The 144,179-nt window shown below is 38.6% G+C and overlaps 2 protein-coding genes across 2 annotated transcripts; both read left to right on the top strand.

The window, feature by feature from the left end:
- Nucleotides 1–70,932: 70,932 nt before the first annotated feature.
- LOC138733930 (cilia- and flagella-associated protein 43-like) lies at nt 70,933–105,910 on the top strand. Its single transcript, XM_069881448.1, is given in 36 exon segments — nt 70,933–70,980; nt 73,136–73,286; nt 75,037–75,096; nt 75,992–76,071; nt 76,806–76,937; nt 77,804–77,920; nt 79,023–79,103; nt 79,921–79,986; nt 79,988–80,070; nt 81,084–81,187; nt 81,957–82,097; nt 83,144–83,313; nt 84,045–84,197; nt 84,635–84,765; nt 85,483–85,648; nt 86,232–86,345; nt 87,315–87,392; nt 88,123–88,248; nt 88,701–88,805; nt 89,561–89,677; nt 90,488–90,697; nt 92,384–92,590; nt 93,362–93,451; nt 94,218–94,295; nt 95,130–95,255; nt 95,743–95,862; nt 95,944–96,051; nt 97,136–97,222; nt 97,524–97,612; nt 97,984–98,191; nt 99,112–99,224; nt 99,941–100,097; nt 100,915–101,079; nt 102,888–102,968; nt 104,260–104,413; nt 104,990–105,910. Coding segments are annotated over 36 exon segments (4,374 nt in total). The 3' UTR covers nt 105,148–105,910.
- A 2,327-nt stretch (nt 105,911–108,237) lies between these two features.
- LOC138733929 (cilia- and flagella-associated protein 43-like) lies at nt 108,238–143,213 on the top strand. The gene is given in 35 exon segments (XM_069881447.1): nt 108,238–108,285; nt 110,441–110,591; nt 112,340–112,399; nt 113,295–113,374; nt 114,109–114,240; nt 115,107–115,223; nt 116,326–116,406; nt 117,224–117,372; nt 118,386–118,489; nt 119,259–119,399; nt 120,446–120,615; nt 121,348–121,500; nt 121,938–122,068; nt 122,786–122,951; nt 123,535–123,648; nt 124,618–124,695; nt 125,426–125,551; nt 126,004–126,108; nt 126,864–126,980; nt 127,791–128,000; nt 129,687–129,893; nt 130,665–130,754; nt 131,521–131,598; nt 132,433–132,558; nt 133,046–133,165; nt 133,247–133,354; nt 134,439–134,525; nt 134,827–134,915; nt 135,287–135,494; nt 136,415–136,527; nt 137,244–137,400; nt 138,218–138,382; nt 140,191–140,271; nt 141,563–141,716; nt 142,293–143,213. Coding segments are annotated over 35 exon segments (4,374 nt in total). The 3' UTR covers nt 142,451–143,213.
- Nucleotides 143,214–144,179: the final 966 nt, after the last annotated feature.

Raw genomic sequence — 144,179 nt, 5'->3', positions numbered from 1 at the left:
AACCTGGTTATTCTATGATTCTATTCTATGATTCTAAATGTATGCTTATTGCTTGAACTAGTCATGGTGTTACACCACCTGGTTCTAGAAGTGTGCTATCTATCTATTGATGATGTCACATAAACAAAGCTTGGCAGGAGGATGAGATAATTACAACTTTTCATGGCAGAGCTAGGATAGTGCCTGTCACAGGGCACATTTTGTATGAAAGAAACCCTGTTTCAGTCTCCTGTAAAAGCTGCTCTGACGTGTCTCAGAAATGCTTTAGGCTCTCTACCACATTTCTGTCAAACTGAAAAAGCACAGCACTGACATAGTTGAGATGACTCCATAACTTCCTTTCCAGCATCTCTTGTCTCTAATTGTCCACAAGAGCTGACAAAAAACCCATAAGAGACTGAATATTTGTCCTCTTAGAAATCCTGCCTTTAAAGATCCAACCCAGCCCCAATCCAAAACCAAACACAAAAATGGAAAGATTGCTCTCTATAGCTGAAGGTATTCAGGAGAATTGAGGAGGAAATTGATTTTCAGGCCAGCTACCCACTCATAATTAGGAGACTGACAGTAGCTTTTTAAGTCTGAAGCACAGGTCTGTGTAATTTATGCCACTGAATTTGTAAGAGCATGGTTTAAACATGCTATTTATTTATGCTTCATCAAAATAAAATCATTAAGCTGTCATGAAACTTTACACAAAGCAATACTTCACTTGCTGAACCACAACCCCTCTATCTTTGAATAGTCGAACAAAATGGATAGTGGATATATTACCGTGTTTTAATCCTCCTCACATGTTTGAAATCCATCTCCAAAAGCCAAAAAGTTTTTCTCATACATTTCTCTTGGAAACTAAAATTTGGACAACAGGTGGAAATGACTCAGAGCAGGATTCTGTATCAAATTTACATTATCTTCATCCTATCCGTGGTAGAAATACACTGAAATAAGCAATCTGAATGTTATTGTCTAATAATTATTTCATTTCCTGTGAGAAAGTATTCTTCATTCTGCACATTGCACTTAAGGAAAACTGGGATATAGCATCTGAATCTGCCAGGAGCGGAAAAAAAATCTTGCAAGAAAAAAAATGGTTTAAGTCCAGCAACAACAGAACAGTCAGTGACAGACAGCAGCAGACACAGTAAGTGCTGCAGCCAGGCATTAGGTTGAGGTGGGAAAACATACTCTGGGGAGCAAGGGAACCCCAAAACAGGGAGTGAGGGACAGGAAACTCCTAACTCTCAGCCCTAAGAGCTGCCACGTGGTGGCTGACATGGGGGTGGTCCCAGAAGCAGCTGCAGGAGATTTAAACGGCCCCCAAGGAGCACAGCGAACAGGAGGATGCAAACAGGGGTGCGCCTCATCAGAAGGGTGGGCTCGGCAGTTTGTGAGAGCAGTCCATGAAGGAGGGCACAGTCTCTGTGCTCAGGAGACAAGTTCAGTCCATGAGAGGGAGCCCAGCCATGGTGTCCATCTGGCAGGAGGCTGCATCCTCTGCACCTGCCAGCAGGGATGCGTCAGCCCAGACTGAGCTCCCAGGAAAACATGCAGCCATCCAGGTCTCAGGCTGCAGGGAGTGTTACCAGTTTGCTCTGGAAAGAGAGGGCAGCAGGGGCAACAGCTGTGTAAGGTGTGAGCAGGTGGACGATCTCCTCAGCCTGGTGGCAGAGCTGCAAGAGGAAGCAGAGAGGCTAAGGAGCCTCAGCAAGTCTGAGCGAGAGATAGACTGGGGAAACCCATCCTGAGCTCCAGGATACAGAAACAGAGACAGCCACCAGAAAAAGCAAAGTAGTGAGTGGAAGCAAGTCCACCAACGGGGACACCACACTAACTTTGGGGGTTTTGACAACAGAATGGCCTACACAGCACCAGCTTTATAGGTATCAAATGTGAGCCACCTTTCTCAGAGGGGAAGGAGGGTCTTTGCTCAGGAGCTTGCAAGACTCATTGACAGGATTTTAAACTAGATGTGATGGGGGAGGGGGATAATATCAGGCTTGCCTATGACAAGCTGCGGGAGAACACACAATGGTTGGAGGGATGGGGTGCTGGGATGGGCCCTCCACCTGCTGCCCCACAGCATGCTGGGGACACCGCAGCACAGTTTAAGTCCTGTGGAGATGAGTGAGAGGCTCCTGAGGTAGTAGGTGTCGGGGACGAAATTACCACAGAACAGTAAATAGGAAATAAAGGCTCTTCCACTAAGAAGGCGATGCGGCCAACAGCCCAGCTGAAGTGCCTCTATACAAACACAAGAAGCTTGGGCAATAACCAGGAGGAGCTGGAAGCTACCGGGCTACTAGAAAGCTATGATCTGGTTGCCATCATGGAAACTTGGTGGGACAAATCCCATGACTGGAGTGTGGCTATTGATGGCTACAGGATGTTCAGAAGGGACAGACTGGGAAGGAGAGGTGGAGGCATTGTTCTCAATGTCAGGAAATTGATAGACTGTGAAGAGCTGTCTTTGAAGAGTAGCCACAAACATGTTGAAAGCCTGTGGATCAGAGCAAAAGACCGAGAAACCAATGGTAACCTTGTGGTTGATGTATACTACAGGCCACTTGATCAAGGAGAGCCATTCAATGAATCTTCTTCTTCCAGCTATGGCAGGCTTCATGCTCACAAGCTCTCATCATACTCGGGAACTTCAACCACCCTGACATATGATGGAAAATTATCATAGCAAGCTGTAGGCAATCCAGGAGACTCCTGGAGTTCATTGAAGATAATTTCTTAATCCAGCTGATAGAGACCCCCACCTGAGGAGTTGCAATACTGGATCTGATGGGCACTAATACAAGCGACCTCATCAGTGATACTAGGATCGGAGGCAGCTTGGGCTACAGTGATCATGCACTGGTGGAGTTCAAGGTCCAGATGGATATGGTACAGGCAAGGAGTATAGTCAGGACCCTAAATTTCAGGAAAGCAGAATTCCAGCTCTTTAAGGAGTTAGTCAGTAGGACCCCCTGGGACATGGTCCTTGGCAACAAGGGAACAGAACTGAGCTGGCAGATATTTAAGGATGCTTTCCATAAAGCGCAAGAGCACTCAATCCCCATGTGTAGAAAACCAGGCAGGAACGGGAAGAGACTGATGCTGCTGAGTCGAGACCTGCTGGTTAAAGTAAAGATGAAGAGGGAACTACACAGGCAGTGCAAGCAGGGACAGGTAGCCTGGGACATGTATCAGGATACTGCCCAGTTGTGTAGGGATGAGGTCAGGAAGGCCAAAGCACAGCTGGAACTGAACTTGGCAAGGGAAGTAAAGACTAACAAGAAGGGCTTCTTACAAGTATGTCAATCAGAAAAGGAAGGTTAAAGAACGTGCATCCCCACTGATGGCTGGAAATGGTGACCTTGAATCAACAGACGAGGAGAAGGCTGATGTACTTAACAACGTTTTTGTCTCAGTCTTCTCTGACAAGCACTCTCCTCACCCCTCCTGGTCATGGGTCAACGAGATGGGGATCAGGGGGGTAAAGCCTCTCCCGTTGAAGGGGTGGATCAAGTTTGTGACTACCTGAGGATCCTGAACATACATAAGTCTATGAGACCTGATGAGACGCATCCCAGAGTCCTAAGGGAATTTCCTGATGTGGTTGCCAAGTGACTCTCCATGATATTTGAAAAATCATGGCAGTCAGGAGAAGTCCCAGCTGACTGGAAGTAGGGTAACGTTGTGCTCATTTTAAAAAAGGGAACTGCTGACCTGTCACCCTCACCTCTGTGCCTGGGAAGGTCATGGAACAGGTCTTCCTACTCTGAGAGACTGTGCTAAAGCACATGGAGGATGGGGAGGTGATTAATGGCAGCCAGCACGGCTTCACCAGGGACAAGTCTTGCCTCACCAACCTAGTGACTTTCTGTGATGTGGTAACAATATCAGTGGACATGGAAAAAGCAACTGATGTAATCTATCCGGACTTCTGTAAAGTCTTTGACACAGTCCTTCAAAATACCTTTCTTTCTAAATTGGAGAGATATGGATATAATGGGTGGACTGTTCAGTGGATAAGAAATTTGTTGGATGGTCTTATTCAGAGAGTGGTGGTCAGTGGCTTAAAGTCCAGGTGGAGATCTGTGACAAGTGGTGTCCCACAGAGACCCATACTGGGACCACTGCTGTTTAATATCTTCATCACTGATACAGACAGCAAGATCGAGGGCACCCTCAGCAAGTTTGCAGATGGCACTAAGCTGAGTGGTGCAGTTGCCACACCAGAAGGACAAGATGTCATCCAGAGGGATCTGGGCAAGCTGTAGAAGTGGGCCTGTGTGAAACACATGAGGTTCAACAAGGCCAAGTGCAAGGTCCTATACCTGGGTCAGGGCAATCTGCAGTTTCAGTACAGGATAGTGGATGATGTGACTGAGACCAGCCCTGCAGAGAAGGACTTGGAGTTCTGATTGATGAGAAGCTTGACAAGAGCCTGCAATGTGCACTTGCAGCCCAGAAGGCCAACTGTGTCCTGGGCTGCATCAAAAGAAGCGTGGCCAGCAGGTTGAGGGAAGTGAATCTGCCCCTCTATTCCTCTCTTGTGAGACCCCACCTGGAGTTCTGGAAGTTGGATGGGGCCTTGAGCAGTCTGGGCTAGTGGGAGGTGTCCCTGCCCATGGCAGAGGGTTCTGGAATTAGATGATCTTTAAGGTCTATTCCAACGCAAACCATTCTATGAACTGTATTCTTATGCATAGAAAGCTGGTTCTAATATCCCATCTTAGCCTTTTTACAATCATAGTTATTATCTCTCAATTTGAATGCCAGGCAGGCAGAAGAGGGATAATGAATTAGCTAAAGCATGGAGATCATCAGCCAGTGAGGATATTCACACTTGCACAATGGTCTTCCCCTGGGCTTGGTGCAGAAGTCGAATTGTATATGACCCACATTAATAACTACATTAATTTCACTGAACATGATTACATGAAGCAATGATGCAGTCACTCACACACAATGCAAGTAATTGTCTTTAAAAAGAAACACATTTCATTATGCTGCTCTATTGTCTGCCCTCTGTCCTTGTAATAACCATGGCACAGTGTTGTCAACTGTCTTATCTGATAACAGTCCAATACTGGTGCCTTTAAAACAGTCTTTAGAAACTACAGTAGAACTGATACAATAAAAGCATCCCAACACAGTATCTCTGTGAACAATATGGCTGCGATTCCTTACAGTCATATTTGCATGTGGATTTATGACTCTAGTAAGTTCCTTGGTTTACCAAGTTTGCATTCTAATACAGACATTACTTCTGTGAAATATTCTTCCTTTGCCTATGTATCCTACACTCCTCAAGGTTTCTCATTTTAACAGCAATGTGAAACCTTTATGAGAATTCAAGTTAACTGTTAAGCAGTCTTCACTAATGACTTAAGATACACATTTATAACTTCAGCCTATTTTAAGGACCAAATTTCACTACATCTCAATATTCAGGTCAAGAGGAACACATAGATATTACAAGTATATTTCCGGTCCCTTTCAAGGGGTAATGCATTTAGCAGAGATTTAAAGGACATGCTTAAATAGTTTGATGAAAAGGGATCATCTGGAGAATCAGAGTTAAGACAGGAGGAAACATTAAGGTAGCTTTAATAGGTATCTGAAATTACTTTTAATTATAATCAAAATCTGTAAACATCCACATATTATAGTTCAAAGGCTTATACATTCTTTTAATAGACAAGTCCATAAGGTCTGAAGTATTTTAGATTCAAGATGAAGCTGTTAAAGATTCATATGCATTTAATACTGCATCTCACTACAAGTAAAGCCCATAATTACAGTTGTTATTTTGTCTATTTGGGGCAAGTATTTCTTAGTCTAGCTGCCAGCTGTCTTTGCTATGGTTCTTTCTGAACAACAGAACTTCTCCAAAGGATAGAAGAGTTGAAATCTTACAGTTGCAGTACAATTGATGTATTGAAATAAACCCATACAAGCTATACTCAGTTTAAATCATTTAAGTACCCATGCCTTGGCTATTTCTCTGTGTTAAACCATGTACTTTCTACTTATTAAACCATTAAGTAAGATACAAGTCAGTTTGAGTTTGCAGTTGTCATTATGTAGGTTCAGTTATAATTCCTTGAAGTTTTCTGATCAGAATTCATTTATATTGGATCTTTAGGTAATGGCAAGTACTTGGAAAATTTGAAATTAATTCACATTATATGAGTCAGGATTTTGAAAAAGGGAGTATTTTTATATTTTGAAAAGTGTCCTACTTTTTGTTTTGAAGAACCATGTTTCAAAATCTTCCCTATTCTAGGAATTCCACGTTTATCTTATTTGCTCATTTATTTCTGAAATTATTCTTTCCAGATTAAATTTTATATCCCTTATTCTCATTTACAAATTAGTTTTGTTTGTTAAATTTCAGGAAAATCTACAAATGTAATGCATTGGGAACAAAGCTGTAAGACGATTTTTTTTTTCTGTAAAAATAAACTGAAACTAGATTATTTTTAAGGTTACTTCTCAAGTTACTTAAACAAAATCAACTGCTTCAACAATCTGCTAGGCAACAAAAAATTTTGGAAATTAACTGAACTAGTAATAGGCAGTGGAATTAATAACTTTGCAGCAATTAAAATACACCATGCTCACTAAGTTTTAGAGTTATGGCAATCTTTCATTAAAAACCTCTGTTCCTTTCCCCAGCTTTTCTGAGGCATAAAGAATGCTGTCAGAAGAGAACGGACAAACATCAGGCAGAATCCCAAAGAAGATAAGTAATTTCTGTGCTAATGGAAGGTTTCTTTCCCTAAGCGTGGTTCACATCCTTGAAGTTAACAGGATGAGTCCTTTTGCTTTCTAAGAGCTACTTTCTTCATTGGCAAATTTGTTCTTTTCTTTTTTTAGTGTTAGACTTAATTAGCTTCAGCCATTTTATTCCCAATTACAGGAGCTTCATGTTCAGGACATTATTCAACTGTTCACATTTTCATCAATGTCTCCCTCCTTTCACAATCTAAATGAGATTTATCCAAGTGTAGAGGAAAATATATAACCTCAGATTCTGAACTGGTACATAATTCCAAACTTTCATCCACTTCAATGAATATAAACTGACCTGTCACTGAATGCACCAGTACAAGAAGATCCTTAGCTTTGGAGCACTAACATTATCATATGACATTTCACATATGTTTTAACTTCAATGAAGTGAACATAAAACTCTCTCTCTATATATATAATTTATTTTAGCATAATTTTTATTATTGCTGTAATATATATATATATGTGAGATATAAGCAGAATTTGGTTTCCCAAACAGCAACCTTATGACATAAAAGACCTCTTAGGGTGAAGCAATGCATTTCCTTTATGCAGATTAAAATACGTTTCGCAATGACCCTATAAAAACAGTTATTGAACAGTTGCTGCTAGAGATAGTTTGTATAAGTCTGTTTGCTCTCTTCTTCCAGCTGCTGCTGTTAAGGGTACTCCCAGATTCCCAGAGAGGCAAAATATATTTGATCTTAGGACCTCTTGCTTCCCAAAGCTGTTGTCAAATTAATGACACTTGGCAAAAGAATTTACAGGGGTATTAACTGAAATATTGGCCAGCCTTTCACAAGATAAAATACGGCAGAGGAGACATTTTAATTAAACTTTTTCTGCAGGAAGATGTCCTCAGGCAGCAAAAGCTGGGCTCCCCCTTGAATCTCTGGTCCTCATGATAAACTGCAGAATCCTGTGTGTATGAAAGGCTACAGATTCCCATGTGTGCAACCTGTGAACAAATAACACTTACGCTGTTTTTCCAGTCACTGTCACTCCACTGCAGCTTTTTTTTTCCCCCAAATTTTCTTCTCAGTTTAAAGCAATACTCCTAAAATTTGCCCAGAAGACATAATGCCAATAAAGATTAGATCTTCTATTTGAATTTGCTGCTGGAGTAGGATGGGCGGGGATGAAGGGAAAACTATGCCTTTGCCACAGTCTAAAGAGCAAATTTTTCTCCTCAGGGACAGTATTGGCCTGAGAGAAAAGATGTATTTCCCATTATCTCTCCTCTCATCAAATCCTTCTGTTATACTGCTAGGTGATGCAGATTGACTTGTAGCCTTTAACAGAGCCAATGAATATCGGACCTCCTTTTGTAATCATGCACAGATTTCATCTCTGAACAAGCAAATGACATAGATTCTACTGCAACCCACACTATAACATAAAGAAAGAGTAAAAATGCACTTAAATATTAATAGTGCAATAACTGCTGTCATATGGCAATAACAGGAAGACCTGATAAGACAGAATATTATTATTATTTTAATGCATCTTATTTCTCATAAACTTTGATGGATAAACACAGGAAATTCTAGTGCAGTATACAGTCAGCTACATGTATGGCAATTGAAAATATGAAAGACCTTTTAAATTATCTACTAAATATGATCTGTTGACCAGATACTGTATCAGGCTTTCCTTCTGAGGCCTATGGAAAGCTAAAGTTTGTAAATCCTCATACACATATTGGTTGCATGGATAAAATATCAAAAGTCATTTCAGTGAGAATTGCCCTGCTCAAAATGTTTCAGGATCAAAACCCAGTTCTTTGAGCATTCCTTCTGTTTTCATTGAGATTATTTGAAAAGTAAGATACTACTCAGGCATTCACGCCATGTGGACAACTTAAAACTCAAGAGATACTGGGAACATACAAGCTGTAGTTTAACATCCATAAAACTAATAAACTTAATGTATTTGGCATTAAACTTGAAAAATATTTTAAATAATATCTTCGGATTCTAGGCACAGTAACCCCTTACCAAATCAAAATTAAATCTGGGTTTGGGACACTACTGAGAATGAGCAGGAAGCATTTGCAAAAAGTGACTGCACTGAAGTGTGAAAAATCAATTAAAACTTCCAGCCACCTCTGGATATAAATGTTTTCCATAAAATAAAATGTTGGTAAAAAACTCACGTTATAATTACATACCTAAAAAAGAATCACTTTTATTTTTAAGAAATGCTAGGAGATTAATTTAAATTGAATAGACACAAAAGATTTTAATTACAGTTTTAAATGGGATCAATGGGGAATTTAATATCATACCCACAATTATTATTTTTAGCATACATTTTCTGCTTTATATTTATACATAATCCTTCCTTACATAGCCAATCTATTTGGAACTGACCAGGCAACCTTAGATAAATGAACACTCCATCTGATCGGTGGAGCCAAAGGCCTGTGATTGCTGCTGTGTAACTGAAGCCCCTGTAAATCTGAACATCACCATAGCTTCTGTATTGCTCTGTAGCTTTGAACATAAAGCCTTCTGTCTTCACTAGTTCTACTCTTCAGCTCTTCCTGTGCTTTTTCGACGACATCCTCTTTACAGCAGTCTCTCAAGATTGTCCCATCATTGCTTAAGCTCATTCTCCTGTATTTGGAGCATCCTGTACTGAGGGTAAGGAGTTTGAGTGAATCCTTCAGTAGTTTCTCAGTTTAGTAAAACATCTTATGGAAAAAGACAGTGGTCTGAGGCATGTAGTAACAGGGGACAAGTGGCTGTTCAACTGTTCCAATAAGTGAACTGGGAGGACTCCACTAAGAATATCAGATGAAGAGACGTTTGTTGCAACTCCTACTGTTAACAGCTAAGTAGTTGCCAATTTGTAATTTCAAAAACTCTGGGAGACCTTTTACTTTATTTTAACCAGGGAAACCTTACTGAAACAAACAAAGAAGATAAACTTTCCTTTACTATAGTAATGTCTACATTTCTCAGAGTAATATTTTTGTACTGACAGACCTACCACTCAGTCCTCAAAGCAGATTAGGACAGAAAAATTAACATCTCACTGGATCAAACCAGCAGGTTCAGAAAGTTTAGTGTCTTCTCACTGACCATATGTATAGAACGCAGTCAGGGGAACATTTACTGCACTTATGGAAGTACTGAAACTAGATTTAATCCATCTAGTTTAAGAAATAAGTGTGGTGAGAACGTGCCAAGATGCATTCATACAAATCTGTCATAGGCTGGGAATACAAGTTTACAGTGAATACTATACTGCTGAACATTTTTTTCACCTGTTTTGGGGGGTTTGGTTTGGTTTGATCTGGTTTTAAGCCACATGGATTTTAAAAAGCACTAGTATGCTTATTGATGCTGTCATTACACTCCCAGTAATGGCAGGAATCTTAGGCAACAATGGTGTGCAGAAAATATTTAAAAGGGAAGTATAAGAAACTCATCAGCACAGGAATGCCTGAATCAGATTCACAGTAGAAATTTCTTTAAAACTTAGATGGTTAAAAATATCTTAAGACAGTTTAATACACTTTCAACTATTGTTTTTCCCATCTTTAGTATAACAAATATGGACAACACAATATAGTTAATTTGAACAGAGTTAACCCTAGAAAATTGGACACAATATCCGTTAAAAAAATTACCTGGTTTATACAAGGTATTTTTCAAAAAAAAACCTGCTACTAAAATGAAGAAAATAAACAACACATTTAGGAACATGCAGAAAGACGATGTGATTTTGAGGATTACTTCAAGAAAGCAACAGAAAGGAGAAAGCTAGCTGATGAGTAATAGCTGGTAGCTGAAACTATCCCGTCACTGTTAGAAAGCTCATACCAGTTTAGCTCTGGCATTTCTGTATAGGTGATTCTTATACTTCATATTGATTGACCTTTTCTTGAAATCCATGTCCCAAGGAATCAGCTACTACTGTATACAAGGAGTAAATGCCAGCCTATGCTGTAACCAACTGCCCCAGCTCATCTCTTGTCAGCCTGTGCCTGTTAACTTTGCTGCCACAGAAAGAAACATTTTCACCAAGGAAGAGAAACAAGGAGTGGAAGAGAAAGTCAAAGCTGCAGAACTTGTGCTGGGGCTTCATTCATCATTCCTGCCCAGGATATCTTCCTGCTTCTTCCTTCCATAACCCTAACAGGACCCAGCTAGAAAAATGTTCATCTAATTTGTACAACAGACCCCAAATACAAAAGCTGAGAGCCAGAATAAAAGCAGGTGAATATAAGTATGCATGAAATAGCATTGGGTGTTGATATTCTCCTATGCCAGAAGCAGCACAGGCAGGTGCAGCTATGACGAAGGATTTTCATAGGTCATTTTTTTTACCAACAGTCACTTTTCACGAGCAGGAGCAGTCAAAGCAGTGGGGTATATGGAACAAGTTTACATGAGACAAAGCCTGGCACTAACAGCATCTGACAAGTTTTGACACAGTCCTGCGGGGAAACAGTTTAGAAACCTCTTGCCTTTGAAGCTGAGGAAAACGGAAAAAAAAATCTAACAGCACTCTTACTATATGCGTAATACTTAGAAATGTTTATTGACTTTATACATCTTATGCTTTCACTTGCTGTAGGGTTTAATTTTCTTGTATAGGCAACAGCTGACCCAGTAAGTCTACTTGGTGAGGCTGCTATGCGAGTCTAGGAAATGTAATGCTTTCTGGTGCTGACATTGTGTCTTCCATATCTTAAACAAGTACATGCCAATGCTTCTTATTTTTGGATTAGTAATCACATCCTACACATTACAAACCATCAGATCTCAACTGCTAGCAAGCAGTTCCATGTTATCCAAGCAATCCTTGATACTAGATCATTTGATAGTTGCTTGGTTGTTGCTAAGGCAGAGTCTTGCTAGGTCTCATTCATACAGAATATGATTTATCCACTGCTTTCGTTTCCAAGCTGTCTTCCAAAATAAGGTTCACAATGGACTCGATGACAAGTAAAAAAACTACATCCTTGTTCAGAATTTTTCAAGAAATCCCCTTTATTTCAGTGTTCACAAAGAAGTGGGACTTGATTGTGAAAAGCTTCAGACAGAAATCTGCCACAGAAACCTGAATCTGAACTTTGCATACTGTTTGGTTTTCTGCTTTTCAATCTATTTAAGCAAACTATGCCCCTATTTCAAAAGGTGTCTCTAATCATATTATATGAAACCATATATTATTTAGCAGGATCCATATTTCCCTCTTATAGGTTGTAGTTCCTAAGAGACAGAGATTTAGCTAAAGAAAATCTAAACTGCTATTTAACTCACTGCAAAAAGAAACACAGCATTGCAGTCCTTATTTCATTCATGCGCTGCTGAGCATAAAAATCAAAGTGAGATCAGGAACACGGGAAAGCCACTTTGTGTGCCATAGCTCATCTGTTTCTAATACACCATTTAATCTCACGATCACTTTCACACTGTCTGTTCTATTTCAGCAAAACAGTAGCATGTTTCTGCTTTCATAACAACAAATTTACTATTAAAAACAAGTAAATAAAGTTAGATATGAAATTTGTCTTCTGCATTACTCAGTTGCAAAGGGAAGACAAACACACAGGTATAACCTTAACACACTGACAAACTTTTCAAGTATTCCTTTAAAGGTGACATATATATGTTAGAGAGAGCTTTGATACCCTCGAGCTCGATTATGGTGACTCGACGGGATCGAGTGCCTGTGGGTTAAAATCAGAGGAGCCCACAAGAAGGTAGATATTGTGATGGGAGTCTGTTATAGACCACCCAGCCAAGAAGAAGAAGCTGATGAACTCTTCTATAAACAACTGGGAGTAGTCTTATGATCTCTACCTCTTGTCTTTGTGGGAGACTTCAATCTTCCGGACGTCTGCTGGAAGTACAATGCAGCAGAAAAGAAGCAGTCTAGGAGGTTTCTGGAGTGTGTGGAAGACAACTTCCTCACACAACTGGTGAATGAACTGACACGGGAAGGTGCCTGCCTGGACCTGCTGTTTGTGAACAGAGAAGGCCTTGTGGGGGGATGTGACAGTTGGAGGACGCCTGGGACAAAGCGCACCTTATTTTAAAGTAAAATATGGGATTTTTCTCGCAATTTTTGAAGAGTCAGAAACTTTTCCACATAGTAAAACTATAACAAATAAGTTAACTTGAGGGTATTGGATCCAGGGAACTACAGGCCTGTCAGTCTGACCTCAGTGCCAGGGAAAGTCATGGAGCAGGTGATCTTGAGTGCTATCATGAAGCACATGCAAGAGAACCGGGTGATCAGGCCCAGTCAACACGGGTTCACAAAAGGCAGGTCTTGCCAAACTAACCTGATCGCCTTCTATGACAAAGTGACTCAGCTGCTGGATGAGGGAAAGGCTGTGGATGTATCTTCCTGGACTTCAGTAAAGCCTTTGACACAGTTTCTCACAGCATTCTGCTTGAGAAACTGTCAGCCTCTGGCCTGGACAGGCGCACACTCTCCTGGGTGGAAAACTGGTTGGATGGCCGGGCCCAGAGAGTGGCGGGAAATGGTGTTAACTCCAGCTGGAGGCCAGTGACAAGTGGGGTTCCCCAGGGCTCAGTGCTGGGTCCAGCCCTGTTCAATGTCTTTATCAATGACCTGGATGAAGGCATCGAGTGCACCCTGAGCAAGTTTGCAGATGGCACTACGCTGGGTGGAAGTGTCAATCCGCGGGAGGGTAGGGAGGCTCTGCAAAGGAGGAGAGGGACCTGGGGGTGTTGGTTGACAGCAGACTGAGCATGAGCCAGCAGTGTGCCCAGGTGGCCAAGAAGGCCAATGGCATCTTGGCTTCTATCAGAAACGGTGTGACCAGCAGGTCCAGGGAGGTTATTCTCCCTCTGTACTCGGCACTGGTGAGACCGCTCCTCAAATACTGTGTTCAGTTTTGGGTCCCTCACCACAAGAAGGATGTTGAGGCTCTGGAGCGAGTCCAGAGAAGAGCAACAAAGCTGTTGAAGGGGCTGGAGAACAGACCTTATGAGGAATGGCTGAGAGAGCTGGGATTGTTTAGCCTGGAGAAGAGGAGGCTGAGGGGAGACCTCATTGCTCTCTATAACTACCTGAAAGGAGGTTGTAGAGAGGAGGGAGCTGGCCTCTTCTCCCAAGTAACAGGGGACAGGACAAGAGGGAATAGCCTCAAGCTCCACCAGGGGAGATTTAGGCTGGACATTAGGAAAAAGTTTTTCACAGAAAGCGTCATTGGGCAGTGGAACAGGCTGCCCAGGGAGGTGGTTGATTCACCTTCCCTGGAGGTGTTTAAGGCACGGGTGGACGAGGTGCTAAGGGGCATGGTTTAGTGTTTGACAGGAATGGTTGGACTCAATGATCCTGTGGGTCTCTTCCAACCTGGTTATTCTGTGATTCTGTGAAATTAAGATACGTATTCGTGTTTTCTCTAAAACAAGTTTGCAAGTTGCTGTGATATTTCAGTGCACATTTTATGCTCTCGAATTTTATACAAGGCTGCTTGTTTCCCCCACATGACATTTTAATATCGAGTACTTGAACTTGCCAAATTATCAAAAAATGAAGGGTCAGACTGCTAAGGACAACATTTTATCTCTATTATGAAATTTGGTCAAGATACAAGGAAATTTGTCAGACAAGCGTATTTTAAGTACAGCTAGTTCAATTTGTATGTTTGAGGGTCTGTAAAGAAAAGCTGTTATTCTTTAGAAGCAGAAATTACACAACAAGGGATGCTCCAGGGTACAATTCTTTTGTATAAAATCTGCCTTGTAGTACAGTTCTCTACAATTTGCTTCATGTTTATGCATTATAGGTGAAGAAGGTGTTATGTGTACAAGCCAACACAAAAGCATTGTAGGCTGCAGCTGTTCCCTGCTTGACCTATCCAGGGTGGGGCTACCCAGAAAGGAAATAAAAAAAAAAAAAAGGAGAAATATGAGATCAGTCAGAAATAAAGGCCCATTGGCCCATTTATGATGTTACGATGCTTACAACTGCTGTGCCATCCCACTCATCCATTAATGCACTGATATGTTCTTGATCCCCCTTCACTAAGCCACCTTTCACAATACAACAGAACCAAAAGTCAGTAGCAGTTCATTACAATTAGAATGAAGTTACCTACTCATCGATACAGTACATTGAAAAGTCTGAACTTAAGTTTTGATGCGAGTCTGTCTTTTCTAGCAATATGTATCAGAATATGAAAGCATGTACCTGTATCAATAGGCACATGAAGCACTCTGATAAAATTTGTTGTACAGAGAGCACATAGGAAAAGCTAGCACTGCAACTGGAAAAAGGCTTCTTTTTCCCTTGGGGGTTTTGTTTGCTTGTTTATGATTGAATTGAAGCTAGAATGCAGCATGGTACAGCATAACAGAACAGAAAGTCTACAGACACAGTTAAGAAAAGGAAACAGGAGTTACTGTGAAAAGGAAGATATGAATAATAAAACAAACACCAAGTTATACCAGAGGAATGAATGCAAGCAGTGAAAGGTGTGGCACATCATAAAATCTTAAAAGTACAACAAGAGGTTTTATTTGAGTAAGAACAAGGAGATGCCAGGGAAGGAATTATTGTACAAATAGGCATAAGAAATATAACTGCTTTAAAAATTAGCATTTCCTTTCTTTTTCCCGTTTCTCTGAATGGTTTCCTCCTCTCTACATCTTTATTTATGATACACCAAGAGAAGGCTTTTTCAGGTCTGGTGGAAAGAGTACCTCAAAACCACATGGGTTTTGACTCAAACAATTAGGCTTATTGCATGTTAGCTGTGATCCAAAAGCCTTGCTTCCAGCAGAAGTCCATGACATCACCCCAACCATGAGTGTGTATGTGTCTTGACCTTTCAATTTCTTTAAGAGTAATTTAACAAGATAGCCATACCCACTGGGTATGACTATTAAAACAAAGGGAAGAAAAGCAATGCAGCATGCTGGCATTTTCAGAAAAAATCCCAGCTAAGGGAAAGTGCTTGACAATGCTTGTTTTTGTCTTTCCCCTTGCATGTTCTGCTGAACTTAATCTTTTGTTTGCAGTTAGACAAAAGCCAAGACAAATTACATGTTTGTCTATGCCTATTCAAAGAAAAGGAACAAAGGTTTCAGAATCAGCTACAGAAAATGGAGTTATTTTTCTCACTCTTTACAAATATTTAAATTGCAAGTATTTGAGCTGAAGAAACAGCAGGCTTAGGTGAAATTGCTATTTCACAAGAAACCTGAAAAGACCTTTCTAAAAAACAAAAAATAATTTTCTTTTCATTTGTCATACAAATACTTCCAAGTGTACTTAAAAAGAAGAAATTTTAGGTTTGCTTTTACAAGACACGATCAGTTCCAAGTACTAGAGTTTGGGTTTTGTTTGAATTTTTTTTCTGATGAGAAAACACAAAAAGTGGACAAATCCACAAAAAAAATTCTTTTGTTTGGAAAGCATTTGTTTAATAACACTTCTGAGGTACTTCTGGTTCTGAGAAATGTCATAGTCTCCAATTTTATATAATTCTATATTCATGCTATAATTTTACAAAAGAATTTTTACTGTTAGTTGAGCTGCATATTGATGTATTTGTCTCTGACTTTTTATTGTACAACCATATTGCTTCTTGCAGCATATCTTATGTGTTCTGTGGTGCACTAACTCCAAAAGACATACACTTTATTGTACAACATGGAGCAGTGGGAGGGAGTAAAGGTCTTCCAGGAAAAGTTAGTCATTCAAAAAACAGCTAAATGTTATATGTTTATACTGCATAATTGTCACTATATTGAAAAACTCAGGAGATTCTGGCAGTAGGGTGGGAGGTAGCGTACTGTATCATGATATGAACCCTGCTACCTGTACACGCTTAAGTTTTTGAAATGGAGTTGTGATGTAGCATTATCTTTGGCATCTACACCACATTCATAGTTGTTGTTCACCCTTGTGGTTAACTTCTTCTGGCTGCATGTCATGTTAAAGGATAATGAAAAATACTGCTGTTTGTGGAGTGAAATAAAGGTCCTCGTTTCTTTGCAATGCAAAATCAGGCAGCTGCAGGCCAGGATTATAATTTACCCATACAGCTTTGCATGGAATACCTAAGCAGGAATGCAGCTACAGTATTAAGACAGAAGGAATGGCAACTATCTTCCTCTGAGCACCGGAGACACCCAATTATGATACATAGATACGGATATTCAGAAGAAAACCTAAACTGCTACTATTATAGGATACATGTAATTAACAGGGCTTTGTTTTAATAATACAGTTACATAGAGCCTGGGAATGGGATGAAAAAAATCATTTTATTTTAAAAGATGGTTCCTATGCTATAATTATCTCATTTGGCAGCAACTAGACAAATCAAATGATCATTTTTCTGATTGCATAATTATTTAATAATTCATGCTTCTAAGTACCCCAATACAGTGCCACAGCACAAGAACAATGCCAGTTCTCTAAAGAGTGGGTGTTCAGTTTTGTGTAGACAAAGAGATAATGTCAATCTATTTAACACAACCTAGTGCAGGAAAATGAGAGTTGGATTTTCTTCTGGAAAAATATTTCAAGATAAGATAATGAGATTTTAGTCTCATAGAGAATGTCATGAATATCTGAAAGTACATACGTAATTGCGTATGTGTCTGAGATGAGTCGTCATCCCTGTGTTTCTGAAGATATTTCTACAGCATATGGATATGTGTGTATATAGACCAGACTGTTTAGGATTAGAATTTCTTAGATTTTTTCAGCCTCTGTTCAACTAGTTGATCCCCAAAGTTATACTACACAGCTTATGATATGTAATATGAAGGTGCACAATAGAATTCCTTGATTTAGTTTCTGATCTGGGAGTAGGGTTTCTTCACAAGTGTGCAATAGAAAAGTGTTCTTTGGTGACTGACCAGAACAGCAGAAGAGCAAGCAGGTCTTCAGCCTTTGTTCTAATGTGTTTGCATGTTCACTATTGAATAAAAATCAGCTTTGCACATAGTCTGAAATTACCAAGTCACATTTTAAAACCAATTTGGGACTGAAATGGATTCTTTAAATCTTAGTTTTGTAAAACAAGCTGAATTTCTCACAGGAATATTTTATGCTCTTGAGTATGTTTTATTAGCTGCTCATCCGCAGCATTTTTTAGGAGAAAACCTAAATTATTAGAAGAGACTTATTCATCCTAAAGAATACTTAGTTTTCTGTGATATATAAGCTCCAAAGTCCACGATTACTTGCTGTGCATTCTTCACAAAGGTTGATATGAGGTTAAGCTGCCATAAAAATCCCTGCTCTGTATTGTTAGGCAGAAAAGATGTTCAGGCTTAGAGGGACTGAGTTACCTTGTCCTAGGAGCTGCCTTTAGCCCTGACCTGTTCTTCTGCCCTCTGCTAGAATAAAGGACCTATACTTTCTATAATTCTCTTGGTCAGTCATAGCTGACTTACCTATACACAAAAGGCTGTACTATCATTTTCTTTTCTTTATATAACTTCACCCCAAAAGAAATTATAGAGTAGCTAAATATTTTTTCTTATGTAAAGGAGACAAGCAATAATGAGTTAAAGTAACAGACGACCCAAACAACAATCAGGGGTTATTTGGTCAGTCCTGCAAGTTATCTTCTAAAATGTACTGAGTTCTTCCATACACTGGAAGGTTAGTGCTTTTGCCTGATGGAGAAAAAAAGTGTTTTGCTGATGACAATCAGCTTGCTTAAGAAAAGAACAACACTGAGCTCAATTCACTAAGTAAGCAATGAGCTGGGCCTTCGCTCTGTACCTGCCTTTCCTCATGTATTGTCATGATAAACTATGCTGTTCTTTGCATGAAAACAACATAACTCATTCTCTATAAACGTTGTTTATGTGTTGAAAAGCAATCCTTTTAGTATGAAGGAGAGTAAAAATATAAGGTGTCTCCATACCTGTAATACTATTCTACTAGAGGAATTTCTGCAATGCCGATCATTTTCAACCACCATTAGCTTTAACTGGAGTTCTAGGAACACTTTGAAGGTTATTATATACTGGATTGTTTTTCCCAGACAGCATAATAAAAGAGGTTCTTGAAGGTATAGAGGAGGTAAGAATCAGCTTTGGGAATGCTAATAGTATCACAAATAAATTTACCTTCAAGCAATTGTTCCATTAATTATTTCTCTCATTTATTAGATTATAATGAGTGTATTTTAAATGCAATTTTGACAAAATCAATAACATTTTCTATTAAGTTTCATTTAGAATAGATGTATTAAAATATCTTTTTATAAATTTCTACATCCTAAGCTCATCGAATGTAACCTCTGATGGCTGAAAAAAAAAAAAAAAGATTTGCCAGTGGATTTCTTTTAGTTATAAAGCGTAGCATATTTAATTTCCCTCAGTACAGATGTCTGTAGGTACTGGATTACATTTCCTCAAGCATCTTCCAGAAACTGTAGCACAAATGTATTGTTTTATTATATGTTAAAGCTAGGGAAGTCAGCAGCTTCAGTACTTGTCAGGATACAGTCCCACCTGATGTTTGCTCACTATTATTTAATAAACCTCTCTAAGGGCAAGAGTGGACCTGCGTTTCTAAAATTTGTATTCTTCTCTGTTTTTTTAATGAGATCCTGATGCACAACTGGCTGGAGCTCCCCATGGAGAGTTAAGTACACAAATGAGAAGGGCAAAACGCAGCATGAATATTAACATCTTGGCTATGCATCTTTGAGCTGGCAGAGCTCTTTTACCTGGGCAGCTGCCAGATGTGATCATTTGGAATATGAAACTACTTTAGGAGAAAGGTATGAAATTAATCAAGAATCCACTGGAAAGCAAAAAGCTCTCGTTTGTTTTTTACAAAGCTATGCATTTATTTTTGACTATAGTCTACCAGGGTATCTTCTAGAAACTGAACAGAAAAGTAGTTACTGACCAAAAATGACGCAAGCCAATATTACAGAACTAATAATAGATGAAGTTGCGCAGAATCAGAAGTATTGCCTTTGTTTCCTCTCTCTGAGATACTGAACATGTATTAGCAATGTTTTTAATGGACGCTTGAGTATTACTATGTTGCTGTTTTTTTCCTTCTTTCCCTCTCTTTCTGGAATGTTTGTTGTGGGTGAATAGAAAACAAGGCTCTCTGCAGACTGGCAGTGGCTAATCCCAGCTGTTTCCTGTATATTTCCTAAACCGAGCACCTCACGTTATTAGTTGCTGTGACACATGTAATGTCATTAGACAGGGAATAAACAACTTCAAAACCATTTACAGAGCCCAACATCTAATTAGTCAAACAAGTGGGCTGGGAAATCAGAAATACCAGAGCCAACTCTATCTTTCAATGCACTGTGAGAAAATCTTGTGCCAATTGCATCTATGTTTCAGGGCTGTACTGAAACAACTTCAGGTACAAATAATCATGATCAGATAAGACAAAAAAAATATTACTTTTGTAATTCTTATGGAAAAAAAAAATGTAGTTTTAAATGCTATGGCTCACCACCAGCTTCAGTGGTGAGTGAAACGATATCACCTAGAAAGGGTAAGTGGAGGATGCCAGGGCATTTGGGGAGCAGAATCTAAGATTTTATTCTTAGCAAATTAATATGGGATGATTGCAAAATATCCAGCAGAAATCCAATTCTGACTGAGGTGGGATTGGGAAACACATATATTTTTCACAGTGGAAGGGACATCTTCAGCTAGATGATACTGTTCCTTATCCTGAAGGTCTATAAAACTTGTCTACATGCAAGCACTTCTGCAAGTTTGTGAGTTTATAAAGCACTGCCATCCACTACAGAAAGTGGGGTAGTAGAAAATACAGAACCAGGCTCTACGAGATGCACAAGGAAGCAAAAAGAGGCAACAGGCTGTATGAAGGCAAGTTCTGACCAGAGAAAGGGGTTAAAAATACCCAAAACAGTTGCAAGCGTTCAGACACCAGGTTGTATTATCCAGAAAGGCTCCTGGGGAGTTTCAAAATTGAACTATAAGTCTTAAATAATCTGATCTGCTTTGAAGTTATGTCTTTTTTGAGCAGGTGACTGGGCTAGATGAACACCAGAGGTCTCTGACAACTTGTATTACCTTGTGGTTCTGTGATATCCTACCACATTTCAGGGATGGAGTCCTTGAACTTTTAGCCAGGACTGTGTGTCAGGACTGGATTTTATATTCTGGGGGAGGTTGTTCTGACACAAGGAATGAGAGTTATTCCTTAAAGGTGAAGCAGTTCTCAATGTGTTTGTACATTTGATTTCATTTCCAAACCTATTATTTTCTGTTGTCTCTCATTGTAACTAGAAGTCTCAGCAACGTTTCGGGCTGCTTTCTTCACCTCAGCACATTTTCTTAGACTATTTTTTAATTTCCTGAGTCAGAAGTAATATATTCTGTTTCCCCTTGCTCCTTTAGGGAACTGTAGGAGTGTTTGAGCTTCTTATTTACATAGCCTCTTTGCTATATGCTTTCTCTTGACAGCTATGAATGTTATCTCTAACTCTTCTTTATATTTCAATAACCACTAAGTGAAGGGGAGAGGGGGGAGGAAGAGGAATAATGAGGGTGAGGGAAAAGTCCCTAAATAATAAACTACATGCAATACTAATTATTGACATATGGCTGAATTGCAAAAAATTAAAAGTTATTTTTTTGTAATCAACAAGGAATTGTTTTTATTACCAAATATGCTGCAATACTGCTAATGTGGAGAGTTTTCTTGTAAGACTCCAGGGCAAAAAGGATCTGGCAGAGGAGAATTTGTCCTTTGCTTTGATCTCAAACTTAAGCCAGCCCTTGAACACTTGAGCAAAGCTACTCCTAGCAGTCTAGGTCTTGCTACTGCAGATAAAATAAGATAAAACCCCCCTTCCTTTCTATTCAATTATGTTCATTCTAGAATGAATATATACATAAAGGGAAACAAGTTACTCACTCCTAGAATGTATACAGACTCTATCTCTGTTTCCTCCTCCACTGAGAAATCAGTCTGTAAGTGTATACAAATATTACTGCTCAGAAGAAAGGCAAGATGCTACTCAGGAATTTTGTGAGAAATGCTAAGTTAGTGACAAGCAAAAAATTGAAAAAGATAATAGAATTCTGACTTTTCACTAGAAGTTGTCACGTAGACTTGATTGACTGTTGATCTATTTTCAAAGGAAAAACGTGAATGAAATATAGGTTTTTTGCCAAATCGTTAGTGCATATTTCTCACAGCTCTAATGGGAAGACGTGTGGAAATAGAATATTCCTCTGGTAGCTATGGCTAGAATAGATTCAAGGTAACTGAGCTAAACTCTTGAAAAGTAGCCTGAAATATGTCTTGCCTGAAAATCAACAAGTTTCATTTACATTTTATTAACAGCAATATGAAATTATAACATAAAGACTTACTCTATCAAAAGTCAGATGTGTCCATGGACTGGCAAACTGCTACTTGAGCAATGAGTAATAAATACCCTGTTTAACCTGATAAATATCAAGTCTTAGGATTAAATTAACTCTTTTTCTAAAATGAATTCCACTAATACTGAACTTACAAATGTTTTGTACAGCATTTCCTTCAGCAATTTCTTTTATGGAATTTATTGTATACAGAAGTTTGCAGGGAAACCTTTTTTACTCCTTCTTCATGGCATCAATATTTGCTATCACATAGGTCTCTAAGTATTTGCATTAATTCCCACCTCAGTATATCACATTGCAGCGTTGCTCAATACTCATGATGTTCTTTGTTTCTTTGGAAAATATTATACTTTCTTCTCATGGCTAACACTTTTTTTCCAGTTTTGGTCATAACTTAACTGGTCCAAGGAAACCAAATTGTCTTTGCTGTCCAGAAGCTGTAACTATGCTAGTTGTAACTATAAAGCTACCTTACAATCCATGCATAAAATGTAACCCTGACAAAATTATCTTATTTCTGTTTTGCAGACAGAATTTCTGGTCTTGGTCATTGATGGTCTTTTTGTCATGCATGCTATATAAACCAAGTGTTTACTTCATTACAGTCTGAATGATCCCTTGTCATTCTTATGCCCAAAAATAAAACCAAAAAACTAGACAACAACACTGACTTACTGTTCAAAGAAGATATTTCTGGGTCAAAATGAAAGAATACACTGTCTTACAACTTCCATATTTACATCTGTCCCCTATATCTCTTTTTTTTGGCAGGGGGTTCCTCTCAGTACATAACCTGTTGAAGAAAACCCTTGTTAAATAATGCTTAACACTACATGAAAAAGAAAAACATTATCACGCTGATCACTAGTGATAGGAGTTGTTATGTAATATTGTTATAAAGCTATTTCCTGCTGCTAGATGGCTTGAAATAACATTTACTTGTATAATTGTAATTTCATTTGTTTTATTCATCCTGGCCTAAATAAAAAGCATAGATTAATCCATACAGAATATTTCAAGGAGATAAATGCTTTAGAAAAAAATGAATTAGATGTTATAACTAATATTTGACATGTTATTACAAAATAACTTGTGGCAGAAGTCATATCACAAACAACCAAATCTATAATGTTATAGCTTCAAATGCCAGTTTGCCCTCCTCATAAGACTAGACTTCTACTCAATTATATTTCATCAATCAGTAAATTATTTACTTATTATTTATGTGCATATGGATATCTGCTTTAGCCATCTGAAAACTTAGTATCTGCTTGAAACCAGTCATCCAAGTTATCTCTACAGTGAATGAAGAGATATCGTCTCTAGATGTCAAAAACCAAAACCTGTAAGAGAGGTCTCAAGACAGCTGTGCTCTTATAATTATTTTTCTCCTCGGATATGGCTACATTAAACTATCTGTGAAGCTTATCTATGTCTATTATTAAAGTATGACGAATCCTACCTGATGTTAAATTATCTGCTTAAACTCTAATCCTAAAAAAAACCCCAAAACCTGAGGAACAATGAAAGACAGAGGCACCCTCATAACCAAGGAATAACTGCAAAGAGAGCACGCAGAAATGGTTAATCTCCAAGATCACCCAATGAGACCAGTTAGTCCACTGTCCCTGGGCAAAAGGAGTCACAGAAGGGAACTTTCTGCACATAATGGCATCTATGAAGGGGCTTGTTGTCTCAGTAAACATGGTAGTTACTGGCAGCAGAGGTTTGGGTTACCGGGTAAAGCTTATCGAAAGATGTTTCCAGGGGATTGCAAGATGTGAGAAACTTACTAAGTGTTGTTAAAGAGAAGAGTCAAAGGTAGGGAAAGGGAGGGATCAAGGTGGATCCAGGAGAATAAGTGTGAGGGAAAATGTAACACTATAGGCTGGCCAAGAGCAACAAGAATGAGAGATCACAAGCTCAAGGTGCTGAGTGCCCATGTCCTGGCAATTCAAGGAAGCTGTGGTCTAGGGCCCTGCTACCAAATGGATAGAGCATGTAAATACAGCTATACAAGAGACTTCAGTGTGTATGTCTGTATACTCTATTAACAGACTTCAATTCTGATAATCTGGAGCAGAGAAACAGTCTGTGCTGCTCATACTCTGATGAGAGCTGTGTTGAGAAAGACTACTTTTCGTCTTTTTGGTCTGTGCAGAACCACAGAATGACACTGGAGCAGGCTTGCTCTCAAACTTGCTTATGAGGGCAGGACAGCACTACTTAACAGGTCATTCCTCCCTGCTCTGTTTATCTGGGCGACAGCTGGAAGGATAGACCTGCTGGATCATCATCTGTACTCATATTTCTCTTCATTATTATGTCTGTAATTTCCTTGTAAGATAACCTTTTACATTTTAAAGTGATGGATCTATATGTCCTTCCAAATGGTGGATCTATATGTCCTAAATGCTGTGTGACCTGTGGAATGATGTTCATTGTACACATTCAATTAATTTTTTAAAACAGTTAATAAACCACCAGCAACAAAATATAGCAACCCATCTTCAGGAAAAAAAAGTTAAAGAATCAATATTAAGTTATCAGAAACTTAACCTACATAAGCAAATTGAGAATGTGCTCGTTTCAGGTGGAGACTGCTTATCTACTCTCTCTACTCGTTTTCAGATAGTTGACACTGCAAAGAAAATTCATGAATGAGAGCTCTCTTTATTCTCCACTGGTTTTCACATCCCTCTTTTGCTTGCCATACAGCACTAGATTCACGTTCTTCATTTTGTTATCTTCACTATTATTAAATCAAAGGAATAAAAGGAAAAAAAAAGGTGAGAAAAATGCAAGAGAGACAAAACTGTGAAATAATAATGAATAAATAGGCTTGGAAAAGTTAAGGAGAAGTACAAACAGTGAAGAAATCAAGGGAAAAGAATTAATGGAGGAAAAAAGGATTTCTGAGTACTTTTTCTGTGTATCTGTAACTAAGGAAAATTAGGGTAGATGAAATAGGACAAGAAGAAAACTAAAAATAAGAAGATAAATCTGTAGGGATAGTATTAAGAAACAAAAGCAACTTGTAATGCCAAGGAGTAGAACGTGAAATCGCTTATGCTGCAAATCTCAGTATTTTAAGTATACCAATATTTTACAACATATTTTACTTTCTCTTCACTCCTATTCTCTATATTCTATACTCATTTTTAGAAATCTGATCTTCAGCCAATCTGCAGATTGTTAGATATGAAATTCTACTGCAATCTTAACTAAAATTCAAAAGAAGAACATTGGTGCTAAATATTTCCTATAATAAAGAAGATGTTTTATTTTAGTTTCAAATGAATGGGTGGCATTAGTTTATTATTACAATGATATATTATATTTTGTATTTCACATTGGTCTTTGTGGTAGATTTGAAATATGATGCAGAATAATACAGCATGAAAATCTTAAGTATTTTCAAGTTCTATCATTAAAATTACATTCCACTGTTGTTTAAAATAGCTGGAAATTATAAACCCTTGAAATAAATATAATTTACCATTCAGGTTTGAAGATTTTCGCTAGTACAAACAGCTGATCAGACTTGTTCTTCCTACTTTCCTCCCAGCAAATCACAATTTTAGGCCTGCACACGATTTCTGCAAAACTGTCAAAGTCCAAATTCTTTTGTTTAAATTTTTGTGAATAAACTCATTGTTAAAAGGATAAATAGAGTGCTCAATGAGATGCAATATACAGTTTGTTGAAAAGCATTTCAGATGTTTCATGCCAAGTGTTAAATGCTCACATTTATAATGATACAATGTCAGTGTGTATATAAACTCTTAAACATTGTAAAACAATCCCTGTAAAAGTTACTGCACAGTGTCTTTCCTGGGATGTCATGCTGGGAAGTACAGATACAGAACATATCCTGCTTTCTAATGACCCTTGCTCTCTGGATATTCCTACTCGATGCCCTAAAGCTCTCTTTTTACATTTTTACATCTGTTTTTGTTTTATAAAAAAAAATTCAGAACAACCATAGACATACCTCACATCTTTCCATCTATGTTTAAAACACTTAAATTTCTGGAGGCTAAGAATGCTTATAGTTAATGTGTTCTACTAACTAAAATGTTAACAGGAAAACCAACACCTATAAAATTAGGTTGTTTTCCTTTCAAAAGTATTTTAGAGATCTCAACATGAAAAAGTGACAACATCGCATTCAAGAGATGCAAAAGCAAAATCTTGTGGGTATAAAAGTTACTAAAATTCACATTCAGTGACATATAAAGGTCCATTAAAATGACATATATGTAATCTTGCATGTTGCATAGGCAGAAGCTGCACCCAGGTATTATTTTCTATGCCTGAATTCCTTAAAGCCTAAAGACATTAAACTCAAGGTTTGAAGGGACTGCATCAACCACCAGATCCAGTCTCCTGAAACTGTGGGAAACAATGCAATAGGGACTGTCCGCCAAAACATCTGCTTTATTATCTTCTATACAATAAAGGCATGAGACACCTCTAAAATATTGCACATTTAAGACTACTATACAAAAGACCACATACTTTGACATATCGAAAAAAGAGCAAGAGATAAGAAGGTTGCCAGTAATGCGTTGAATTGCTGAAGCACAGAGAATTCATCACCCAGAATTGAATGCGATCACTTTCCTAACAACCTCCACCCATCTGCCCTGAGGAAAATTGTTTCCAATATCCTGACATGAAATATCTGGTAATTACATTGGCTTGTAAATATGGGAACAAATAACACTAACCAGCAACTTGGAAGGCTGGAAAGCAGCTCCTTGTATGGAGAAGCTGAACAATAATAGTAATCTCTAATTCTGAGCACTAAGCATTTGTGGTTTGATGTAATCATTGCTAGAATACGTAGATTTCTTTTTGGGATTGGGATTTATTGCTTATGTTGTACATATTAAATAGATATTTAGATTCAAACAATTAATTATGATTTAAAGACCAATAAACTCAAGTCAAGGATCAGGGGAGAAAAGGGAATCACAAATGCCATTGAAATCCTTCAAGGCTGAATTGCTAACATGACACTCCAGTTACAACTGTTAGAACACACCCTTCAAAATTTCAAGCAGGGATATTTGCAGTCAGCTTCTCAGCTGACTCTTCATTTATCATTTGTTTGAATGGATTTCTGGAATATCGTTTAAGTGTTGGCTTGTGAAATCATCCTTTTAAATTCAAAGACATATATCTAGATTATTATACTTTAGCAACCATACTGTGATCAAAGGAAACATTAGAACAAAACAGTGATGGAATCTGATAACCCAATCAGAAAGAAGACTCCGTTCCCCAAGACATGGTTTTCTGTGATCAAAGAAAATTTCCACTCTAAGAATCTGTCTGCCTTAATTATGCAGCCAGGGAATAAATCATGAACTAAAGGGGCAGACGTACCCAATCTATTGCTGAATAAATATTCATTTGCAAGGAGAGAGTGAAAGACAACGAGAGAGGGAAATATTTCCACTACTTTCATTTAAGAAATCGCACAAACATATATAGCCCACTTGGATGGTTATAATTGGTACTTCACTGAATACATAAGAAATAAACAAGTCATCATGTTGTTATGGATGTGGCACAAATCACCTAAGGGACCATTCCACTCTAATGATCATGACCACCTTTGACGTTCACAAAGGAACAACATCCAGAGCCATCTACACATCTGCACAACTTCCTTTTTTCCACATTGACATTTTTTTTCTAAATACACATAACTTTCAGAATGAACTGTGACACCAGGATTTTTAAAGCAAAACCACAAGATTATGCTTCCTTTAGCCAGCATTTATGTCTTAAATGCATAGTTTGAGTTAAATAATAACTCTGCTGATTGGAAAAGACAGACTTTTTTCCTGCCTCATAATTATAAAACTGTTAAACAGCACACGTGAATAATTAGATCTATTTGTAGTAATTTTGCACCCACAATCAGTTTTATGGTGCAATCATTGATCTGTTAGCAGAAATTGCTTCAGTCAGGTGTCAAGCTGAAATGTGTTCTAAAAGCAAAAGCCTGCCAAACGCTATATTAGCCATTACAGATTAGGTCTAGTCAGAAATAATGTGAAATTGTGTTGGGAAAATTCAGTTTTAAACAATCCAAACAGTATTTCCAGCAAAATTCTATCATGCATTTTGGAGAACTGTCTAAACCTAGGGAATCAGTACTTCGGGCTTTCCTTCTTCCAGCGTGTTCATTCAATATGTCTGCTGGTAGTACTCAAATCCTGGAATTCCTCATCTGCTAATCTCCTTCGGATCCATCTGGAGCTATTGGTACTCGAGCAGGGTGAGCTTGTCCTCAAGCCACAAAAAACAGTCCTGGATCTGCAGTCCTCTAGATAGACCTCTAGACAGACCTCTAGACTAAACTAAATTTAAAATGTCCTGACATTTCTAAACTCCATTCTAGTCAGTGCTACTCCTGATTTATTGTTAGAACATATTAAAGTTATTTCTATCAAAATACAGTTTAATAAAATAATTAAAAATCATAGGCAGGACAAACTACAATAATAAGTTTTATCACAGACTACTTGCAACCAGGGAGATAAAGGTGAGGAATTTTGTCTTGAGTGATGAGAAGGGAAAATGTCTGGTTCATCTTTCAAGACAGATGAGCACATCAGCAACATGCTTCTAGATACCTCTTGAGAGATTTGGTACTTCGCATACATAGGCGAAGTAAAGCTACATCTGCAACTGCTTGCATCATAGTTTCATTTAGTTTGCTAGGAAACATCCAATACTTCCACTGACCAAGCTTGTAGATTGTATCAGGTAAACCAGAGAACTGTGTAGCACGACACTTCTTAATAAATGGTCATGGTGGTTCTCATTGTTAATGATTGTGGAGTGTTCATCTAATACAAGTATTTGCAAATGCTGGTTTCTAAGGACATATACATTACCTAATATAGAAAGTCACCACTAGTTAAAAACATAAAATCAGCAGAATTAATGTAGCAGCAAGAAAAACTAAAGCCTCATTTATTTCAGGATAAAGTTGGTGCATAACTGCATAAGAACAGGGGAGCAGAAGTGACTGGAATGTCGTTATTAAAATTCATGCTTCTTTGATAAAACTAATGCAAACAAAAATCACTCTGCTCATGGATTTTATTCCTCATTTCTTTATATATTTTGTGCAGGGATGACAGCACCAGCCTTCCCCTCACTTGTTTTAGGAACAGACAAAATTATTCTGTGCATGGTGACTGTTAGCTTGTTTTAAGTAAAATCACAATGTGACAAAATACAGTAAAAAAGCAACAGAAAATTGCCAGGCATTTTCTCTTTAAAATACTAGCTTTAAATGAGCTTTATAGAAGTTGGGTTTTGGGGTTTTTTTAAATGTCAGATAAGAATCAAACTGTCTAAAGTAGCAAGGGACCTCAACTACCCTGACTGTCCTTATTTAAATGATAAAAGGCTTATGCTGGCTTTATTGCCTATACTACAAGAAGAGAAATGGCAAAGCAAACATTTACCCATAACTGAAAGTTACCCAGGCAGCAGAGTCCTTTTGTAAAGGCATATGGCAACAATGTGGACCAGACTAGAACAGTTTCAGGTAACTCTTTAAAATTATTTGGCAAAAAATAAACAACTATAGGGTAAAAAATAATGCCTTGTAAATATGCAAATTTGTTCTAACAAACTGTTACAGATACTGTTATCTCTGATACTAAGAAATCACTTTTATAGACTAGCTATCAGTTACAACAATTAGAATAGCTGCATTACTTTCAGAGGTAAAAGATCAAAAGAGATCCTACCAGGGGCCACAGAGTAACAGTGTCACTGTAGTAGTGATATAAATCTTAAATAACCAGCATTGCCTGAAATCTCTTGTTACAACAGCAGCATTCATCTTTTGAGAACCAACTTTTAAGTTCAATCATTTTTGCAACATATTTGCTGGCTGACAAGGACAACCCTTAAATTCAAGATTTTCAAAGTTTTCAGTTCACCATATATAGAGAAAGAGGCATATTATTCTGATCTTTTTGGAGAGCACTAGTGGAATGAATAAGTGGAAAAGAAAAGGCAGAGCTCTATACTGAAGAAATGCTATTACTCAAAGTCTAAAATCACCAAAACCCACAAATAATAAATCTTAATTATATTTCATTTTAGTAGTGATACTTCTGTATTACTTTAATGACATAAAAGATTCTATTTTTATTTTTTCCCTTGATAGACAATTATGTGAAATTAGAAAAACTGAGAACTTTGTTTGATTTCCTATGTATCTGTAGTCATCTGGGACTGGGGAAGATTTTCCAAATATTGATGTTACTTAGTTTTACTTAAACCTCTTTAGTTTGCCTAGGGTTTTCCCGGCTTTGCTCAATAGGCTTATACAAGTTAAAACTTGTTTTTCTAGGTATGCCTGCTCTGTGGGTCCTCAGGTATCACCTGTATTTCTGGACCTTGGCATTAAATAAACTTTATTAAATGAAGCAGACTATACAGTTCATACCTAGAGTCCAGCTCTGCAATTTTAAATTAAAAACAGCTCTGATTGAATGAACTAAACTAAAATAAGTCAACATTGTGCACACAGATTTCCAGTATCAATATTTCAGTATCAACACTATGGAGATGTGGAACACACTAGAAAATTGGTAACAATTAATTTCCATTAATTCTTATCAGAAAAGTTACTAAAATAAAATTAAGTACATAAATATCTAAGTTATTTTCTTGATCTTGAACTAGTATATATTAATGTCTAGACTGTGCGAGTCTAGATATCTAGATATCTGCGATATCAAAAAATGATATTATTTGAAACATTAAGGTATTTTATTTTTCTAACTGAAACTTTAGCTGCTCTTGTGTAGATATGTCAACTAAGAGAAACATGTATTATTTGTCTAACCAAGGTTTGGAGTGAAGAAAATAATCCTAATAACATTTCATGCTTTGAAGAAAAATAACATAAAACATAACAGACCTTCCCCGAAAGTCAAATTGATCAAATGATATTTTATCCCAGTCCCTATTCACTTTCCCAATGCTTTCTGGACTGCCTTTCCACTGTGGGAAAGGAACCATCATTTATCATAGCCCACTCCTTGCTTGCAGGGCCCTCTTAACCTCACTGTCAGGCTCTGCTATCTCTACTTGGGTAAGCGTGAAGGACAGCTTTCCTGTCACCAAAAGATGAAAAAATAACATCTCGTTTATTAGTCTCCTTTTTACTAGTTTTTTCTTACCAAAAATAGTCAAAGATGCACAACTGTTTTATGCCCATAGTTAATTCAATCATGTTCTTTGAAAAGTTGTCAGGTATTTGGAAACTGCTAACACGGATTTGTTTCTTATCTCTACAGTAAGTTGTTCGTGTTGCTAAAAATCTGAGGTGAGTATTTGAAGGGGAAAAAAGAAAATCCAAAGCTTAGATTTACACTGTAGGGACTTAATCTGTCCAGAAAAACATAAATATTTCTGCCAGATCCAGAAAAACATAAAGATCCTGCCCAGCTCAATGTATATCCAGATACATCCTATTCACTTAAATCTTCTCACCGAAGGCACATCAACAAGCATCTTTATGGATTACAACATAACTGAAGGATCAGAATTTCCTCTGGGCTCTTTGCTTCCGGAGCTGTTTCTCAGTATTTTCCAACAGTATTTTTTGTATCCATTTGCAAATCTGGTCTGTGCTTCCTGAAAATTTGAAGCTACCAGTGCGGCAGTGCACATGGCTGGCTCCTCATAATCCCTCACATTATGAATTCTCCCCGTTTCCCATGAGCTGCAGCTGGCTGTGGGCTCCCAGGAAGATGGACAGCCTGCAGCCAAATATGCCACAGGGCCTATTTTCTAAGCATGATCCCAGCACAACTTTGATGCCCACAAATACCTTAAAAAGAAGAAAACCAGAGATTATAAACATTCATCACATGACCCTGTATTATGTGGTTCACTTAAATATGTGCTTACCTTCCTATTCAGTTTATGATACGTGCAGCCATGCAAGAGAAATATAAGCGGACCAGAAGTTAAGTGCATTGAGGGATTTTTGATTAAGTGAAACAAAATTTGATTATCAGCAGAACAGACAAAAGTCCTTCTCACTGAAAACTATTTTCTGGACCAGTTTCTACTTTCTACCCCCGGCTGCTCTATTGTTTCAGTTAGTAACAAAATAAATCTCAAATAGGTATGTATCACAATAACAGACGTATGCTTTTGCTCATAGTATCCAGGCAGTATTAATGAATCAGAAAGTGCCTGTGGAAACTTAGCTCAAATATTACCATTTTAAGTAAACATGAGTTAATGGGAATTGAACTAGAATATAAATACTGCTGAAATTTAACTGTAATAGTCATTTTCATGCTAATACAGTATAAGAAAAGGCATCTAACAGCTTCAAAGTTTGAGGAGCTGCAAAGGTGAGGGAATCACAGAGAAAGATAAGAAGACAGTTTACAACAGAATCCCCTGTTCCTTAAGCAGAAAATTTGTATAACACATGTGAGAAGGTTCTATGAATATCCTTGGACAAGACAGAAAGGACTGGAGCAGAGAAGTGCATGTCTTATTGTTGTTTCATACCTAACAAGCTGTTTGCTGCTTTCTCAAATATATATTCCTTGTCAAGCTGTGGAGGTGTTGATAAAAGTGTTCACTATGTCCTTTTCCTATCCTCTTTCATAAAACATTGATGAAAACAGAAAAGGAACTGCACGGGGAAAAAAGGTGCACACAAAACATCGACTTAAGCTGTGGCATTGTTACAGCAAAAGCCTCACTTTTCCATTAAAAAGTGTTGAAAGGGCCTTTTTTTTTTTAAAACATCACTTGACAGAACTACTAGAGCAACAGTCATTAAGCCATCACTGGCCACCAGACATTTTTTTAAAAATATATGTGTTTTTAAGACACAACACAAAAAAGGAAATTAAGAAAATCCATCTGGGACCACAAATGGCTCTCTCCTCAGTAGATAGATATTCTAGTAACTGAAATTTAGTAAAAGCTTGGTACAACAATGTGGCAATGATTTTAGTTAGAGATGATCTGGGCGTATACGTAAAAAAATCCAGACCATGAAGTTGAAGACTTATCTAAGAAGGACTCAAATCCACCCTTCCAACAGTAAAACTGAAAGCATGATACTATAGTGAATTGAATGTGTTCGATGTTGATTTATTGTCTCTTCCACAAATAGCCCTTGCAATGTCTGCAACAAAAAACACGTGGTGTTTGACAAAATCTTCATGTTTCTACTGGGTAGATACACAACACACAGTAAAAGTACAATCTACACAGCAGAAACAGGATCTCCTACACTTCTTTCTTTTTTTCTTCATGGTTAAATGTCTTAGGAGAGTCTATTCTTATAAAGCCTACCAACAGAACCATATGGAAGGTCTAGTTTATACTCAATGAAAGCCCATGGTTTAATAAAATAATTTTCCCGAGTAGATTTTCAGTAAATGCTGAAGTTTCTCGATGCCCCTAGTAAATACACATCAAATTCAGTATGAAGTATGAAAGCCACAGCACAAGGACACATGAAATGGAGCAATGAGAAGAGGAAGAAGCACTGGAATCTGCTTCAAATCTTTCTGCTGAGAAGCAAGCTGCAACTTAGCTTATATAGCAGGGAAGGGACAAGATAGAGGCATACTCGCAGGAATATACAGATGATACTGTTGACATTCTGTAACTCTTTGATGATTTTTCCAATTCCTTCACTCTTTGCTTTGCCTGAGTAAAGGTTATTTAACCCTTCTTTCAAAGCCTGCCTCATATGAAGAAAGATACCTCTTGAAGCCTTTTCACGCCTGCCATGCGATTACCTCTTATACACATTCTGGAATTCTTGAGAGTTAAGAAATATGCTTTCCAAGAGGTGATTTGAGGTAAGACAATACAGGATACCATGCAACAGCCAGAAGAAATCTCTTCTCTAGCCAGTTCTTCTCTGATAACAAAGAGCTTACAGCTTTGAGACTACTCTTTTAAAAAAAAGGAAAACTAGCACATATTCCTCTATGACTGAACTTCACAAATAGAAATATAAAAATAAATAGAAAATACAACTTATTTAACATTTTGCTGTGTATTCATGGGATGCAATATTCTCTCCTAAAGAAATCTGGTTTCTTGTGTTACCTCTTTTGTGATTTTCTGAGCTGCTTGACACTGAAAAAATAACTCAATGTATTCCTTACTCTGTATAACTGGGATCCCATTGAACTCTCATTTTATATTGTGACAAATTCAGGGAGAAACTGTCTTGATTTTTACATGAAGCTTTAAAAGTAATCAAAATTTCTTTTTTAATGCATAGTATAATTTCTAAGACTATAACAAGTTGCTGAAAGTAGGAGAGATTGCTCTGGAAAGGTCTTAGGAGAATATTCTTTTTGGGCCTTTGGCTACTGATCTGTGAATCAGTGTGACCATCAGGTATTGATAAATGTGTCACCAGTGACAGCACTGAGCAAAGGGAACGAACCCAAGCAGACATATCTTGAGCTATTTGGAAAGTAGGTTTTGAAACTGAATTAGATGTGACTTCACAGACTGTAGACTCATAGAGCTTGACTCCAGCAGTGGAGATATTTTCCCTGTGAATGTCTGTTTCTCTTGAGTGGTGCACATTTGGCACTACTGAAATGGCATTCTGTTTCGATAATAATCTAATAAATCACATTTCTCAGGAGGATAAAAATTGTTCTGCATTTCTACACTAGGCAACTGGCAGCACCAAGTGGCTCATAAAGAGACCATGGAATTAATGTTCTGTAACTGTGCAAGAAAATGATGCTGCATAGGGTTGTATTCACCAGTCACACATGTATGCCAAGGTAAAGCAATACATGTTGCAGTTTTGATACAGATTAAACATTTTAACAAGCTGAAAATTATCAGCTTAACCAAAGGTTAGTTCAGGGTACTGATAGAACTGATTTGATTCTAGTCCAGTCTAATTTCAATGCTGGCAAGGAAACCTGAGGCTCTAAATGACAAACTGGTCACTGCCAAGATATTTTGGACCTCCTTTTTACAATATGAAATTGTTTGTTTCTGTGTTTCTTCCTGCCCCCATACAATGTTTATACTATTACCCATGTAAGCAAGTGCAGTCTCTGTCCAAAACACAGACATTTGGAGGAAAGTCTATGTTTTCACAACATTTTATGAAAGCAGTCTTACTGTGAATTATGAATGAACAATAACTACACTGGTAGCCACCCAAAAGAATATCCCTGATTTCCATTCTCTTAGTGGTCAGTCAACTGTCTCTGTCTTTTACCATTCCTCTTGGACTGACTGTTCATAATAGCTAAGTTCATCACTCTGCCCTATATCACTCTGCCCTATATCACTCAAAGGACTTCTTGATAAGAAACTTAGCTTCTGTTATTTCACTATGCATCTTATGATGTGATAGGCTGACAAAGGGATTCATACCCAAGGTCAGTGATTCTGGCAAGCCGCAAAGCTGCCACTGTACAGGCAACCCAGCATTTAGTAGTAGAGAATGTAATGTTGCTATGGTCAAAATCCATTTATAATATGTGAAGCAGCCTTTCAAATTGATCAGAGGCACTGAGCTGTAAAGGAATTGCATCCCAAGGAATCTCCTTGCACTTCCATTTTAATGTGCGGCATCATTACAGATCTCACGTCACATAAAATCTGACTTCTGTGAGAATGAATGAGGGCATTGAATACTTTTAACTTTCACTTGCATGACTGCAATTATAAATCATATTCAGAATTGCCTGGAAGTCACAAAGGTAAAGCAGAAAACAAAACAAACCCATTTAAATTACTTTGGGTTTGTCCTGGCTCTATATTATGCTTAAAGGAAAACCTGTATGCAGGACTGATGCTCAAAGCCCGCAAACAGTTACCAACATTACAGCCTTTATGCTCATGAGCGGCCTGAATTCAACAAGCAAAGAAATCCAGTTGGACAACACCCATTCATACATGTTGGGAGGTTCATAGCATTAGATTACCTTCAGGTGCTTAGTGCAAGTACTGTATTTTCATTCCGATATCTATTTAGAAATTTTAAACTATGAAGACCATGTAGAATTTAAAATCTTCACCCATGAGATAATGCTGTATTTCATCCTCTAGAACATTTTTATACATCAATGAAGGTGAAACTTCCGAGACACTAGTGAAAAGTTTATCAGCTCTGCAAGGATCTGACAGGCTTCTCAATAGTCCATGAAAGCCTCTACCAATGTTCTTGAAAACAGTGGATGGAAAGACTTTAAAATTTCTGCAACAAACATATAAATAGCCGCTGGCAAAAGAAGAGCTAGTTAAAAACTCACTACAGCAAAAATACTGATTCTGTATTTCAAGTATCAACATCACATTCCCTGATGGCACAGCTAGATGACTTCTACTAATTCCCGTATCTCCTACTAAGTACAGCAAGACTGTTGTTCCATCTGTTGGCAGCGGAAGGGAGGGAGATAGGGGGGAAGTCACTTATGCCAGTTCACGAAGAAGAAATAATAGCCATCTTACAGCAGCAACAGCAGCATAGCAACAATATGCCAATATGCAAAAAGCAGAGCTAGACCCCACGTTTCAGAGGTTTCTCAGGTCTGCTAAAGACGTATGATGAACCTCGTATCTGCAAGAGTCAGTCCTGATCTTACAGTCATTGCTGGCATTATTGAAATTACAAATGCTAAATTCACAAATGTTGGCAAGGCCTAAGTCCCCGCTAAGTCCAAGTCTTTTGGACTGTGGGGAGAAAAAAGGTACGCAACCTCCAGAGGGGTCTTCGTGTCTAAAGAAAACATTTCATGGGGATAGCAAGAATGAAGTCCTTATTAAAAATGTGGTAAAACACTTGCTTCGGAGTATGGGCAACAAATCACTAGTATGGCAGAAAGTTCTGGCAAGCAGTGTTAGTTGACTAAATATCTGCTTGTTTTATTCAGGATCTGTGGTCTGTGCTAGACATTGTCCAGCAATGTGCAGGAGCTCTTGTGGCAAACACAGTTGTTCCTGCTATACTGTCTCCTACGTGGTGCAAGAACCTATCTAATGTCCTGGTCCTTGTGTGTATTATAGAGGGAGTCAGCAAACAAGCTTCACCCCAGTCATCATTTGTTTCCTTCTATGCACTGTGAAGGAAACCATCCTCTTCCATCCATCAGGGAAGATAGTATAGATACACAAAGATTTTGTATGAATGAGAAAATCTTCTTGTGTTCTGTTTTAGAGCACAAAACATGATCCAAGTGTTCTTGTTTCATGGAAACACTTCCATATGCTTTTACACAACTCTTTGCGACCCCCTCCCCACCCCTCCACCCCTGGACATTTGAATTAATTTGCATTTACATTTTTTAAATTAGAAATATTCTATATGAGATTTTAAGGAGTAAAAGCACATACCATGTCCTTAAATCCACCTGCTATCACACTGCATGCCACATTAACTTAATTAAACATCCTATATGGCATTCCATATTATTTCACTAGTTTTTGTTTGGGCTCATTCAGACAGTTCAGAGGAGGTAAACGAGGGAGACGGTGGTGAAACAAGTTGCAGATCATGATCCCTTATGCAGGATAAGTGATTAAATTACTTTAGTGAGTGCGATTCCTGGGCGGAAGGCACACAGAATGCATGTTAAAGTCACTGTATTGATTTGCAGAAGTGTGACATAAAGAAACCAATTAAACAAAGCAACTTCCCAAAGGAGAAAAATCTACTCAGCCACAGGAACAGGAATTCTTTCCCCAAACTTCAAAAATCACAGGACATTTCTTTAAAGGTGCAGCAAATTGGGAATAGCTAAACTGATTCTTGATCAAATAAAATATTACAATTTGAACAATTTTCCTTTGGAAAAAATAATTAAAATTATTTTAATTTGCATCAAAAATGTAACAGGATTTCATATTTCCATCATAAATCCCATCAACTATAAATGCTATAGAATTTGCTGGCTGAATTTCACAATGAAGTTAGGACTTGAACAAAGCAAAAAATATTTAGCTTTTTAGGAAAAAAGGACAGCGTCCCTTGAAGAGTAATTGAACTTGGAGAGCGTATGAATAGCTAGAGACATGCTCTGCTGTCAAATTAAAATATCATTCCTTTTTAATCACAAACCAAAATGCTCTCAAGATCACTTAGATTAGCATCAGAAAAAAAAGAGCATGACTGGTCAACTTTCTGCTGATTTTGAAGAAAGGTGAAAAGAAAACTGTGACTTGTTTTCACTGCAGCACATGCCAACGCCTGTCCCAGAACAGTGTGTTTGAGTAATATCTTGCTGATTGCTGTAGAATTTGAATATTCAAATACTTACCAAGTTTAAGGAAGCTCAGAAACTCAATTAATGGTTATCTACATACAAGCATGCATTACATGCACTGTAGCTCTTTTGAGTTTTTGGTGCACTTAAAGCCAGTCTCAGCCAAGCTGGTGCCAAAATAGCCCTCAATGTATCTCCACTAAGAAATCATGTCTTCTGCGGGGACTGCCTAATGCAATTAAACTGTAACAACTCTTTTTCTTTTATGCATTCTTTTATGTTTATGCTCAGTCCAGCTCACCAGATCTCTGAACTTTCAACTGTTTTTAAACAGAAAATGTGTCAGAAATGTGTGGTGATGCATTGTTGTTCTGGGCTCAGCACACCTTAGAGCAGCTACACCTGTAATATACCACAGCCTACATAGTGATGCTGGAGTGTTCATTTCTACTGACAGTAATAGAAATTTTCTTAGCACTGTCCATTAGGCCAAGATTTTACCTGTAATTTCTTAATTGAACACATTTGCCTTTGACTCAAGGTTCTCTAAGCTCATGTATCGATCTGCATGTGTTAATGCTTTCAGTTATCTTGACTGCCATGTGGTATCTTTGCATACCTATACTTGATTTATTATGTGGGAAAGTCCTTCCTAAATCGAACAACAGCTAGGAGGAAGAGGCTGGCTCTAGCTTACAAGTATTTAAATGTTATTTTTAAGGTGTCTTTAACTCTGGAAAAAAACCCAGATTTAAGTTTCCTGGAAAACAACAATAACAACAGTCTTCCTGAAACAATGTGAATAAAATCTAGTTGTGTTATTAGAGTAATACATAATAACACTCTGCTGGATTATCTGAAGAACAGACTCTCAAAATATGAGAACCTGTCTCTATGAAATAATTGCAGTATTTTCCCAAATTACCTCTTTTTCAGTACTACAGAATGGTTAGAATATTTCCAAAATATTTTATAATTTCCACTAAAAAAAGGAGAAATGTAACTTTGCCACAAAATGTAAAACAAAAGAAAGCTTCACAGGTTGAAATGTGCTTTTTTCTGGTTTTCAACAACATATTCACTTTGAAATTATGAAGTGAAGAAGAAACAATACATATCTCCTTTCCACTCTAGCATGCTTTGTTCAAAGAAGTTTTGAATGCAATGATGAAGAATGTATACTTGATCACTCATAAAAGATGTGTGATGCATAATACCTCAAAATTACCATTACTGTTTTTCCCACAACTGAGATTATAATATCCAAAGATTCTAATTGCCTGCATTCACTTGTTAAAAATCAGCAGGAAAAAAAAAGGAAAAAAAAGCCAATAATTCTACAGTAAATGCAAATTTTCTTATCCACATTTTAATTCAGGCAGAACTACTACAAAATACAAAAGTCAGGTTAAAAGCTACACTAATCAAGGTTACTGGTTACTTAGTCATTTTTATTGCGTGTTTCACTAAAATTCCTATTCTGTTCTGATTCCTTTTTATTGTTATTGTTTTGTAAAGTAACTTCCATTTTATTCTACCTAATGAAAAGGGTCAAAGTTGAAGGTAGATTCTTGGAGATATGATAAGGCAAATAATGCATTCCAGTTGTAAAAGACTTCACGTCGTGTATCATCATTATTTGCATATCAATTGTTGCATAAGTGAGTATAAACCTATTTCAGTGAATAACAGACTTGCATATGCTTATGGTTTCCATAAAAACAGGCATGAAAATGTTTTCTTTAGGTTTGCCTTTGGCTGTTGTACAGCTGTTACTTACAAATGTAATTCATTACTGTCCTGTTTCTCTTGGAAGATAACATTAAGTAAGACTGCTCTTTAAAAAACAACCCAAATCTATCTATTTTCAAAAATGTATTGATAAAATTTGCATATTTATGTTTGGTAGAAAAGGAATTCTACTTCACTAATTTTAAAGCTATTGTCTTTCTTCTTTTAAGAAGAAAGATTCAGGATTCTCAGATCCTTGGAAAAAAGTGAAAAAAACACACAATATTTTTATTCACTGGAACAATAACTATAAGTCCAGTAACATCACAGTGCTTATCTTTTTACTGTTGTAGTCATGAAAAGATTAAGCACTGACAAACTACTGTTTTATCTCAATATTTCTGTGCTTTCTCTTATTCTGAGAATCCATGATGTTAGGCCATCTTTGGTTTTGAGTTAAATCCCTGCTCTGGTAGCGTTTCCTGTTATCCATGGCTTAATATAATACAAATCAATATAGATAAGGGTTCAAAAGTAACTACTTTCAGCTATTAATGCAAAATTTGTTAGAAGATGTGAAGTATATAAATGCGGGCAAATTTGTAGCTTAGAACTTTTCTCTACAGTAGATCTAGAAAACATTTGCACATTTGATTCCCAGTGAGCAAAAGTCAACTCCATCAGCAGCATTGCTGCAATGCTACATAGAAATCTGCAGAATGAGAATTCAGTCTTTCTGGTGCTGAAATTATAGTGGTCTTCCCACTGTTGAGGTCAAAGGTATAACAAATTCCTGCAGACATCCTAAAAAAAGCAGTTCGGCTGCTACCGTCTAAACCACAACACTTTAACATGTAGTTTTCAAAAGCAAAAAGATGATCAACAATGTAAAATATGTGAAATTACCATAAATCCTTAAGAAATTAATACCAATCAAGAAAGGAGACAGAAAAATGTAGCAAAATTAAAAAATGTAGACAGGAATTTAAACTAGTGGTCTTTTAGTAGGAACCCAGTAGGTTTTGCAGCAGAGAAAGTTGCCTTTGAAATGCATGAGTCTTGTGCAGCTGTGCCCTTACTCAGGTAATACTTCACATGCTAAAAGGAGAGTTTCTTTCCATGTTTTTTTTGGAAGTGCTTAATACTAGCATTGTAAGTGCTTAACACTGGCACTGCAGAGAGTAGGATCCTCAGGGAAATGACTATTAATCAGCTTTTGTAACACCACTGTTTTCTCATGTTTTTCACATTTTTCCTTGAAGGCACCATTTGATTATAAGGATATTTCAGATTTATTTCACAAGACAGGAGACGTGATGGTTATTTTTCTAATTCAGCATGGAAACATACAGAAAAAGACATGTGACTGAACACAAAGAGCAGGTATTTAAGTCACAGGTGCTCAAATGTGACTTAAATTACTGATATATGCAGGGGTGATTTTTCTATGCATAAGAAAGCATCATAAATTCATACAAACAAAACTCTGAATTTTTAGTATAGATATCCTGGATTTGGCTGAAAAACAAATATTCAAAAAAGTGTGACTCACCAATTGAAAAACTAAAAACAAAGATTAGATTCAGAAATCTCAGTAACTGTGGGTGTGACATTGTAAAAATGTTTCCTGAAAATGATTCTCACATGAACAAAGATTTCATTCGAAATTTCCCAGGAGATTCAGCCACTGGAAAAATAATTTGTTTCCTTTTCACTGACTTGCAGTCTGAGGTCACTTTTCTTTTTATTTTTAAAGAAACTAATTCATCATATTCTTTTCCCATTTTGCCAAAAGGGAAAAGGATTTATGGCAAAGTCCTCGACTAAGCAGAAACAAGAGAGAATAATGCCTGGGTATTTCTAACAGCAGCCACAATAAAAGTTTTTCCGTTGGACTGGGTGAATAGTACCTGAATACTAAATTAGACTCTCACCTCGCATTCTTGCAGTGAAAATTAAACATGCATATACATTCATACACATACATGCATACCTTCATGATGAGATAAGCAAGCATACACTTCCTATTGCCTTTAATTTCTCATCCAAGGCACAGAAAGAGGGAAGTTTGATCAGCACGACAGAAAACATTCACAGACTTGTGAAAAACAACTGAGAAATCAGCTCTCATGGAGCTAGGAGAGTCAATCTAGCTAGTTTCCAGCTTCTACAGCTATTTGCTCCTTACAGTACAGATGCCAGCAGCCACCTCTAGGTGACAGATTTCCACCATGAGCACCACATTGTATCATATTCTAGATGATGGAGCATCTTAGCATTGAACAACAGGTAGTAAATCAACTTTATTAACAGTGCCCACAGAAGTCACCAGTTCCTTTTCAATCCTTCCTCCTCCTTTTCAAAAGGACATTTCATGAACAGGGCTTGAGTAATGGTGTGGCCGCTGGCACAATTTATTAAGTGAAGATCATATCTTAGAGGGTGAGCAGTTTGTATAATAACAGCTTCAGCTGAGCTATTTGGGAAGAAATGTTCACAGCCAAAAAGGCTTCCATACTACTTAGTTACCATTTATTGTACATTAATCATCCAAACATACTACAGATTTAAACTGTTGTAGTGAGGTGGGTTTATCATGGAAGTGCTGTTTCATCACAACACTGTAGCACGTACATCACCCTTAAGCATGTGGTTACCCTGATTGAATCAGAGACAGCTTAGGCACAGAGCTGAGAAAGGAATTACATTCCCAGCTCCAGAGAGTTTATGACTATAAAAAATGTTCTCCTCCTACAACTCTGAGTGCTTTCAACACATAAAAACATAACCCAAAGTGATATTAGTATTCCATTAAATACAGGATTATTACAGGAGAGTCAGCTTATTTATTATGTGGGGGAAGAGAAGGGAAAGCAAGGGAAAATAAAAGGCTAAAGGAAATGGAAAAGGAAAAGAGGAAAAGGGAAAAGAGGAAATGGGGGGGCAGGGGAAAGGGAGAAAAAGGGGGAAAGAAAAAAAAATTAAGAAGAAAAAAGATTCAGATTCATACCAGGGAAAAGAATGTGAAAAATGGAGAAGAAAGCCACAAAGCAGTCTCAGGAAAGCATGAATAGCAGAAAATTGTAGACATAAAAAGGCATTATGGAGAAGAAAAGGAAAAGCATAGTAATACCAAGAAACAGCATGAATCAAGAGAGGATGAAGATAAAATAGAATAAATGTAAGGGTTACACAGAGATGATGAGACTAGGCAAGGGGAATTTGTAAGATACCGGGAAGCCCAGAGAAAGTGGACACAGGAATGAGTTTCACTTACTTCTGATTATGAAAATGTCATGAAAGAGGGTAGTATAGGGAGCATCAATGATTATAAGAACTTCATTTGCCAGACTTGCTTTTTTGGAGTGATTTATGTAAGATATTGCTCTCTTTTTTTTTTTTTTTTGGACCAGTTAGTATATCCATAATATTGCTTTGGTCTTTGCTTTTTAGAAGGGTGTTGTGGCTGATGTAGAGACCACGTATCTCTATGAAATAAGTTCTCATTTGTTATAGTTCTGTCAGAAGTTCATTCTTTTCCTTTTAATACATTCTTTCTCCTACAACACTGAAGTGCTACCCTGGGACATATGCTCAGAGAACTCTTGCTCTTCTTAGACATGTAAGGTCATTACAAAGCGTCTTTAGCCTCAAGCATTATGAATGGCACCCCTGGAAGTATGGACCAACAGAGATGCACAGCCAATTGCTTAATTATGTCCAAATCCATGACCCTGGTTGTATAGGCACGTTCATATCTGATGGGATGCTACCTCCAATCCAAAAGCCATCTTGTTATATACTCTTAAATTTTCCCTGGAATTGAGGAATTGAAGATTCATAGTCCAGAGTGCCTGTGTAGCAAAATGATTTTCATGGTTGTGTTGAGAATTTAAACCCACTAGAGTAGTATTTTTTTAATGTTTACAGGATGACAATGACACTCTTGGGTGGCAAACCTCTTTAGCTCCACAGTGCACACCTTTATTTCTTCTACTGGTTCTTTTATGAGCGGCATTCCTAATCTATTGGCTAGGATACAGTATATAAAACTGAACTGTTGGACTGGATTACTCCTGCATGGGTTTCCTGACAGTGCAAATGACATACAGCTAATAATAATCAAACTAATTAGCACATGTGTAGCACTTTGTATCTTGGAATTGCCATACAAATGTCAACTAGTTGATTCTCACAACAGCCCTATGAGGAAAGGAAGTAATTATCCTGAGCCCCAGATGAGAGGTTAAAACAGAAAAAAGTAACCCACAGGTTGATTTTATGGTGCTTTATGTTTGGGATTTCTCTGTGATACTGCTTTTCAAGAGCCAAGCCTGCAAGATTGTTTTTCAGTCTGGCAGAGGAAAGGGGACAGCCTGACAAGGGTGGGCTCCACTGCCACCCTCAGGCTCTGCTGCCAGCTCTACCGGAGCACAGTCCACAGAGGTCACACAGCCAGGGATGCAGGCAGACAAGAGACCTTGTTACCTCCTCCCTAATTTTTTTTGCTTAATCCTCTTCTTCAATTCCATTATGTTCTATGCATTTTTTAGTTATAGGGAGGCATTTATGACTGCAGGGGCCTCGCTGCGTTTCAGTTATGTTCCAAGTGACACTTGAAAACTGCTTTGGATGGGTCCCCAGTGAAGGGTGGTCCCTAACACTCAGACTATGCCTCAGGGAGGAACAAGAGGCAAATCTTTCTTACTTAACCACAAGGACTGAGGGAGAGAAATAAGTAAAATTATTTCTGACATCAATTTATATAGATTTACCATTCATACACATAAGGAACAGACCTGTTATATGAGAAGAGCCCATGAAGTGAGTTATGTGAGAAAAGCCCTTTCAGTGCAAGCAGTTTACTGGATGACTGCAGAACTAAATTCTGCCTTCTTGCATGTGTGTAAAATAAGCACAGTTGTTCACATAACACACTATTCATGTCCCAGATTAATTTTGTGAACACATCATAGAGGAACAAAATGTGCAATGCAAATCGAGCAGCCCAGGTGTTCAGACTACAGGTTGTTGATTACAAAAATTAACCCCAAATGAAAATATATCTAGATTAAGGGTAGGTCAGGGTTGCTTATCATTTCAATAGACCTTTTGATTCATTAGCAATACTTTGTAATCCAACCTGTTATAGTTACTGCTCATGTAAAGGTTTCCACAACTGAAATTGGAGGACTGACCATTGTGCTGTTCACCGCCTTCAAGAACTTACAAGATCAAAAATGCAGAGCAAGAAGGAAAGGACTACAATGACAACAGAATGACGTGTCTAAAGTCACACAAAAAGTTAGAGGCAGGCTCCGTGTTATCTAAACCTGTGCTAACATGGCTTTGATACTTCAAACAGACCTTCAGTGACTGTATTTTTCCTTTCTGTAAAGCACAGAAGGTCTAAGACTTAGGTACTTCTTTTTTTGTCATTCTAATAAACTGGAAAATTGAGCGTGCTACAATTTTCTGCTCTTGGAAAACAATGAGAGTACATAAAGTAATCACAAGGGATAGAAGAGTAAGGCTTTTCTGTGCTTTGCTTTGCTTATGGATTTTTCTGAAGAAGCAGCCTCTCACGCAGTATTTTATCTCAGACTCCCAATAATACTTCTTATTCAGCTTAACTTTTAAATGCTGTCTCATAGAGAGAAGCAATCTATCTGACACGTAATATCCACACATAGACCTTTCTAAGAGGTCAAACAAGTTCAGGAACCAAGCCAGATTTTACTCTAGATGAGAATGAAACAATTAGGTAATTCACCCAATTAAGTATTAGATATTTGTGAAAGAAAATTGATTTTATAGTGTAGGTAAATCAAGAGAGGCACTTAATGGTAATTAATTATCTATCATCATTGCCAGGACTTCAATTGTCAACCACAATTATGTATAAATTCCTCTTATTAACACAGACTTAATCACCCAAATCCAACTTATAATGATGACAGGCCCACCAGATGGTACGATCCAGTAGAAGTGTCTCACAAGTAAACAAACAAACCAAAATAATCTCCCATAATATAAAAAAAACTGGGGTGGGAGTAGGATCAACCAACCCCTCAGATTTTCATTCTCGTGAAGTTTTTAGTCTCTACATTTATGAAGGATTTTGTGCTTTATATTCAGCTTCATTAATAATTAATAATTCTGATAACTGTTGAAAACTTTGGGCAAGGAACCATCTAATAGCCTGGAATGTACATTGTCCTGATCCTAAATCCCTCTTGCCATGAGGTGCTGCTTGTGGAAGCAATGCTGCCACAATAAATTTTCCAGGCATCTAGATGTTTCCAGAACCACCTACCAGATCTACTCCATAGCACTTCAGAGTGGCTCATTGTCTCTTTTTAATGAACTGGGATATAGTTCCAGAGTGAACAGACCAACTCCACCTCCTGACTCCGTATTTGCAGCTCCATAAATGCATCATTTTTGCACTGCCTGTAAAGTAAGACTGACTGTGCTTGGAAATGCACTACACTGGACTTTCTTGTTCCTATCTACTTTGACTTGGTTGGTAAAATACATGAAGTTGCATTTTGCACATAGATCAGTAATTTAACAGCCTTCTGCACAGAATTTCTCCACTAGCAAATCTACATATTAAAGAGGAAAAAAGTCTATAAGTGTGTTTATATCCTCATTAAAAAAAAAAAATCTATTTCAAAACACTGATTAAGATGAAGGAGATATTTCATAATGAAATGAGTCTATACAACTGTTAGGGGAAAGACATTTAAAATTCATACACAGTCTTTAATAAAAATGCCAAATTAACAGAAATAATCACATGCTGCCGTATCTAGCTTTCATAATGTTTAAATGGCATTTTTGCAATTGAGAAGGAGTGATGATATTTATTTGAATGCTTTAAATACAGAAAATACTTTAAAACTTCATAGCTGCTAGTGCTTAGTAACATGGGTTCCCTTTAGTAATTTACGTATTATCAATACATATCTCAATTTAGTATATGTCTCTAAATGGCGATTCTGCCATAGACTTCCATACATATAAGAATTGGGATAATTAGCTAATTATTACACGGTTTCAATAGTTATTTTCACAGTCAGTTTAGCTTTTAGGCCCAGTTCCCGCTGCATTTCTACACTTTAAACAATAGGTGGCAGCAGGAATGCCTAGAAGATAACTAAAAATTTAACACATTTTTTGATTGCAGACTATGTTCCAGGTGATCAGTAGCCCAACCTAACAGCCAGATGTAATTGATAATTACATAGCAGTAACTGGAGTATAACAGAGGTATACAAGAAAAAAAAAGTAAACCAAACAAAAAAATAACTAATGCTATGAAACTAAAAACCAAATGGAATAAGAAATGACAACTTGATCAGAGATTGTCACAATAGATTTAGAAGAACTGAATTCTAGCTGCAAAAGTACAATAACATACAAGTAGGAGCAAAGCAGAAATGCACAAATTAATGAGACACACATTTCTGCGACATAATTACTCTTCAGTTCAGAAAATAAGATCCCTGTAATGTGTGCTCAAGCTAGACACCAAAACTTAACGCACTTTAAATGAGCTTTCCAGAAAAAAATAGATTAATATATGAGCATTTGACACATATACAAATGTGCCAAATCTAAAGGCAAATGTGTATCTGAAAAAACGGCTTAGAAAATGTGGAATACACTCAAAAGCTGGCAAACTGTACTTGTGGCGCAGGGAAGGGCACACAGACATCAGTAATATGACAGCCTGACCGACAAAGGCCTGCAAGGGTTTGTGCAAAATATGTAAAACAAGAGACAAGATGCAGCCATGCCAAAACACATTGCAAAAGAAAAAAGATAACGGATATTTCTGACAAAAACTGAAGCAGTAGCCAAAGGAATTTACTGCTAGATCCTAATGGGGATGTTACCATCAAGAACTACACCACAGGTTAATAAACATCTATCCAGACACACACACACGTGCATGCACAACATATTTTTAACATATTCTTCCCTGTTCTCCTCGCTGTTGAGACAATTTTTTTATACGGAGACTCTCACCGAAGATACTTTCCTCAGGAAGGTAGTCAAAATTATTGTTTCCGATATTTAACTTAAAAGATTAAAAATAAATAAGAACTGTTGCAGTAACGTGAATGCAGTATGATATATGAATCTAAAGAAAGAATTCATTAAAAATGCTTTACAAAACAGCAGATGACATATCAAAGAAAGTTTACTAGAATGCAAAGCCTTCCAAACAAATGTAGAAATATTTTCCTAAAGACACACGGTTTTGTTTTGAAATAAGAAGGTGATGGAAGCTACAGACAAATATTTAGACACTTTTTTGAAACTCAAGTACTTGCACTAAAGCCACACATTTTTATTGATTTAAAGCTAAAATAAAAATGGTTTGCACCTAGATTTTGCTTAAATACTAAAATGCATGACTATGCACTTTGTGGAGGAAATATAGTGTCATCTATTAAGAGAATGGAAAGCTTGTTTTGTAAATGTTAGGAAGAAACATAAGGAACAGGATAATGTGAAAAACATCTCTTTTAATGTGCTTCTTAAGACTCAAAAATCATTCCAAAGTGAAGTAACAAAAACAAGTGAAAAATTTGCAAATATCCAAACCTTCATGGTTCTGATAAACCTAAGTATCTAACTGAAAGACTACCACTACTTATGTGGGTTCAGTAAACAAAACTGTGAATGGTGGGGAGGAAAAAAACCCAGCCTTTTAAAACCATCTTATTAAGAAGAAAATTACAGACAGGTATTACTAACATCTGTCACAGGCATCATATGAAGGTCTCCAGGATATCAAATCCGAAGAAATATTCATGCCAACATGTGAATATATTTTTTGCATTAAAGAAATCTAAAAAGAATTTCAGGAATAATAACTTTATCAGCTTTTCTACTTTTAATGTGGAAAATGCTTTGCTTAAATACTTTTTTGCTTAAAACATTGAAAAAATCAATGTCACCAATATTAATTCTGGAATTGAGGAAATGTACATCATAATTAAATAGGATTAAACAAGTTGCAGTAGCAAAACAATGTTGATATGTAGAAATTAGAATTTTCTTTTTTAAAATCAATGTGAAAAAGAGACGGCATATCTAATGATAACTTAAGAGAAGAAAACTGCGTAATGAAGTTTAAAACAACCCACCTTCAGCATTCAAAGACAGTAAACCACTAAACCCACTAAAAAGTTTGCAAACTCTGGCATGTTATGCCTGACTAGATTTGTTGAGAGAGTATATTAAATGAATGAAATTAAAAGTAAAAAATAAAAGAAAGGAAGATTCTCAATCTCCTTCTACAGACTTCAGAGGAAGAAGAACCCAGAGCTCTGCTGTTCACTCAACCCTACAGCTGTGTAAATAATTAATTTTTCAGTTCACTAGTCACTCACTACAGTAGCAGTAACAGAAAAAAAAAAAAAGAAGGAAGTGAAAAAAATATTTCAAGTCAGATGGAAAACATTCTTTATGGGTATTTCTTTAGAAAAGAAAAAAAATATTTGAGAATCTTTAATCTGAATTTTGGCATCTTGATAGATGGAAGTCTTGCTTGAAAGCGAAAAATATTTTGTACAAAAAGCCAGAACAAGATACTTCAGTGTTTCTCCTTTTCCTCCTACAGAGGAAAAGATTGGTCTTAAATTATCTAATGAAAAAACTCTCTTTAGCCTGTCACAGAATAAAGTTGTGTTGCTGAAGGATTTTATGTAAAATCACATCAGGAATACATGCACACAGCACAAATATCCATCCAGCAGCCTATAGACAGTCTTAAAAATGTGCTTATCTTAAATATATACATTCCTTTTTTCCTAGCAAGCTACTACAAACCACTTTCTGCTGGTGAGAGACTACCACTTCCATCTAACAAGGAAAACCCTTCTAGAAAAGACTGCTGAAATCCCGTTGTTATCTAACTGAAATACCATGGCTACACCACACAGGAGAAATTTGCGGTTTAAAAAATATTACAGCCCCATTTCATGATACACATCCAAGCATTTAAGCCTTGGTCCTCCAAAGACCTAATGAGTATTTAGTGCTAATTATTCACATATTTTGAGATTCTTTTCATACTGCTTATGATAAACTGTCCTCTAAGATGACTTGTTGTTCATCTAAAATTCTTTCTCGATGAATTGCATTGATGTCCACTGGTACCTGGCTATTTGTGCCGTATTTGAACTTTTTTGCTAATATGTTAAAACCTCTAAGAACTGGAGAAGTTTATTATACTGAGACTGTTTGCAATTTTGTTTTAACTATTCAGCAGTAGCAATGGGTCATAACTTGCTTTTGCAAGTATTTGGTTGTAATAAACTAGAGTGGAATCAAGATCTATAAACGGAAACTAAAAAAGACATATTCAAACAAAACAGAAGTGAAGTTCGGCGCACTGTATTTCTTCTGCACATACCTTCCAGATCAAGAGCCTTGTTTTGTTCGGCTTTAGAGAATATTGATTTACATAGTTATACAGCCTAAGGTAGACTGGAGGGTTCTAATACTGCTAGCAGATAGACATTGAGGAGGGAAATCCACATCAATATGAATATTACCATTTGAGCTCAAGTGGAGTTTCAGCTTTCTTCAGTTACACTATACAATAAAGGTCAGCACAGTTCCACTGCTCTCTTTGCTGGACATCAGCAGTAATTTTTCCTGTCCCAAAGAATCTGCAAACAGAATTGGTTATTTGAGACTGAACTGATCTGAACTAGAAAATCTTCAACTTTTCCTAGTTTACATTTCCTTTGACAAGAGATTGGCCTTTTTTTTTTTTTTCCTGCTGTTTATTTTTGTTTTCAGGTTCAATAACCAGAAATGAATGAATTTGTCTGGGTTGAACAGACAAAAAAAGTCTCTGGTTACTTTCTGTAAAGTAAAGCAATGTTATATCAGGCCTGATGTGAGTGTGGAAGTAGCCCAAGCTCATATATACAATTGTGTATAATGGCATGCCAGACCACTCATACCCTATCTAAAGAAATCTCCCTACGTAGCACTTTCTCACTTGTAGAAAGAAGATTGATCTGAACAACACAACCGTGATTCAATTTCCCTTGTACTTACCTTATAGCAAATACTGCCACTAACAAGCCACCCATTCAAACTGCAGTTTCCCAACAATACAACCACATACTTTTTGGAAAAGAAAGACAAAAGAGACCTTAATAGCTTGAGAAATATCATGATAATAAAATAGTTAATTGTTGAAAGTCCACCCAGAATAGCCTGAGCAGATCTCAGAAGATGGCAAGAAAAGAAAAAAGGTATGATCACGCAAGTGCAAAATGATAAATCCAACATGCTACTGGTTGGCAAAAATATTTGTAAAAATATGGTAAAAGCAATCAGCATTCAAATATACAAGATATATACATGCATATAAGATAGGCACTTCACATATCAGAGCAACAAAGAAACAAAAATTACCTCCCTTGACATATTATATCAATACACAAAGGAGTATATCAGCTTTGGACCCAAGAATGCACAGCCATACTGCTATACTCTCTGCCCTTCAGCAGGACTAATTTGTTTGGCCTCTTCGATATGTGACATGGCTAGACAGTTTCCATTGCAAAACAAGGAAAATCATTTCCTGTTCCAAAATATTTCCATGATGGAAGTATAGATTTATTTCTCCCTAAAAGCAGTAGTTTTCTAACATAAATAATCTAAGCCTAAAACATGACAATGACTCATTGCTGGCATCCACATAAGGATTTTTTGTCAGTTAGAGGTAGAGCACTTTTTGATTGCGCCATTATAATTGTTTGAGAATTAGAAAGTTTCATCAGGTCCCCAGTGTAGAGTACAGATACTGCTACAACATTGGATAAATAAAAGATCCATCCCTATCCTCAACTCATACCAACCCCTCTTGCTGAGAACTTTCTTCCCAATGTTGCCTTTGCAGACTGTATCTTCATTAGCAACCAGTGTAGTCCAATAGCAATGGATGCATGGTGTGGAATAGTTGGTACAGAGGACCTCATCACCACACTGCATATGATTCAGGGGAAGTTTACTCTCAAATTGCTCTGGTGTGGTCCTGTACATGGAGCATCCATTAGTAGTTGGAGTGCACTAGGAGAGCTACTGGAGTATATCTTGTTGTTTAGTTTTACTTGAAAGGAGTCCACTGTGAGACCACAAAACCAGCCAACAAGTATGGGGAAATTCCTTTAAAAGTGCATGTCTAACCTTAACCAAAATATTTATGTTGGCCAACCATGGAGAATCACCACAAGAACAAGCTGTGACCTATGTAGGATTGTACAATCTAAGAGGATAAACTCAAATGCTAAAGGTTCTCTCAGGAAAACAGGGAATGAACAAGAACATTGTCTTGTTCAATTGAAGGATTACACTAGAAAAAGCATAGAAAATATCAGTGATTTTGAGACATAAATGAATAACACATTGGCCGATAGACTGTAAAATAGAGCTCCAATTCCTGAACTCTATAAAAAAATTAAATCACTCTAATAATATGCTCAAAACACTGCGTAACTTACCACCAGCAGCTCTAGCAGAGGATAGATGTATAGCTCTGTTTTACTACAGTATACTATTCCTTTTGAGTCCAGCCCTCTGTTATTGAAAGATGTGGAGATAGCATCCTGGGAAAAATCAGAATATCCCTCAGCTCTTTTTTTCCTGTAATTGTCACTGCTTTTGTGGTTAAAGTCTGACAAATTAAAAATGATAGCTTTGATCATCTACCTAAGGCTTTTTGCTTGCCTGGTTATGTCAGGCAAGAGTATGCTATTTTTCTCATGATTCTAGATTAGGACTCCTTCATTTATGATCATAAATAAAATCAAGAAATCTTTTAGAAAGATGCTTTTATGTTCTAATTTTGTATTTTCTAGTTATATTTCGTGCATATTGACTATAATTACAGTTTACAGTTCATCAAAACAGCAGTGCTGCTACACATAATAGAAGACAACATTTTCAGTCATGGATAGCTGTTAAATTCACACTCACTTTACATAGTGTTTACTGAACTTTATTTTCAAAGTTTGCTCCGTGCTTTAGTAGTTTTGTCCACCTTAGCTTAAACAAGGAATTAGCAATTTGGGGTTTGTCACTATAGCATGAAATATTTAGGTCTGCTTACTTATATTTACATTAAGACAAGTGATTCTTCCAATTTGATTGCATTTTATTGGAAAATCCACATTTGATTACGTTAAAAAATGGCATAACTCAAAGGTTCAAAGCTCCTGTCCTTTCCACAGTTTTAAAAACAAGACATTTCTTAAAAGAGTGGGAAAAGAAAAACAAAGTAGGACAACAGCACTGCTTCAGATCATTATTATCCAGACACTTAGCTGCTTAGAGCAGGTGGAGCTTCACTTGATTCAGCAAAGGTATATGCCCTTGCACTGCTTTAGGATGCAGTCAGGATTATGCAACATGCCTCATTCCCCCAAAACTCTATTTTGCATTTTGCTGTAGCTACTTGAAAACTGGCTGGTAGAAATGTTTTGCATTGCAATGTCTGTTTAATATCCGTTGATCTATTTTAACAAATTTTTTAAACTGTTTCCAGATCTCTCTATTTTTATTTTTTATAAGGTTATGCAAAAAGCAATTAAATAAAACCCCAATACAATAGTCTTACATAAACACATGTGTTTTGCTCAGAACAAGAACTCTGGAGAGATAATTAACTCAAATTGCAGTGGTTTTGTCCAAATGTTCTGCAGTTACTGACAATTTACCCACTTTTAGCTACCTTATAATTATAAATGGTCTATATGCCAGACCACTGTGTCATTTTTCTATTGGCTAGTAAGAAATAAAAGCTCAAGCTGTAGTCTGCCTTCCATCTTTATACCGTATTGTACCATCTCCATGGTTGCTATTAGAAATGAGAGAAAAGGATAATTGTAACCAGTCAAGCCCCTTCAGTCAAAATGCTGGTAATTTGTAAATTCCATTGACAGCTACTAATAGCAACAAAGGTTTACCTGCACTCGCATGCCTTACTACAACAAATCCCTTACACACAACAACCATTATAGTCACATCTGGATAACTATTCATAATGACAGTAAACTTTTTTAATTTTTTTTAAACGGTTTCATTATTATGATATAATAGTTCATAGTGTAACTCAGCTTCAGAACATGATAGTATTTTCTTTCCCATGTACCTGACCATTGTTGTTATGACAATGCTACCCTAGAACATGGTCTTAAGAGTCTGCTCATCGTGGTTGGTGATCTGGTAAAATAAGCAGTGTTTTATTTTTTAGCACATTTTTTGGTCAAGTTAAGGTTGTGTGGTACTTATCAGTCTCTAAGACAAAAGCATTATTCATCTTGTTGGCGAGTTACACTTCTTGTTTTAAAGTTATGGATTTGTTGTAGAAGATATTTCTTTTGGGTTGAATGCTGCTTCCTGGTCGTAGCCTAACTTTTCTGAGCAGAAAGTAAGGTTCATGTTACTTTTACATGTATATTAGATGAGTACCTCAGTCTTAGATCTGTGTGAATGGCCAGAAAAATGTTTTTATTTTTGAGGAAGTAATTGAGTTTCCAAGATGGCAACATGAGCATTATATAGCTATCACTGAATATCAAAAGAAAGAAAAGGCAAAACCATCTAATATGAACTTCAGTGTCCCTTCTTCTTTCCTGTATTTTAGGTCTGACAGTTACTATGTAAAACCTCTACTGATGACAACTTTCTGTCTTTCCTTTTCTCTGTTTCTAAAGAGGCAAAGAAAATCATTCCAGAGAAAAGACTATTCTATGAATATAGGTTGATTTTAACAATGATGAACTGTCAGTGTTTCATGAGACCGTGTAAGCCACGTATTCCAGCATGTAAGAGTCCTTTGCAGACCAATTTTCCCTTGCACTTTTTGGGTTCTCTTTTTTTAATGAGCCTGGAGGGCTAACGGAATAACTTTTTCAAGACTGTTCAGACTCAGAGGGTCATGATCAGATCCCAGTTAGCCAGACAAATATGAAAATTGTTATGTAAGAAGTCTTAAAACAAAACTTTTTGAAAGTAATATTATGTTAAGCCTCCCTACCCTCCAGCAGACCGACACTTCCTTACAGCTTAGTGTCATCTGCAAACTTGCTATGGGTTCACTCAATGCCTGCATCCAGGTTATTGATAAAGACATTGAACAGGGCAGGATCCAGCACTGAGCCTTCTATGATAAAGTGACCTGCCTACTGGATGAGGGAAAGGCTGTACTTGGACTTCAGTAAAGCCTTTGACACAGTTCCTCACAGCATTCTGCTTCAGAAACTGTCAGCCTCTGGCCTGGACAGGCGCACACTCTCCTGGGTGGAAAACTGGTTGGATGGCCGGGCCCAGAAAGTGGTGGGAAATGGTGTGAAATCCAGCTGGAGGCTAGTGACAAGTGGGGTTCCCCAGGGCTCAGTGCTGGGTCCAGCCCTGGTCAATGTCTTTATCAATGACCTGGATGAAGGCATTGAGTTTGCAGATGACACTAAGCTGGGTGGAAGTGTGGATCTGCTGGAGGGTAGGGAGGCTCTGCAAAGGGATCTGAACAGGCTGGACCACTGGGCAGAGTCCAATGGGATGAGTTTAACAAGGCCAAATGCCGGGTCCTGCACTTGGGGCACAACAACCCTGTGCAGTGCTACAGACTAGGAGAAGTCTGTCTAGAAAGCTGCCTGGAGGAGAGGGACCTGGGGGTGTTGGTTGACAGCCGACTGAACATGAGCCAGCAGTGTGCCCAGGTGGCCAAGAAGGCCAATGGCATCTTGGCTTGTATCAGAAATGGTATGACCAGCAGGTCCAGGGAGGTTATTCTCCCTCTGTACTTGGTACTTGTGAGACGGCTCCTTGAATACTGTGTTCAGTTCTGGCCCCTCACCACAAGAAGGATGTTGAGGCTCTGGACCGTGTCCAGAGAAGATTGACGAAGCTGGTGAAGGGGCTGGAGAACAGGTCTTACGAGGAGCGGCTGAGAGAGCTGGGGTTATTTAGCTTAGAGAAGAGAAGGCTGAGGGGAGACCTTATTGCTGTCTATAACACCTGAAAGGAGGTTGTGGAGAGGAGGGACCTGGCCTCTTCTCCCAAGTGACAGGGGACAGGACAAGAGGGAATGGCCTCAAGCTCCGCCAGGGGAGGTTTAGGCATTTTTCATGGAAAGGGTCACTGGGCACTGGAACAGGCTGCCCAGGGAGGTGGTTGAGCCACCTTCCCTGGAGGAATTTACAAGACAGATGGATGAGGTGCTGAGGGTCACGGTTTAATGGTTGATAGGAATGATTGGACTCAATGATCCTGTGGGTCTTCTTCCAACCTAGTGATTCTGTGATTCGTGCAGTATAATTAGAATGCATACCAATGCAATACAGTTGTTTTGATAAACAACAACAACAAAAAAACCCACCCTACTTCTATTTTGAATCCATGCAGACCGATAGCCTGAATAACTAGCCTGATATCTGGAAAGGTTCCTTTGATATAACAAAACTCCTGCTGATGTTGTGGATTAATAGTCCCACTCTAAGCAACTTCATTTCCTTTAGATAGATTTTGGCTCCATTTGCCTGGTTTAAAAAGTATTTTGGCCATTTTAAATTATACTATATGTACTTAATCACCTCTCAGTTGAATAGTTACCACTTAGGCAAAGATCCCATCAATATGAACAAAGGTTATTAGATCAAACTATAATTAGTGGCCATAAAAATGTATCCCAGCCATAAATTCATACACTATGAGCACATAAACTTTAGGAAATATTTCAAGTTCAGTCCAAACCTATTACAATACCAGAAATAAAAAAGGGTTCAGTCTAGTGAGGTATTTATTAATCCAAATGATGAACTCATTCCACATATATAAAACTTAATATTTGTCTTTTAAGTTATGTCACTTTCTGGGCTTGCTATTAAGGAAATCAACAACAAAAAAAAAAACCCCACCCTTTAGATAAGAAAAGTATCTACGTATTAGACATATATAAGAAATGCAGCTTCCTTAATAGCAATGATGAGAATTCAGTGAAAAAAAACCCCACACTATGCTATTTACTTTTTCATAATAGCCAAAAAACCTGCAACTTGCAGGTAAGGAATGTGAGAAACTTAACGTTGATAGTAGAATCTTCTGGTGCTAGTTGGATGTAAAGTCCTCAATTCCCACTTTCCTTCCCTGTGAAAGATATAGTATTATAAACCTCCAGAAGAATGTTGGAAAGCTAGAGATCCTCCTCACACACTTCTGAACATGCGAGAAGAAAGACAAATTTTAATGAGGAAAAAATATTGACCCCAGTCAGTAAAGTTGCTTTAATAGAATTAGTCTAGGGGTCCCATTAACTGCAATGAGGTCATTCCCTCCCTGGATTTTGAAGACAAACAGTAGAGCAACCTGTTATTAAAAGCAAAACCACTGCCAAATATCAAAAATACGGTGGAAAGATAAAAAGCAGGGAAGGAGACACAAGGCAACCTTCAAAAAAGTCAGTGTGAGGGATAACACGGAGAGAACAAGGTAGCCCAGTCTCTGGAATATGTTCAGTCACTAGTGTCTTAAACTTGATTGAGATGAAACGACTGACTTTGTGACAGAAAAGATGGGAGAAGTGTTGTATGATCTTTTCTGTTAGGACTGAAGAGAGAAAACCCAGTAATGAACACAAATGAACAGCAGGAAGAGAAGGGAATGATCCAGGATGCGATCTCACAATCACCAAGGCGAATGTAATTTCTTCCTTAAAATATGGGTGTGAAGATGTCTGACGATTTTTATATATAGAAATATAGCTAAATATAATGAGGAAATACTACCTTCTTCCTTGGGGAAGGAGCTTAGGATAGTAAACATGGGTAAATTAGAGCTTGTTGCAGTAGATAGGATGGTGTAAGCCTCAAAGATATCATCAGTGGGTTTGACCTTGTTTTGGAGTATGACAATAAGATTTGAAACAGACATCTAAATTCTTCAAATTATGCATACATCTGTAATGTTGTCTGAAAGCTCCACTTTTGTGGAGAATATTTCTGCAATATGGTACAAACACTGGCCAACCTGTCATTCTGCAGATCTGTGCCCTTGGTCCGAATCCTCTTGTTTAACCTTAATTGTGCTTTTAGGTTTCTTTAATTCTTTCTCTTGGGAAAAGAAACAAAAAAGCCCTGTGGTAGCTCAGTCTTGCTGTAATGAAACCTTCTGAGAAAAGAACTGACCTTCTGCTGAACTCAGATAACAAGCAGCTTATGCCTACAGCAGACAGCTCATGTCCTTTAGAGAAAGGAGACAGACAAACAAAGTTGCATCAGCAATTGCACTGGCTATTCTTCTATCTATTTTTCATGAAATGAACCCATAACCCAGTTCAAAATCTAGACAGAGGCATCAGAAATACATAATATAGTAGTTGGGTCATAAAACAAAAAAAGGAAGACAAGAAAATAAGTTTTTGATTCACCCAGTAATACTTATATGGACTATGTTGTCCTTTGTCCTTCCACATATTTTCCATTTCATACATTGGCAAAATCATCTCAAGTAAATACAATCAATTGACTTGGATACATCCTAGCCTGCTCTCATTCCTCACAGTGGAAAGAATTGATGTTTGTCTGTTAGTGGATGAGAAGGCAGTACAGCCAACCTGTCTTCAGTATCATAAGCAAATAATCCTATCTTCCTAATATATTTCACAAACATCTAAGTCTGAAGTGTTGCTTCCACATACGTACCCAGGAGTTGTCAGATCTTTATAAAAAATACATGGCTATATTAAGTGTCAGGTTAGATCTGGTTTCCTGGTACAAGAAGTATCTATGAGGTAGTTCTCCTAACAGCAGAGGTTTTTATCTATACAACTTTTTCTTCTAAGATTTTAGAACAACAAATCAATGAAAATAGAGTTTCTTGTACATCACAGAGACAGCAAATGACTGGGGCGTCAGAAGACTTCTCTGGACCTGAAGAGGTTGTGCAGAAAGAGCGAGTTTTAGATAGACCAAATAGAAAAGAACAGAATAGGTCTCTCCATACAAATTCTGTGCTTTAGATACATGTTATCTAATGCAGGATGATTTAAAATATTTTTAACACTAATTCACAATAACAACAATAAAAGGTTCAGCCATAAGAAGGAGTAATTAGAAGAATTTCTGAAAATGTTAAAATAATTTCATTTCAGCATTGTTCAAAGTGGAATGTTTAATTTTATTACAGTAAAATTTTTCCTTTTAAAATCAGCAAACCAAAGCTCTTTTTTTTAGATTTTGACACAGATTTTTTTTTATCTTGCAAAAATATTTCAAGACAATAACATTCCATATCAAGAAATTAAGTATCCTCTGCATTTATCCAAAGTAGTTTTGTTGGCAGCGTAGCAGCTTTTTTATAACAAAGCTTTAGGAAAAAAAGTTCCAGTTCAAGAGATCATCTATTTTTCTTAATTTCGTTTTAGCTACTGAATAAAAAATCATAGAATCATAGAATAGTTTTGGTTGGAAGGGACATTAAAGATCATCTAGTCCAAACCCCCTGCCATGGGGGGCACACGTCCCACTAGACTAGGCTGCACAAGGCCCCATCCAACCTGGCCTTGAACACTTCCAGGGATTGGAGCATCCACAACTTCCCTAGGCAACCTGTTCCAGTGCCTCACCACTTTCATGGTGAAGAAATTCTTCCTAATGTCTAGTCTAAATCTGCCCATATCCATTCCCCCTTGTCCTATCGCCACAAGCCTTTATGAACAGTCCCTTTCCAGCTTTCTTGTAGGCTCCTTTCAGGTACTAGAAGGTCGCTATAAGATCTTGGAGCCTTCTCTTCTCCAGGCTGAATAAGCCCAACTCTCTCAGCCTGCCCTCATGTAGGAGGTGCTCCAGCCCTCTGATCATCTTTGTAGCCCTCCTCTGGACTCGTTCCAACAGTTCCATATCCTCCTTATGGTGAGGATTCCAGAACTCCAGGTGGGGTCTCACAAGAGAGAAATAGAGGTGTAGAATCACCTCCCTCGACTTGCTGGCCACGCTTCTTTTGATGCAGCCCAGGATACAGTTGGCCTTCTGGGCTGCGAGCGCACATTGCCAGATTATGTCGAGCTTCTCATTGACCAGCACCCCCAACTCCTCCTCTGCAGGGCAGCTCTCAGTCACATCATCCCCCATCCTGTACTGAAATTGGGGATTTCCCTGACACAGGTGTAGGACATTGCACTTGAGCTTGTTGAACCTCGTGAGGTTCTCACAGGCCCACTTCTCCAGCCTGTCCAGGTCCCTTGAATAACAGTCCGTCCTTCCTGTGTGGCAACTACACCACTCAGCTTGGTGTCATCTGCAGACTTGCTGAGGGTGCCCTCAATCTTGCTGTCAATATCATTGATGAAGATATTAAACAGCACCGGTCCCAGTGCGGACCCCTGAGGGACAACACTTGTCACAGATCTCCATCTGGACGTCGAGCTGTTGACCATTATTCTCTGAATACAACCATCCAACCAATTTCCTACCTACTAGATAAGAAAAAAAAATGGATTATCCGCTTAGCACTAAGCCTAAAATTATTTAAAAATTCAGGTAGAAACACATATATATTTGTTAACAAGAACTCTTCTTAATAACATTTTTAAGCTTGGTAATACAGAGTGTATAAAAAAAAGTTTAAGGCATTCTTTAATAATGGAGATAGAGAATTTTTCATATTAAAAATTGGGTTGCATCTTTGCTGCAGCTTAAGGAAACTGATACTTCATGTTTATTTATGATATGTCAAATCTCAGGTGTATTAAATTTTGGGAGCTGGCAGATTATTTGGATGCTGAAGACCAGGTAAAATTTAGTAAGTTAACATCAATAATGTATTATCACAGCTGGGTGTTATAATGATATTGAATTAATGATTTAAGACTGGTATTGTGATGAATATTGATGTTTCTGTTAAAAAATCTAACTTCAATAGTTCAGTTTATTTATTTTGGGAGACAGCTACCTACAAAACTCTAGTTTTTAAATCAAAGAGTTTTATTTAGTCATTTTACATTCAGTCATGCCACCTCCTTGTATTCCAGAACCCTGTAATACAGAATATGAATAGATTTGTGTTTAACTTCTTAAAACTAATGGTAAGAACCTTCTCTATTGCAATATCATGTTGAAACCCTAGAGCACAAGGTCCAGTTGTGCCTGGCCTCAACATCCATATTAGAAGACAGCTCATTAGCAGGAGGTGTTGGAGCATATTGGTGAAACTAACCAACGATCATGACCTAGTATTGCAAAAATAACAATCAGGAGAGAAACTGGAAAAAGCTCAGCTTTTTAAAAAGGTTGTAAAAAATAAAGCTAACTAGCACACACATTCAGATCCACATGAATGTTCTTTTTCCTACATATCCTAAAACTAAACCAAGAAAGCATGGGATCCTATAAGCACAATACTACAGTGGACAAAAAAAAATCACGCAATGCTACCTACGAGCTGATTTATTAAGATGCAATCTACTGTTCAAGCTCGCTCTTTGTCACAGTGATCTATGATGGAGTCAGTGGCACAGATCCCATACTTTGCTCTTTATTCTATATAAACCCTCTCAAACCCAATGAGACAGGAAGGTTCTACATTTGCCAAACACAGAATTGCAGACTGGGAACACAACTGAGGCCAAGTAGTATTTGAGCATATTGAGACACGGTAGAGTCAGAGATTTATTCTTCAGTAGTAAAAGGAGTAAGAATTGAGAGAAGGAGGTTAATGGGTGGACCATGAACATTTGTCTGTTCTGCTGAACGCTTCTTTATTTGTCTAAATTTTGTTACACTTTTTATCCACTATGACCAAGGAAGGAACAGGACTCAAGCCATAAGGAAAACCACACATTCCTTTTTAATTAATGAATCTTCTCATGATTAAAATATGTTAAACACTCAATAACCAGGGATGTTATTTAGATAATTATTATAGATTTATGAAACAGAGGTTATTGAAAATGAACACTTAGCTGCTAAAATTAATTCCACAGCATTTATGCTTCTTGCATTAACAAAATGTGTGTCTTGTATTTGGATTTCAGTATGCATTTACAGATGTGAAGTGAGGACATTCATGATTTATTTATATTCAATTAAGTACGTGCTATGAAAGAAGAGATGTCTTTCTCTCTATAAAAATGTTAGCAAACAAAGACGAACTTACAGGAATAAAAAAACTTTTGCAGTCACAATTTGCTCCACATCCAGTATGTATCATAGAACTGAAGCAATTTACCTACAAAACCAGAGGTATGAATCAAGCCAATCTGCCCATGGTTACCATTCCAGAGGCTTTCCCATAGGATGGAAGCCAATTTGAATTCACTACATGTTTATCGGCCTACATATATGTTCAAGACTTACTATCATCTAAGGAAGTTTTAGGCTAGATGAGGGACAAACATGACAATGCATCCACTTTATTCTGATTCAAAGAAGCCCAGATATCTTAAATATCAACAAAAGAAGGAAAAGGGAAAGTTTGTGATGGATTGCCACTAAACTGTAGAACTATAGTAATACAATAGGTAACAGAAGCAGCAATGTAGATATATTAAGTATGAGATCGTGCTTTTCAGGCTAAAGGCAAAAAACTTTCTAAGCATAGAAGAGTGGTTGGCCAGAGATTTATCAAGTCATACAAAACCTATTAAAACATCAAAATTAGACTATGTGAGAAATTGATAGTGGTGGCAACAAAGAAAAAAAAGAATGAAAACTTTATATTTGGGGTACTTTTCCAAATTACTGACCACCCTCTGCCTCAGAACAGCTTCAAAATACATTCCAAAGAAAAACATATTATCAGTTTCACTAAAATTTAAATCTTCTAAGCCACAGCAACAACAGTGATCTACATTTTATGTTTTAATGGAATTTAGATTTGCCCGGGTCACTGGTAAGAATTATTGAATATTAATAAACCTTTCTTCATTATATAAATTGCATCATGTTTTCCTGTCTTTTTTTTTAAAACAAACCCCACATCGTGAGCTTGAAAGCATATGCCTTCTAGCCATGTAGAAAAGTTATCTAGCTTCAGCTGAGAGAAAGGAAATTGTTAGATTGAAGTTAACTTAAGCTGCAATAGTCACTATATATGTCCTATATAAATACTATTTCTTTCCCCTCCCATAGCTCTTAATAGGTGATACCATATTTGTCATCTATTGAAATACCTGCTGATTTTTGTCTCCTTTGTGCACATTTATTCCCCGTTAGCCAGAGAAAACTCTGTCTCAGTATTTGAATGCTAAATACTCTGTTTTACTATCTGACACTAACAGAACATGAAGGAGCTGGTTAAGATACATACTGGAGACATTGGATAGTGAGTCACACACAAGACATACTCATAGCAGTCACAGACGCTCAGATTTTGGGTGTACTGACACTACAATGGAGAGTTGCACAGGCCACTGTGTTACAGATAAATGCACATCGTGCAGCAAAGCACCATGTGGATTTGCCAGCTCAGGTGTGGAAGAAAAACGTTTTTATGAAATTGGTTACCCAATTTGAGAGTATTTCTATTTGTCCTCTGGTGTTTGTATAGCTGGCTTGCACAGCTCAGCATGCCTGTGGAAACATGACCTCTTTCCATACTATTTGCTGCTGAATGAAAGTTCAGCTGTATCCTCACACCATTTCATTTCTTTACAGTCTTATCAGCCCTTCATTTGGAGCCTTCAGTGTTTCTGTTATTTAATATTCTTTACTATCCGACTCTCCCTTCTCTTACCCTGGCCTGTTTATTAAGCAGTAAACATGCTACATAAAAGGCTTCTTATGAAGATGATCTGCAAGGGCAGAAGTGGTTAAACAACAGTAAAGCATTGCCTCATCAGAGCTCTTTAAGGCTACAACTGGTAGCAGAGCTCAACAGTTATGCGTTGTAATACATAAAATCTAGTAGATACACTAGTTTTTAAAGCAGATGGGGAAGAAACACAAGGAGCAATTTTAGATGTAAGTTTGGATGTAACGAGATCTTTCTACTGTGTGGCTTTCAAGATGCATACGATATATCTAATAGCAGACAAGTCTGCTGTGTTCTTGGCCAGTGCAGTGAATTTGCTGAGAGTTAGATAGGTAGCTGACAAACACTTGAGCACAGCCTTTTGTCTCCCAGCAACACTTTATGTTATCTGCCATCCTGCCTTACTACATCATAACTTATTATTGTATTAGAAACCAATGAAATAATCATGGCCACAAAAATATTTATTGTAATACAAATTGCAGACAGCTAAGCATCTCAAAATGTAAAATCTGGTGATAGAACTGAAATCCTTTCCATGTTTCATTTTATTAAATTGATGTAGTAGGAGACACACATAGTTTTCTCTCTTAATATTCTATTCTGCTTTGTTGAGGTCAATTCTGTAGGCTAAAGGAAGAATTTAAGCACCGAGAATATATGATTTTTAAAATCATTGTAAGGTCTTAGCTGTTTTAAAAAAATAGTTTACGACTTTTGTTTATTTATTTAATGAGGGAATTTTTCTTACATATGCCAGGCAGAAAATCACATAAAAGCATTATTGAAACTGCAGGATGAATCACTTAAAAATCAGGAAAATATGTCCTTAGCGTGTATGTCCCTTAAAAGTATGCCCCTCTACCTGTGATTTACAGTCTCTAGATTTATAGGTCATGTGTTTTTTTCCTTTGAGGCCCCTTCTTTCAGCCAAAGAATTCAAAAACAAGCAAATAGAATTTTCTATCCAGTGTTTGCAGCAATATGCAGCAATAAAAATTTCTATGCGGGAAAAAAACCCCACGAATGATAGTTTGCCCACCTCTATTTAACAAAGCTTGAACTCTGCCTATATGATTTTCATTAAAGGGCTTTACCAGTTTATCTCCCTGTCACACATACAATTACACACATTTATGGTTTTGATGGCTTGAGGAGTGGTCCCATAATCATGGATGGATGTGACCTGTGCCATATTGCTGTTTCCCTTTTTGGTATTTCAGGACATCATTTACAAACTGAAAACTGCTTTTAATAAGGAATTTGACATAGTTGCACAACAAAAGGAGCAGGAGATAGAACGAGTGAAAGAAAGAAACCTGAGGATCCGAGAAATCTTGGAACAACTTGATCTGCAGTTGGAAGTGTGGGAGCCAGCTCTTACAGATGATGAGATACCAGAGCGAGCACTCACAGTTCAGGATTCAGAGGTGTTTGAAAAATGAATCTTTCTCTTTCACCTACTCAAATATATTTATTTAATTCCTGTCATTGCCAGACATTGAAAAGCTGAAAACAGATGTGTCTGTGTACTTAAAATCATCTTTTTGTCTCTTTTGCTTCCCTTCACTCTTTAGGGAGAAAACTTATAATAAGTCAATCCAAAATGAATAAGATGTATACAATCTTAATTCGTTGATGTTAAGTTTTTAATTGGCTATAAATTAGGTAGATATTCCCCCTGTTCCTGAGTGTAAGATTCAAGCCAGGCTTGGAGGGTTTACTTCCATAGATAAGGGTTTCTCTGTTTATTCTGAGCACCATTTTGAGACTAAGTAGTTTTAGACTAAGTGTGTGGGTACTAAACCGTGCTTAGTACTGTAATTATAAATTGAAATGATAATTTATAAAGAAGCACCATGCTTCTTATACAATATATTCCACCAATCTCATGCTCTTTTGGTCAGTCTTTCCCAATTCTCTCTGTTCTCTCACCAGTTCGTGTTATTCACTGTCAGAAAAGGTATGCAAGAAATACAACTAATCTCAACAAAAATGATGGTAGTTTCTATTTTAGCATTTTTAAATATGCTTTCAGGGGTGTTCGAAAGAACAATGTCCTCTTGAGGAGTATTATCATGGAGCAGAGATACAAAAAGCATCAAGAATTAGTATTGCCCCTCTTTCCAAAGGTTCTTAGTCTGCATGTGATCACATTTGGAGAGAAGAACCCTGATATGACCCTCATTTTCTTCCTTCAGATTAAAGTTGAAAAATACTTGACTCAAGAAGAGAGAGAGAAAGCAGAAATGCTGGCTAAGCTTGAAATGGAAAGACGTCTTGCTGAGAAGGTACTTAAAGTAGTTTCCTTTTTTACTGTGTAGGCCTTTGTCTCTGGTCAGGCTTATTTAGTTAATGCTGCACTGAAATATTCCAGTCATGTAGCATGGGAGAATAAAGTGTAAATGGTAGGTAATGATGATGTGTGCCTTTTCCTTCTTATTATCGTTTACAATTGGAACTACCTAGACCAGCCGGGGGGAGAAAAGATTTAGTATTAGGCTCAACATTTTCTAAAAAAAATGGCAGTTAAAAATACTCTATCAGGTGACTAGGGATTAGATAAATTTCTAAATGCATGCTGCTGCTCAAGAGAGAGCTTTCTGCTTTATCTGTGTTTGTTAACTGAGCGACCTGTGCTCTTCAGGGATAAGGCAAGGGTGTTGTAATGCTTTCCTCTGGCTTTAAAAGGCATCTGGGCAGAACCTAAAATGGTTCTGTTCCCAAAAGAGATGCTCAATGAGACAATAACACAATAGCCTCCTTCAGCCTAGCCTACCAACTGCACAGGAGTAGTCTATACCTGTGTATTCTTTTCTAGAATGCCAGAATGGCAGTTTGAGTAAGTTATTTGGTACGTGAACATCCGTCCACCAGAAAAAACTCTGAGACTTTCATCATGTTTCACAGGCATCACCGAAGTGCATTAATCTACTAGTGACACACCGTATAATTGTACAGATGATCTAGATGTGAACTACCCTATTATCCCTCTCAAAACTTCCAATTACTACACTTCCTTTTGCAAACAAAAATATTTTTTGTGGTTGTTTGCAGGACAATGACAGACTGCGTGCTCTTAATGACATGATGGGTGGAGTCCTAGAAGTCAAAAAGGAAGACGTCTTGAAGATGGTGAGCTGTGTTTCTGCCATATCATTTAGGTGGTTTGTGGGCTTTTAGAGGACGTGTGAAATTCAACTAGCAAATATTTCAAACCTAAGTGATAGGAGAAAGTCAGAGACTTGTAGAATTGCATTAAACCTACATAGACTCTGTAAGAGACCACACACTGGACTCAAAAGAGACCACAGAGTTCTAGTGCCTGCATATGACTTATCCATAACACCTGTCCCTGTCACAGTGGAATACTGCAGGAACATAATCTGGTATTACCATTATAACAACTGGTGGAGGAAGAGCCTGTTTTCCATCACTGTGATCTCACAGAAAAATACTGTATTCCATTTTAACTCAGCCAATATAGGTAGTACACAAGTAAAGAAAGGAACAAATGTGAAATGTCACAGAAAAAGAGTACGGCAGGACCAAGCATTTTCCCTGGAATTGATCTCTTTTGGAAAATTAGGGCTCCACTTAGAAGTATACGTTAGCATGGAGTTAGATTTGGGTTACCTTTTTGAGTTAGATTTTTTTCTGAAGCAGAAAACGTGAGGTATCTAGTATCTACAGCAGTATGTTTGAGTACAAAATACTTGTCCTTTACAAGATCCAGCAGTGAATTCCTATAAGCAATTGAGAGAGAATAGCACAATATGTGTCACCAAAATTACTGTGCAAGTGACAGACCAGAGAAACAGAATATATAGGTAACTTAGACTTAAGTCTTGTACCTTATTTACCACTAAGGAATACCTTTAACTCATCTTGAGATGTGCTAGAGTTTGTTAGTGTGCAGATGGGGACTTAATGTTGCTTTTGAAACATATTTATCTTTAATGCTTCCAGGATATTCCTCCACCTCCTTTTCTTTCCAAGCCTGAGCATCTTTGGAATGAAGAAGAAAAGAGAATATTTAGAGAATATGAGATAAAAGTCAAGGAACTGAATGAAGAAAAAGAGGAATATAGAAGGGTAAATTAAAATGAGAAAAGGAGTGGTTTTGTTAACATGCTCATCACCAGAGTTTCAGGAGCTACTTCTGAAAATGCTAATACACAGAATAAATGGAGAACAAGTGAAGAACAAAGATCATGTGGCATATGAAAGAAGTCCTAGCTTAGACTAGACAATCTCTACTTATACCAAGTAATACAAGCCAAGGCCTGTGGCATCTCACAGACAGTAACTTTCCTTCACAAATGTACCAGTATTCCTAAAATTTTTTTCAGGTTCCATTCCCAGAGTTGCTGATGCCATACGCAAATGATACAACTCTTTTTATTCTTCGAAGTCGTATTTGGACAACATAACTCGGTAGCCTGGCAGCACTCTCCTTCCAAACAAATAATTTCTGGGACCTTTTGGCTAAAGGATACAATTCCATATTTTCATTCTACAGTATCTGAGCTTCTTTGTTCTTCTAGATGTGATATTGCTGCTCTTGTCCTTCCCTTCTCCAGGCACTGGAAGATGAACTGAAGAAACTTAAAGCTTCCATCCAGGAAACTGAACCAGGTCGCCACGCCTCCGGAGGCAACGCCCCCCGAAGGCGGGGGTGGTGCCAAAACCCGGGGGCCGGGAAGGAGCTCCGGGAATCGGGAAGTCGCTTGGAATCGGGTGAACGACGGCCGGTGCGGCTGGACCAGCCCGGCGGGGAGGACGCTCCCGGACCCGCAAGGAAGATGGAAGCCCTTGTGAAGGTCGTATCGCAATTATATAAGACAGAGTGTAAGCCTAAAGATTTTATTCTCGCCGTTGCGAGACTTTTAGAGCTTGGGGTCATTGACCAGCCGGTGGATATTCTCCACCCCGAGGTGCGGGATGAATGCACCAAAGCGTTATACGAGGAGGCGATGTTCTCGGGTTGTGGGAAAAGCCTTAAGTCGTGGGGGAAAGTTGTACAGGCCCTGCAGGAGGCCACGCAGGAGCAGGAGACCTGGGGGGCGGCAAGGGACTGTTTGCCGGCCACCCCGGGATTGGGGGTCGGGGCGGCCCCGCGGACTCTGCCCCCCCCACGTGGTGATGATTATGCAGAATCTAAATGTTTGCGAGAGGGGGATGCGTCCCCTCAATCCTCAAACCCCGGCCCGCTTACGGAGGGACAGAAACGAGCGGAATCCTTCTGGGGCGGGTTGGCCGGGGAGGCCGGGGGCGCCGCTGGAAAAGCGGAGCCCGAGGCAATCTCGGAAAGGCCGCCACCTTATGCGGCCCAAGATGGCGCCGAGCGGGAAAGGCGGGGTGAGAACGCTCGCGGCGGGAACAGGGAGGTAGCGCTGGAATTGAACGGCGCGTGCGAGCGTGAGGGGGAGGAGAACATAAAAGAGAAGGGTGGTGCCCGCGAGGGGCGGAGAGCCAGTCAGCGCCCGTCTGCTCCGAGCAGCAGGCGGGGCGAGCCGCGGGGAGGGGGCGGCCCCACCCGCAAGGGAGGTGGGCGGGGCCGGGGCCCGACAGAAGGAGCTCGGGGCCCGGAAGTGACCGGTCAGTCGAGTTCTGACTCCGGCTCGGACGCTAGTCCGGGCGGGTGGGTCACAACCGACTCGAGCTCAGAGGAGGAGGAAGTGGGGGTGCATAGAGTTAAAAGCCGACGCATCCCCACTCAAATTAAAGAAAAGCCGAGAGGGGGACAAATCCCTCTCACGGATTGGAGAAAAATAAAGATGGCATGTGCCGATTGGGCCCCATCGGCCAAGCTAGCATTCCCGGTTCGGGTCACAGACGGGGGACAGAGGGTCCACTCACCAATAAACCCTAAGGACATACAAGCAATTGTTAAAGCAATTGCAGATAAAGGACTTAATTCTGCCATGGTCTCCACCCTCATAGACAGCGTTTTCGGTGGAGATGACATGCTGCCCTTTGATATAAAACAAGCTTGCAGATTAATATTGGACGGGGCAGGGATGATTGTGTTCAAACAAGAATGGGAGGACAACTGCGTAAAGCAGCTGGCCCAAGTAGCTGGGGCAGATCACCCACTGCACGGCTCCAGCCTGCAGCGGCTCATGGGAACAGACCCAACCATGATCACCCCTCAGGCGCAAGCTCAGGGCCTGCGGGCCCATGAAGTCATGGCAACTACCCGTGCGGCCAGAGAAGCCATTCGCACAGCTTCTAGAGTCATCGCCAAGCCATCACCATGGTCCACGATAAAACAAAGTGAAAGTGAGAGTTTCACACAATTCGTGGACCGTCTCCAGGCAGCAGTCGACTCTTCGAGCCTGCCTGCGGAAGCAAAAGGCCCGGTGGTAGCAGAATGCTTGCGTCAGCAGTGCAACTCGGCAGCCAAAGAAATTCTGCGGTCATTGCCGGTGGGGTCGAGTATCGCAGACATGATCAAGCATGTCGCGAAGGAAGAGCGTCTAGCCCCAATCCAGATGGCCGTTAGCACTGCAATAGCCAACGTGATGGCATGCTCTAAATGTGGCCAGGTGGGTCACGTTGTAACAAACTGCCCTCGGTTTCATGACTTGCCAACAGCATTCCCCCTGCGCCAGAATCGACCCAGAGGACCGTGTTGGGTCTGCGGGAAGCAAGGGCACTTTGCCAAGGAATGCAGCTCTAAAACTCAGGGAAACGGGAGGGGGAGAGGGCACCTGGGCCGCGCACGGCTCTCTCCCACTTGGGACACCAGGCGGCCCAACTATGCCAACCCCGAATGGGGCGAAGCACCCCTGAACCTGCAGCCCCCCCGACAAGCAACCAACTTTATGGCTCAACCAGCGGTCCAGTCGAACCTGCCCATATCTCAGGGACAGCAAGGACCACCCTCTGGGGGCGAGACCCCAGGGTGGCCCTGGCAGTGAAGTGTGATAACCCACCAGTGGTGTGGGGGACTTGTTCCCTTTATAATACCCTAAATGGCACCACTATTAGTGTCCCCTGAGATCAATGTTTTCCCCATTGATGTAAGCATCCAAAGTGGAGGACCAATTATTTAGATTGTCATTTAAGGGATTTGTCCTCAACCTGTAGTCCATGGCCCTTAGAAGCTGTAGCCAACTCCTAAAGAATGTGTGAGAGGCAAGAAAGAAAAGCAAGACCACTGCCAATGCTCTCGTTGGCTCCTTTGAAATGTGTTAGGATTCCAGGCTCTAGAACAAGACCCTGTGGCTGGGTATTTACCAAAGTGTTAACCACAACGGGGCAGCAGAGGGAAAGGAATGGAACTATCCTACAGCTTTCAATCTTATTCTTTCTTCCATTAGATTAATTTAGTTTTGTTACAATATTTCTTACATTTGGGACCTGAGGTTTCTGAATATGCTTTGCCATGACACAACCACTTGAGTCCTCTTGGCATCCAGTACCAATTTTATTTAATTGTCCTTTTATAAAACTTTTCATTACAAGGATCCATCATGGATTTTTTTTCTCTGAAGAGTTGCTACTTAAAAGGGAGAGAAGCTCAAAGAAAGACAGCATTATCATCATCATCATTATTATAATTTTATACACCACCTTACTAATGCGCAGTTCAGGAAGCAACCTAGTTTAGAATTTACACAATCTCATCCTCAGTTTTCCATATTTTATTTAGTTTATGTGTTAAGACAGTCATGGCAGCAGGTACAAAGGAATATTATAGAACTCATCTTTACACAGAAAGCTCCTGATTCACAGGAGCTCAGTTGCAGCCTTCCCAAAGATTTGTGATCTTCAAGAGTCATAAAATCAGCAAAAATGCCTATATTAAATGTTTTTCTGGGTGATGTAAAGCCCCATTTGTTATAGATTTATTACTGTTAGTCCTATTTGATTTATAAAGTAAATATTAATATACTTTATTTCTGTAACATTTCCCCGCTGAGAAATTCAAAATGCTTTGTAAGCATAAATGGAGAGTAGGCTTCTTACCCAGAATCATGTAGCCAGCCCTTGGCATATTTTACTAGCAACATCTAGGCGCTTATGAATCTCTGTCCTATGTTTTCATCCCAAGTCCACCTATATTTCCTTTTTATAGAACCTTTATTGAGACAGCAGGTGTTGTTTTATAGAATTATAGACTCTTCATTCTTTTTCATCCATCTTATTGTCTAGTGTTCCTCACCACTTCTGCTCACATGCTTTGGATCTTCTCTTAAATGTTCTTACAAGGTTTTCTTGTGTTTTCTTCCCCTTTTCCCCTCCCCAAACCCTGTTCCATCTATTTCTTTCTATCGTGGTATTTATATGACCCCTATTACTATTGTATTTGAGCAGATCACTGTCTTTAATAACATTTGATGGTGAATTTCTGTTCTTCCTGATTTGAGAATGATAGATTTATGAGATTTATTTCAGTGAAATGAAATTCAAGGCACATGCAAAGTCTGTGGCAAGGATATTTCTGGAACTAATTTGCAGATGACACAAAGGTTGACAGAGCTGTTTTACAGAGTAATTTGGATTATATGATACGCTAAACTATTCAAACAAAGTGTGCTTTAGTACTGCCAAGTATGCAAGACCACATGTGCAAGTAATGTCTATGCAGTGGAAGACTATGTTGAAAAGTAATTTGAAAAACATTTGTCAGGATGAGATAATAGTGGGTAACCGTTTCAATTTGGGCTTCCAGTGCTATTCTGACATTAAAAAAAAAACACAACAAACTTCTGGGGTCTCAGAGTGTTGAATTTTATCATAATTTTATCATTAAAATATTGGTTATGGTGGGTCAGCATTGTTGCAAGGGTAGGGAAAGTACCGGATGGATTCCAAGCTAGGGGACAAACCTGTAACAGACACAAGCGCTGGAGAATAAATTCAGATAAATTCAAATTTTAAAATATGTAATTTTAAAATGAAAATATAATTCATCATTCAGACAAGCTTCTAGAGAGAGAGGTGAGTTCTCCACCACTGTCTCCAGACAGACTTCTCTGGAGAATGTTCTCGTTTTTCAAATTACTCCCCTCAGTGAAGGACTAACTGAATAAATAGGACTGAAGTTATACAGGTGCTCAGGCTCTATGAGGGAGTGCTCTTTTTTTTTTTTTTTTGCTGTAAAATGTACGTAACTGCTTGTACAGATATTTGTCAATCGTTAATTGAACTTGTTTATTTTTTTTGCTGAAGCCAAGAGATTCTGCTAAGCCGTCAGTGCATCCTACTGCCCACTGCTGGACTGCGACCTCAGAGATTTACTTGGGCTGTAAGGAAGGATATGTTATGGCAATTGATGCTGAGAGAGGCAGTGTTTCTGTTCTTCAACAAAAACCTCTCCCTGGTAAGAAATAGCTGTGTGGTGTCTTTTATTCAAGTAGGGAGGAAAAAGGATAGGTGAAAGCTTTTTTTGCTTTCTGCTGTTCTGCTATTGTATATCTTACAGAAATTGTAAAGACATATTTCTTTTATTAGTAGGATAAACATTCAGAACTTCTGGGTGGGTTTCTTTAGCACCCAACAATTTGCTTTCATTTTTTTTTGGAAAAAAAAAAAAGAAAAACTTCTAAATACATCAAAATTGATAAAATGAACAATAGTTACAGCAGTCCTGATCTTATTAACCAGCCCTACTAGGTTAACAATAAACTATTAATATACCAGCTATATGTATTTTTACTGTTAGTTAAGCACCAGTAATGCATTTTATTTTGCATGAAATATTGGACTGTCCTCCTCTGATACGGTAGATGATGTTAGAACAGATGAGCTCATGATGAATCTTTAAAAAACGAAACCAAATTTGACGTAATATTGCTTAATAGAATTCCTTAAGGTCAGCAATTATAGGAACTATTTTGTATTCAAAACAAGTCTATAAAGATTATCAGGCATTAATGCATTACATATGAAGCACAGAAAGTGAACAGAAGACGTCTTTGACTTCATAGAATCATAGAATCACCAGGTTGGAAAAGACCCACCAGATCACTGAGTCCAACCATTCCCATCAATCACTAACCCATGTCCCTCAGCACCTCATCCACCCGTCCCTTAAACCCCTCCAAGGAAGGTGACTCAACCCCCTCCCTGGGCAGCCTCTGCCAGTGCCCAATGACCCTTTCCGTGAAAAATTATTATTTCTATCACTAGAACTGGATAATATCCTTCTGTAGACCAGCATAGCAATGTTTAATAAACACTGAATCAGTGTTAATGGACAGGCTGATGATAATCTTGTTTTCTTCTTTTGCCATGTAATACATTATTTTTTTAAGCTGCTGTAAATATCCCTGACTTTCCCAAAGTTCTGTATCTCTATCCAGTTTTGATAGTCAGCACAGAAATGGAAGGCAGCTCTGAAAAAAAAATCAGCAAACCAGCACTATTCCTCTGTTTTTGAAACCATCAAACTCTTAAGTTTGCCATATCAAGAGCTGAAAATCACAAACAAATATAAAGCTGAGGCGTGACCAGAAATGGTTTGCCAGTTCGTTAGAAGGCAATAAGAATTTTTGCCATTTGGGATTTTCCTCCACTTGTGTATTCTTTGAGTCCTGTCCTAAATCTGTGTGAGAACACTGTGTGTATTCGTATTTTACTGAAGCTTCTGCTTAATTTAAGATGTACTGCAATCTGTATCTGCTCAGCAGAATGCTTACATGTGTGTCCAACTCGAAGCACGTGCCAAGCTCCTGTTATGGTTTTGCAAACAGAACCGTAAGCAGCCACAACATTTCACTTGGGCAATTTTCAGGCTGGCTAAACTTTCCTTTGTAAGTAAATCTAATTAAAAAATTATGAATGGAAATAACAAAACCAGAACTTAGCACTAGAAGATAGATAAATCTGCATCTGGATCACAGTCCATGTATGACTATCTCCCTTTTATAGCTGTAAGCTGAACCACGTAACGACTGTGCCAGCTCAGATGCATAAATGACAGAGATGGTGGATATTGGAGAAGAATGCACATTTTTGATTCAATATACCAAACTTCACCTTTTGTTCAGTAGACTGGGCTATAACTGGCTTTTATTGCAATACTGACATATAAACAAGGTTGACGTTATATATTGTTTTCTTTTGTGCAGAATACGTGTGTAAAGTGTCAGACATCGTGTCATATGTTCGAGGAGCGCAGAAAAAGAAAGGTATTTCCATGTTCAAATCAAGCTAATTGATTTTTAGCCAGCATCAATGATGTCTGGGAGTAATAATATGTGAGTACAGCAGGAAGCCACTGGTTAGAAAAACTCAGCTCACACTGACCTCTGTAAGACACATCAATGGCAACCTTTTATATGTTTACAGGAGAAATGATTAATAGCTTTTGTGCTAGTAGACAGCCAAATGAATAGCCTCTGGAAAAACAGTGGCAGGGAAATAATTTCTGTTCATTCTAGTTTAAATTGGAATAAGTGATGCTAGAATGGGTTCTCTACTGCTTAGTTTTAGTAACTTTGTTTAGAACTGCAATCACTTGTGATTTAGTTGAGTTAGGATTTAGGGTTTGTTTCAAATGTTTTGTTTTGGGCTCCACAATACAAAAAAGGCATTCACGTAGTGGACAAAGTTCAGCACAGGGCCACAAAGATTATTGCAGAGTCTGCGTGTGTCATACAAAGATGGGCTGTGAGAACTCTCTTCAGCCCAGTGGAAAGGAAATGGGGGATTTTACTGTTGCTTCAGCTACTCATGAAAGGTTACAGACAGGATGGAACCTGACAGGCAAAGGGCACAGTTTGCATCAATGGAAATTCTGAGTAGAAATTAGGGAAAAAAAATACTTCCACAGTGAAGGTTGCCAGACATTGGGACAAGTTTTGATTTCTCAAATTAATTTCTAATTCATCAGACCACAGTAGTACTGTCACTTTAAATTATGTGTACCAGCCTTGTCCTTCATCATCACAGCACAAAGTCCAAAGAATATATAGCCCGTTGAGCCTTTTTACTCACAAGTAGTAAATCATCTCAGATTTGAAGTTGGGACACATGGTTGCAATGAATTAAACTTGATGTTTCTTGTTGCCTTTGTGCTTTCAGGTGGCAAACCAGAGGATCCACAACAATCAGTTTTATTTGCCATGGCATTTTGTAACGGGGGACTGTATGCAGATGGAAATGTAAGGCATCCTTTATGCTTGTAACTTATTGTGTGAAAATCAAAAAGCATTCAAATGGAGTGTATTTGCAGAGCTCACTGCAAAGACAGAAGTCAGAAAAAAAGTGGAGGTCCTCTCTGGTTTTGTCATATATCTTCTTTGTTAGAACTTGAGACAAGAACTCAGAAAGGAGCAGGGAGGGAAGAGATTCCATTTTTTAAGTCAAAGAAGGAACCAAAGAGGACAATACTATTTTTAACAAAAGGCAAAGAGAGTTCTAGAGGAACAGGAAAGAAGGATGGACAAAAAATAGGAGAGGAGAAAAAAATGACCAAGAGAACCACCAAATTGTTTTGTGCTGAATCTCACTCAATATTTAATCCAAAATGATGATTACATTATACAGTGCTGCTTAAGAGAGGGACAAATCCCTATACTGTCACAAAAGAAACAATGTGGAATCTCAAGTGTTTACTAATGAGAGAGTCTGTTGTCAAACATGGACTGTTAGTAAGACTTGTATTAAAAAACACCTTGATTTTTCAAAAAATGCGTTATGCAGGATAAGAGTCATCTGGATTTAAACGTCATGAAGGCAGATGAGACCATTAGCAATGGGATACAGTTAAACACACTTGCTCCAGAGAATTTCAGAAGGTTTTGCCAGTTCAGTTTGCCAGAGTGGGTGGGATAATTGACCTTCAGGCTGGGATAATTGACCTTGACCTGATGTGGATTTGTACTTTTCTGCACAGGGGGGCGTTTTATTCTTTTATCACATCAAAGATCTGCAGTATGAGACGAAAATCTGCGTTGATATCTTAAAACCCATATCCAGCCTCATATTCTCACCTGATTACACTGTGCTTCTGCTTGTCACTGACCAGGTATAGCATTTGAGATAACGGCATTATATAATGGCATGTTCCTTTTATTCTGTATGTGCATGCTGGCACTGCCAGTATGAAATGTCTGTAATGTAATCACACAAGTCAACAAATTATACCAGAGGTAAACTTAGCCCATCTTGTGTTTGCAATGAAATCTTGGGCCTTGGGTACATCAGACCGACTGTGGCTATGCGGGAGACTTGTTCTGTGCATCTATCTGAATTTGTCTGGCCACCCAGTCAAAGATCCTTCTTTGACCAGCCTGATGTCCAGAAATCTTACACAAGAGTCCCAAATCCTCAAATTATCCCTGGTTTTCCAGACCTTTAATAATTTAAATTGGCATTTAAATGTGGTTTGTTTGGGTTTTTTTGTGGGGGTAACTTTGGTCACACTTTGTCTCTGATTTCACTCTCCTTTTGTAAAATGCGTAGAGAAGTTCTAAAATCTATGTCTACATTAGTTATGAATTGTTTCTAAAAGGTTTTGAGGTCTTTAGATAAAAACATCTTTTGAAGCTTAAGATTTATTATTTGTGTTTTATGTTGCTTTAGAATATTGATTGGTTTCTGGAGCAATACGAAATAGGGTGGTTTTAAATTAAAGCAGTTATGAGAAACAAAACTTGGAAACGTGACTAGCTGGATCACTCTCAAATGAACCATCCTGATTTTCAGCTAGTGTAAATTTATATAATTTACTAAATTCAGTTGAATTCTACTGGGCACTTTTTACCTCAATTTAGAGTAGAGTATGAAACTTTAAAGAGCTCAGGAAGATGAGTATTTTTTCTTGAAGTCTTTGACAGCTTTTAATGAGAAGTCTCATAGCCCAGGGATGGATTATCTCTCTCTGTCTGTCAGGGGACAATCTATGCTTACAAACCTGCCCACAGTGGAGAAGCTGTCAAACTCCTGGACACATGCAGTAGTTGTTTCCTGACAGCTGATTTTCTTACTCCAGGGGACAAGTACTGTGTGGTAAGAAATTATTTTCTTCCTTATATATAATTGTGGCTCTTTTCAGATGACCAAAACGTTGGTAAGACACAAAATCAAAAGCCTTGCAGAGATCGTGACTGTTCTGGTGTTTGTTACAGTTGTGGAAAACCTTCTCATTACGGAATTAAATGGCATTAATTCAGGTATGGCCTATAGAAGGGTCAGAACTTGCCCTGGAATGCAGGGTGGATAATTCGCAGGCTGCTAAAATGTTGTATGGTTCTGCTGTTTATTTGCTGTCTCACTAGTGGTCAGGAACACAGCTGAGCAAAAGGTTGATTCAATTCAGAGAACAGATGTTGGAACAAGGAATCCCTGCTGATCTTTTCAGCCTCCAGCACAAACTGGAATAGCCTGAGAGATGCCTTTGTCCCAGGTCCAGGGACAACGAGGCATTACTCATGGATCTGTTCATTCTGAAATATTCCTTGCTTTCCTCCTGTGTCTTGGATTCCTGCAACTCTGATTCATCTCAAGGCCATGAATTCTTCAAGTAGCCAGCCCTGAAATTCTGGGGTGTGAATCAATTAGTTTTGCTGATAATCTGTTTGTTTGTCAATAACATGGGAATGACAAATTTTACCTGAGTCTGAATGAGTGATGTGAGGGTTGATTGATCTCTAGCCACACTTCACTGTGGAATTATAAAATTTCCTGGTTATAAGAAGGCCTCAAAAACATGATACACATAATTTTTCATGTGAGAAAACCAGATGTCACCTTAAGCCCTTTCCTGTGCAAACAAAATTATAAGCAGGTTTTCTATTGCACGCTGAATGGTGGGAGTGCTAATATTGATCAAGCTTACATGTTTTGCCCTAGATTGTCTCATTCTGCTTAAAAAACATTCCTGTATTTGCATCAATTCACAGAAATGATTACACATTTTCCGTAGGTAGGCGTACCTTGCAGCAACTGGACTTAAAGGGAATTCAAGGTAATTTCAAGCAAAACTAGTAATCCTTGATCTGCTCTGCTCAGACACTGTTTGAATTTATATTCTATAAAAGATCACTAGTCATTTCTAGACTATTTGGTTATTCCACTCTCTTTTGACTATGTTTTTTTCTCTGTTCAATAGTCTGTAACAATTTCAGGTGAAGTACAAGTTTGGTTCCTGGAAGATGGAACTTGCCTCAGCAAGCTCAACCTTGATATTCAGGTACACGCAACCAGGAGCTCATTTAGTGACTGATGCTTGAAGTTTTCTTTAGTATTTCTTAATTCATAGCATAATATTCCACAGATTTGGATCAACCTGTGGTGAGGAAAGATCAGTAGTGTCTCTGTACAACCCATGAAAGAGATTTAAAAATATTACGTTTACTTGAACTAATCATCTATTGAACTGGGCCATAAAGCAGAGGCAACATGTCAACCTCATGTCATAGAATCATTGAATGGTTTGGGTTGTTGTAGTGATGTGTCTTTAAGCACATATTTGTAAATAACAATCTAAATTTTTATAATATTTGATGAAATATTTATTTTTAATGAGTGTCAGAACTGAATGGAAAAGTTTTGAGTCTGTAAAAACTAAATGCCTTGAATGACCAGGCTCTTGAAACTGAGTTGATAAAAGTATTTAAAACTGTTAATGCTTTGTCCTGATTTAAGATGCATTCAAACCCTGAAATCTGACACAGTAAGAGACTCATCCCTTTCTGTAAGAGCTGTACACATAACAATGCACTCACTGTTTCATTGAGGTGGGACTTATTTCACTTTAAATGTGGATATAATGATTTTTTTCTGAGGAGTGCAGAATTGGCTTTTGATATGTAGATACAGAGCATAGGGAAAAAAGCCAAGACGTCTCTAAAATACTTTGTTAAAAACAAGTTTTTTAGCTGAACCATTTGAGGTTTCTTCTTCAAATTTTAGGGACTTCTAAATAGTAAAAGAAGTCGCATACTAACATACAGAATAGTTGTAAAAAAAGGTATGGAACTGTTAATCATATTTTGTTTCTCAACTAGGCAACAGCTATGGCTTGCTGTCCCTCCTCCAGCAGCGTTGCTGTTGGGACCATAAGAGGTCAAATCTTATTTTCTTGATGTTACCAAAGCTGAAGCTCCACGGGTTGTTCACAGAATTTTTCTTTCCAAATTTCCAGTGTTGTCTTTGCAGTAAGTATGAAGCAGCAGGGGCAGTAATATTGTCAATCTGTTTCTTGAGTAACGCTGTTAGTTGAACAAAAAAACTGTTCAAGCTTTGATTCCAAAAATAACAAAGTAAAATATTTTGATGGTTTCAATTATTTTCCAACATATTCTGAATTGCTTGCAAGAGAGGTAGTGGCAGGATTTATATGAGAGAAATATAATAAACCTGTATTTTAAGAAGGTTTAACTGAGCACTGAAAATACTCATGTATAAGATCCTTTCTGGCAGATCACTGTGTGCAATAATTATGCACAATTCCATGTATCCAACTTTAGAGGGCCATTTCTCACTAGAAGTAAATTTAAGTTTTTGTGAAATTAAGTTTAAGCCTTTTGGTCATCCCTTTTTATACGGTGGATTTTTATTACCATTGTTAATTATTCATTTGCTCACTGTTCTGGAATTTACCAGTCCTCCTGTAATAAGCTCTAGTGATGTAAAAGGCTTTTTTTGTTTGGTTGGTTGCTTTTTTCCATTATTGAAAAATCTGAGAGTATTTTACTTCTACTTTTTAAAAAATAAAATGGATATTGAACAGTTAAACTTTAATATTAGTCTGCCTGTTATTTGGAGACTCAGATGTGATCACTTTCCACAGCTACCTAAGATAAAACATTAAAAATAGATACGGAAAGCAACTCATTCAAGGTCAAATCAATATAAACAGAGCCATGTCTACTAAAAATAATATCAAGATCTGTATAGCCGTTTTATTTTTAAAAACATAAACTTCATTAAAGATTTGCTGAAGTTGTTAACAGACTGCTATGGAGCATCGTTAGCTTTAGATTGACCACCCACACAATTAGAAATTGCACTCATAACTGCACTTTATATCAGACCCTAATCCTGTAAACCTAGAAGCTGAAATTTCAGTTGCGTTTATGCCCTCAGTGAAGTCAGCAGAGTTATTGGAGTGGAATTATTTGACTCTTTTTATTGAGCTGTTTTCTATTTGGATTTTTTTTTCACCTAGTTATGACCAGAGTGGCCGGTTCCTCATCACTAGGGCTGCAGAAGGACATATCTTTATTCTAGATGCCCGGCCTTCAAAATTATTCCAAGTTCTTGGATATGTAGGTAATAAATGTTACAGCATTAACTACACTGTGTTTTCACTATTTACTGTATTTTAGGTGTACTTGCTTTTTTTTTTTTTTATTTAGTTTTAGTTAGCAAAGGAGCAGGTAAGTCAGAGGGAAGAGAATGGATTAGCTAACCAGCTGATCACAACTCCAGCACAAAAGGAATAGTAGTGGCAAAGAACTTAAGACTTTTGTGGCTCATCTTGAGAGAATTTAGAGTAAAAATCCATAGGTCATGATAGCTGGGTGCAATTGCCTGCCCCGGACATCTTTAACGTGAGGACTGCTGGAACTGTCAGCTTTGCTGCTGGATGCTAAAGAATGAAAATGACGGAATTTTAAGTCACAGAATAATTCTTCAGAAATTTGTGTATTTGTTTTTGCAGCCTCTCAATTCCACTAACGTTATACTTACAGATCGCATCTATAAGTATAGACCTTCATCATAACTTTAAGTGGTGGTTATCAGCAGAGAACCTCAAAATTGCTACAGTTCAAGCTGGATGTAAAGTCATATTTGAATGTTTAATGTCATAGTAACACTTAGCACTCTCAGTGCTGGATGCCTCTAGCTGAAGTTGTGTGCGTGCCGCACTTTCCAAAACCAGGTTGTGGCTTGTCTGATATTTTCATGCAAGTTCCAAACTGTGTGGTTGAGCTGAGATGTGTCCTGAACATGGGTCTCTTTGTTTGATGTGATAACTCAGCAAAAACGTTACCGTGATTCAGTAACAATTTGCATTGATGTTCCCTACCTGCTTCAGCCTTAGCAGATGAAGTGCTGGATCTCTCTGTAGTTTCTGACTTCAACAAGGACTTAGTTGAAGTGGCGGCACTTCTTAATGTGGGAGCGGGCCAGAGAGCAAGACTGGAAGTTTTTTATCTACCTTCAGAACTCACAACAGGTAAGAATATATATTCTGTGATATTTTTCTAAGGGAAGATCATATTATTGCCATCCATTAACACAAATCTTAATCTCTTTCTTCATCTCCTCTGTACATTCTCCTGGGACATCATTTCTCATACAGCATTCGGTAGGCTTTATAGTCAGCTCAATCATTGCAAAATGTGATCTTTTAAGGGAAGGCCAAGGAAGGAAGAAGTAATTCATTTGCAGATTCACAAAGCCATCGCTTAACAACTACTTCTACTGGTGGTGGTTGTTATTGCTGTTATTATTACTATTGAGTGGGCAATGCCCGAAGCCAGTCACAGAGACCTTGTTCTAGGCATCACCCTTTTGCAGACTAGCATATCGGGTGTTCAAAGGGGAATCAATCCCACCAGCCTCTTCAAAGAATTATTATAGGTATGTAATAGCTCAGAAGGAAAATATTAAAGGTTGATCTATCTAAAAAAATAGTGATTCCCTGTCTTTGTTATAGCTTTTCTGTGTAAAAGCACCAAGGAAAAAGTCTACTGTGTTTAAAAAATATTACCTTGTGTCCCAATAGGAAATGTTAAAGAAACTTTCTATGAGAAAAGTGTCACTATGAGGAAAAGAGGGGGGGGGGTTAAGGACGCCTAAGAAAGGCAAACTTCCATTCACCTTCTGGAAAACTGATATTCTTGGAATGATCAGTTCGGGGCACTTTCTGGAAACAGGTGGAAAACTAATTCAGTTGTCATGAGAGGTCTTAAATGCATAAATTTAACTAAGGCACAGCAGAGCAGGGTAAATCAGGGTATGCAAACAATTACATCACTGTGGTTAAACCGTTTCTAGGACTTCTTTAGAGCTGTCTCTCTGCTTCACTGCAGTGTGCTAGATTGGCACGACCCCCAGAGTAAGTGTCAAACCTAGGTGTCTTAATTCCTAGTCTCCTTGAAAACTCACGTAATGCTCACTCCTTGCTGAGACTGATTTTCTTAATTACTTGATGGGTGAAGCACCTGCATTAGTGGTAATGATGCCTTTTCCTCCCTGTTTCTTTTTTCACGCTTCTAGATAATGATGAGTATGTTAATGACCAAGGAATGTTTGATGCTAGTGCCATTAAACAGGAGCGTTATGATCTGGATTGCCCTTTGAGCTCAGCAGTCAGATTGAAGGATAATATTGTGTATGGTTACTGTACCTCTGGACTTTTCATCTGTAAATATCATCTCACTGAAAAGGTAATTTTCTGAAGCTGCTTTATTTTGGGTGATGGTTAAATACCATCAAACAAAGGCTGTAGCTGAAGTTAATATAGCAGGATATTATCATAAAAAGTCATCTCTGCACTCAAAATATCTACTCCATCCATAAACATCAACTTTTAGTATCCTACCACCTGCTCAGAAATCTGGCAAAAGCAATCTTCTTGTTTGATTACAGAGAAAGCCAAATGTTGCTTCTTAAAACTTGTACAGCTTGCAGGCACTTCATGTGTAGCTTCTGTGTTGGAGCTGTGCTTTTGTGCAGTCTGCTGAGTAACTGGAGTATCCAGCTCTTAAAAGCACTGAGCCCATGTGAGCCCATGACTCTAAGACACAACTGCAAACCCAGCTCAGCCCTGCCTGAAATGAAGTAGTGGTCACTGTCATTGCCTGCTGATGAACTGGACCTCTCTGTAGCTCATAGGTCTCCCCCAGTTTGAGTCAGGTCAAGGAAGAAGGTGAATTCCAAAGGTGGGCATTCCTCCTTGACAACTCTGGGCCCAGGCACATAAAAACACACAGACCCTTTTGAAGAGATGAGAAGCAAATCATCGTAGCAATGTTACTGCTTCCTGAGCTCAGAAATCCAAGTGTTTGGATTGTAAATCACCACGTGTGATAACCCACAAAACTGCCATCAGCCTTCTCAAAATGGCATAGACATCTCCATAATCTGAACTGCTGCTAACATTTTCTTTGTTCGGCAGACTATATCGGAAGACCCATCAGTATTTTTATCAGAGAAGAGGATTCGTAGCAATCAGTTTGGATCGGGGATCCTCTGTTTATCACCCAACGGCCGGTGGCTGGCATCAGCAGCGAACGATGGTGTTTTGTTCGTCTATCACACTCCTACTATGGTAGGTAGGCATCCAGGTACAGGCTTTGTTTGGTGTACGCGAGAAAGAGGTGTGCAAGCTACTTTCTTTCACTGGAAGCTTTTCTTTGCTTGAATATAAAGTGTTCCAGAAAAATTTACGTTGAACATGAACTGTCATAACATTATATAGTACAATTGTTTTTATAACTGATGATTATACAAACTACTTACTTTCTTCTCCAGCAAATCTTGGGGTAGATAATTTTACTACTTTTCGTTATCATCACCTGCAAAATTAGTATTCTAGAAACTTGTCCCATCTGTAGTCAAAAATCACAAAATCATAAATCCTAGGCTTTTATATACTTCGTGTTGACATTTTGGATTGACTTCTATAAGAAAATACAGAAGCATAGTTTATAGACATACCCTGTTACAAAAACATATTTACTCATACTGCTTCTGTGACTTTTCTAGGATATACTCGCTCGTATGCATTGTCACTCATATCAAGGAGGAGGAATCAGATCCACGGTATTTTCTCTGGATAGCAAATTTATCCTTGTTATTGGGAAAAATGATGGTGCCCTGGTGTGCCTGAAATGGAAGTATGTATAATATTGATGGTGTGAATTTTTGTATCCTGACAGACAAATTTTGCATCTATTTGTGATTCTAGACTTTTTATTAGTCTCAAAGTAAGGTTAAGAATTAGATGAAGTCACTCCTCTCATCATTAGAGGTAGCTTCCCTAGCTCATTTAAAGCTTCCCACCAGTGTTGTGGAGAATGTCTTGGACTTTGGGTGCGGTTGCAATACAAGATAAAGGAGTGTCTTCTGATAAGCATTACCCATAATAAGCTGCTTATCACTCTCAAATAAACCATCTGGAATGGGGTGTCTGAGGATCTAAGCCATATAATCTCATGAGATACCATTTTATTTCAGTGATTAGGGGACATCACAGATTTAACAGGAGGGAATTGAACTGTGCCCATAGAGAGCTCTTAGCAAACATTAGGAGTGAGGGACACGTGAAACTACAGCTTTTCTGTGGTATAACAAATGTTCAGGCAGATGCATAAATGGAAGATGGGTCCACCAGAGTGGTATTTCTACTCTGGGGAATGAATCTTTCAGAATTTCTAATTCTGAAGAAACTTCACTTAATTATGAATGCTAGAACTCAAACAATATTAAATCATATGTAAAAATATTGAATAGGCATTTTTGAACAACTTAGTAATTTTGTTATATGGAATATTTAATAATTTGTCCTTTATTATAAGACATAAAAATACATCAATTTATTTTCTATTTACTAGGAAGATAAAGAATACTGAAGCTGAGGAAGCTGATCTTCACTGGCGATCTCTTCTTGCTATACTGAACAAGTCCACTTCAAATGAAAATACTGTTTTACAATCCATGGCAGAACGGCATTTTGACCCAGAATCCACAGCAGAATCACTTCCAGAAGGGAAATTTAAGGTGGGGGTTTTTTTTATTTTTAGGGAAGCGGGGGGAAGGTTTGATCATTATCCTAAAATTGCACATGATAAAAACTGTCCTCCAAACAAACTCTGATCCTTTTGCAGAAGTAGCAAAATACTCCCAAGGATAGGCTGAATATGCTTAATTCTTAATTTGTAGAATAGTATAAACAAGGAAATGGAATAGTTATGGGAAGATGGCATTCACAGCTTCAGTTTCACATGGTTTCTTCAGCCACAGAAAACTCTGTGAAAGTCAATTTCTCCTCATGTGAAATTATTTGTCATTTCCAGTGTGATATTACTGCTATACATTGTGTGTTGTTTGTTTTCCTGTTGAAATCAAGCAAAGCAGCAATTACAGAAGTTAGTAATGTCAGGCCATTTGAGTCAAAAGGCTTTGCATAACAGCAAGGGTTTTCTGGACCAAATCTGGAGCCTGGTTAGGGAGTAAAAATATTGTAACATTCTCTTTAATGACGTGGTGGTGCTTCTAATGCGAGTCCAATTTTTATTTTATTTTGGTCTCTCTCTTATTCTCTCTAAGTACCTGAGATGGATGTTTATATCCTTAATTTCAGGATGCATCGCTTAAATCTTCCAATGTAGAGGTGACAGAGGAAGACGGAAACGTCACCAGTTCATATTCAGCCAATACCAATGAAATGACGTGGATAGATCAGAAAATGAAGAAGGTACTTCGATAGAACAAGTAATAATCAAAACAGGAGTTTTCAAGAGTCAGTAGTGATTTGAATTATGTGCTGTAAAGTAATCTACTTTCTAAAGCTCTTCTGACATTTGGGCCTCCCTTTAAGGCGTTGCCATCTAGACCTTTAGAAAAGTTAGGGTCAACGTTATAAACACACCAGAGCAGGTACTGAGCACAATAGGAGCTCTAAAGGCCAAAAGGCCACTTCTACACAAGGAGTAAATGAAAAAAAAAAGAAATTGCCAGAGAAATCGGCTTCCTTTAGAAACTTGTAAAGATGTTTTTCTTCTAAATGTCAAGAAGTTACACAGAAGATTATTACCAGAAACCAAGCAGGTGCTTCTTCCCAAGGGCCAGAATAAAAAATTCTACAGCACTGATAAATCAATAGTCAACAATATGACATTAATTGCAAACCCCCTGAGGTTTGTTTCAGGTTAAGGTTGAGGTGAGTATGATGTGGAACCAAAGTTTTTTAAGAGTAAAAGTTCATCAAAGATCTAATAGTGTGCAGAGAGGGGATTTAGTGCTTTGTGAGTCTGGAAATTGCTATATTAATGTTAGCATAGATAATTTTTTTCCTCAGAAATATGAATTATGGGTGGTAGCAGGTTCTTTTTGTTATGAACCAGAGCTGTATATATTCTCCAGCTTCTGGGGCTCAATGATAAGATGAAATATCATTGCTTTCTGTGTGATCTCAGGAGTGACTTTCTTTCTTTCCTTATTTTAAGCTCTGTTTCTGTATAACCAGTTTACAGTGTGAACTGGGTGTACAATCATTTTTCTTTTTAGCAGTTCTAAGAATCAACCTATTGAATTAAGCTTATGTCTATTTCAGTTATTAATCCCTTCTGAGTTTTGTTTTCTGTACAGATAATGTTCCTTTAGATCACTTCAGTCGTTTCCTGGGTTATTTTTTATTTTCAAAAATATATCTGTTGTATGTCAGGTCATTAGAGAAGAGACTGAGAGGTTTGCTAACCAGAAGAAAGAGCTGCAAATGGGAATTAAAAAGCTGCATGAAACTGTGAGTTTCTTACAAGTGTAATGGCTTAGCTTACAGTTTTGTTTACATGTACACTTCCTTTACAACTATCAGCTCTAGTGCTTAGTTACATTTTTGTCATAAACACTGAGCAGACAGGTAATAGAGAGATTTGTCTCTTCAGGGACAGCGTGCTGAACCTGTCAGGAACAACTGTCTGGTTCTGAGGTTCCTTTGCTCCAACTAAAAAATTTGTACCACCCTTATATCTTGAGCAATCTATCCCCTCAGCAGGCTAGTTTCTGCTGGTCTAACAGCCTTCCGTTATAGAAACTGTCATCCTCTCCTCTTCCTTCTCCAGTTTGTTTTCCAGTTGCTCAGCTCCCAGCATATCCTGCTGCATGGGGCTGTTCCTCCCCAGATGCAGGATTTTGCATTTCCCTTTGTTGAACTGCATGAGATAGATAAAAACTTTTGAAAGTTCTCAGAACTAAAGAATGAACAATTCCATGCTACAGATTCTTAGAAAGTATGCACAACTCCACATATAACATCCAAATGAGCTTTAAGGGAAGGATGAAATATATTCACATAGTAGTCTCTGTCACTAGGTACAGGCAGCACGTTCTACCAATTACCATGAAGCAGTTAAAAGTGGAGGCAATTAAAATGATTTTCTCTGTTATCAAGTTCCACAGTGTTAAAACCAGTGTTTCCTCTATTCACATTCGAATTACTTTTTATTCCTTATACTTATTTTTTAAAAAAACAGATTCAGAAAATGATGCATGAAAATGAACTGGTGCCAGACATTGAGAAACTGGAGCAGCAGGAGTTCAACCTGGATGTAGAAGAACAGGAAAGAGCACAAGAAAAGGCTGAAGAAGAAGTGGCCAGGGTATGATAGAGTGGAAAGAGAACATTTTAAAACTAGCAGTGAAAAGGAGAAGCAATAACTGAAGAATAGAAGATGATCTCAAAGTTGTTCACTGTTGAGAAGCAGGAAAGCGTAAAAGTATTTTAAGTCACTTTTTGAAGCAGGTGAATCTGCTAATGCAGATATTGCCAGTTGGAATATGATCTATGCCAGAAACTGTAAATCTGACACTGTGACCTTGGGTACAGCGCTGCTTAAGTTCTGGAATGCTTTTCTTCACATATGAAATGACACCTTTCAGTAGCAGTAGTATGCAATATCATTTTTGGAGAAGATAGCTGCAGTAGTCTAAGATTATGAAATACGGGTAATTCATTTAATCTGCCAGGTTTGTTTCAACAACTCAATACAAATTGCCTATATCTTGTTGGTTTGCACCACATGTCATTATTTTCTTTTCTGTATCTTGAAAGGTGAGGAAGGAGATTGAAATGGAGAATTTAGCCAACTGCTATTTGCAGAGTGTCATCAAACATGAGTGCTGGGATCCAGTGTGTGTAAAAGGACGTGCTGTTAAGGTAACCATCACTTTCTAACTCACTTACTGCAGTAGTTTATTGATTCCTTAAGGTACTGAAACAAAATAAATAGAAGTATAACACATTTCTGGTTTGCTTATGGTATGAGGAAAAAAACCACTTCTTTCCAGGGCTCATGCAAATCTTTCATTCTGTTGATTTTGACCGAGCCTGGCTGATTTTGCCTTTTAAAGTGGATAAATGTGCTAATAAGCAAATAAGTAACTCCTTAGTTCCTAGATACTAGAGAATATCTTCATGCAGTGTTGCTAAACGGAGAAGGTAAATATTATATTTCTGTGTTGGGTCAGTAGGACTTCTGCAACACAGAATGTAAAAGCAAAATTTAACCCTGATTTAGCCTATTTTAAACAGAGGGATATTAGTCAAACTAGTGATACTAGATTATCTCAAGGGTGGTTAAAGACCGAGTAATTTTACCAAAAATCTTGTCCTGGTTGAATTCTGTGAATAAAGAGGACATAGCCAGAGGTTATTTAAAAAAAAAAATAAATAAAGGCAGCAAATTTTAAACCAACCATTTTTACTACCAAAAAGGCAAGTGGTTTTTTTCTGACTCCTATATTCTTGCTGGATTGTCTACATTAATTGATCATCAATATTATTTCTGATTTTAAGAAGCCTCTGTAACTATTTAGCATTCAGTTTTTGGACAAATGAATTAACAGATGTGTTCTGAAGAAGTTTTTACCTTGGGTGTTTTTGTTTTCTAAAAAAAAAATATAATTGAACAGTGCTTCCATATAGCTTCTGAAGTGAAAAATTATCCAATGAAGGAACGTACTGAAGAAGAACTGAAAATTCTGGAGAAAGTTCTCCAGTTAAAGAAGATTGAGACAGCTGATGATGAGGTACAATCCCTTTGAAGTACTGCATATAGGCATTTCAGATCAGAATGCTCTGAGTTGGCATCTTAACCCCTTTTTTACATAGACACATTTCTTGGGTCCGTTTTCGCTGTAGAAATACTTCCCTAAAAATTTGAAGATATTCGTAAAGATGAAATGTTGTGGTTTTACTTAGAACAAATGCATTAGTATTGAAGAATCACAGAAGAGCTGAGGTTAGATAAGCCATTTGGAAGTCATCTACTCCAGCCCACCTAGAACAATTTACTCAGCTCCATGTCCAGTCAGGTTTGGAATATCTCCAAGGATGGAGGATTCCATAACCTCTATAGGCTACCTTCTCCCATGTTTGACAACCTTCAGAGGAAATGTGTTTCATTATATTTAAGTTGGATGTTCTGTATTTTGATGTATAACCATTTCCTTTCAATCTGTCACCGACACCGCTGAGAAGAGTCTGGCTCTGTTGTCCTTACTCCTCAGGTTTTCATATGTGTTATTAAACACCACCCCCCAAGCCTTCTCCTTCTTGAGGCTAAACAATCCCAGCACGCTCAGCTTCTTTTCACATATTAGGTGCTTCAAACCCTTAATTGTATTAGTGGCCTATCGCTGGGTTTGCTCCGGAATGCCCGTGTCTTTCTTGTACTGGGGATCCTACAACTGGGCCAAATACTCTGTATATGTTCACTTCAACTTGTGGGTTTTTGATCACTGGGCTTAATTGCAGAATATGATCTCTAGAATTTTTTCATACGTGTGCCACTGGTTCGTATACAAAATTAACACAGTTGTCATGTTTGTGATATTCAGGCTCAGAAGAAAAATCCTGAGACTGAGTCTGAGACTGTATTACCTGAGGAAGAATGAGAGAAGACAGAAGACGTAACGGCTGATGATAATGCATCTTCCTGCCTGATTGGAAGTCTGAGCTCTCAGTATGGTGGAGATACATCTATCCTGTACCACCAACTGGACTTGCACAGTAGGGAGCAGAAAGTCAATCAGATAGTGTTATTAAAGGTGATGTCTTTTCAAGTTTGTATTACTGTAGTGGCACTGCCACACCTTTGGGTTCTCATAGCAGTCACAGACGCTCAGATTTTGGGTGTACTGACACTGCAATGGAGAGTTGCACAGGCCACTGTGTTACAGATAAATGCACATCGTGCAGCAAAGCACCACGTGGATTTGCCAGCTCAGGTGTGGAAGAAAAACGTTTTTATGAAATTGGTTACCCAATTTGAGAGTATTTCTATTTGTCCTCTGGTGTTTGTATAGCTGGCTTGCACAGCTCAGCATGCCTGTGGAAACGTGACCTCTTTCCATACTATTTGCTGCTGAATGAAAGTTCAGCTGTATCCTCACACCATTTCATTTCTTTACAGTCTTATCAGCCCTTCATTTGGAGCCTTCAGTGTTTCTGTTATTTAATATTCTTTACTATCCGACTCTCCCTTCTCTTACCCTGGCCTGTTTATTAAGCAGTAAACATGCTACATAAAAGGCTTCTTATGAAGATGATCTGCAAGGGCAGAAGTGGTTAAACAACAGTAAAGCATTGCCTCATCAGAGCTCTTTAAGGCTACAACTGGTAGCAGAGCTCAACAGTTATGCGTTGTAATACATAAAATCTAGTAGATACACTAGTTTTTAAAGCAGATGGGGAAGAAACACAAGGAGCAATTTTAGATGTAAGTTTGGATGTAACGAGATCTTTCTACTGTGTGGCTTTCAAGATGCATACGATATATCTAATAGCAGACAAGTCTGCTGTGTTCTTGGCCAGTGCAGTGAATTTGCTGAGAGTTAGATAGGTAGCTGACAAACACTTGAGCACAGCCTTTTGTCTCCCAGCAACACTTTATGTTATCTGCCATCCTGCCTTACTACATCATAACTTATTATTGTATTAGAAACCAATGAAATAATCATGGCCACAAAAATATTTATTGTAATACAAATTGCAGACAGCTAAAGCATCTCAAAATGTAAAATCTGGTGATAGAACTGAAATCCTTTCCATGTTTCATTTTATTAAATTGATGTAGTAGGAGACACACATAGTTTTCTCTCTTAATATTCTGTTCTGCTTTGTTGAGGTCAATTCTGTAGGCTAAAGGAAGAATTTAAGCACCGAGAATATATGATTTTTAAAATCATTGTAAGGTCTTAGCTGTTTTAAAAAAATAGTTTACGACTTTTGTTTATTTATTTAATGAGGGAATTTTTCTTACATATGCCAGGCAGAAAATCACATAAAAGCATTATTGAAACTGCAGGATGAATCACTTAAAAATCAGGAAAATATGTCCTTAGCGTGTATGTCCCTTAAAAGTATGCCCCTCTACCTGTGATTTACAGTCTCTAGATTTATAGGTCATGTGTTTTTTTTCTTTGAGGCACCTTCTTTCAGCCAAAGAATTCAAAAACAAGCAAATAGAATTTTCTATCCAGTGTTTGCAGCAATATGCAGCAATAAAAATTTCTATGCGGGAAAAAAACCCCACGAATGATAGTTTGCCCACCTCTATTTAACAAAGCTTGAGCTCTGCCTATATGATTTTCATTAAAGGGCTTTACCAGTTTATCTCCCTGTCACACATACAATTACACACATTTATGGTTTTGATGGCTTGAGGAGTGGTCCCATAATCATGGATGGATGTGACCTGTGCCATATTGCTGTTTCCCTTTTTGGTATTTCAGGACATCATTTACAAACTGAAAACTGCTTTTAATAAGGAATTTGACATAGTTGCACAACAAAAGGAGCAGGAGATAGAACGAGTGAAAGAAAGAAACCTGAGGATCCGAGAAATCTTGGAACAACTTGATCTGCAGTTGGAAGTGTGGGAGCCAGCTCTTACAGATGATGAGATACCAGAGCGAGCACTCACAGTTCAGGATTCAGAGGTGTTTGAAAAATGAATCTTTCTCTTTCACCTACTCAAATATATTTATTTAATTCCTGTCATTGCCAGACATTGAAAAGCTGAAAACAGATGTGTCTGTGTACTTAAAATCATCTTTTTGTCTCTTTTGCTTCCCTTCACTCTTTAGGGAGAAAACTTATAATAAGTCAATCCAAAATGAATAAGATGTATACAATCTTAATTCGTTGATGTTAAGTTTTTAATTGGCTATAAATTAGGTAGATATTCCCCCTGTTCCTGAGTGTAAGATTCAAGCCAGGCTTGGAGGGTTTACTTCCATAGATAAGGGTTTCTCTGTTTATTCTGAGCACCATTTTGAGACTAAGTAGTTTTAGACTAAGTGTGTGGGTACTAAACCGTGCTTAGTACTGTAATTATAAATTGAAATGATAATTTATAAAGAAGCACCATGCTTCTTATACAATATATTCCACCAATCTCATGCTCTTTTGGTCAGTCTTTCCCAATTCTCTCTGTTCTCTCACCAGTTCGTGTTATTCACTGTCAGAAAAGGTATGCAAGAAATACAACTAATCTCAACAAAAATGATGGTAGTTTCTATTTTAGCATTTTTAAATATGCTTTCAGGGGTGTTCGAAAGAACAATGTCCTCTTGAGGAGTATTATCATGGAGCAGAGATACAAAAAGCATCAAGAATTAGTATTGCCCCTCTTTCCAAAGGTTCTTAGTCTGCATGTGATCACATTTGGAGAGAAGAACCCTGATATGACCCTCATTTTCTTCCTTCAGATTAAAGTTGAAAAATACTTGACTCAAGAAGAGAGAGAGAAAGCAGAAATGCTGGCTAAGCTTGAAATGGAAAGACGTCTTGCTGAGAAGGTACTTAAAGTAGTTTCCTTTTTTACTGTGTAGGCCTTTGTCTCTGGTCAGGCTTATTTAGTTAATGCTGCACTGAAATATTCCAGTCATGTAGCATGGGAGAATAAAGTGTAAATGGTAGGTAATGATGATGTGTGCCTTTTCCTTCTTATTATCGTTTACAATTGGAACTACCTAGACCAGCCGGGGGGAGAAAAGATTTAGTATTAGGCTCAACATTTTCTAAAAAAAATGGCAGTTAAAAATACTCTATCAGGTGACTAGGGATTAGATAAATTTCTAAATGCATGCTGCTGCTCAAGAGAGAGCTTTCTGCTTTATCTGTGTTTGTTAACTGAGCGACCTGTGCTCTTCAGGGATAAGGCAAGGGTGTTGTAATGCTTTCCTCTGGCTTTAAAACGCATCTGTGCAGAACCTAAAATGGTTCGGTTCCCAAAAGAGATGCTCAATGAGACAATAACACAATAGCCTCCTTCACCCTAGCCTACCAACTGCACAGGAGTAGTCTATACCTGTGTATTCTTTTCTAGAATGCCAGAATGGCAGTTTGAGTAAGTTATTTGGTACGTGAACATCCGTCCACCAGAAAAAACTCTGAGACTTTCATCATGTTTCACAGGCATCACCGAAGTGCATTAATCTACTAGTGACACACCGTATAATTGTACAGATGATCTAGATGTGAACTACCCTATTATCCCTCTCAAAACTTCCAATTACTACACTTCCTTTTGCAAACAAAAATATTTTTTGTGGTTGTTTGCAGGACAATGACAGACTGCGTGCTCTTAATGACATGATGGGTGGAGTCCTAGAAGTCAAAAAGGAAGACGTCTTGAAGATGGTGAGCTGTGTTTCTGCCATATCATTTAGGTGGTTTGTGGGCTTTTAGAGGACGTGTGAAATTCAACTAGCAAATATTTCAAACCTAAGTGATAGGAGAAAGTCAGAGACTTGTAGAATTGCATTAAACCTACATAGACTCTGTAAGAGACCACACACTGGACTCAAAAGAGACCACAGAGTTCTAGTGCCTGCATATGACTTATCCATAACACCTGTCCCTGTCACAGTGGAATACTGCAGGAACATAATCTGGTATTACCATTATAACAACTGGTGGAGGAAGAGCCTGTTTTCCATCACTGTGATCTCACAGAAAAATACTGTATTCCATTTTAACTCAGCCAATATAGGTAGTACACAAGTAAAGAAAGGAACAAATGTGAAATGTCACAGAAAAAGAGTACGGCAGGACCAAGCATTTTCCCTGGAATTGATCTCTTTTGGAAAATAAGGGCTCCACTTAGAAGTATACGTTAGCATGGAGTTAGATTTGGGTTACCTTTTTGAGTTAGATTTTTTTCTGAAGCAGAAAACGTGAGGTATCTAGTATCTACAGCAGTATGTTTGAGTACAAAATACTTGTCCTTTACAAGATCCAGCAGTGAATTCCTATAAGCAATTGAGAGAGAATAGCACAATATGTGTCACCAAAATTACTGTGCAAGTGACAGACCAGAGAAACAGAATATATAGGTAACTTAGACTTAAGTCTTGTACCTTATTTACCACTAAGGAATACCTTTAACTCATCTTGAGATGTGCTAGAGTTTGTTAGTGTGCAGATGGGGACTTAATGTTGCTTTTGAAACATATTTGTCTTTAATTCTTCCAGGATATTCCTCCACCTCCTTTTCTGTCCAAGCCTGAGCATCTTTGGAATGAAGAAGAAAAGAGAATATTTAGAGAATATGAGATAAAAGTCAAGGAACTGAATGAAGAAAAAGAGGAATATAGAAGGGTAAATTAAAATGAGAAAAGGAGTGGTTTTGTTAACATGCTCATCACCAGAGTTTCAGGAGCTACTTCTGAAAATGCTAATACACAGAATAAATGGAGAACAAGTGAAGAACAAAGATCATGTGGCATATGAAAGAAGTCCTAGCTTAGACTAGACAATCTCTACTTATACCAAGTAATACAAGCCAAAGCCTGTGGCATCTCACAGACAGTAACTTTCCTTCACAAATGTACCAGTATTCCTAAAATTTTTTTCAGGTTCCATTCCCAGAGTTGCTGATGCCATACGCAAATGATACAACTCTTTTTATTCTTCGAAGTCATATTTGGACAACATAACTCGGTAGCCTGGCAGCACCTCCTTCCAAACAAATAATTTCTGGGACCTTTTGGCTAAAGGATACAATTCCATATTTTCATTCTACAATATCTGAGCTTCTTTGTTCTTCTAGATGTGATATTGCTGCTCTTGTCCTTCCCTTCTCCAGGCACTGGAAGATGAACTGAAGAAACTTAAAGCTTCCATCCAGGAAACAACACGAAATTTTGATGAGATTGTGTGTAAACTCTCTGAAAGGAAAGTGAAATCAGAGATGGTCGTCTACCAGGTATTGCAGAGAACATTGATTTTTCTTCTCTGTCACTGTGCATCAGGAAAGTTAACATTTTTTAATACAATCATTTTACAGGAAGAACTCAAAATAGTCAATCTTGTTTACGCTTTACTGTTGGATGAGGAGTTGGACACTAGAAAAGCTGGACTTCATAATTTTCTTGTGAAAAAGGAGAAAGAAAAAGTAAGTAGTCATTTGGAATGCTGTTCTTAGGAAAAGTGTAATATTTACAAAACATTTTCTTGTGAGGACTGCTCTTTCCAAATAAAAATTTTGCTGTAGATTATTTTCTGACAATTTACAGGGTCACTGATATATTTTTCAACTTGTACAGGTGACATACTTTATAAATACATATGTTTTTTAATAGATATACTCATTTTGGTTCAGCTGGAGTTGTTTGGTAAAATTCTATGCATTCAGAAGGGCATGCTGCTAATGGTTGTTATATATAGTATTTTTCAGTATCCAGTGTCAAGCTGGAAGCAGCAACTATGATGCTTTTAGGACATGAAGATGTGTAATGCCATCACGTTTTTCACTGAAGTGAGGGCCATGCTGACTTGTGTTTGCCAGTTCAAAGCATAGACAGAGGTTGCTTTTGAGTATCTGACACACATACCCTTGAGCACAAAGTGTTTATAATCTTATTGACCAATTTAGTCTCCTGAAGCGTTTACCCATCCCTGCCAAATCATATAAAAAAAAAAATTCTAACTCTTCCCATAGGTAGATCTTTTGGTCCATACAAACTGTGAAATACAGGAGAAGGATCTCCCCAGCAGAGTAGAGGCATTTAACAGCCTCAGTAAGACGTAGTATCCTGACAGGTAGCAGAACTATGTTATGACGAAAGGGAAGCTGCATTCTCAAATTAAAACACTCCATTGAACAGCGTTTGTGAATTTTTGCACTGTGTTACCTGTGATGATGTGAAAGGAAAAGGAAATCTTTGTGCAAGTGAAAACAACTATCAACAAAGGTCCTTACATTCAGATTTTAATATGAAGACTTGTAAGCATTTGTATATTTCTTCCACAAATTTCTTACTGTCTTAAGCAGGGGACTAATTTAATTTCACACCTGCTCACCCATTAGCAGTATCTACAATTAACCTGCAGAAGAAGGCATTGACTTGTTAGTGAAAACAGCTCACATGTTTTTCTCTAGAAATAAGAAAGCGTCAGCTTCATCAGTGTAAATGAGTGGCTGGTTGGTGCTTCTGCTGGATGAGTTTCATTCCTGAAATGTTTTGGTTTTGCTATAGGACAAGACTACGAAAACACTCCAGACTACAGAACATAAAATTGTGGCTTACATGGACACCTATGAAAATGCAGTAGTTGAAGAGAAGGTGAGACTCTTGACAAACACAAGGAGGTTCACAAATTAAAAAGTTAATGCTGTGTCTTGATAACAAGAAGAATGTACTTCACTGTGAGCATGGGATGAGTTCTGGTCAACTTGCTGATTGCTGAAATTCAGTTGTAAAGGAGAGTATGTGCAGAGAAAAATTAATGAAGTATCCCGGATTCCTGTGATGCTTGACAGTGCTTGGAAGAGCACCATGTTCTATATTTCTAAGGTATGAGCAGGTTAATGCTTTTTTAAAAATAACGTTTTGGTAACAAGAAAGCTTTCTGTTTCCCTCCTAGAAACTGGAATGTGGTTTTACAAAGGAGTTTGCTGACCTACCTGCTGATCTCCTTAATGAACTTTCCCAACTTTACAAACGTCGACCAGAGTAAGATCCTCCTGATGCCATCTGCTTAAATATTGGTGTTTCTTGGGAGACAAGAATGAGAATGCTATTTATTTCAATGGTCAAAATTATTTTGATAATCAGTGGGCTGCCTGCTTTTTATTGGCTATTTAACAATTGCTTTTTTGAGTACTTACATTTCCTCATTCACCCCCCACAATCTATTTTAAATGCAATCTAAATAATCATGAGGTTTCAAAAACATATATTCTTATTTTGTGTAAGATGCAGTCTTACCTATTTGTTCTTTGCTAGGAACTTGAAAGAATGAAATGTTCATAGTTGTTTTTGCACTTCTTTTGTGCAAGAGATAATAAAAAGTAAATATTTTATGTACTCTATATGTGCACTAGGGCCCCAGTGACAGAAATGGCCTTTGACACTGCAAACCCGTATGGCAATTGTTCAGGCTCAGCTGAAGATTACAAACATGCACGTACCCTGTTAAGGAAATCCATGGATGAACTGGATAGTCCTGAGTACATGCCTAATGGCTTAGACCCATCTATATGGGAACGCTTTTGTCTAGCTAGAAGAAATAAAATGGAAACTGAGGAGCTGGTATGTAAAATTCTTTATTTTTCCAGTATACTTCTTGATATTTTCGGATCTGATAGTTCTACGGAGTTCAAGTGCAGGGTCAAGGTAATGGTGAAACAACAATGCAGCACACACACAAGCTGCATTTGAGTTTGAAGGTTGCTTCTGACCACATTCAGTTCAGAATAATAGAAATGCTATGAAGGGAAATGGGATCTAGTTCTCCTTCACAGGAAAAATTAGCATATTAATGTGAATGGATTTTATCAGAATGATTATGATTTTGGTGTGGTTTCATTAAAAAAAAAAAAAAAAAATTACCTTTCCTCTGTCCATACCAAAAAAAATATTAAGGCATTCGGTTTTCATCATCTGTTGGAGTTGTTCTCTCCCTTTATCAGTCTACATTTGCAGCCATGCATTCCCATATTGTTTTAGAATGTCAAGAGCAATTCCTAACAGATGGTGTGGAAAAGTTCTAGCAAGCTGTTTGTTCAGCTTAAAAGCATGAAGGTGTAAATCTCAGTTTTCCAGAGACAGAGATACATGAGCTTTGAGCAAAAGATATACAGATTTCCTTTCATGTGAATAAAATACGTGTAAATGAATAAATTATTTTCTGAGCAGTGTATAAAGATGCCCCAACACTGGAAACATTCAAGGTCAGGTTGGATGGGACTCTGATATCGAGTTGAAGATGTCCGTGCTCACTGCAGGGGGGTTGGACTAGCTATCTTCATGATCCCTTCCAGTGCAACCATTCTATGATTCTATGATTGTAACCTCCTTGTCCATGTGCTGAGATTCTCAAAATACCAGGCTATGTATTTATACATATGTTTGTCTTCTTAAGAACTTGTCTTCTCTGTTCTTGAAGAGTCTTGCCCTGCCATACTGACAAAGTTGAAAAAATTCAGAATGTCACAATATTGCTTGCTTAGGTGAAACAGAAAGACCGAACACTGGCAGAGATGCAGGCCTTTCTCCAGAGAAGAATGGATGACGATGAGAAGATTAAGTCAGAACTAGAAGGCGTTTTCCAAGAACTTAGATGGTATTTTTTTTTCTTTTCCTATATTTTGCTATGTTTTACTACTGTACCGACACAGAGCTGAAAGTTACATACAAAATTATGCAGTGGTGTTCTCCAACACTCTTTTCTCTAGGATCCATCCTAGAGACCTACAATATTTCTGAAATGAGGTGCGATTGCACCACATGTGAGCAGGCCAAACCAAAATTTTTCACAGAAAGGGTCATTGGGCACTGGCAGAGGCTGCCCAGGGAGGGGGTTGAGTCCCCTTCCCTGGAGGGGTTTAAGGGACGGGTGGACGAGGCACTGAGGGACATGGGTTAGTGATTGATGGGAATGGTTGGACTCGATGATCCGATGGGTCTCTTCCAATCTGGTTATTCTATGATTCTATAATTCTAAATCTGGGGATAAATTATACAAGAAAAAGGGTGCTGGCTGGAGTCTTCTCCATATCCTTCTCAGTTGTTATTAAAACTTCTGTTCAGTAACAGACACCTTCTCTCAGAACATGAGCTGGAGTATGTCAAACTGAATCAGTGGTTGAAAACTTCATGTATGGAAATAAGTTGCAAATTCTGTAGTCGCTTTGGGCGCAAGTACAAGACAGGCTCTTAAAGAGTAACCCCTACATGAAAATACCTCTCACCAGTAATAAATAAAAACATTCTGAGAATCATAGGAGGATTTATGCAAACCTGTTGAAATCACTAACTTCTTGTTTTCTGCCATTATAGGGTGCAGGAAGAGAAGAAGAAATTTCAAAGGAATTTGACTGTCCAATTTTTGCTAAAGCAAGGACAGGTGGAATTGGAAAGTACTGGGATCCCAGACTACAGTGATGCCATTCTCATTAATAGGAGTGTTATTGAAGAACTGAATTCCTCTATCATGGTAATTTGCATTATCTGAAGGAAATCTAAGCTTTTTAAACAAATGTATTGTCCTTCAGGGGCTCTGCTTTTTCTCCAGTTTGACATCTAGTTTCAATTCATTACTACACACCAGGAGGCTCAATTGTAATCAAGAAGCTATTAAGGATTCCGTAATGTCTCTTATCACGATGTACAGATTGCAATATAGATTGCTTTCTTGATGTTTGATCAATATAATTCAGACCAATAAAATGGCAACAGTTTTTAGACACACCATCACTTACACACGCTTTAAACAGAAAATGCTAATCCAGTCTGAAAATTCCCTCAAGGCAAAGGCACAGTTAAGAAGCATTTGAACAGTAGCTTACATTAAGATTTAAAAAATAATACACTTTTTTATGTAAGGTGAAAATGGTGATGCTACTTAAAACAGTGCTTCATACTCCCATTAAAAGGTTCTTTTCTTAGGCATTCTAGCTGTACAAAAACTGCTACTGGACAAAGCCTTCAGCAATGTCTGCAGAATACCTTATAGAGGGCTGATTTGTATTCTGTAGAGCTAAAATGCCTTCATGTTCAAAAGACAGAAAGGTGGAGAGAGAGGTTAGCTGTAATTTTCTCCATCTCCTCCTCTGATCTAAGGCTGTGGCACAGAGCATAAAAGGGAAAAAATTCTACAAAAGATAACCATCTGGAGCAAAGTCTAGAAAGAGACTGCAGTATAGCACGTTCTTCTTACTAAAATTATAACTTTGGAAGCTTGTCCAACTTGTTGCAAATAATTATTCCATAATTTGCAAAATATGTTAATGAAGATTAATCTATTTTTTCAGGCTCAAGGAAGAAAAAAGATTGCTAGCATGGTGGAATGTAAAGACTTCTCTAAAGTGATATTTCATCTGGAATGGGAGCACAAGAAAATGAGAATGCAGATAGAAGATCTGGAACAGAAGGCTCGGGATATAGCAACGCTATCTATTTCAAAAGACCGCCAGCTAGTGAGTTACTTTCTTTATATTTTGACCACAGAAAATTTTGCTGGCTATACCTGTAAGATCATTTATACCTCTTAAGTCCCTTACTCCTATGGAGAAACCTGATGCCCACTAAGTCAACAATTTAGTTTTCAGAGTAAAGTTTTATTCTTGAGAGTGATCAGTGATGCGGCTGTTTGGTATGCTCAGCTGTAAACAAAGGCAAAATTAGCCCTGACTCTCGTTGTTTCAAAATCGGCACCGAGATTAAGGAATGAGGATTTTGCAGCCTCAGAAGACAGATCCTTTAAATAAAAGACTATAACTTCCTTTAAAGTGAAAGGTCTGAGGTGCTCCCATCTGGTATCTCACTGGGCTTTGAACAAGCCCAGCTGGCAGGCCAAAAACTGTAGGAAAAGGTAAGAGCCAAGGATACCAGTGGGAGAGGAGAGGATGAAGCCAGCTTGTAGGGGAAGCCTGAGCATATTGCAGTATGGGATATAGAGGACTGCAAGGAAAGCTGATGGTTTTGTTGTGCTAAGGTGAGGGGCATAAAGGTTTGGAGTAAGAGTTGTTGGAGGATGGGTAAGCTATGGATATTGCAGTGGGGAGAGCTATAAAGCACAGAGAAAATGAAGAATGTTGGAGGGCAAGTAAGGATATTGCAATTCAATCAAAAGATTAAAAGAAAATCCTAAACACCTGTTTTAGTCAGGCTTCATTTTGCTGCCCTCCAAACTGCTTGTTCACTTCTGAATCAGAGCCAAGGGACTTTCTGTAACTGCCACCCACAAAACAGCCTTCCAAAGAGGTGATGTGACAACACACTGAAAAGTTCTTGTAGCAAATTAGTCACCAGTGTTGCTGTTATGTGTTAGCTTTTAAACTTCATTTTAACTGATGAGCAGAACTGTTGCTCTTTAGAGAGTTAGGCTTGCCCATAACAAAGGCAAATACCAGTTTAATCAGAATTTGAATGCTTTGAGGGGCTTGACTTCACTCTCTGAGTAGAAATGTGGGGCTAGCAGGAAAGACAAGGCAACAGAGACCCCAACAACAAGAATAGAAAGAAAGGTGGCTTATATAAACGGCGACAGAGTGGGACAAAACCCAGAGACCACCTGGAATAAGGACTATTTGTGAAGCAGTGAGTGAAAGCAGTTTTGTGCTGAAGGTCTGCTGGGCCTTTCCTGTTTCTCCTTTTCTGACCAGAGCAGTTCACAAAATTTTACATGTCACTTCGGTGGGACAGTATCCTGAAAGGATAGATCTACATCTACAAAAACCTTTTTACTGCCCATTATGGGTTACACAGGCTGTTTATCCTTTGTCAATCGATAAAGGGATATTTTAGTAGCAGTGTGCTGAAGAAACACATCTTTAATAACTTCTGTGCAACCTGAATTACTATGCAGGTACAAGAACAATAAAACAGAACTACGGAGAGACCACTCAAAAGAAAACAATCACTTTCCTCTCTGGTCTAAACACAGACTGTATAGCACCTTGGCCTCCAGCTGTGTTAGGTTAGACTACCTTATAAGCAAAAATGTAGCTGAGGTTTTTGGATCAACTCACAACAAATTAGGTTGGTCTTGGTTTCATTAACACATAATAGATAACATTATTTTTAACAGCTCTACAGTCTAGTAGTCACACAGCATCCAAGAATATATTTACCATGTCCATTTATGATCATTAGTAAAACTTTCCAATGTGCAGACTTCTAGTTTTTTGAGTTTTGCAATGTATGATTGTCTTTACAAAATTATGAAATGGTTAAGAACAAACAGGCTTAATGAGATGGCTTCTTTCTGCTTTTAATTCTTCAGTTCCTAAGTATGATGAACTACGACACCCACATCACCCACCAGATTTCAGCGATGGAGCAGAGTCTTGGCATCATGGATAAGGTAAATCCTAAGAGAACCACCACGTCTGAGAGGCACATTTTTAGTTTAAATGCAAGTCCTCTCCTTCATTAGCAAGAGGTGTTGGTAAGAAATAACTGCAACTGATACAGGCATAATGACTCTTCAGCTAACTCTAGGACTGCTGGAGCATAGCCAGAACAGCACACACAGGTGAATATATATCTCAGAATCATAGAATAGTTTGGGTTGGAAGGGATCTTAAAGATCATCCAGTTCCAACCCCTCTGCCATGGGCTCATGTCAAGCTTCTCATCAACCTGCACCCCCGAGTCCTTCTCTGCGGGGCATCTCTCAATCACATCATCCCCCATCCTGTACTGAAATCAGGGATTGCCCCGGCCCAGCTGCAGGATCTTGCACTTGGCCTTGTAGAACCTCATGAGGTTTGCGTAGGCCCACTGCTCCGGCCTGTCCAGGTATTTATTCATTAATAATCGCCTTTCAGTAGTTTTTTCAGCTTGTGCTGAGCTGTCTAGAGCAGCAGTTCTCTAGAGTCTTTCGAAGCAGTCTGCATTCATTGATTGCTGCATAGATCAACCCTATGGAGAGAAATCTACTTGCTTTGTTACCGGAATTAAATGCTTTCCTTCCTGATCCGAATGCAGATCTGCTTAACACTTTTTGCACAGCTTTGCCTATAGAAGTCACTCTTCCATTTCTAATGAAGCATTCTTCCAAATCTTCACTCCTTACTGTGTCTCTCCAGGAGTGCCAGCCTGTTCATAATACCACTGCCCCTCTGTTTTCAAAATAACACAGACACAACAATCTGATTTGCTGGCTCTCTCATCTATTTCAATATTCAGATGACGATTATCCTTGATTTTAAGTGATTCCACTGGATTTTCTCCAGGTTGCTGTAGCTGGCATCAGCCTCCTCATCCTCTTCAAGCTTCAATATTTGTGTTGTCACCTTACAGCCCATCTGACAGCTTCAGCACAACAACCCTTTTTTCAGCAGCTCAGAGCAGCCAAGAGAATGTTCTCAGCTCACACATTCCATTGACTTTCTTTGCTCTCTTTGCCTTTCAAGTTTTATCTTTAATATATCTCTTACCCTGACCTCTTGTCAGCTCCTTAATCAGAACTTTACAAAGCATATTGAAATATTTGTGAAAGACAAAGTAAAGCCAAAATGTGCTACTAGTTACATCCAAATACGCCAAAGTTTACTGAGGTACAAGGAAGTCATTAAGATTATAGGTTTCCATCATAAGTATGTCTTTTGTATAATCTCATATGTTTTCTGTATTCATTTGGGAACGGACAGCTGCACAAGAAGAACGTGAAGAAACGTCAGAAAAGAATTAAAGAGTTGGAAAAGTGCATCAGTTTAGAAGAGCAAGCAAACTACAACCTCAGCCTGCAGCTGAAAGAAATGCTTGTCTCTGTCTCAGAAAGGAGGCACATCTTTGAGGCAGCTGGTGAGTCACAATTTAAGTTACAAGCAAAGAACGTTCAGAAGATATTGCCAAGGCCAGATGGTCCTGTTCTCCATCAGCATCAGCTAAGGGACAAGGAGCACCTACTTCTTATTTTATGTGCACTACTAGTAGTACTTTTTCTACCACAATGTTTACTTAAGAGCATGCCCTTGTAACCAAAGTTAATTGACTAAATTGCTGAAACTATTTATAGTCATTAATACCTTCAGTAGGCAACAGGGCATCATTCTTTCACTTCTTTCCACCCATTCAAGGGAATGGAGGAAGTAAGGTGAAGGGTATTCACCATTGGTAAAACTGTAGAGATCTTTCCCGTAGCAAAAGATTTTCAAAACTGTGGGTACTTGCCAGAAACTAAAGGAAGCATTCCAGTGCCTTTTGAATTTTTCTGCTTTATTCAGAACTGTAAAGACTCTTCAGCCGAACTGTGAGTCTCTTTTAAAATGCTTGCTTATTCTATACAAAACTTAGAAGAACCCCAGGACAGGGCCATATAAATACAAACTATACATCATCTGCAAATACAGGCTAACCCTTATATTTCATTTTATGCAGACACACAGCACATTTCTAATGAGATTGCAAAGCAGCGCTACCAGGAGATTTTGAAGCAGAAACACTTACGGGATCTTGTAGAGGAACAGGAAGAACAGTTTGAAACTCTTCAGGCAGAAGCAGAAAGATGGAGATTAAGAACATTTCCTATCTTTTAGTAATCAAAGTCCAGGTAGATGTATAATACCGTGGTCTTGTCTGAGAAAAAGATCTTGTATGTCTGCCTTTTCTCTCTGAACTTTTCTTTCCACAAACAATTTCTTCTGTAACTTCTTTAAAAATAACTTCAGTTTGAGAGATACCTGTTTGTCCGTTTTGTACAATTTATACCTAGTCTTATCCCCATTATATTTCAACTCGTGAGATTTATTTCTGCTCTTTTGATTTTATAAACCACATCACTCATTACAGAAAACAAATGGTGCAAGAAATTGTAGACTGATAGAAGAACAGGTGAGGTGTGCTTGTACATCCTTAGTCTGCAATATGCAACTGCAGACATTTTGAAGGCAAAATAGTGCAGGAAAACTATGAATTTTCAGCTGCTTCAGTTCATGGCTACGGCTTTGACTTAATTTTGCTTTTTAAATATGTTTTAACCTGTGATGTCACTGTGGGTGGCTAAGGCCCGGCGGTCGGAAGATCTCGCGATGTACGGAAAGGTAGGACCCCCTCCCGGGTAGCCAATTGCGTATTAGTTCATGATGTAAGCAGACGGAAGTGAGGTCGTAAGCCCAGGCTATATAAGGCTGTGTTACGTATCAATAAACGCCATTTGCCGTCCACCACCATACTGACAAAGTTGAAAAAATTCAGAATGTCACAATATTGCTTGCTTACAACTCTTTTTATTCTTCGAAGTCGTATTTGGACAACATAACTCGGTAGCCTGGCAGCACTCTCCTTCCAAACAAATAATTTCTGGGACCTTTTGGCTAAAGGATACAATTCCATATTTTCATTCTACAGTATCTGAGCTTCTTTGTTCTTCTAGATATGATATTGCTGCTCTTGTCCTTCCCTTCTCCAGGCACTGGAAGATGAACTGAAGAAACTTAAAGCTTCCATCCAGGAAACTGAACCAGGTCGCCACGCCTCCGGAGGCAACGCCCCCCGAAGGCGGGGGTGGTGCCGAAACCCGGGGGCCGGGAAGGAGCTCCGGGAATCGGGAAGTCGCTTGGAATCGGGTGAACGACGGCCGGTGCGGCTGGACCAGCCCGGCGGGGAGGACGCTCCCGGACCCGCAAGGAAGATGGAAGCCCTTGTGAAGGTCGTATCGCAATTATATAAGACAGAGTGTAAGCCTAAAGATTTTATTCTCGCCGTTGCGAGACTTTTAGAGCTTGGGGTCATTGACCAGCCGGTGGATATTCTCCACCCCGGCCCCGCGGACTCTGCCCCCCCCACGTGGTGATGATTATGCAGAATCTAAATGTTTGCGAGAGGGGGATGCGTCCCCTCAATCCTCAAACCCCGGCCCGCTTACGGAGGGACAGAAACGAGCGGAATCCTTCTGGGGCGGGTTGGCCGGGGAGGCCGGGGGCGCCGCTGGAAAAGCGGAGCCCGAGGCAATCTCGGAAAGGCCGCCACCTTATGCGGCCCAAGATGGCGCCGAGCGGGAAAGGCGGGGTGAGAACGCTCGCGGCGGGAACAGGGAGGTAGCGCTGGAATTGAACGGCGCGTGCGAGCGTGAGGGGGAGGAGAACATAAAAGAGAAGGGTGGTGCCCGCGAGGGGCGGAGAGCCAGTCAGCGCCCGTCTGCTCCGAGCAGCAGGCGGGGCGAGCCGCGGGGAGGGGGCGGCCCCACCCGCAAGGGAGGTGGGCGGGGCCGGGGCCCGACAGAAGGAGCTCGGGGCCCGGAAGTGACCGGTCAGTCGAGTTCTGACTCCGGCTCGGACGCTAGTCCGGGCGGGTGGGTCACAACCGACTCGAGCTCAGAGGAGGAGGAAGTGGGGGTGCATAGAGTTAAAAGCCGACGCATCCCCACTCAAATTAAAGAAAAGCCGAGAGGGGGACAAATCCCTCTCACGGATTGGAGAAAAATAAAGATGGCATGTGCCGATTGGGCCCCATCGGCCAAGCTAGCATTCCCGGTTCGGGTCACAGACGGGGGACAGAGGGTCCACTCACCAATAAACCCTAAGGACATACAAGCAATTGTTAAAGCAATTGCAGATAAAGGACTTAATTCTGCCATGGTCTCCACCCTCATAGACAGCGTTTTCGGTGGAGATGACATGCTGCCCTTTGATATAAAACAAGCTTGCAGATTAATATTGGACGGGGCAGGGATGATTGTGTTCAAACAAGAATGGGAGGACAACTGCGTAAAGCAGCTGGCCCAAGTAGCTGGGGCAGATCACCCACTGCACGGCTCCAGCCTGCAGCGGCTCATGGGAACAGACCCAACCATGATCACCCCTCAGGCGCAAGCTCAGGGCCTGCGGGCCCATGAAGTCATGGCAACTACCCGTGCGGCCAGAGAAGCCATTCGCACAGCTTCTAGAGTCATCGCCAAGCCATCACCATGGTCCACGATAAAACAAAGTGAAAGTGAGAGTTTCACACAATTCGTGGACCGTCTCCAGGCAGCAGTCGACTCTTCGAGCCTGCCTGCGGAAGCAAAAGGCCCGGTGGTAGCAGAATGCTTGCGTCAGCAGTGCAACTCGGCAACCAAAGAAATTCTGCGGTCATTGCCGGTGGGGTCGAGTATCGCAGACATGATCAAGCATGTCGCGAGGGAAGAGCGTCTAGCCCCAATCCAGATGGCCGTTAGCACTGCAATAGCCAACGTGATGGCATGCTCTAAATGTGGCCAGGTGGGTCACGTTGTAACAAACTGCCCTCGGTTTCATGACTTGCCAACAGCATTCCCCCTGCGCCAGAATCGACCCAGAGGACCGTGTTGGGTCTGCGGGAAGCAAGGGCACTTTGCCAAGGAATGCAGCTCTAAAACTCAGGGAAACGGGAGGGGGAGAGGGCACCTGGGCCGCGCACGGCTCTCTCCCACTTGGGACACCAGGCGGCCCAACTATGCCAACCCCGAATGGGGCGAAGCACCCCTGAACCTGCAGCCCCCCCGACAAGCAACCAACTTTATGGCTCAACCAGCGGTCCAGTCGAACCTGCCCATATCTCAGGGACAGCAAGGACCACCCTCTGGGGGCGAGACCCCAGGGTGGCCCTGGCAGTGAAGTGTGATAACCCACCAGTGGTGTGGGGGACTTGTTCCCTTTATAATACCCTAAATGGCACCACTATTAGTGTCCCCTGAGATCAATGTTTTCCCCATTGATGTAAGCATCCAAAGTGGAGGACCAATTATTTAGATTGTCATTTAAGGGATTTGTCCTCAACCTGTAGTCCATGGCCCTTAGAAGCTGTAGCCAACTCCTAAAGAATGTGTGAGAGGCAAGAAAGAAAAGCAAGACCACTGCCAATGCTCTCGTTGGCTCCTTTGAAATGTGTTAGGATTCCAGGCTCTAGAACAAGACCCTGTGGCTGGGTATTTACCAAAGTGTTAACCACAACGGGGCAGCAGAGGGAAAGGAATGGAACTATCCTACAGCTTTCAATCTTATTCTTTCTTCCATTAGATTAATTTAGTTTTGTTACAATATTTCTTACATTTGGGACCTGAGGTTTCTGAATATGCTTTGCCATGACACAACCACTTGAGTCCTCTTGGCATCCAGTACCAATTTTATTTAATTGTCCTTTTATAAAACTTTTCATTACAAGGATCCATCATGGATTTTTTTTCTCTGAAGAGTTGCTACTTAAAAGGGAGAGAAGCTCAAAGAAAGACAGCATTATCATCATCATCATTATTATAATTTTATACACCACCTTACTAATGCGCAGTTCAGGAAGCAACCTAGTTTAGAATTTACACAATCTCATCCTCAGTTTTCCTTATTTTATTTAGTTTATGTGTTAAGACAGTCATGGCAGCAGGTACAAAGGAATATTATAGAAGTCATCTTTACACAGAAAGCTCCTGATTCACAGGAGCTCAGTTGCAGCCTTCCCAAAGATTTGTGATGTTCAAGAGTCATAAAATCAGCAAAAATGCCTATATTAAATGTTTTTCTGGGTGATGTAAAGCCCCATTTGTTATAGATTTATTACTGTTAGTCCTATTTGATTTATAAAGTAAATATTAATATACTTTATTTCTGTAACATTTCCCCGCTGAGAAATTCAAAATGCTTTGTAAGCATAAATAGAGAGTAGGCTTCTTACGCAGAATCATGTAGCCAGCCCTTGGCATATTTTACTAGCAACATCTAGGCGCTTATGAATCTCTGTCCTATGTTTTCATCCCAAGTCCACCTATATTTCCTTTTTATAGAACCTTTATTGAGACAGCAGGTGTTGTTTTATAGAATTACAGACTCTTCATTCTTTTTCATCCATCTTATTGTCTAGTGTTCCTCACCACTTCTGCTCACATGCTTTGGATCTTCTCTTAAATGTTCTTACAAGGTTTTCTTGTGTTTTCTTCCCCTTTTCCCCTCCCCAAACCCTGTTCCATCTATTTCTTTCTATCGTGGTATTTATATGACCCCTATTACTATTGTATTTGAGCAGATCACTGTCTTTAATAACATTTGATGGTGAATTTCTGTTCTTCCTGATTTGAGAACGATAGATTTATGAGATTTATTTCAGTGAAATGAAATTCAAGGCACATGCAAAGTCTGTGGCAAGGGTATTTCTGGAACTAATTTGCAGATGACACAAAGGTTGACAGAGCTGTTTTACAGAGTAATTTGGATTATATGATACGCTAAACTATTCAAACAAAGTGTGCTTTAGTACTGCCAAGTATGCAAGACCACATGTGCAAGTAATGTCTATGCAGTGGAAGACTATGTTGAAAAGTAATTTGAAAAACATTTGTCAGGGTGAGATAATAGTGGGTAACCATTTCAATTTGGGCTTCCAGTGCTATTCTGACATTAAAAAAAAAACACAACAAACTTCTGGGGTCTCAGAGTGTTGAATTTTATCATAATTTTATCATTAAAATATTGGTTATGGTGGGTCAGCATTGTTGCAAGGGTAGGGAAAGTACCGGATGGATTCCAAGCTAGGGGACAAACCTGTAACAGACACAAGCGCTGGAGAATAAATTCAGATAAATTCAAATTTTAAAATATGTAATTTTAAAATGAAAATATAATTCATCATTCAGACAAGCTTCTAGAGAGAGAGGTGAGTTCTCCACCACTGTCTCCAGACAGACTTCTCTGGAGAATGTTCTCGTTTTTCAAATTACTCCCCTCAGTGAAGGACTAACTGAATAAATAGGACTGAAGTTATACAGGTGCTCAGGCTCTATGAGGGAGTGCTCTTTTTTTTTTTTTTTTGCTGTAAAATGTACGTAACTGCTTGTACAGATATTTGTCAATCGTTAATTGAACTTGTTTATTTTTTTTGCTGAAGCCAAGAGATTCTGCTAAGCCGTCAGTGCATCCTACTGCCCACTGCTGGACTGCGACCTCAGAGATTTACTTGGGCTGTAAGGAAGGATATGTTATGGCAATTGATGCTGAGAGAGGCAGTGTTTCTGTTCTTCAACAAAAACCTCTCCCTGGTAAGAAACAGCTGTGTGGTGTCTTTTATTCAAGTAGGGAGGAAAAAGGATAGGTGAAAGCTTTTTTTGCTTTCTGCTGTTCTGCTATTGTATATCTTACAGAAATTGTAAAGACATATTTCTTTTATTAGTAGGATAAACATTCAGAACTTCTGGGTGGGTTTCTTTAGCACCCAACAATTTGCTTTCATTTTTTTTGGAAAAAAAAAAAGAAAAACTTCTAAATACATCAAAATTGATAAAATGAACAATAGTTACAGCAGTCCTGATCTTATTAACCAGCCCTACTAGGTTAACAATAAACTATTAATATACCAGCTATATGTATTTTTACTGTTAGTTAAGCACCAGTAATGCATTTTATTTTGCATGAAATATTGGACTGTCCTCCTCTGATACGGTAGATGATGTTAGAACAGATGAGCTCATGATGAATCTTTAAAAAACGAAACCAAATTTGACGTAATATTGCTTAATAGAATTCCTTAAGGTCAGCAATTATAGGAACTATTTTGTATTCAAAACAAGTCTATAAAGATTATCAGGCATTAATGCATTACATATGAAGCACAGAAAGTGAACAGAAGACGTCTTTGACTTCATAGAATCATAGAATCACCAGGTTGGAAAAGACCCACCAGATCACTGAGTCCAACCATTCCCATCAATCACTAACCCATGTCCCTCAGCACCTCATCCACCCGTCCCTTAAACCCCTCCAAGGAAGGTGACTCAACCCCCTCCCTGGGCAGCCTCTGCCAGTGCCCAATGACCCTTTCCGTGAAAAATTATTATTTCTATCACTAGAACTGGATAATATCCTTCTGTAGACCAGCATAGCAATGTTTAATAAACACTGAATCAGTGTTAATGGACAGGCTGATGATAATCTTGTTTTCTTCTTTTGCCATGTAATACATTATTTTTTTAAGCTGCTGTAAATATCCCTGACTTTCCCAAAGTTCTGTATCTCTATCCAGTTTTGATAGTCAGCACAGAAATGGAAGGCAGCTCTGAAAAAAAAATCAGCAAACCAGCACTATTCCTCTGTTTTTGAAACCATCAGACTCTTAAGTTTGCCATATCAAGAGCTGAAAATCACAAACAAATATAAAGCTGAGGCGTGACCAGAAATGGTTTGCCAGTTCGTTAGAAGGCAATAAGAATTTTTGCCATTTGGGATTTTCCTCCACTTGTGTATTCTTTGAGTCCTGTCCTAAATCTGTGTGAGAACACTGTCTGTATTCGTATTTTACTGAAGCTTCTGCTTAATTTAAGATGTACTGCAATCTGTATCTGCTCAGCAGAATGCTTACATGTGTGTCCAACTCGAAGCACGTGCCAAGCTCCTGTTATGGTTTTGCAAACAGAACCGTAAGCAGCCACAACATTTCACTTGGGCAATTTTCAGGCTGGCTAAACTTTCCTTTGTAAGTAAATCTAATTAAAAAATTATGAATGGAAATAACAAAACCAGAACTTAGCACTAGAAGATAGATAAATCTGCATCTGGATCACAGTCCATGTATGACTATCTCCCTTTTATAGCTGTAAGCTGAACCACGTAACGACTGTGCCAGCTCAGATGCATAAATGACAGAGATGGTGGATATTGGAGAAGAATGCACATTTTTGATTCAATATACCAAACTTCACCTTTTGTTCAGTAGACTGGGCTATAACTGACTTTTATTGCAATACTGACATATAAACAAGGTTGACGTTATATATTGTTTTCTTTTGTGCAGAATACGTGTGTAAAGTGTCAGACATCGTGTCATATGTTCGAGGAGCGCAGAAAAAGAAAGGTATTTCCATGTTCAAATCAAGCTAATTGATTTTTAGCCAGCATCAATGATGTCTGGGAGTAATAATATGTGAGTACAGCAGGAGGCCACTGGTTAGAAAAACTCAGCTCACACTGACCTCTGTAAGACACATCAATGGCAACCTTTTATATGTTTACAGGAGAAATGATTAATAGCTTTTGTGCTAGTAGACAGCCAAATGAATAGCCTCTGGAAAAACAGTGGCAGGGAAATAATTTCTGTTCATTCTAGTTTAAATTGGAATAAGTGATGCTAGAATGGGTTCTCTACTGCTTAGTTTTAGTAACTTTGTTTAGAACTGCAATCACTTGTGATTTAGTTGAGTTAGGATTTAGGGTTTGTTTCAAATGTTTTGTTTTGGGCTCCACAATACAAAAAAGGCATTCACGTAGTGGACAAAGTTCAGCACAGGGCCACAAAGATTATTGCAGAGTCTGCGTGTGTCATACAAAGATGGGCTGTGAGAACTCTCTTCAGCCCAGTGGAAAGGAAATGGGGGATTTTACTGTTGCTTCAGCTACTCATGAAAGGTTACAGACAGGATGGAACCTGACAGGCAAAGGGCACAGTTTGCATCAATGGAAATTCTGAGTAGAAATTAGGGAAAAAAAATACTTCCACAGTGAAGGTTGCCAGACATTGGGACAAGTTTTGATTTCTCAAATTAATTTCTAATTCATCAGACCACAGTAGTACTGTCACTTTAAATTATGTGTACCAGCCTTGTCCTTCATCATCACAGCACAAAGTCCAAAGAATATATAGCCCGTTGAGCCTTTTTACTCACAAGTAGTAAATCATCTCAGATTTGAAGTTGGGACACATGGTTGCAATGAATTAAACTTGATGTTTCTTGTTGCCTTTGTGCTTTCAGGTGGCAAACCAGAGGATCCACAACAATCAGTTTTATTTGCCATGGCATTTTGTAACGGGGGACTGTATGCAGCTGGAAATGTAAGGCATCCTTTATGCTTGTAACTTATTGTGTGAAAATCAAAAAGCATTCAAATGGAGTGTATTTGCAGAGCTCACTGCAAAGACAGAAGTCAGAAAAAAAGTGGAGGTCCTCTCTGGTTTTGTCATATATCTTCTTTGTTAGAACTTGAGACAAGAACTCAGAAAGGAGCAGGGAGGGAAGAGATTCCATTTTTTAAGTCAAAGAAGGAACCAAAGAGGACAATACTATTTTTAACAAAAGGCAAAGAGAGTTCTAGAGGAACAGGAAAGAAGGATGGACAAAAAATAGGAGAGGAGAAAAAAATGACCAAGAGAACCACCAAATTGTTTTGTGCTGAATCTCACTCAATATTTAATCCAAAATGATGATTACATTATACAGTGCTGCTTAAGAGAGGGACAAATCCCTATACTGTCACAAAAGAAACAATGTGGAATCTCAAGTGTTTACTAATGAGAGAGTCTGTTATCAAACATGGACTGTTAGTAAGACTTGTATTAAAAAACACCTTGATTTTTCAAAAAATGCGTTATGCAGGATAAGAGTCATCTGGATTTAAACGTCATGAAGGCAGATGAGACCATTAGCAATGGGATACAGTTAAACACACTTGCTCCAGAGAATTTCAGAAGGTTTTGCCAGTTCAGTTTGCCAGAGTGGGTGGGATAATTGACCTTCAGGCTGGGATAATTGACCTTGACCTGATGTGGATTTGTACTTTTCTGCACAGGGGGGCGTTTTATTCTTTTATCACATCAAAGATCTGCAGTATGAGACGAAAATCTGCGTTGATATCTTAAAACCCATATCCAGCCTCATATTCTCACCTGATTACGCTGTGCTTCTGCTTGTCACTGACCAGGTATAGCATTTGAGATAACGGCATTATATAATGGCACGTTCCTTTTATTCTGTATGTGCATGCTGGCACTGCCAGTATGAAATGTCTGTAATGTAATCACACAAGTCAACAAATTATACCAGAGGTAAACTTAGCCCATCTTGTGTTTGCAATGAAATCTTGGGCCTTGGGTACATCAGACCTACTGTGGCTATGCGGGAGACTTGTGCTGTGCATCTATCTGAATTTGTCTGGCCACCCAGTCAAAGATCCTTCTTTGACCAGCCTGATGTCCAGAAATCTTACACAAGAGTCCCAAATCCTCAAATTATCCCTGGTTTTCCAGACCTTTAATAATTTAAATTGGCATTTAAATGTGGTTTGTTTGGGTTTTTTTGTGGGGGTAACTTTGGTCACACTTTGTCTCTGATTTCACTCTCCTTTTGTAAAATGCGTAGAGAAGTTCTAAAATCTATGTCTACATTAGTTATGAATTGTTTCTAAAAGGTTTTGAGGTCTTTAGATAAAAACATCTTTTGAAGCTTAAGATTTATTATTTGTGTTTTATGTTGCTTTAGAATATTGATTGGTTTCTGGAGCAATACGAAATAGGGTGGTTTTAAATTAAAGCAGTTATGAGAAACAAAACTTGGAAACGTGACTAGCTGGATCACTCTCAAATGAACCATCCTGATTTTCAGCTAGTGTAAATTTATATAATTTACTAAATTCAGTTGAATTCTACTGGGCACTTTTTACCTCAATTTAGAGTAGAGTATGAAACTTTAAAGAGCTCAGGAAGATGAGTATTTTTTCTTGAAGTCTTTGACAGCTTTTAATGAGAAGTCTCATAGCCCAGGGATGGATTATCTCTCTCTGTTTGTCAGGGGACAATCTATGCTTACAAACCTGCCCACAGTGGAGAAGCTGTCAAACTCCTGGACACATGCAGTAGTTGTTTCCTGACAGCTGATTTTCTTACTCCAGGGGACAAGTACTGTGTGGTAAGAAATTATTTTCTTCCTTATATATAATTGTGGCTCTTTTCAGATGACCAAAACGTTGGTAAGACACAAAATCAAAAGCCTTGCAGAGATCGTGACTGTTCTGGTGTTTGTTACAGTTGTGGAAAACCTTCTCATTACGGAATTAAATGGCATTAATTCAGGTATGGCCTATAGAAGGGTCAGAACTTGCCCTGGAATGCAGGGTGGATAATTCGCAGGCTGCTAAAATGTTGTATGGTTCTGCTGTTTATTTGCTGTCTCACTAGTGGTCAGGAGCACAGCTGAGCAAAAGGTTGATTCAATTCAGAGAATAGATGTCGGAACAAGGAATCCCTGCTGATCTTTTCAGCCTCCAGCACAAACTGGAATAGCCTGAGAGATGCCTTTGTCCCAGGTCCAGGGACAACGAGGCATTACTCATGGATCTGTTCATTCTGAAATATTCCTTGCTTTCCTCCTGTGTCTTGGACTCCTGCAACTCTGATTCATCTCAAGGCCATGAATTCTTCAAGTAGCCAGCCCTGAAATTCTGGGGTGTGAATCAATTAGTTTTGCTGATAATCTGTTTGTTTGTCAATAACATGGGAATGACAAATTTTACCTGAGTCTGAATGAGTGATGTGAGGGTTGATTGATCTCTAGCCACACTTCACTGTGGAATTATAAAATTTCCTGGTTATAAGAAGGCCTCAAAAACATGATACACATAATTTTTCATGTGAGAAAACCAGATGTCACCTTAAGCCCTTTCCTGTGCAAACAAAATGATAAGCAGGTTTTCTATTGCAGGCTGAATGGTGGGAGTGCTAATATTGATCAAGCTTACATGTTTTGCCCTAGATTGTCTCATTCTGCTTAAAAAACATTCCTGTATTTGCATCAATTCACAGAAATGATTACACATTTTCCGTAGGTAGGCGTACCTTGCAGCAACTGGACTTAAAGGGAATTCAAGGTAATTTCAAGCAAAACTAGTAATCCTTGATCTGCTCTGCTCAGACACTATTTGAATTTATATTCTATAAAAGATCACTAGTCATTTCCAGACTATTTGGTTATTCCACTCTCTTTTGACTATGTTTTTTTCTCTGTTCAATAGTCTGTAACAATTTCAGGTGAAGTACAAGTTTGGTTCCTGGAAGATGGAACTTGCCTCAGCAAGCTCAACCTTGATATTCAGGTACACGCAACCAGGAGCTCATTTAGTGACTGATGCTTGAAGTTTTCTTTAGTATTTCTTAATTCATAGCATAATATTCCACAGATTTGGATCAACCTGTGGTGAGGAAAGATCAGTAGTGTCTCTGTACAACCCATGAAAGAGATTTAAAAATATTACGTTTACTTGAACTAATCATCTATTGAACTGGGCCATAAAGCAGAGGCAACATGTCAACCTCATGTCGTAGAATCATTGAATGGTTTGGGTTGTTGTAGTGATGTGTCTTTAAGCACATATTTGTAAATAACAATCTAAATTTTTATAATATTTGATGAAATATTTATTTTTAATGAGTGTCAGAACTGAATGGAAAAGTTTTGAGTCTGTAAAAACTAAATGCCTTGAATGACCAGGCTCTTGAAACTGAGTTGATAAAAGTATTTAAAACTGTTAATGCTTTGTCCTGATTTAAGATGCATTCAAACCCTGAAATCTGACACAGTAAGAGACTCATCCCTTTCTGTAAGAGCTGTACACATAACAATGCACTCACTGTTTCATTGAGGTGGGACTTATTTCACTTTAAATGTGGATATAATGATTTTTTTCTGAGGAGTGCAGAATTGGCTTTTGATATGTAGATACAGAGCATAGGGAAAAAAGCCAAGACGTCTCTAAAATACTTTGTTAAAAACAAGTTTTTTAGCTGAACCATTTGAGGTTTCTTCTTCAAATTTTAGGGACTTCTAAATAGTAAAAGAAGTCGCATACTAACATACAGAATAGTTGTAAAAAAAGGTATGGAACTGTTAATCATATTTTGTTTCTCAACTAGGCAACAGCTATGGCTTGCTGTCCCTCCTCCAGCAGCGTTGCTGTTGGGACCATAAGAGGTCAAATCTATTTTCTTGATGTTACCAAAGCTGAAGCTCCACGGGTTGTTCACAGAATTTTTCTTTCCAAATTTCCAGTGTTGTCTTTGCAGTAAGTATGAAGCAGCAGGGGCAGTAATATTGTCAATCTGTTTCTTGAGTAACGCTGTTAGTTGAACAAAAAAACTGTTCAAGCTTTGATTCCAAAAATAACAAAGTAAAATATTTTGATGGTTTCAATTATTTTCCAACATATTCTGAATTGCTTGCAAGAGAGGTAGTGGCAGGATTTATATGAGAGAAATATAATAAACCTGTATTTTAAGAAGGTTTAACTGAGCACTGAAAATACTCATGTATAAGATCCTTTCTGGCAGATCACTGTGTGCAATAATTATGCACAATTCCATGTATCCAACTTTAGAGGGCCATTTCTCACTAGAAGTAAATTTAAGTTTTTGTGAAATTAAGTATAAGCCTTTTGGTCATCCCTTTTTATACGGTGGATTTTTATTACCATTGTTAATTATTCATTTGCTCACTGTTCTGGAATTTACCAGTCCTCCTGTAATAAGCTCTAGTGATGTAAAAGGCTTTTTTTGTTTGGTTGGTTGCTTTTTTCCATTATTGAAAAATCTGAGAGTATTTTACTTCTACTTTTTAAAAAATAAAATGGATATTGAACAGTTAAACTTTAATATTAGTCTGCCTGTTATTTGGAGACTCAGATGTGATCACTTTCCACAGCTACCTAAGATAAAACATTAAAAATAGATACGGAAAGCAACTCATTCAAGGTCAAATCAATATAAACAGAGCCATGTCTATTAAAAATAATATCAAAATCTGTATAGCCGTTTTATTTTTAAAAACATAAACTTCATTAAAGATTTGCTGAAGTTGTTAACAGACTGCTATGGAGCATCGTTAGCTTTAGATTGACCACCCACACAATTAGAAATTGCACTCATAACTGCACTTTATATCAGACCCTAATCCTGTAAACCTAGAAGCTGAAATTTCAGTTGCGTTTATGCCCTCAGTGAAGTCAGCAGAGTTATTGGAGTGGAATTATTTGACTCTTTTTATTGAGCTGTTTTCTATTTGGATTTTTTTTTCACCTAGTTATGACCAGAGTGGCCGGTTCCTCATCACTAGGGCTGCAGAAGGACATATCTTTATTCTAGATGCCCGGCCTTCAAAATTATTCCAAGTTCTTGGATATGTAGGTAATAAATGTTACAGCATTAACTACACTGTGTTTTCACTATTTACTGTATTTTAGGTGTACTTGCTTTTTTTTTTTTTTATTTAGTTTTAGTTAGCAAAGGAGCAGGTAAGTCAGAGGGAAGAGAATGGATTAGCTAACCAGCTGATCACAACTCCAGCACAAAAGGAATAGTAGTGGCAAAGAACTTAAGACTTTTGTGGCTCATCTTGAGAGAATTTAGAGTAAAAATCCATAGGTCATGATAGCTGGGTGCAATTGCCTGCCCCGGACATCTTTAACGTGAGGACTGCTGGAACTGTCAGCTTTGCTGCTGGATGCTAAAGAATAAAAATGACGGAATTTTAAGTCACAGAATAATTCTTCAGAAATTTGTGTATTTGTTTTTGCAGCCTCTCAATTCCACTAACGTTATACTTACAGATCGCATCTATAAGTATAGACCTTCATCATAACTTTAAGTGGTGGTTATCAGCAGAGAACCTCAAAATTGCTACAGTTCAAGCTGGATGTAAAGTCATATTTGAATGTTTAATGTCATAGTAACACTTAGCACTCTCAGTGCTGGATGCCTCTAGCTGAAGTTGTGTGCGTGCCGCACTTTCCAAAACCAGGTTGTGGCTTGTCTGATATTTTCATGCAAGTTCCAAACTGTGTGGTTGAGCTGAGATGTGTCCTGAACATGGGTCTCTTTGTTTGATGTGATAACTCAGCAAAAACGTTACCGTGATTCAGTAACAATTTGCATTGATGTTCCCTACCTGCTTCAGCCTTAGCAGATGAAGTGCTGGATCTCTCTGTAGTTTCTGACTTCAACAAGGACTTAGTTGAAGTGGCGGCACTTCTTAATGTGGGAGCGGGCCAGAGAGCAAGACTGGAAGTTTTTTATCTACCTTCAGAACTCACAACAGGTAAGAATATATATTCTGTGATATTTTTCTAAGGGAAGATCATATTATTGCCATCCATTAACACAAATCTTAATCTCTTTCTTCATCTCCTCTGTACATTCTCCTGGGACATCATTTCTCATACAGCATTCGGTAGGCTTTATAGTCAGCTCAATCATTGCAAAATGTGATCTTTTAAGGGAAGGCCAAGGAAGGAAGAAGTAATTCATTTGCAGATTCACAAAGCCATCGCTTAACAACTACTTCTACTGGTGGTGGTTGTTATTGCTGTTATTATTACTATTGAGTGGGCAATGCCCGAAGCCAGTCACAGAGACCTTGTTCTAGGCATCACCCTTTTGCAGACTAGCATATCGGGTGTTCAAAGGGGAATCAATCCCACCAGCCTCTTCAAAGAATTATTATAGGTATGTAATAGCTCAGAAGGAAAATATTAAAGGTTGATCTATCTAAAAAAATAGTGATTCCCTGTCTTTGTTATAGCTTTTCTGTGTAAAAGCACCAAGGAAAAAGTCTACTGTGTTTAAAAAATATTACCTTGTGTCCCAATAGGAAATGTTAAAGAAACTTTCTATGAGAAAAGTGTCACTATGAGGAAAAGAGGGGGGGGGGTTAAGGACGCCTAAGAAAGGCAAACTTCCATTCACCTTCTGGAAAACTGATATTCTTGGAATGATCAGTTCGGGGCACTTTCTGGAAACAGGTGGAAAACTAATTCAGTTGTCATGAGAGGTCTTAAATGCATAAATTTAACTAAGGCACAGCAGAGCAGGGTAAATCAGGGTATGCAAACAATTACATCACTGTGGTTAAACCGTTTCTAGGACTTCTTTAGAGCTGTCTCTCTGCTTCACTGCAGTGTGCTAGATTGGCACGACCCCCAGAGTAAGTGTCAAACCTAGGTGTCTTAATTCCTAGTCTCCTTGAAAACTCACATAATGCTCACTCCTTGCTGAGACTGATTTTCTTAATTACTTGATGGGTGAAGCACCTGCATTAGTGGTAATGATGCCTTTTCCTCCCTGTTTCTTTTTTCACGCTTCTAGATAATGATGAGTATGTTAATGACCAAGGAATGTTTGATGCTAGTGCCATTAAACAGGAGCGTTATGATCTGGATTGCCCTTTGAGCTCAGCAGTCAGATTGAAGGATAATATTGTGTATGGTTACTGTACCTCTGGACTTTTCATCTGTAAATATCATCTCACTGAAAAGGTAATTTTCTGAAGCTGCTTTATTTTGGGTGATGGTTAAATACCATCAAACAAAGGCTGTAGCTGAAGTTAATATAGCAGGATATTATCATAAAAAGTCATCTCTGCACTCAAAATATCTACTCCATCCATAAACATCAACTTTTAGTATCCTACCACCTGCTCAGAAATCTGGCAAAAGCAATCTTCTTGTTTGATTACAGAGAAAGCCAAATGTTGCTTCTTAAAACTTGTACAGCTTGCAGGCACTTCATGTGTAGCTTCTGTGTTGGAGCTGTGCTTTTGTGCAGTCTGCTGAGTAACTGGAGTATCCAGCTCTTAAAAGCACTGAGCCCATGTGAGCCCATGACTCGTAAGACACAACTGCAAACCCAGCTCAGCCCTGCCTGAAATTAAGTAGTGGTCACTGTCATTGCCTGCTGATGAACTGGACCTCTCTGTAGCTCATAGGTCTCCCCCAGTTTGAGTCAGGTCAAGGAAGAAGGTGAATTCCAAAGGTGGGCATTCCTCCTTGACAACTCTGGGCCCAGGCACATAAAAACACACAGACCCTTTTGAAGAGATGAGAAGCAAATCATCGTAGCAATGTTACTGCTTCCTGAGCTCAGAAATCCAAGTGTTTGGATTGTAAATCACCACATGTGATAACCCACAAAACTGCCATCAGCCTTCTCAAAATGGCATAGACATCTCCATAATCTGAACTGCTGCTAACATTTTCTTTGTTCGGCAGACTATATCGGAAGACCCATCAGTATTTTTATCAGAGAAGAGGATTCGTAGCAATCAGTTTGGATCGGGGATCCTCTGTTTATCACCCAACGGCCGGTGGCTGGCATCAGCAGCGAACGATGGTGTTTTGTTCGTCTATCACACTCCTACTATGGTAGGTAGGCATCCAGGTACAGGCTTTGTTTGGTGTACGCGAGGAAGAGGTGTGCAAGCTACTTTCTTTCACTGGAAGCTTTTCTTTGCTTGAATATAAAGTGTTCCAGAAAAATTTACGTTGAACATGAACTGTCATAACATTATATAGTACAATTGTTTTTATAACTGATGATTATACAAACTACTTACTTTCTTCTCCAGCAAATCTTGGGGTAGATAATTTTACTACTTTTCGTTATCATCACCTGCAAAATTAGTATTCTAGAAACTTGTCCCATCTGTAGTCAAAAATCACAAAATCATAAATCCTAGGCTTTTATATACTTCGTGTTGACATTTTGGATTGACTTCTATAAGAAAATACAGAAGCATAGTTTATAGACATACCCTGTTACAAAAACATATTTACTCATACTGCTTCTGTGACTTTTCTAGGATATACTCGCTCGTATGCATTGTCACTCATATCAAGGAGGAGGAATCAGATCCACGGTATTTTCTCTGGATAGCAAATTTATCCTTGTTATTGGGAAAAATGATGGTGCCCTGGTGTGCCTGAAATGGAAGTATGTATAATATTGATGGTGTGAATTTTTGTATCCTGACAGACAAATTTTGCATCTATTTGTGATTCTAGACTTTTTATTAGTCTCAAAGTAAGGTTAAGAATTAGATGAAGTCACTCCTCTCATCATTAGAGGTAGCTTCCCTAGCTCATTTAAAGCTTCCCACCAGTGTTGTGGAGAATGTCTTGGACTTTGGGTGCGGTTGCAATACAAGATAAAGGAGTGTCTTCTGATAAGCATTACCCATAATAAGCTGCTTATCACTCTCAAATAAACCATCTGGAATGGGGTGTCTGAGGATCTAAGCCATATAATCTCATGAGATACCATTTTATTTCAGTGATTAGGGGACATCACAGATTTAACGGGAGGGAATTGAACTGTGCCCATAGAGAGCTCTTAGCAAACATTAGGAGTGAGGGACACGTGAAACTACAGCTTTTCTGTGGTATAACAAATGTTCAGGCAGATGCATAAATGGAAGATGGGTCCACCAGAGTGGTATTTCTACTCTGGGTAATGAATCTTTCAGAATTTCTAATTCTGAAGAAACTTCACTTAATTATGAATGCTAGAACTCAAACAATATTAAATCATATGTAAAAATATTGAATAGGCATTTTTGAACAACCTAGTAATTTTGTTATATGGAATATTTAATAATTTGTCCTTTATTATAAGACATAAAAATACATCAATTTATTTTCTATTTACTAGGAAGATAAAGAATACTGAAGCTGAGGAAGCTGATCTTCACTGGCGATCTCTTCTTGCTATACTGAACAAGTCCACTTCAAATGAAAATACTGTTTTACAATCCATGGCAGAACGGCATTTTGACCCAGAATCCACAGCAGAATCACTTCCAGAAGGGAAATTTAAGGTGGGGGTTTTTTTTATTTTTAGGGAAGCGGGGGGAAGGTTTGATCATTATCCTAAAATTGCACATGATAAAAACTGTCCTCCAAACAAACTCTGATCCTTTTGCAGAAGTAGCAAAATACTCCCAAGGATAGGCTGAATATGCTTAATTCTTAATTTGTAGAATAGTATAAACAAGGAAATGGAATAGTTATGGGAAGATGGCATTCACAGCTTCAGTTTCACATGGTTTCTTCAGCCACAGAAAACTCTGTGAAAGTCAATTTCTCCTCATGTGAAATTATTTGTCATTTCCAGTGTGATATTACTGCTATACATTGTGTGTTGTTTGTTTTCCTGTTGAAATCAAGCAAAGCAGCAATTACAGAAGTTAGTAACGTCAGGCCATTTGAGTCAAAAGGCCTTGCATAACAGCAAGGGTTTTCTGGAACAAATCTGGAGCCTGGTTAGGGAGTAAAAATATTGTAACATTCTCTTTAATGACGTGGTGGTGCTTCTAATGCGAGTCCAATTTTTATTTTATTTTGGTCTCTCTCTTATTCTCTCTAAGTACCTGAGATGGATGTTTATATCCTTAATTTCAGGATGCATCGCTTAAATCTTCCAATGTAGAGGTGACAGAGGAAGACGGAAACGTCACCAGTTCATATTCAGCCAATACCAATGAAATGACGTGGATAGATCAGAAAATGAAGAAGGTACTTCGATAGAACAAGTAATAATCAAAACAGGAGTTTTCAAGAGTCAGTAGTGATTTGAATTATGTGCTGTAAAGTAATCTACTTTCTAAAGCTCTTCTGACATTTGGGCCTCCCTTTAAGGCGTTGCCATCTAGACCTTTAGAAAAGTTAGGGTCAACGTTATAAACACACCAGAGCAGGTACTGAGCACAATAGGAGCTCTAAAGGCCAAAAGGCCACTTCTACACAAGGAGTAAATGAAAAAAAAAAGAAATTGCCAGAGAAATCGGCTTCCTTTAGAAACTTGTAAAGATGTTTTTCTTCTAAATGTCAAGAAGTTACACAGAAGATTATTACCAGAAACCAAGCAGGTGCTTCTTCCCAAGGGCCAGAATAAAAAATTCTACAGCACTGATAAATCAATAGTCAACAATATGACATTAATTGCAAACCCCCTGAGGTTTGTTTCAGGTTAAGGTTGAGGTGAGTATGATGTGGAACCAAAGTTTTTTAAGAGTAAAAGTTCATCAAAGATCTAATAGTGTGCAGAGAGGGGATTTAGTGCTTTGTGAGTCTGGAAATTGCTATATTAATGTTAGCATAGATAATTTTTTTCCTCAGAAATATGAATTATGGGTGGTAGCAGGTTCTTTTTGTTATGAACCAGAGCTGTATATATTCTCCAGCTTCTGGGGCTCAATGATAAGATGAAATATCATTGCTTTCTGTGTGATCTCAGGAGTGACTTTCTTTCTTTCCTTATTTTAAGCTCTGTTTCTGTATAACCAGTTTACAGTGTGAACTGGGTGTACAATCATTTTTCTTTTTAGCAGTTCTAAGAATCAACCTATTGAATTAAGCTTATGTCTATTTCAGTTATTAATCCCTTCTGAGTTTTGTTTTCTGTACAGATAATGTTCCTTTAGATCACTTCAGTCGTTTCCTGGGTTATTTTTTATTTTCAAAAATATATCTGTTGTATGTCAGGTCATTAGAGAAGAGACTGAGAGGTTTGCTAACCAGAAGAAAGAGCTGCAAATGGGAATTAAAAAGCTGCATGAAACTGTGAGTTTCTTACAAGTGTAATGGCTTAGCTTACAGTTTTGTTTACATGTACACTTCCTTTACAACTATCAGCTCTAGTGCTTAGTTACATTTTTGTCATAAACACTGAGCAGACAGGTAATAGAGAGATTTGTCTCTTCAGGGACAGCGTGCTGAACCTGTCAGGAACAACTGTCTGGTTCTGAGGTTCCTTTGCTCCAACTAAAAAATTTGTACCACCCTTATATCTTGAGCAATCTATCCCCTCAGCAGGCTAGTTTCTGCTGGTCTAACAGCCTTCCGTTATAGAAACTGTCATCCTCTCCTCTTCCTTCTCCAGTTTGTTTTCCAGTTGCTCAGCTCCCAGCATATCCTGCTGCATGGGGCTGTTCCTCCCCAGATGCAGGATTTTGCATTTCCCTTTGTTGAACTGCATGAGATAGATAAAAACTTTTGAAAGTTCTCAGAACTAAAGAATGAACAATTCCATGCTACAGATTCTTAGAAAGTATGCACAACTCCACATATAACATCCAAATGAGCTTTAAGGGAAGGATGAAATATATTCACATAGTAGTCTCTGTCACTAGGTACAGGCAGCACGTTCTACCAATTACCATGAAGCAGTTAAAAGTGGAGGCAATTAAAATGATTTTCTCTGTTATCAAGTTCCACAGTGTTAAAACCAGTGTTTCCTCTATTCACATTCGAATTACTTTTTATTCCTTATACTTATTTTTTAAAAAAACAGATTCAGAAAATGATGCATGAAAATGAACTGGTGCCAGACATTGAGAAACTGGAGCAGCAGGAGTTCAACCTGGATGTAGAAGAACAGGAAAGAGCACAAGAAAAGGCTGAAGAAGAAGTGGCCAGGGTATGATAGAGTGGAAAGAGAACATTTTAAAACTAGCAGTGAAAAGGAGAAGCAATAACTGAAGAATAGAAGATGATCTCAAAGTTGTTCACTGTTGAGAAGCAGGAAAGCGTAAAAGTATTTTAAGTCACTTTTTGAAGCAGGTGAATCTGCTAATGCAGATATTGCCAGTTGGAATATGATCTATGCCAGAAACTGTAAATCTGACACTGTGACCTTGGGTACAGCGCTGCTTAAGTTCTGGAATGCTTTTCTTCACATATGAAATGACACCTTTCAGTAGCAGTAGTATGCAATATCATTTTTGGAGAAGATAGCTGCAGTAGTCTAAGATTATGAAATACGGGTAATTCATTTAATCTGCCAGGTTTGTTTCAACAACTCAATACAAATTGCCTATATCTTGTTGGTTTGCACCACATGTCATTATTTTCTTTTCTGTATCTTGAAAGGTGAGGAAGGAGATTGAAATGGAGAATTTAGCCAACTGCTATTTGCAGAGTGTCATCAAACATGAGTGCTGGGATCCAGTGTGTGTAAAAGGACGTGCTGTTAAGGTAACCATCACTTTCTAACTCACTTACTGCAGTAGTTTATTGATTCCTTAAGGTACTGAAACAAAATAAATAGAAGTATAACACATTTCTGGTTTGCTTATGGTATGAGGAAAAAAACCACTTCTTTCCAGGGCTCATGCAAATCTTTCATTCTGTTGATTTTGACCGAGCCTGGCTGATTTTGCCTTTTAAAGTGGATAAATGTGCTAATAAGCAAATAAGTAACTCCTTAGTTCCTAGATACTAGAGAATATCTTCATGCAGTGTTGCTAAACGGAGAAGGTAAATATTATATTTCTGTGTTGGGTCGGTAGGACTTCTGCAACACAGAATGTAAAAGCAAAATTTAACCCTGATTTAGCCTATTTTAAACAGAGGGATATTAGTCAAACTAGTGATACTAGATTATCTCAAGGGTGGTTAAAGACCGAGTAATTTTACCAAAAATCTTGTCCTGGTTGAATTCTGTGAATAAAGAGGACATAGCCAGAGGTTATTTAAAAAAAAAAATAAATAAAGGCAGCAAATTTTAAACCAACCATTTTTACTACCAAAAAGGCAAGTGGTTTTTTTCTGACTCCTATATTCTTGCTGGATTGTCTACATTAATTGATCATCAATATTATTTCTGATTTTAAGAAGCCTCTGTAACTATTTAGCATTCAGTTTTTGGACAAATGAATTAACAGATGTGTTCTGAAGAAGTTTTTACCTTGGGTGTTTTTGTTTTCTAAAAAAAAAATATAATTGAACAGTGCTTCCATATAGCTTCTGAAGTGAAAAATTATCCAATGAAGGAACGTACTGAAGAAGAACTGAAAATTCTGGAGAAAGTTCTCCAGTTAAAGAAGATTGAGACAGCTGATGATGAGGTACAATCCCTTTGAAGTACTGCATATAGGCATTTCAGATCAGAATGCTCTGAGTTGGCATCTTAACCCCTTTTTTACATAGACACATTTCTTGGGTCCGTTTTCGCTGTAGAAATACTTCCCTAAAAATTTGAAGATATTCGTAAAGATGAAATGTTGTGGTTTTACTTAGAACAAATGCATTAGTATTGAAGAATCACAGAAGAGCTGAGGTTAGATAAGCCATTTGGAAGTCATCTACTCCAGCCCACCTAGAACAATTTACTCAGCTCCATGTCCAGTCAGGTTTGGAATATCTCCAAGGATGGAGGATTCCATAACCTCTATAGGCTACCTTCTCCCATGTTTGACAACCTTCAGAGGAAATGTGTTTCATTATATTTAAGTTGGATGTTCTGTATTTTGATGTATAACCATTTCCTTTCAATCTGTCACCGACACCGCTGAGAAGAGTCTGGCTCTGTTGTCCTTACTCCTCAGGTTTTCATATGTGTTATTAAACACCACCCCCCAAGCCTTCTCCTTCTTGAGGCTAAACAATCCCAGCACGCTCAGCTTCTTTTCACATATTAGGTGCTTCAAACCCTTAATTGTATTAGTGGCCTATCGCTGGGTTTGCTCCGGAATGCCCGTGTCTTTCTTGTACTGGGGATCCTACAACTGGGCCAAATACTCTGTATATGTTCACTTCAACTTGTGGGTTTTTGATCACTGGGCTTAATTGCAGAATATGATCTCTAGAATTTTTTCATACGTGTGCCACTGGTTCGTATACAAAATTAACACAGTTGTCATGTTTGTGATATTCAGGCTCAGAAGAAAAATCCTGAGACTGAGTCTGAGACTGTATTACCTGAGGAAGAATGAGAGAAGACAGAAGACGTAATGGCTGATGATAATGCATCTTCCTGCCTGATTGGAAGTCTGAGCTCTCAGTATGGTGGAGATACATCTATCCTGTACCACCAACTGGACTTGCACAGTAGGGAGCAGAAAGTCAATCAGATAGTGTTATTAAAGGTGATGTCTTTTCAAGTTTGTATTACTGTAGTGGCACTGCCACACCTTTGGGTTCTCATAGCAGTCACAGACGCTCAGATTTTGGGTGTACTGACACTGCAATGGAGAGTTGCACAGGCCACTGTGTTACAGATAAATGCACATCGTGCAGCAAAGCACCACGTGGATTTGCCAGCTCAGGTGTGGAAGAAAAACGTTTTTATGAAATTGGTTACCCAATTTGAGAGTATTTCTATTTGTCCTCTGGTGTTTGTATAGCTGGCTTGCACAGCTCAGCATGCCTGTGGAAACGTGACCTCTTTCCATACTATTTGCTGCTGAATGAAAGTTCAGCTGTATCCTCACACCATTTCATTTCTTTACAGTCTTATCAGCCCTTCATTTGGAGCCTTCAGTGTTTCTGTTATTTAATATTCTTTACTATCCGACTCTCCCTTCTCTTACCCTGGCCTGTTTATTAAGCAGTAAACATGCTACATAAAAGGCTTCTTATGAAGATGATCTGCAAGGGCAGAAGTGGTTAAACAACAGTAAAGCATTGCCTCATCAGAGCTCTTTAAGGCTACAACTGGTAGCAGAGCTCAACAGTTATGCGTTGTAATACATAAAATCTAGTAGATACACTAGTTTTTAAAGCAGATGGGGAAGAAACACAAGGAGCAATTTTAGATGTAAGTTTGGATGTAACGAGATCTTTCTACTGTGTGGCTTTCAAGATGCATACGATATATCTAATAGCAGACAAGTCTGCTGTGTTCTTGGCCAGTGCAGTGAATTTGCTGAGAGTTAGATAGGTAGCTGACAAACACTTGAGCACAGCCTTTTGTCTCCCAGCAACACTTTATGTTATCTGCCATCCTGCCTTACTACATCATAACTTATTATTGTATTAGAAACCAATGAAATAATCATGGCCACAAAAATATTTATTGTAATACAAATTGCAGACAGCTAAAGCATCTCAAAATGTAAAATCTGGTGATAGAACTGAAATCCTTTCCATGTTTCATTTTATTAAATTGATGTAGTAGGAGACACACATAGTTTTCTCTCTTAATATTCTGTTCTGCTTTGTTGAGGTCAATTCTGTAGGCTAAAGGAAGAATTTAAGCACCGAGAATATATGATTTTTAAAATCATTGTAAGGTCTTAGCTGTTTTAAAAAAATAGTTTACGACTTTTGTTTATTTATTTAATGAGGGAATTTTTCTTACATATGCCAGGCAGAAAATCACATAAAAGCATTATTGAAACTGCAGGATGAATCACTTAAAAATCAGGAAAATATGTCCTTAGCGTGTATGTCCCTTAAAAGTATGCCCCTCTACCTGTGATTTACAGTCTCTAGATTTATAGGTCATGTGTTTTTTTTCTTTGAGGCACCTTCTTTCAGCCAAAGAATTCAAAAACAAGCAAATAGAATTTTCTATCCAGTGTTTGCAGCAATATGCAGCAATAAAAATTTCTATGCGGGAAAAAAACCCCACGAATGATAGTTTGCCCACCTCTATTTAACAAAGCTTGAGCTCTGCCTATATGATTTTCATTAAAGGGCTTTACCAGTTTATCTCCCTGTCACACATACAATTACACACATTTATGGTTTTGATGGCTTGAGGAGTGGTCCCATAATCATGGATGGATGTGACCTGTGCCATATTGCTGTTTCCCTTTTTGGTATTTCAGGACATCATTTACAAACTGAAAACTGCTTTTAATAAGGAATTTGACATAGTTGCACAACAAAAGGAGCAGGAGATAGAACGAGTGAAAGAAAGAAACCTGAGGATCCGAGAAATCTTGGAACAACTTGATCTGCAGTTGGAAGTGTGGGAGCCAGCTCTTACAGATGATGAGATACCAGAGCGAGCACTCACAGTTCAGGATTCAGAGGTGTTTGAAAAATGAATCTTTCTCTTTCACCTACTCAAATATATTTATTTAATTCCTGTCATTGCCAGACATTGAAAAGCTGAAAACAGATGTGTCTGTGTACTTAAAATCATCTTTTTGTCTCTTTTGCTTCCCTTCACTCTTTAGGGAGAAAACTTATAATAAGTCAATCCAAAATGAATAAGATGTATACAATCTTAATTCGTTGATGTTAAGTTTTTAATTGGCTATAAATTAGGTAGATATTCCCCCTGTTCCTGAGTGTAAGATTCAAGCCAGGCTTGGAGGGTTTACTTCCATAGATAAGGGTTTCTCTGTTTATTCTGAGCACCATTTTGAGACTAAGTAGTTTTAGACTAAGTGTGTGGGTACTAAACCGTGCTTAGTACTGTAATTATAAATTGAAATGATAATTTATAAAGAAGCACCATGCTTCTTATACAATATATTCCACCAATCTCATGCTCTTTTGGTCAGTCTTTCCCAATTCTCTCTGTTCTCTCACCAGTTCGTGTTATTCACTGTCAGAAAAGGTATGCAAGAAATACAACTAATCTCAACAAAAATGATGGTAGTTTCTATTTTAGCATTTTTAAATATGCTTTCAGGGGTGTTCGAAAGAACAATGTCCTCTTGAGGAGTATTATCATGGAGCAGAGATACAAAAAGCATCAAGAATTAGTATTGCCCCTCTTTCCAAAGGTTCTTAGTCTGCATGTGATCACATTTGGAGAGAAGAACCCTGATATGACCCTCATTTTCTTCCTTCAGATTAAAGTTGAAAAATACTTGACTCAAGAAGAGAGAGAGAAAGCAGAAATGCTGGCTAAGCTTGAAATGGAAAGACGTCTTGCTGAGAAGGTACTTAAAGTAGTTTCCTTTTTTACTGTGTAGGCCTTTGTCTCTGGTCAGGCTTATTTAGTTAATGCTGCACTGAAATATTCCAGTCATGTAGCATGGGAGAATAAAGTGTAAATGGTAGGTAATGATGATGTGTGCCTTTTCCTTCTTATTATCGTTTACAATTGGAACTACCTAGACCAGCCGGGGGGAGAAAAGATTTAGTATTAGGCTCAACATTTTCTAAAAAAAATGGCAGTTAAAAATACTCTATCAGGTGACTAGGGATTAGATAAATTTCTAAATGCATGCTGCTGCTCAAGAGAGAGCTTTCTGCTTTATCTGTGTTTGTTAACTGAGCGACCTGTGCTCTTCAGGGATAAGGCAAGGGTGTTGTAATGCTTTCCTCTGGCTTTAAAACGCATCTGTGCAGAACCTAAAATGGTTCGGTTCCCAAAAGAGATGCTCAATGAGACAATAACACAATAGCCTCCTTCACCCTAGCCTACCAACTGCACAGGAGTAGTCTATACCTGTGTATTCTTTTCTAGAATGCCAGAATGGCAGTTTGAGTAAGTTATTTGGTACGTGAACATCCGTCCACCAGAAAAAACTCTGAGACTTTCATCATGTTTCACAGGCATCACCGAAGTGCATTAATCTACTAGTGACACACCGTATAATTGTACAGATGATCTAGATGTGAACTACCCTATTATCCCTCTCAAAACTTCCAATTACTACACTTCCTTTTGCAAACAAAAATGTTTTTTGTGGTTGTTTGCAGGACAATGACAGACTGCGTGCTCTTAATGACATGATGGGTGGAGTCCTAGAAGTCAAAAAGGAAGACGTCTTGAAGATGGTGAGCTGTGTTTCTGCCATATCATTTAGGTGGTTTGTGGGCTTTTAGAGGACGTGTGAAATTCAACTAGCAAATATTTCAAACCTAAGTGATAGGAGAAAGTCAGAGACTTGTAGAATTGCATTAAACCTACATAGACTCTGTAAGAGACCACACACTGGACTCAAAAGAGACCACAGAGTTCTAGTGCCTGCATATGACTTATCCATAACACCTGTCCCTGTCACAGTGGAATACTGCAGGAACATAATCTGGTATTACCATTATAACAACTGGTGGAGGAAGAGCCTGTTTTCCATCACTGTGATCTCACAGAAAAATACTGTATTCCATTTTAACTCAGCCAATATAGGTAGTACACAAGTAAAGAAAGGAACAAATGTGAAATGTCACAGAAAAAGAGTACGGCAGGACCAAGCATTTTCCCTGGAATTGATCTCTTTTGGAAAATTAGGGCTCCACTTAGAAGTATACGTTAGCATGGAGTTAGATTTGGGTTACCTTTTTGAGTTAGATTTTTTTCTGAAGCAGAAAACGTGAGGTATCTAGTATCTACAGCAGTATGTTTGAGTACAAAATACTTGTCCTTTACAAGATCCAGCAGTGAATTCCTATAAGCAATTGAGAGAGAATAGCACAATATGTGTCACCAAAATTACTGTGCAAGTGACAGACCAGAGAAACAGAATATATAGGTAACTTAGACTTAAGTCTTGTACCTTATTTACCACTAAGGAATACCTTTAACTCATCTTGAGATGTGCTAGAGTTTGTTAGTGTGCAGATGGGGACTTAATGTTGCTTTTGAAACATATTTGTCTTTAATTCTTCCAGGATATTCCTCCACCTCCTTTTCTGTCCAAGCCTGAGCATCTTTGGAATGAAGAAGAAAAGAGAATATTTAGAGAATATGAGATAAAAGTCAAGGAACTGAATGAAGAAAAAGAGGAATATAGAAGGGTAAATTAAAATGAGAAAAGGAGTGGTTTTGTTAACATGCTCATCACCAGAGTTTCAGGAGCTACTTCTGAAAATGCTAATACACAGAATAAATGGAGAACAAGTGAAGAACAAAGATCATGTGGCATATGAAAGAAGTCCTAGCTTAGACTAGACAATCTCTACTTATACCAAGTAATACAAGCCAAAGCCTGTGGCATCTCACAGACAGTAACTTTCCTTCACAAATGTACCAGTATTCCTAAAATTTTTTTCAGGTTCCATTCCCAGAGTTGCTGATGCCATACGCAAATGATACAACTCTTTTTATTCTTCGAAGTCATATTTGGACAACATAACTCGGTAGCCTGGCAGCACCTCCTTCCAAACAAATAATTTCTGGGACCTTTTGGCTAAAGGATACAATTCCATATTTTCATTCTACAATATCTGAGCTTCTTTGTTCTTCTAGATGTGATATTGCTGCTCTTGTCCTTCCCTTCTCCAGGCACTGGAAGATGAACTGAAGAAACTTAAAGCTTCCATCCAGGAAACAACACGAAATTTTGATGAGATTGTGTGTAAACTCTCTGAAAGGAAAGTGAAATCAGAGATGGTCGTCTACCAGGTATTGCAGAGAACATTGATTTTTCTTCTCTGTCACTGTGCATCAGGAAAGTTAACATTTTTTAATACAATCATTTTACAGGAAGAACTCAAAATAGTCAATCTTGTTTACGCTTTACTGTTGGATGAGGAGTTGGACACTAGAAAAGCTGGACTTCATAATTTTCTTGTGAAAAAGGAGAAAGAAAAAGTAAGTAGTCATTTGGAATGCTGTTCTTAGGAAAAGTGTAATATTTACAAAACATTTTCTTGTGAGGACTGCTCTTTCCAAATAAAAATTTTGCTGTAGATTATTTTCTGACAATTTACAGGGTCACTGATATATTTTTCAACTTGTACAGGTGACATACTTTATAAATACATATGTTTTTTAATAGATATACTCATTTTGGTTCAGCTGGAGTTGTTTGGTAAAATTCTATGCATTCAGAAGGGCATGCTGCTAATGGTTGTTATATATAGTATTTTTCAGTATCCAGTGTCAAGCTGGAAGCAGCAACTATGATGCTTTTAGGACATGAAGATGTGTAATGCCATCACGTTTTTCACTGAAGTGAGGGCCATGCTGACTTGTGTTTGCCAGTTCAAAGCATAGACAGAGGTTGCTTTTGAGTATCTGACACACATACCCTTGAGCACAAAGTGTTTATAATCTTATTGACCAATTTAGTCTCCTGAAGCGTTTACCCATCCCTGCCAAATCATATAAAAAAAAAAATTCTAACTCTTCCCATAGGTAGATCTTTTGGTCCATACAAACTGTGAAATACAGGAGAAGGATCTCCCCAGCAGAGTAGAGGCATTTAACAGCCTCAGTAAGACGTAGTATCCTGACAGGTAGCAGAACTATGTTATGACGAAAGGGAAGCTGCATTCTCAAATTAAAACACTCCATTGAACAGCGTTTGTGAATTTTTGCACTGTGTTACCTGTGATGATGTGAAAGGAAAAGGAAATCTTTGTGCAAGTGAAAACAACTATCAACAAAGGTCCTTACATTCAGATTTTAATATGAAGACTTGTAAGCATTTGTATATTTCTTCCACAAATTTCTTACTGTCTTAAGCAGGGGACTAATTTAATTTCACACCTGCTCACCCATTAGCAGTATCTACAATTAACCTGCAGAAGAAGGCATTGACTTGTTAGTGAAAACAGCTCACATGTTTTTCTCTAGAAATAAGAAAGCGTCAGCTTCATCAGTGTAAATGAGTGGCTGGTTGGTGCTTCTGCTGGATGAGTTTCATTCCTGAAATGTTTTGGTTTTGCTATAGGACAAGACTACGAAAACACTCCAGACTACAGAACATAAAATTGTGGCTTACATGGACACCTATGAAAATGCAGTAGTTGAAGAGAAGGTGAGACTCTTGACAAACACAAGGAGGTTCACAAATTAAAAAGTTAATGCTGTGTCTTGATAACAAGAAGAATGTACTTCACTGTGAGCATGGGATGAGTTCTGGTCAACTTGCTGATTGCTGAAATTCAGTTGTAAAGGAGAGTATGTGCAGAGAAAAATTAATGAAGTATCCCGGATTCCTGTGATGCTTGACAGTGCTTGGAAGAGCACCATGTTCTATATTTCTAAGGTATGAGCAGGTTAATGCTTTTTTAAAAATAACGTTTTGGTAACAAGAAAGCTTTCTGTTTCCCTCCTAGAAACTGGAATGTGGTTTTACAAAGGAGTTTGCTGACCTACCTGCTGATCTCCTTAATGAACTTTCCCAACTTTACAAACGTCGACCAGAGTAAGATCCTCCTGATGCCATCTGCTTAAATATTGGTGTTTCTTGGGAGACAAGAATGAGAATGCTATTTATTTCAATGGTCAAAATTATTTTGATAATCAGTGGGCTGCCTGCTTTTTATTGGCTATTTAACAATTGCTTTTTTGAGTACTTATATTTCCTCATTCACCCCCCACAATCTATTTTAAATGCAATCTAAATAATCATGAGGTTTCAAAAACATATATTCTTATTTTGTGTAAGATGCAGTCTTACCTATTTGTTCTTTGCTAGGAACTTGAAAGAATGAAATGTTCATAGTTGTTTTTGCACTTCTTTTGTGCAAGAGATAATAAAAAGTAAATATTTTATGTACTCTATATGTGCACTAGGGCCCCAGTGACAGAAATGGCCTTTGACACTGCAAACCCGTATGGCAATTGTTCAGGCTCAGCTGAAGATTACAAACATGCACGTACCCTGTTAAGGAAATCCATGGATGAACTGGATAGTCCTGAGTACATGCCTAATGGCTTAGACCCATCTATATGGGAACGCTTTTGTCTAGCTAGAAGAAATAAAATGGAAACTGAGGAGCTGGTATGTAAAATTCTTTATTTTTCCAGTATACTTCTTGATATTTTCGGATCTGATAGTTCTACGGAGTTCAAGTGCAGGGTCAAGGTAATGGTGAAACAACAATGCAGCACACACACAAGCTGCATTTGAGTTTGAAGGTTGCTTCTGACCACATTCAGTTCAGAATAATAGAAATGCTATGAAGGGAAATGGGATCTAGTTCTCCTTCACAGGAAAAATTAGCATATTAATGTGAATGGATTTTATCAGAATGATTATGATTTTGGTGTGGTTTCATTAAAAAAAAAAAAAAAAAATTACCTTTCCTCTGTCCATACCAAAAAAAATATTAAGGCATTCGGTTTTCATCATCTGTTGGAGTTGTTCTCTCCCTTTATCAGTCTACATTTGCAGCCATGCATTCCCATATTGTTTTAGAATGTCAAGAGCAATTCCTAACAGATGGTGTGGAAAAGTTCTAGCAAGCTGTTTGTTCAGCTTAAAAGCATGAAGGTGTAAATCTCAGTTTTCCAGAGACAGAGATACATGAGCTTTGAGCAAAAGATATACAGATTTCCTTTCATGTGAATAAAATACGTGTAAATGAATAAATTATTTTCTGAGCAGTGTATAAAGATGCCCCAACACTGGAAACATTCAAGGTCAGGTTGGATGGGACTCTGATATCGAGTTGAAGATGTCCGTGCTCACTGCAGGGGGGTTGGACTAGCTATCTTCATGATCCCTTCCAGTGCAACCATTCTATGATTCTATGATTGTAACCTCCTTGTCCATGTGCTGAGATTCTCAAAATACCAGGCTATGTATTTATACATATGTTTGTCTTCTTAAGAACTTGTCTTCTCTGTTCTTGAAGAGTCTTGCCCTGCCATACTGACAAAGTTGAAAAAATTCAGAATGTCACAATATTGCTTGCTTAGGTGAAACAGAAAGACCGAACACTGGCAGAGATGCAGGCCTTTCTCCAGAGAAGAATGGATGACGATGAGAAGATTAAGTCAGAACTAGAAGGCGTTTTCCAAGAACTTAGATGGTATTTTTTTTTCTTTTCCTATATTTTGCTATGTTTTACTACTGTACCGACACAGAGCTGAAAGTTACATACAAAATTATGCAGTGGTGTTCTCCAACACTCTTTTCTCTAGGATCCATCCTAGAGACCTACAATATTTCTGAAATGAGGTGCGATTGCACCACATGTGAGCAGGCCAAACCAAAATTTTTCACAGAAAGGGTCATTGGGCACTGGCAGAGGCTGCCCAGGGAGGGGGTTGAGTCCCCTTCCCTGGAGGGGTTTAAGGGACGGGTGGACGAGGCACTGAGGGACATGGGTTAGTGATTGATGGGAATGGTTGGACTCGATGATCCGATGGGTCTCTTCCAATCTGGTTATTCTATGATTCTATAATTCTAAATCTGGGGATAAATTATACAAGAAAAAGGGTGCTGGCTGGAGTCTTCTCCATATCCTTCTCAGTTGTTATTAAAACTTCTGTTCAGTAACAGACACCTTCTCTCAGAACATGAGCTGGAGTATGTCAAACTGAATCAGTGGTTGAAAACTTCATGTATGGAAATAAGTTGCAAATTCTGTAGTCGCTTTGGGCGCAAGTACAAGACAGGCTCTTAAAGAGTAACCCCTACATGAAAATACCTCTCACCAGTAATAAATAAAAACATTCTGAGAATCATAGGAGGATTTATGCAAACCTGTTGAAATCACTAACTTCTTGTTTTCTGCCATTATAGGGTGCAGGAAGAGAAGAAGAAATTTCAAAGGAATTTGACTGTCCAATTTTTGCTAAAGCAAGGACAGGTGGAATTGGAAAGTACTGGGATCCCAGACTACAGTGATGCCATTCTCATTAATAGGAGTGTTATTGAAGAACTGAATTCCTCTATCATGGTAATTTGCATTATCTGAAGGAAATCTAAGCTTTTTAAACAAATGTATTGTCCTTCAGGGGCTCTGCTTTTTCTCCAGTTTGACATCTAGTTTCAATTCATTACTACACACCAGGAGGCTCAATTGTAATCAAGAAGCTATTAAGGATTCCGTAATGTCTCTTATCACGATGTACAGATTGCAATATAGATTGCTTTCTTGATGTTTGATCAATATAATTCAGACCAATAAAATGGCAACAGTTTTTAGACACACCATCACTTACACACGCTTTAAACAGAAAATGCTAATCCAGTCTGAAAATTCCCTCAAGGCAAAGGCACAGTTAAGAAGCATTTGAACAGTAGCTTACATTAAGATTTAAAAAATAATACACTTTTTTATGTAAGGTGAAAATGGTGATGCTACTTAAAACAGTGCTTCATACTCCCATTAAAAGGTTCTTTTCTTAGGCATTCTAGCTGTACAAAAACTGCTACTGGACAAAGCCTTCAGCAATGTCTGCAGAATACCTTATAGAGGGCTGATTTGTATTCTGTAGAGCTAAAATGCCTTCATGTTCAAAAGACAGAAAGGTGGAGAGAGAGGTTAGCTGTAATTTTCTCCATCTCCTCCTCTGATCTAAGGCTGTGGCACAGAGCATAAAAGGGAAAAAATTCTACAAAAGATAACCATCTGGAGCAAAGTCTAGAAAGAGACTGCAGTATAGCACGTTCTTCTTACTAAAATTATAACTTTGGAAGCTTGTCCAACTTGTTGCAAATAATTATTCCATAATTTGCAAAATATGTTAATGAAGATTAATCTATTTTTTCAGGCTCAAGGAAGAAAAAAGATTGCTAGCATGGTGGAATGTAAAGACTTCTCTAAAGTGATATTTCATCTGGAATGGGAGCACAAGAAAATGAGAATGCAGATAGAAGATCTGGAACAGAAGGCTCGGGATATAGCAACGCTATCTATTTCAAAAGACCGCCAGCTAGTGAGTTACTTTCTTTATATTTTGACCACAGAAAATTTTGCTGGCTATACCTGTAAGATCATTTATACCTCTTAAGTCCCTTACTCCTATGGAGAAACCTGATGCCCACTAAGTCAACAATTTAGTTTTCAGAGTAAAGTTTTATTCTTGAGAGTGATCAGTGATGCGGCTGTTTGGTATGCTCAGCTGTAAACAAAGGCAAAATTAGCCCTGACTCTCGTTGTTTCAAAATCGGCACCGAGATTAAGGAATGAGGATTTTGCAGCCTCAGAAGACAGATCCTTTAAATAAAAGACTATAACTTCCTTTAAAGTGAAAGGTCTGAGGTGCTCCCATCTGGTATCTCACTGGGCTTTGAACAAGCCCAGCTGGCAGGCCAAAAACTGTAGGAAAAGGTAAGAGCCAAGGATACCAGTGGGAGAGGAGAGGATGAAGACAGCTTGTAGGGGAAGCCTGAGCATATTGCAGTATGGGATATAGAGGACTGCAAGGAAAGCTGATGGTTTTGTTGTGCTAAGGTGAGGGGCATAAAGGTTTGGAGTAAGAGTTGTTGGAGGATGGGTAAGCTATGGATATTGCAGTGGGGAGAGCTATAAAGCACAGAGAAAATGAAGAATGTTGGAGGGCAAGTAAGGATATTGCAATTCAATCAAAAGATTAAAAGAAAATCCTAAACACCTGTTTTAGTCAGGCTTCATTTTGCTGCCCTCCAAACTGCTTGTTCACTTCTGAATCAGAGCCAAGGGACTTTCTGTAACTGCCACCCACAAAACAGCCTTCCAAAGAGGTGATGTGACAACACACTGAAAAGTTCTTGTAGCAAATTAGTCACCAGTGTTGCTGTTATGTGTTAGCTTTTAAACTTCATTTTAACTGATGAGCAGAACTGTTGCTCTTTAGAGAGTTAGGCTTGCCCATAACAAAGGCAAATACCAGTTTAATCAGAATTTGAATGCTTTGAGGGGCTTGACTTCACTCTCTGAGTAGAAATGTGGGGCTAGCAGGAAAGACAAGGCAACAGAGACCCCAACAACAAGAATAGAAAGAAAGGTGGCTTATATAAACGGCGACAGAGTGGGACAAAACCCAGAGACCACCTGGAATAAGGACTATTTGTGAAGCAGTGAGTGAAAGCAGTTTTGTGCTGAAGGTCTGCTGGGCCTTTCCTGTTTCTCCTTTTCTGACCAGAGCAGTTCACAAAATTTTACATGTCACTTCGGTGGGACAGTATCCTGAAAGGATAGATCTACATCTACAAAAACCTTTTTACTGCCCATTATGGGTTACACAGGCTGTTTATCCTTTGTCAATCGATAAAGGGATATTTTAGTAGCAGTGTGCTGAAGAAACACATCTTTAATAACTTCTGTGCAACCTGAATTACTATGCAGGTACAAGAACAATAAAACAGAACTACGGAGAGACCACTCAAAAGAAAACAATCACTTTCCTCTCTGGTCTAAACACAGACTGTATAGCACCTTGGCCTCCAGCTGTGTTAGGTTAGACTACCTTATAAGCAAAAATGTAGCTGAGGTTTTTGGATCAACTCACAACAAATTAGGTTGGTCTTGGTTTCATTAACACATAATAGATAACATTATTTTTAACAGCTCTACAGTCTAGTAGTCACACAGCATCCAAGAATATATTTACCATGTCCATTTATGATCATTAGTAAAACTTTCCAATGTGCAGACTTCTAGTTTTTTGAGTTTTGCAATGTATGATTGTCTTTACAAAATTATGAAATGGTTAAGAACAAACAGGCTTAATGAGATGGCTTCTTTCTGCTTTTAATTCTTCAGTTCCTAAGTATGATGAACTACGACACCCACATCACCCACCAGATTTCAGCGATGGAGCAGAGTCTTGGCATCATGGATAAGGTAAATCCTAAGAGAACCACCACGTCTGAGAGGCACATTTTTAGTTTAAATGCAAGTCCTCTCCTTCATTAGCAAGAGGTGTTGGTAAGAAATAACTGCAACTGATACAGGCATAATGACTCTTCAGCTAACTCTAGGACTGCTGGAGCATAGCCAGAACAGCACACACAGGTGAATATATATCTCAGAATCATAGAATAGTTTGGGTTGGAAGGGATCTTAAAGATCATCCAGTTCCAACCCCTCTGCCATGGGCTCATGTCAAGCTTCTCATCAACCTGCACCCCCGAGTCCTTCTCTGCGGGGCATCTCTCAATCACATCATCCCCCATCCTGTACTGAAATCAGGGATTGCCCCGGCCCAGCTGCAGGATCTTGCACTTGGCCTTGTAGAACCTCATGAGGTTTGCGTAGGCCCACTGCTCCGGCCTGTCCAGGTATTTATTCATTAATAATCGCCTTTCAGTAGTTTTTTCAGCTTGTGCTGAGCTGTCTAGAGCAGCAGTTCTCTAGAGTCTTTCGAAGCAGTCTGCATTCATTGATTGCTGCATAGATCAACCCTATGGAGAGAAATCTACTTGCTTTGTTACCGGAATTAAATGCTTTCCTTCCTGATCCGAATGCAGATCTGCTTAACACTTTTTGCACAGCTTTGCCTATAGAAGTCACTCTTCCATTTCTAATGAAGCATTCTTCCAAATCTTCACTCCTTACTGTGTCTCTCCAGGAGTGCCAGCCTGTTCATAATACCACTGCCCCTCTGTTTTCAAAATAACACAGACACAACAATCTGATTTGCTGGCTCTCTCATCTATTTCAATATTCAGATGACGATTATCCTTGATTTTAAGTGATTCCACTGGATTTTCTCCAGGTTGCTGTAGCTGGCATCAGCCTCCTCATCCTCTTCAAGCTTCAATATTTGTGTTGTCACCTTACAGCCCATCTGACAGCTTCAGCACAACAACCCTTTTTTCAGCAGCTCAGAGCAGCCAAGAGAATGTTCTCAGCTCACACATTCCATTGACTTTCTTTGCTCTCTTTGCCTTTCAAGTTTTATCTTTAATATATCTCTTACCCTGACCTCTTGTCAGCTCCTTAATCAGAACTTTACAAAGCATATTGAAATATTTGTGAAAGACAAAGTAAAGCCAAAATGTGCTACTAGTTACATCCAAATACGCCAAAGTTTACTGAGGTACAAGGAAGTCATTAAGATTATAGGTTTCCATCATAAGTATGTCTTTTGTATAATCTCATATGTTTTCTGTATTCATTTGGGAACGGACAGCTGCACAAGAAGAACGTGAAGAAACGTCAGAAAAGAATTAAAGAGTTGGAAAAGTGCATCAGTTTAGAAGAGCAAGCAAACTACAACCTCAGCCTGCAGCTGAAAGAAATGCTTGTCTCTGTCTCAGAAAGGAGGCACATCTTTGAGGCAGCTGGTGAGTCACAATTTAAGTTACAAGCAAAGAACGTTCAGAAGATATTGCCAAGGCCAGATGGTCCTGTTCTCCATCAGCATCAGCTAAGGGACAAGGAGCACCTACTTCTTATTTTATGTGCACTACTAGTAGTACTTTTTCTACCACAATGTTTACTTAAGAGCATGCCCTTGTAACCAAAGTTAATTGACTAAATTGCTGAAACTATTTATAGTCATTAATACCTTCAGTAGGCAACAGGGCATCATTCTTTCACTTCTTTCCACCCATTCAAGGGAATGGAGGAAGTAAGGTGAAGGGTATTCACCATTGGTAAAACTGTAGAGATCTTTCCCGTAGCAAAAGATTTTCAAAACTGTGGGTACTTGCCAGAAACTAAAGGAAGCATTCCAGTGCCTTTTGAATTTTTCTGCTTTATTCAGAACTGTAAAGACTCTTCAGCCGAACTGTGAGTCTCTTTTAAAATGCTTGCTTATTCTATACAAAACTTAGAAGAACCCCAGGACAGGGCCATATAAATACAAACTATACATCATCTGCAAATACAGGCTAACCCTTATATTTCATTTTATGCAGACACACAGCACATTTCTAATGAGATTGCAAAGCAGCGCTACCAGGAGATTTTGAAGCAGAAACACTTACGGGATCTTGTAGAGGAACAGGAAGAACAGTTTGAAACTCTTCAGGCAGAAGCAGAAAGATGGAGATTAAGAACATTTCCTATCTTTTAGTAATCAAAGTCCAGGTAGATGTATAATACCGTGGTCTTGTCTGAGAAAAAGATCTTGTATGTCTGCCTTTTCTCTCTGAACTTTTCTTTCCACAAACAATTTCTTCTGTAACTTCTTTAAAAATAACTTCAGTTTGAGAGATACCTGTTTGTCCGTTTTGTACAATTTATACCTAGTCTTATCCCCATTATATTTCAACTCGTGAGATTTATTTCTGCTCTTTTGATTTTATAAACCACATCACTCATTACAGAAAACAAATGGTGCAAGAAATTGTAGACTGATAGAAGAACAGGTGAGGTGTGCTTGTACATCCTTAGTCTGCAATATGCAACTGCAGACATTTTGAAGGCAAAATAGTGCAGGAAAACTATGAATTTTCAGCTGCTTCAGTTCATGGCTACGGCTTTGACTTAATTTTGCTTTTTAAATATGTTTTAACCTGTGATGTCACTGTGGGTGGCTAAGGCCCGGCGGTCGGAAGATCTCGCGATGTACGGAAAGGTAGGACCCCCTCCCGGGTAGCCAATTGCGTATTAGTTCATGATGTAAGCAGACGGAAGTGAGGTCGTAAGCCCAGGCTATATAAGGCTGTGTTACGTATCAATAAACGCCATTTGCCGTCCACCACCATACTGACAAAGTTGAAAAAATTCAGAATGTCACAATATTGCTTGCTTACAACTCTTTTTATTCTTCGAAGTCGTATTTGGACAACATAACTCGGTAGCCTGGCAGCACTCTCCTTCCAAACAAATAATTTCTGGGACCTTTTGGCTAAAGGATACAATTCCATATTTTCATTCTACAGTATCTGAGCTTCTTTGTTCTTCTAGATATGATATTGCTGCTCTTGTCCTTCCCTTCTCCAGGCACTGGAAGATGAACTGAAGAAACTTAAAGCTTCCATCCAGGAAACTGAACCAGGTCGCCACGCCTCCGGAGGCAACGCCCCCCGAAGGCGGGGGTGGTGCCGAAACCCGGGGGCCGGGAAGGAGCTCCGGGAATCGGGAAGTCGCTTGGAATCGGGTGAACGACGGCCGGTGCGGCTGGACCAGCCCGGCGGGGAGGACGCTCCCGGACCCGCAAGGAAGATGGAAGCCCTTGTGAAGGTCGTATCGCAATTATATAAGACAGAGTGTAAGCCTAAAGATTTTATTCTCGCCGTTGCGAGACTTTTAGAGCTTGGGGTCATTGACCAGCCGGTGGATATTCTCCACCCCGGCCCCGCGGACTCTGCCCCCCCCACGTGGTGATGATTATGCAGAATCTAAATGTTTGCGAGAGGGGGATGCGTCCCCTCAATCCTCAAACCCCGGCCCGCTTACGGAGGGACAGAAACGAGCGGAATCCTTCTGGGGCGGGTTGGCCGGGGAGGCCGGGGGCGCCGCTGGAAAAGCGGAGCCCGAGGCAATCTCGGAAAGGCCGCCACCTTATGCGGCCCAAGATGGCGCCGAGCGGGAAAGGCGGGGTGAGAACGCTCGCGGCGGGAACAGGGAGGTAGCGCTGGAATTGAACGGCGCGTGCGAGCGTGAGGGGGAGGAGAACATAAAAGAGAAGGGTGGTGCCCGCGAGGGGCGGAGAGCCAGTCAGCGCCCGTCTGCTCCGAGCAGCAGGCGGGGCGAGCCGCGGGGAGGGGGCGGCCCCACCCGCAAGGGAGGTGGGCGGGGCCGGGGCCCGACAGAAGGAGCTCGGGGCCCGGAAGTGACCGGTCAGTCGAGTTCTGACT

The sequence above is a fragment of the Phaenicophaeus curvirostris genome, unplaced genomic scaffold, assembly GCF_032191515.1.
Source record: "Phaenicophaeus curvirostris isolate KB17595 unplaced genomic scaffold, BPBGC_Pcur_1.0 scaffold_46, whole genome shotgun sequence".
Taxonomy (NCBI): domain Eukaryota; kingdom Metazoa; phylum Chordata; class Aves; order Cuculiformes; family Cuculidae; genus Phaenicophaeus; species Phaenicophaeus curvirostris.
This window is presented reverse-complemented; position numbering and strand designations above follow the sequence as displayed.